The sequence below is a fragment of the Pistacia vera genome, unplaced genomic scaffold (assembly GCF_008641045.1).
Source record: "Pistacia vera cultivar Batoury unplaced genomic scaffold, PisVer_v2 Contig288, whole genome shotgun sequence".
NCBI classification, from domain to species: domain Eukaryota; kingdom Viridiplantae; phylum Streptophyta; class Magnoliopsida; order Sapindales; family Anacardiaceae; genus Pistacia; species Pistacia vera.
Window position 1 is genome coordinate 287,354 of NW_022196099.1, and position 136,919 is coordinate 424,272.

The 136,919-nt window shown below is 37.6% G+C and overlaps 10 protein-coding genes and 1 non-coding gene across 13 annotated transcripts; 4 read left to right on the forward strand and 7 right to left on the reverse strand.

Annotated features, from left to right (window-relative positions):
• Positions 1–12,845: 12,845 nt before the first annotated feature.
• LOC116134437 (ras-related protein RABE1c) lies at positions 12,846–16,499 on the reverse strand. Its single transcript, XM_031420114.1, has 9 exons — positions 16,205–16,499; positions 15,948–16,043; positions 15,303–15,375; positions 15,108–15,208; positions 13,984–14,049; positions 13,620–13,717; positions 13,477–13,539; positions 13,303–13,395; positions 12,846–13,139 (listed from the first exon to the last, which is right to left on the reverse strand). Exons 2-9 carry the CDS (start codon positions 16,018–16,020, stop codon positions 13,056–13,058), a joined length of 651 nt encoding a protein of 216 aa, XP_031275974.1. The 5' UTR covers positions 16,021–16,043; positions 16,205–16,499; the 3' UTR covers positions 12,846–13,055.
• Positions 16,500–19,462: 2,963 nt separating this feature from the next.
• Positions 19,463–19,551, reverse strand: LOC116134453. The gene has a single exon (XR_004128737.1). It is a non-coding gene; the product is annotated as a small nucleolar RNA SNORD96 family (small nucleolar RNA).
• Positions 19,552–40,674: 21,123 nt separating this feature from the next.
• On the forward strand, positions 40,675–44,704 carry LOC116134442 (soluble inorganic pyrophosphatase 4). Of its 2 annotated transcripts, none has more exons than XM_031420119.1 (9): positions 40,675–40,902; positions 41,935–42,085; positions 42,198–42,226; positions 42,866–42,931; positions 43,010–43,117; positions 43,503–43,568; positions 43,650–43,770; positions 43,920–44,001; positions 44,322–44,704. In XM_031420119.1, the coding sequence occupies exons 2-9, from the start codon at positions 41,941–41,943 to the stop codon at positions 44,362–44,364; spliced, it is 660 nt and encodes a 219-aa protein (XP_031275979.1). In that variant the 5' UTR covers positions 40,675–40,902; positions 41,935–41,940; the 3' UTR covers positions 44,365–44,704. The 2 variants fall into 2 exon arrangements, with proteins under 2 accessions (XP_031275979.1, XP_031275980.1); XM_031420120.1 differs by having other exon boundaries at positions 41,948–42,085.
• A 1,257-nt stretch (positions 44,705–45,961) lies between these two features.
• Positions 45,962–46,330, forward strand: LOC116134415 (peroxisomal and mitochondrial division factor 2-like). Its single transcript, XM_031420091.1, has one exon. It carries the CDS (start codon positions 45,962–45,964, stop codon positions 46,328–46,330), a length of 369 nt encoding a protein of 122 aa, XP_031275951.1.
• An 827-nt stretch (positions 46,331–47,157) lies between these two features.
• Positions 47,158–49,112, reverse strand: LOC116134438 (40S ribosomal protein S15a-1-like). Of its 2 annotated transcripts, none has more exons than XM_031420115.1 (4): positions 49,005–49,112; positions 47,880–48,030; positions 47,624–47,784; positions 47,158–47,479 (listed from the first exon to the last, which is right to left on the reverse strand). In XM_031420115.1, exons 2-4 carry the CDS (start codon positions 48,010–48,012, stop codon positions 47,381–47,383), a joined length of 393 nt encoding a protein of 130 aa, XP_031275975.1. In that variant the 5' UTR covers positions 48,013–48,030; positions 49,005–49,112; the 3' UTR covers positions 47,158–47,380. The 2 variants fall into 2 exon arrangements, with proteins under 2 accessions (XP_031275975.1, XP_031275976.1); XM_031420116.1 differs by having other exon boundaries at positions 47,880–48,027; positions 49,005–49,111.
• Positions 49,113–54,171: 5,059 nt separating this feature from the next.
• On the forward strand, positions 54,172–56,749 carry LOC116134434. Its single transcript, XM_031420110.1, has 2 exons — positions 54,172–54,890; positions 56,324–56,749. The coding sequence occupies exons 1-2, from the start codon at positions 54,271–54,273 to the stop codon at positions 56,328–56,330; spliced, it is 627 nt and encodes a 208-aa protein (XP_031275970.1). The 5' UTR covers positions 54,172–54,270; the 3' UTR covers positions 56,331–56,749.
• Positions 56,750–57,892: 1,143 nt separating this feature from the next.
• On the forward strand, positions 57,893–58,545 carry LOC116134440 (histone H2B-like). The gene has a single exon (XM_031420117.1). It carries the CDS (start codon positions 58,000–58,002, stop codon positions 58,417–58,419), a length of 420 nt encoding a protein of 139 aa, XP_031275977.1. The 5' UTR covers positions 57,893–57,999; the 3' UTR covers positions 58,420–58,545.
• Positions 58,546–62,705: 4,160 nt separating this feature from the next.
• LOC116134430 (histone H2A-like) lies at positions 62,706–63,523 on the reverse strand. Its single transcript, XM_031420107.1, has 2 exons — positions 63,299–63,523; positions 62,706–62,995 (listed from the first exon to the last, which is right to left on the reverse strand). The coding sequence occupies exons 1-2, from the start codon at positions 63,506–63,508 to the stop codon at positions 62,753–62,755; spliced, it is 453 nt and encodes a 150-aa protein (XP_031275967.1). The 5' UTR covers positions 63,509–63,523; the 3' UTR covers positions 62,706–62,752.
• Positions 63,524–69,607: 6,084 nt separating this feature from the next.
• LOC116134425 (histone H2A-like) lies at positions 69,608–70,670 on the reverse strand. Its single transcript, XM_031420099.1, has 2 exons — positions 70,354–70,670; positions 69,608–70,050 (listed from the first exon to the last, which is right to left on the reverse strand). Exons 1-2 carry the CDS (start codon positions 70,561–70,563, stop codon positions 69,808–69,810), a joined length of 453 nt encoding a protein of 150 aa, XP_031275959.1. The 5' UTR covers positions 70,564–70,670; the 3' UTR covers positions 69,608–69,807.
• Positions 70,671–76,391: 5,721 nt separating this feature from the next.
• LOC116134446 (RING-H2 finger protein ATL33) lies at positions 76,392–77,333 on the reverse strand. Its single transcript, XM_031420125.1, has one exon. The coding sequence runs from the start codon at positions 77,201–77,203 to the stop codon at positions 76,643–76,645; it is 561 nt and encodes a 186-aa protein (XP_031275985.1). The 5' UTR covers positions 77,204–77,333; the 3' UTR covers positions 76,392–76,642.
• Positions 77,334–108,482: 31,149 nt separating this feature from the next.
• On the reverse strand, positions 108,483–108,881 carry LOC116134416 (uncharacterized mitochondrial protein AtMg00860-like). Its single transcript, XM_031420092.1, has one exon. It carries the CDS (start codon positions 108,879–108,881, stop codon positions 108,483–108,485), a length of 399 nt encoding a protein of 132 aa, XP_031275952.1.
• Between the last annotated feature and the right edge of the window lie 28,038 nt (positions 108,882–136,919).

Genomic DNA, 136,919 nt, shown 5'->3' on the forward strand with positions numbered 1-136,919 from the left:
GCGCTATTTTGCGAACACGACATCGCAGGGTCATTGCTTGTTAAGGGCAAGCGACCTGACTTTGTCAAGCTTTATCTGTTGTACTTTTAGTACAGGTGCATTTAATGAAGCAGTCCACACTGGCAGACGTGTCCTGTGTGCGGTAAGTGCCAACCAGACGTATTAAATGCGTTGCGTACTGACACGGTTCCATTTTTTAGAACATTAAATGTGTGACATGCTGAAAAGACAAACCACATCAGAGCATTAAATGCAGATTGGAGCGCAATTAATGCTGTGACGGAAAGAGTGCCGTCGCTTGAGCTTTTCAACGGAAAAGATGAAGATTTGATTTTCTTCAATCTTGACATTCACTCTTTCTTACTAATTTGCAACACGCGGTCGTGATCAACGGTGAGAAATTTTACTGCACAAACATTGTTTCAAATGCTATAAAAACTCAGATCTCAGGCAATGTCTTTTTCGCAGAGAGAAAGAGATTTTCGCAAGCTTGGAGTCTTTGCTTTCCAAACCAGCGTTCTTTCGATATTCGAAGCAGAAGCCATCTTCGTACTCCGAGAGGTATGAATCTTTCTCTGCTTTTGCTTTCTTATTTTCTATGGTTAAATGGCATTAGTCTTCCCATGCCGGGTTCGAGCCATGAATGGCAGCTCGAATCATGCTGTTAGGGTTTTTCTTTAGGTTTTAGGAAGTTTTTTCTTCCATGTCATCGTACGGAGTAGCGTACGATGGCTAAATGACCCTCCTGCTTGTTGCTTTTTTAGACCAGCAAAATGGATCCCTCAACGACCAGGTCCGAGGAAGGAATCGGTTTGCCTTCGCAGGGTGCTCCGAGTATCACCCCTGAGGTTTGCTCGGTACCTACCGGGGAAGAGCTCGAGAGGCTGATAAAACAATATGGTATCGACGAGGAAGTTTTCCTCGACGTGGCCCACTCGTCGCGATACCCATCCCGTGGGTTAGCCGCGATCTCCGAAGAGATCATCAAGGGTGGCGAGTTGATCCTATTCCACCCTTTTGTCAGGTCGGTCTTGGACAACTTCGGGATAGCACCGATGCAGCTCACTCCGAACGCATATGTTATTGCTCTTGCCATGTACATCGTATGTCGCGAGAACGGGCTGGGCGAACTGATCGCGTTGGAGCTAGGCTGCTCGTATTACTTGAAGAAGAGCAAGGACAAGGATTTCTATTACTTGTCCAAGTGACCTTCTATTACCGAGGGGATACACAGCTACCCTAGCAATGCGGGGGCCTACAAAACAAAATTTTTCTTCTTTCGTTACGATGGCCATTGCCGCTTTTAGGAACCGAGAAGGCTCTTTTCCCTTGGTGAATCCATTAAATTTGAAATGCGCTTTTTTTTTTTCTAACGATCTGTTTCTTTTTTGGCAGTTAACAAGACGACCGACATAAAATTGCTCTCCAATCTGGATAGGATCATATCCTTCGGCTGCCTGCCCAAGGATAATCGTGATGCGAAGAAGCTCGTAACGATCGTGAATTTACGAAAGTACGGTTTTTCAACACAAGCGCTTCTTTAGAACCCCCGCTGAGTAAGTCTTGCTAACTGGCTTTTTTCTAGTCGTAAACTAAATACTTTGACTAACGATGTTTACGCGTAGCGACCATGCCTCCAAAGGAGCCAGAGCCGCTACGACACAGGCAATTCAACTTCCTGCGGTCAAAGACCGCCAAAATGATCGATGCGGCTCCTGTCGATCCCCCGATTGAAGGTGCCACATCGGGTGCCCCGGTGCGGCCTGCTGGAACTTCAGAAGATGCACCACTCCGAACAAAGAAGGCTTCCCAGCCATCGGCTACTCACCTGAGGCTTAAGACAACGGCTCAGCAAGCAAAGAAGAAGAGAAGGTAAATCCAGATCGAAGAGTCGAAAACTGAATCCGAGGGCGATCAACCGAGGGGGTTGCAACCAGACGTCGGGAAGAGGTCGGGTAAGGAACTGATAGGCTACATGACCTCGGCTGATAATGCGAAGAAAGGAACTCCAATGTTGGACTCGCTGGGGAACCTGCCGGAGTACCTGCAGACAATAGTCTACACTCTGCTAGAGTGCAGACTCTTGGAAGCATTTGAGCAGTTTGCAGGATTCAGCGATGTGGACCTAATATCCACATCTGTCCAGCACTTAAGCAAGGTAAATGAACTGCCCTTGGAGAGGACTTCCCTTAGTTTCTTTTGATAAACTTGCCATTTTTCCTTATTCGCAGGCCCTGCTTACCATGTAACTGTCCCTGGAGAAGGTTCGGTTAGGAGCTGCGAATGGAGATGTCGCATTGAAGGAAGAGAATGCAAACCTCAAGCGAAGCTTGGAAGCTGCCGAAGAAGAAATGAACCTATCCTTTGAGTCGACGAACTGACACCTGAATGAAAGAGACGCGACTCTTCGCACGGTGGACTTCCAAAAAGCCGAGCTCGAGAAGCATGAGAGGAAATAAAAGAGCTTCAAAAGACCATAGCCAAACTCTCCAAGGAGGTCGGAGAGAAAGACTAGGAGCTCAAAGCAGCCACTACGCGGGCATGGCGAGCAGAACAAGAAAAGGACGCCTTAGAGAAGTAAAAGCAAACTCTTGAAGCCGAACTCCAAGCAAGTCAGGGGAAGGTTGCTTCCTTGACCGAAGAGATGCAGAGACAGGCAGCGGAGGTCAAGGAGAAGGCTGCCGAATGGGCGATCGAGTCTATCTATGTCTTGCGACTAAAGAATTCGACCCTTGATATGTCTAATCTCCCGGAGGATTGGCGAGACACTCTCTTGTCCATGGTGCGAGAGGATGATGCAGCGGCAGTTGTCTAAAAATCCAGTCAAATAGAGGGCTCGGGACATGCCTTGAGGAAATCTCCAACCGACCAGCACTAGGATGATGAGGTCGGTCTTCGAGGAGTCAGATTAGGGCCAATAGTCTTACCATTGCCTACTGTACTCTTAGCATTAATGAAATACGTTTTGCTTTTACAACTTCTGTTCACTTTATTATATATGAGTACATTCTGATTGCTTACAGTATTAGAACAAGTCTATGCAAACAAGGTTACACACTTATATGAACAAGATTATATGTGCTGTTACAAGTGAACAGAATAACACTTTACAAGGAAATAACTTACAAAGATCAAAAAATTAATTTACAAGGAAAACTGAGTTTGGAATTACTGATAGTAAGGTCGAAGATGCTCAGCATTCCAAGCTCGGGGTACTCTGGAACCATTCAGCCTTTTGAGATGATAAGTCCTTGGTCTTATCACTTTGTCGATGCGGTATGGACTTTCCCAGTTCTATCCCAACACTCCCGCACTTGGTTCCTTGGTACCGAGAAGAACTTTCCTCAATACAAGGTCGTCGACCTGGAAGTCTCTTTGTCTAACCTTAGAATCGAAAAACCTCTTCGCGCGTTGCTGATAGGCTACTATTCTTAGCGAAGCCTTGCTCTGATGTTCTTCAACAATGTCCAGACTTGCTCTCATAAACGCTTGGTTGTCGGCTTCATTGTACAAGTCCCTCCGCAGCGAACCAGTTCCTACCTCCACAGGGATCATCGCTTCTCAACCGTATGCTAGCGAAAAAGGGGTTTCTGAGGTAGAGGTTCTTGGAGTTGTCCTGTACGCCCATAGGACTTCAGGGAGGTCGTCAGCCTAATTCCCCTTGGCTAAGCCAAGTTTGGCTTTCAGGGTGTGCTTGATGGTTTTGTTGACAGCTTCAACTTGACCATTTGCTTGCGGTCTCGCGTGTGGATGCCCAACTTGTCGCAAAACTGCTTGAACTCCTCGTTGTCGAACTGTTTACCATTATCTGAGATGAGGGTATGAAGGATTTCGTATCGGCACACAATGTTCTTAAAAACGAAGTCTTTGAGTTTTTTGGTCGTGATCACGGCTAGCGGTTCGGCTTCCACCCATTTGGTGAAGTAATCAATCACGACCACGACATATTTGACTCCCCCTTTATCGACTAGCATGGGACCGATAAGATCGATTCCCCACATGGAAAATGGCCAGAGGCTAGTCATTGTTATCAGCTCGTGGGAAGGAGCTCGCGGTATGTTCGCGTACTGCTAGCACTTGTCACACCTCTTGACAAAGTTGTTGGCGTCTTCTTGGATTCGGGGCCAATAGTAACCTTGACGAACAACCTTGTTCGCAAGAGATCATGCAACGATGTGATTACCGCAGATCCCTTCATGTATTTCCCTCATGATATAATCTGCTTCGTCGCTGGTTACACATCGGAGGAGAATGGTGCTAAACCCTCGCCTGTACAGGTGGTCCTCGATGAGGGTATAACGAGCAGATCTTGTTCGCAGAACCCTTGCCTCGACCTTGTCGTCAGGCAAGGTCCTATCCTTGAGGTATTGGAAAATGGGAGTCATCCAGGAATCTGATTCTGTTACATTCACGGCCTACTCGATCGGGCTGATACTAGAGGTCTCAATGAATCGAACAGGAATGCTATCCGGTGCTTCTGAGTCCAACGATGAGGCTATCTTTGCCAAGGCGTCTACCACAGAGTTCCTATCTCTGGGAATTTGGGTGATCGTGAAGTGCTTGAATGGCTCGAGTGCGGCCTTAGCTTCTTTCAAATAGCAGATCATATTTTCTTCCTTGGCTTGGTACTTTCCTAAGATCTGGTTGACGACCAGCATGGAGTCGTTGTGAATGCTGATTGCAGTTGCACCCATTTCTCTGGCTAACCGCAATCCGACGAGCAGAGCTTCATACTCGGCCTCATTGTTGGTTGCCTTAAATCCGAACCGGAGGTATCGTGAACGCGAGCCCCTTCGGGGCTCAAAATGAGAAGACTTGCGCCAGCCCTCTTTCTGTTCGATGATCCATCGACGTAAAGGTGCCAGGTTGATAAGTTCTGAGCAGTTCCCTGGATGGCTTCGCTGGATTGTTGCTCTGACTCACTTGGAAGATAAGAGAATTATGAGACGAAGTCAGCAACAGCCTGCCCTTTAATAGTCGATCTTGGCTTGTACTTCAGATCAAACTGACTTAATTCTAGGGCCCATTTAAGCAATTTACCCAATGCCTCTAGCTTTTGGAGGACCTGTCTGAGCGGGTAATTAGTCATTACATGGATTGTATGGGCGTGAAAGTAAGGTCGCAGCTTTCGGGAGGCGATCAGCAGGGCATAGGCTAATCATTCCATTTCTGGATACCGCATCTCGACATCTAACAGACGCTTGCTCGAGTAATACACTGGCCATTGGACCTTTTCCTCTTCCTGAACTAAGGCTGCACTGACCGTGCATTGAGAGACGGACAAGTACAGGAGAAAGATCTCTTGCGGAAGAGGCTTGGACAAGAGATGTGGCTTCCCGAGGTATTCTTTTATACTTTGGAACGCATGTTCACACTCGGGAGTCCACTTGAACTTCTTATTGGCCTTCAGAACGTTGAAGAATGGCAAACAGCGATCTGTTAACCTCGATATGAAGCGACTTAGTGCCGCTATTCCCCCATTAAGGCTAATGACTTGCTTTTTGTTGGTAGGGCTTTCCATATCGAGGAGAGCTTGGATCTTTTCGGGGTTGATCTCTATTCCCCGTTGGTTAACCATTTATCCTAGGAACTTGCCTGAGGATACTTCGAACGAACACTTGAGGGGATTCAGTTTCATTTTGTACAATAAGAGGATATCAAACATCTCAGTGAGATGCGCTATGTGATTTACAGCGACATGGGATTTGACTAGTATGTCATCTACATAGACCTCCATTGACTTACCGATCTGGTCAGAGAACATCCGGTTAACCAATCGCTGGTAGGTCGCGCCAGCATTCTTGAGGCCGAAGGGCATAACTTTATAGCAATACAGTCTCTGATCTGTAATAAAAGATGTATGCTCTTCGTCTAGCGTGTACATCAGAATTTGATTATATGCCAAGTACACGTCCATAAAACTTAGCAGCTTGTGCCTCGAGGTGGCATCCACGAGTTGGTCTATTCTGGGAAGGGGGAAGCTGTCTTTTAGGCATGCTTTGTTGAGGTCGCTAAAGTCGACACAAATTCGCCACTTGCCATTGGGCTTCTTTACTAGAACTGGGTTGATAACCCAGGTCGGGTAGAGTGCTTCTCGGATGGACCCGTTTCGGAGGAGGTTATCCACCTCTAGCTTTAAGGCGGCATACTGCTCCGGGTCCATCGCTCTTCCTTTCTGGCGAACTGGCTTAGCTTTGTTGTCGATGTTCAATGCATGACAGATGATATACGGGCTGATCCCGACCATATCTGCGTGCGATCAAGCGAACACATCGATATTTTCTTTTAGGAAGCTGATCAGCTCGAAGGCGAGCTGGGGGTTGAGATTGCTGTCAATCCTTAACATTCGGCTCGGCTCTTTCTGGTTGACTGACACTTCGGGTAGATCCTCAACCGGCCTACTGGAAGGGCTTTCCTGAATTCAAGGATCTATATTGTCCTCGGTTGGACCTAGTTGTGACTCGATTCGGCTGATCGCCATAGCCTGTCGGGGAATGCCACGCGAGACACCTTTCCCTTTACACACCATCTGCACTGCTTTTATGCAGCAGTCGCGAGATACGCTCTGCGATCTGCTGACTTCCCCTATCCCCGTCAGGGTGGGGAACTTCATCTTGAGATGGTATATAGAAGTGACTGCCTTGAAGCTTCTTAGTAGAGGTCGACCCAGGATTCCATTGAAGGCAGAGGGGCAATCCACGACCAAGAATTCAGTAACTTTAGTCACTTCGTCATAGTCACCCAACGTGACTGGAAGTTGGATCGTTCCTTTGGGGATTAGGTGGTCCCCTGTAAAACCATATAAAGAGATCGAGGCAGGCTACAAGTTGGCCTCGTCCAAGTTCATTCTTTCGAAAGCACTCTGGAACAGGATGTTCACAACACTTCCGTTGTCCAATAGTGATGAGAATGCAAAATGTCATATTTACCCCCGTTAATGTTTAGTCTTTTATACGTATTTGTTGCCTAAATGTACTCATTATTATTCTATTTTGATTTAGGATGCAAATGGAGGCGTTAATTGCAAAACGGAACTAATTAAGTGAATTAGGACAGTTTCGATGTTGTTTCATAATCTGGGCATAACTCTCTCATACGAGCTCCGATTGAGATGATTCAAAATTCTGTGGAACGCTAAATATATCTACAACTTTCATGTTTTGAGTTTGGAGAGATACTCACTGCATCAAGGTTGTAATCGAGCTTGAAGTTGACACATCTGCATTGGACGTCCTGGAGCATTCTGCCTTGTCATGCAAATCAATTGGGCAGTTTATTATTAGAAGATTTGAGGACATGTGGCACGCAAATTTTTTGTTAAAACCATTTGCAACTTTATTAAAACCTGAGTGGACTCACTCTTATGCATGTCTTTCATTGGTTTATTTTTAAGAGTAAACTTTTTTCCACCCAAGGTTTGCCTTAACGAACTTTCCACTAAAAAAATTTCAAAATACTAGTTTTTCACCCAAAATTAATATTTTGTAACTACCTAAAGCCGATTCTGATGAAAAAAATTTTCTCTGTCACCACCATTTGAACTTGTGGTCTCCTCTCTACAAAACCTCTCTTATTCTGATATCTGATTTTTTGTTGATTGCTAGTCATCATAAAGCTATGGTTTCTTATTTGTAGTTGGTTTCTGACGACAAATATTCAATCGATCATCACCATGCAATCCATCGACCTTCACTCTATGAAAACTCTCTTACTCTAACTCCTGGTAACTCGTCGAACGCCAACTAAAAAAATAAAATGTATTTTGAGTATTAACGAAGGATAAACATTGGGTGGGAAAGTGATATTTTGAAACTTTCTGGGTAGGAAAGTGTCATTAAGACAAACCTTGGGTGGGAAAAAGTCCAAAGTCGTTTACTCTTTTTTTAAATATCAAACGAAGCAATAAGAGATTCTCTCGTAAGTGCTTAACCAATATTTTTTTCTTATTCATCATATTGAAAAGTTTAAAAGGCGTTAACTTAGGCTTTCGCCTTGCATGTATTGGTTTTTGGTAATGTGTTGTGTAGTGGAAGAAAAGCTTTAAACAAACGAGTAATTCTTCTACTCATCTAAAGTTTTCCATATTAACTTATTTTAATTGATTTGGCACCATCATATCATTTAACTTATTATATTATACTTCTTTAATTTATTTGGCACTATCGGATTATTAAACTTATTTAATTATACATGTGCTGATCGATTGGCAGATCGTTTAAAGATTAATTTTAATGTTATATATATTTTACTTTTACTTTTTTTTTTTTTTTTTTAATTAAAGGTTTTCAAAAATTAAACGAGACCCTAGAGAGAGATGTTGATGCGTGATTTTACACCAACGAGAAGTATGTAGATCTCTTGTCGAAGTCTATGCAAGGGTTTGTGAGAAGTCAAAACTTTTGATGTTGGATCAATATAAGACGTAAAAGAAAAGCATAAAGAACAATAACATAACGATTTTTATAATGGTTCGGATGCAATAAGCAACTCTTACTTCCACTATTGTATTTCTCTTTGTATTTACACTTGAATGTTTACAGAGATGAACTCTTTTTTCTCTATCTAAGTTTGTTTGTGTTAGTGTTTCACTCATCTCTATGTAGGAAGGCTTTTCTCCTTTTTGTTCTCCCTCATAGGGTGTTGAGAGTTGTTTGAATGGAAGATTTCTTATGCCAACTCCCCCAAATCCGAATATGGAGTCAAATTTCTCATTGTTGGACTGGTTATCTTACAAGTGAAGCAACTTTATGAGGGAGTGACACACAACGTGAATCTAAACACTGATTGCCAGCATAATCCAGGGACACATGACGTGAATCCATGCATAGTGTATTCACTACACAACAAGAGTAAATTCATTTTGGAGGGTATTTAGTTACAACTCTCGTTCTAGTAATCCTACACTCCACGGGCATTATAAATTTAAGAGTTCAAATTTACCTACCAAGGTTTTCTTAAATAAATTATAATTGTTCCGTTTCTGTTTCCGTTGATTGATAAACACATTTTTCACTTAATTTGTTATTTAAATAAACCATAATAGACAAGGGGTCAATTGTTATTTATGATTCTTGAGGGGTAAATTTTATTTGCGGAAACCTTAGGGGCTCTTAATTTAATCTATAATTGGTTCAATTTGATCCGTGCTATCAAGCTCAACCTCAGTTATTTCACACAAATAATATCTTCTTGTGTCATTTCAAAGTTTACCAGAAATAGACATCATTCTGTAAACACTAAACAGGCGTATCCATGTTGTAATGTACTTTTAATGATTTAGCAAATCCAATTAAATGGTATCCAATTAAGAAGACAAGCATTGTATAGCCATGTGCGGACCCAGCCTTCTGTGGTAGGTCCAGGCCTATCCTTAAATTAAAAAAAAAAAACTATGAAAAAGTCTTCTTTAGATTTTCTTTTTATCTTTGGGAATATGCCTGTCTTTATTAATTTGACATTTTTATTCTCCCCCTTTCCCCTAATTTAATTCATATAATATATCATAAAAATCACTATTAATTATGATTTTTAATTACATGACGTGGTCTTATTATCATTTTATTTGTACTTATATTTTTATCTTTCATCCTTCTACCTACTTAACAGATATCAATTCTCTCCACCAATATAAGATTTCATGTGGTAATTTACACCCTTTTTTAATAAAAATAAAAATTTATAATTTATATAATAATAAACTAATAATCTATTTAATAATTATTATTATCTTTCCTTGATTTTAATAAATTTTGAATGATTGTATTATTCTTTTTTCACAAAAAGATCCTCTAATTAATGACAATGACGTGACACAATTAAAAAAAATTATAATTCAATTTAAATTATTTATTGAACTTGACAATCTAAGTTAGTGAATTATTTACTATTCAATTATTTTTAAAGTGCATGTAAGTTAACTCATTTTTCCATTGAAGATGTTTTTCTAAATAAAAATTTTCATTTATTTCCTTATGAATTAGATGTTATTTTCAACATATTTGTTCAAAGTTTTGCTTCTTATAGATTTATTCAAGTATTTGTTATTGCATTCTTTCTTTTCAGCTTCTTAATATTGTATTATCTCATTTACTTCAAATTTGATGGTTTTTTAAAAGTTTTTACTAGTTGATTGACAAACAATAACAAAACCGCAGAGGACCCTTAGAAAAAATCTCGGGTCTGCTACCGTGCATAGCAGTCGGTACATTTCCTTTACACCTCTGTGTCGAAAAACAATTTGCATTATTAAAGGCGATGTTCAATCTTTTTCAAGTAATAACAATTTGCATTGGCCAAAACAGAGAAAAGAAAATATTCCTGTATATCTCCCAAAGTTCAGTCTCTGGTCAAAGCCACAATCTGATTGAGCACTAAAATCCCACTAGTTGATGGCTTACACTTATCATAATTTGTAGTTTTATGCTTTTATGAAGTTGCAGCACCGGCAATTTCAATCTTCATTTTTAGATCTCTCTTACGTGTGATCTTTGAATGTCCCTACCCAATCAAAAAAAGTGTTTCTGTGATGGTGAAGATGATAATACAGTCAGATTCAAAGAAGTAGTGCTTTCTCAAAAGGAAGGAACTACACCCAATACTTAATTCTGGAGATGGAAAAGAGGGGGCGTTTAATGTGAAGGGTCGGTTTTGTTTTTCCAATTTTAGCCATTAAGATATTCAAAAGGGTTTATTTTTTTTTAATTTAAATTTAATAATGATTGTTGTTATAGTCAAAATTATTCTTATTTTATATTCAGCTTTAAATAATCTATATTTTTCCTTTCTTTGTAGAGACCAATAATATTATCTAAGTTTTCACTTTCACAGTTTTAGTGCTTGATAATATGTCTTGAATTTAAAATATTATTACGTTTTTAGTTTTGAATTAAATAAGTTTACAGTTTCCTTTTTCTTAAGACTTGGAATTTCCCTATAACTACATTGTCAAGCTTTTAAAATTAAAATAATATTTAAATAATGTCACATGCATATTTGTCAAATAACTACCGTAAAACTTTTTTATAGTGATACTTTATATAGGAATAAACTCTATATAGTCATAAAAAATTCTAGTCCCAATTTAGGATAGTTATAAATAAGAATAAACTCTACATTGTAATAAGTTATAATTTTTCTAATTCTCGGCTTAAGGAAAGTTGCCTTTACATAGTAATAATTATCTGTATATTACAAAAAAAAAAAATATTATGTAAAATTAAAGGTTTAAAATTAAATAAAATATTTATTTAAAATTGTTTGAGACAATGATTTGTGTTTTAGAGTTGTTATCACATCTTTTAGCTTACGAGTACGTAATAGCTCGTCCCAATTTAGGATAGTTATAAATAAGAATAAACTCTACATTGTAATAAGTTATAATTTTTCTAATTCCCGACTTAAGGAAAGTTGTCTTTACATAGTAATAATTATTTGTATATTACAAAAAAATATATGTTATGTAAAATTAAAGGTTTAAAATTAAATAAAATATTTATTTAAAATTATTTGGGACAATGATTTGTGTTTTAGAGTTATTATCACATCTTTTAGCTTACGAGTACGTAATAGCTCGTTAGCATGGATACCTTCTTGTTGAAACTAAAATATTTTTAGTTTCTCAAGCATGTTTAGAGCTTCATGACACAAAACTTTTTGTATTTCCGTACTATTATCATTATGATTATTTCATTTCTCTTATTGTTTAATTGCAATAATGATTTCTCCTTTGGTTAAAATATATACAATTTATTGCTCATTTGGATAATCGAAGAAGACATTAATATCCATTCGATTAGTGTAATGAATTTATCATCACTAAATTCTATAGTGACTCTTTTATTCTCCTCATCCACTTCATTTGTAACTTATAATTCATTAACAATAGTAGTCCTAATTTTGCAGCGCTTAAAACTATTGACAATTGTCTGTAGCTTCACATCAATTGACCATGCATCAACTGTATTTGCAGTTCCATCAATGACACTTATTTTTGCTGGTTCTAAGAAACGATCTTTTATCTGCTTCAAAAATAGGTAATTGAAACGTTGTATTGAAATCCTAATATTACTAAAATATGAATTAAAATCTTGATACTGTATTACTAAAACATGAATTATAAAATAAGAAATCAAAACTATAATTTTTGTAACTACACCTCCATTAAGTTATAACCTCTTTATAGTAATAAAATTAGTTAGTCTCAACATTATGACTATAGAGAGGTTTTACTATATTTTATTAAAACTTTTTATTTGCAAAATCAAATCATAAAAATAAATATACATGTGGTACGGTGCATAATAATAAGTGTAACTAGTAGCATAATTTGATTTAGACACAATGTCAAAGTCAGGTTAAAACTGAACTAAAGATGCAGAGTTTCCAAATTATTCCAAGGATGAGAATAAACTTCTTCCTTTTTAAGGAGGCATATACTTGTAAATTGTAATCTCATATCACCTACAAGAAAACGAGTACACAATTAAGCACCATATCCTCCTCGATTCCCATCGATACATTTATTCAACACTTTTACCAACTCCACCCCGAATTGATATATTATTTTTCCCCTCACTTCTCTTCTTTTCCTGATATGCATAATTTGTTGTAGTGGGAACGATAGTCCCAGCCACTTTATGCAAAGTGCCTAAGATGACACAAAACTGTTCCATTCCAAACCCACTTCATCAAAACCTAATTACCTGACGTTCAAGGAAGGTTTTTCAATCATCAAATATCGCCAAGAGCATAATAATAGCTCATATGAGAGAAATATATGGCTTCTTCTCAAAATAATGTCAAAAAAAGCAATTGAAGTGGAATTACATGGTTTTTCAAGCACAAGAAAAAGAAAAAAGAAACTAATATAATATAATTAATTACGCAAAACACAGATGATCTATCATTCACATGCAAACGTGTAGGTGTAAAATAATGATAGAACAATACAAGCACCAATGATATATTTGTAACAAAATCAGTTGTCCCAACCAAAATGGTTGATTCGACAATGTACCCATGTGATCTCAACGGCACAGATTCCAGATTTTGCTTGCTTAAGAACCGCAGCAAGCTGATTTTTGGGAAGCTTGAGCAGCCCCACCTGCTTGATCTGGTTGGTTAATTTTGATTGTCTGAGGCTGCAAAATCCAATAAACGGATCATCAATACATGACAAGATACACTCATAAGAAGAAACACAACCAGTAGAAACCACAGTGAATTACAAATATCTAACAACAATGGTAGCCTTCTAAGTTAAATATTTTCTTTACGAAAAAAACAAAAAAGAAATTAGCATACCTCAGCCTTTGAGTCAGTATCTGCAAGCCTTTGCTTAATGTCCCTTGCTATTGAAAAGAAAACCTCCTCCACGTTCAAGTTGGTCTTTGCACTCTGTATAATAAAGACACCTTCTTCAGCAAACAATGAACTTTTACATGACCATTTCGGGAATCAGCAAGGAAAATTACATACAGTCTCAAAGAACTTGATGCCGTATTCGTCAGCAAGAGCTTGGCCCTTTGAGGTGGGGACAGCCTGGAAAATTGTTCCTTGTTAACTTCACAACAAAGATTACCACACACAAATGCACAAGAAGAGAGAGAGAGAGAACATACCCTTTTGCTTTCATCCATGTCAGCCTTGTTACCCACCAGAATCTTGTTCACATTGTCAGAAGCATGCTGTTCGATGTTACGGATCCAATTCCTGATGTCTAATCATGAGAAGAAATCAGTTTACAGAAACTGGCCCAGAAAAGAGAAGGAATGACACCATCTATAAATGAGAATCTCCAGACAACAAAAGAAAGACTTTCACACTGCAAGTGTTACATTTGCATCATCCTGAGTCCCATTACCATGTAAGAATTTTGATCAAAACTACAGCAGTCAGATCCAGACATCCAAACAATAAAGAAGAATGATCAAACCTAAGCACAGAAATCTAAACTTCTGATGGTAAAAAGAAGGATGCAATTACTGTTGAAAGATGATTCATCAGTGACATCATAAACCAGCAAAATTCCCATGGCTCCACGATAATAAGCTGCAGAAACACAAAAATTAAAATTATGCATGTAAGTTTGATCCTAAAAACAAGGATGGAAAAAAATCAACAGTGACATCTAGTTTATGATAGACGAGAGAGAAAGAAAAAGAGCTAAATTTCCAGGACATTTTTAGAAGAAAAATAAATCTATTAACTTGCAGAGGGTCAGCAGCTCATCAAAAGCTGCAGACTCAGATGGCTCTGATTAAAGAAACCTAAAATCCAATAAAAAATCCTAACCCCAATAACCATTAAGGGTTGCCGTACAGCAACAAGTTTAAACGTACATAAAAAATAAAATGAATGTATGTAGTAAAAAAAAATATATTCATTAAAATAGAACACATTAAGCCTTAAAAATCAACACCTAAAGACCAGTGAAAACATATATAAATAAATTGGTAATATGCCAAAAACACTAAAGCTGCAAAAGACATTCTATTATGTTTGTAATACAAGCCTTATCAGCAAGTTTATCCAAGTGTTAGTGAGAAATATTTTAATAAAAAAATAAACATATCCAATGACTCAGCCTCATCTATATATTTTCAACATCATCTTCGTTTACCATTTTATATCCTTCCAATGTAAAAGGCTCAAGTTAGTTGACATCATATCTAGATAACACAGTGAGTCTTTCTCTTCCAGTTCATGACACAGGTAACACCAAGGACAGTTTAAGCCCTCCGTCTAATATTCTTAGAGGAAATTCAAATTATGAACTTCTAGCAAGATATATCAAAATACAAAATGGAATATCTCTTAGAAAGGATATGTTGTTTCATTAGACATGGAAACAAGCAAATTCGTCATTTCATGCATGTACAGAGAAATAAACTCTCTTCATTCAATTCAACAGTTTAAAAATAGAATTCTCATCTAATATCATACAAACTTTTACAAGTACATTTGGAAAACACATTGTGTCAGGCAAATACAACATCAAATTCATTATCTAGTTTATGCCTAAGATGGACAAAAAATAAATTTCAACAAAACATATCCCATTTTATTTTCTACTTCTCTCAGCGACACTATTGACACACAACACTGACCTGTAGTAATTGTTCGAAACCGCTCTTGACCAGCAGTATCCCAAATTTGCAGTTTAATTCGCTTTCCATCAAGCTCTATTGTCCTTATCTTGAAGTCAATTCTGTCAAAGAAAATGCAACCAGGTGAGATCACTAGAAGCTTGCCCAATAAATTTAAAAAGAATCCACATTGATATGAGTTTATAAAACACCTACCCAATTGTTGTAATAAAACTAGTAGTAAAGGATCCATCAGAGAAACGCAAAAGGAGGCAACTCTTACCAACACCTGCCAAGTCCCATAACACAAAAAGGATAAACAATCAATTCCTTGTCCAAACTTCCAAAAAAAAAAAAAAAACGTAAAAGTTAAATGACACATTTAATGCTCACACTATCAATTTTAAATTACAAGCAATGCAGTTGAAAGCTGCAATAAAGAGTAAACCAGTACCAAACAGAGTTAAGTCCAAGAATATGACAAAACAAGAAGAAAAATAAAACAAAAGAAAGCGACTAATGCAACGAGATGATAATCAAAAAACAAATGCCAAAATCAATTGTAAACTCAGCTTTCGATAAATGTACTAGGTCAAACAAATGCCATTATCTCAAATTAAAGCTAAATTGAATTCTATCTACAATGCATTAATCGAGATCTAGTTTAATCGTACAACATTTTTCAACCTGTATAATAGGTTGACAAATCTAATACTAAGAAATCTCAGATTTGAAAATAGAACTTTAAGAACTAAAGTATCACTATTTTTTATTTAAAATTTCTAACAAATAATACAGCGAGATCACATTTCAAAACACGAAAATGAACGATGAAATAGTAGCAGAAATGTAAAATCATACCGCTATCGCCGATCAGGAGGAGCTTTATGAGGTAATCGTAATCAGCTCGGGCTCTTGCAGGTGGAGCAGCCATGGAAATTAAAAATCTCTCACAAGCTAAAATAAATAAATGGATAAATATATTAATGAATTATAACCCTAACGAAAATGCCTCTACGAAAATAAAGCATCAAAAAAGCTAGAATTTACATTTTTTTTACAAAAATAATAAAATAAAACAAATAAAAAGATGAATTGCAGATAAAGAAAAGAAATACCAGATCAGGAGAGAAGCGTAAATTATGATTAAAGGAGATGAGAGAAATGAGAAGGGAGGGAAGCGCCTCTGATACGTCAGCACTGGTCGGCCGTTGAAAAAAATTTAAATGGAAAGGGGCTAATTCCACAAATATCTTACAGGGGATTCACCTCCAACCGTTGGATGATTTATGTTTATGGATCTGCATTGATCGGACGACTGATGTTCAATTCGTCAATCCACTGACAGGGTGAAATGAAACGAGGGCGTCTTGATTTTTAAAGCTCCTTTTTAACACGACATCGTTTGGTTTATTCTCCGTGGTGATATCACCTTCTCCTTCTTGGTATAAATATGTCATGGGAATGGGATGGTACATTATTTCGTTGGGTTTGGGCATCTAACAGCGAGGACACAGCAAGCTATGAACGAGGCCACTTAAGATACCTTTACGATCATATTTCCAAGGAAACGTTTCTTTTCGTTAACCGACATACATTTGTGTTTTAAAACAGTTGTTGATAGTTTTAAATAATTAACCCATGATTTTTTAATTTGAAAATATAAACTTGAACTGAACCAAAAATAATAATATATAATTTTGTTGATGCGTGATTTTTACACCAACTAAATACATGTGTGAAATGCTGAGTTGGCCCAGAAGACATACGTGAATATAAAGGATAAAGAGAATAAATGCAATAAGACAAGCGTTTTAAAGTGGTTCGGATGCTAAGGAAGCAAGTCCTACGTCTACTATTATATTATTAATGATAGAGATCAGGTCGCATGAGTTGACTGACTTACACTTGATGATACAAGAAAGAGAACTTTTGTATTACAGAGAAAATAGCTAATCAAGACTCAAGAGTAAGATGTGCGAATCCCTTGAATGAGAAGGGAGCTCTCAATTTATAGTGGAATGGATTAAGGCAATCATCACTGAATCTGTGAGTTGGTGGGATTATCCATGCAAATCCTTCTTTATGTCACATTGCCCACCTTCTATAGTGATTCGCGCTATTTGGAGCAGGGATTGGACACGTGGGATCACCACAGCTCCTGGCTGGCCTGGCGCGCGCCCACTATTCTGACAGAAGGAGGCTGCAGGTGTACCCATGCTCTGACTTTTTATAGGCTGACTGGACCTTACGTCAGCCCTACATTTTTCAGACATAACAGAAGTCCCCTAGTTTTTAAGGTTTGAGGATCAAGCCTTGGAAACTATAAGTCATGCCATGGCTGGATGCTTTTGTGAAATTATGGTGATCCCGACCTGTTTAAAAACAGGTCGGAGTAGCGCTATTTTGCGAACACGACCTCGCAGGGTCATTGCTTGTTAAGGACAAGCGACCTGACTTTGCCAGGCTTTATCTGTTGTACTCTTAGCACGAGTGCATTTAATGAAGCAGTCCACACTGGCAGACGTGTCTTGTGCGCGGTAAGTGCCAACCAGGCGCATTAAATGCATTGCGTGCTGACACGGTTCCATTTTTTAGAACATTAAATGCGTTACATGCTGAAACGAAAAACCATATCAGAGCATTAAATGCAAATTGGAGCACAATTAATGCTAGGGGTGTTCGGTTCCGGGTACCCTACACTTTTGGAAGGAACCGGAACCGGAACCGGAACCGACGGTTCCTTAACTTTTGGAACCGGAACCGGAACCGACGGTTCCGGTTCTTTGAATTTTGGAACCGGAACCGGAACCGACGGTTCCGGTTCCGGTTCTGGGTACCCTGTAAAATTAATTATCCCCCCCAAAGTTTTTTAAATGACAAAAAAACTCTTAAAAACTTACAAATACCCCCCACTTGACACTTATTAACAAAATTAAAATTGTAAACTTCATATTTCAAACTCCAAAATTAAAATAATCTATTGAAAATCACAAATTCAAAATTAAAATATTACAATAATCCATTGAAAATCACAAATTCAAAATTATAAACTCCAAAACTAAAACGATGAAATAAGAACATATAAAATTAGAACATAACAATTAACAACATCCAAATATGAAAAACTAAAATATCTCATGCTCCATGCTCTGAATTGCTCGCTCAGTGCATTAATTTCTACAAAACAAGTACAAGAAAATTAATTAGTAAGTTCAAAATATTGAACAAAATAATTTGGGAATAAATTAACTAAATACGAATATAAAAGATTGATATTATTTTGTTACCTGAGTTATAACTTTCTGCATCATCAAGTAATCCTCAAAAGTGTTTGGGTATATGCATATCTCAACCAACTTGTGCACAAAATTTACCAAGTTCAACTTCAAAAGAATTTAAAATACATATAATGGTAATAAACATATTGTTTATGTGATATTATGCCATAATAAATAAAAATCTGATTTAATGTTTAGCACTCATTTTCTTCGACTTCATTGAATCTTTAAACCTATAGTCACCATCATTTTAAACTCAAGAATTGTAGACATGAATGCACCCCACCAATACCTTAATTGAACCAACCCACCTTAGAAAAACAAACACCTTAAAATTCTGACATTCTAATTGATCATTTGATAAAATTGATGATAAGGCTTCAATGTACATTCTCAATATCTTATCATACATCGACAAAAGAAAAATCACAAAAATTCCCCAATTTTAGACATTACAAACTTCAAGGCTAGTTCAAAACAACAAACCTAAAAACAATTAAGGAGGTAAACAAGTTGAGCAAATGCAAGAAGGAACATATTAAAAAAAAAAAAAAAAACACATAAAAACAAACATGAAATTCAACAACCTGTTAGTTGACAATAATCATACCAGATTCGGAGAAACATGAAATTCAACAACCTGTTAGTTGACAATACTCAATACATTTAGAAGAAAGGTCCTAAATATTCTAAATTCCTAGAAAAAAACAGATTCGGAGAAAGCATGAAGGAGAGAGTAAGTTTAAAATATATGTTAGTTGACAATTAAAATATATGTTAGTTGACAATACTCATACGGTCATACCAGATGCAAATTCGAAATGTTGTTAATACAATTACTAATTACTAGGGTCCAAAAGGTCATATAAAAACCACAAAATGAACTTGCTTCCCCTTTAAAATAAGATGTCCAAGATATTTATACGGCAATCAAATTGCACAGCCAGATCAAGGATGAGTATTACTTCACTGTCAATGCTTGAGATTTATAAAAATACATTCAAGAATTAAAAGCAATAAAAGCAAAATATTTTGATGGTATTCGGCAGGCATCTGATTAATGCAGAATTGCAGAATGTTAAATAAATAACATTAGAACTTCAGAAATGCAGAATGTCAGCAAGGCTTAAGAAGCCACTCAGTCCCGAAAGATGGTATTTTTGTGAATGATATCCTCCTAGGCCACATTTCTCAACACCAAAAGACTGAAACAGATGCAGAAATGCAGATTCAAAAATAAATAAAAAAGAAAGAAATGGAAATTACCTTAAGAAATTGGAGTGCTTTAGTGTCTTCTTCTAGATTCCAAGAATCACGATTTCAAAACCCAAGCAAATTAAAGGAAAAAATGCTGAAGTTTTTGCCTTAATCTGAACTGAGTGGACAGAGAGCAAGAGTAGACGAAAATTGTGAGAAGGGAAGAAAGAAAATGAACTATTTTGCAAGGAAAAAAAGCTGAAATTTTACCTTAATTTGAAGTGAATGGACAGAGAGTAGCAGGAGGCAGGAGCAGATGAAGAGCGTGAGAAGGGAAGAAAGAAGATGAGTTTTTTTTGCCCTAATCTAAAGTATTTATATGTGGCAGGTAAATTACAATAACCCCCCCATTCTTTAATAACATTTCATTTCAGTCCCGGTTCTCGGTTCCGGTTCCGGTTCCTAGTTCTCGGTTCCGGTTCCGGTTCCTGATTCTAGGAACCGGAACCGGAACCATACAGTACGGTTCCAGATTTTTGGAACCGGAACCTACCCGTTGACGATCGGTTCTGGGTAGGAACCGGAACCAAACACCGGGTACCCAACGGTTCCGGTTCCGAACGGTTCTTTTGAACACCCCTAATTAATGCTGTGAGGGAAAGAGTGCCGTCGCTTGAGCTTTTCAATGGAAAAGATGAAGATTTGATTTTCTTCAGTCGTGAGGTTCACCCTTTCTTACTGATTTGCGACACGTGGTCGTAATCAACAATGAGAAATTTTACCGCCCAAACGTCGTTTCAAGCGCTATAAAAACTCAAATCTCAGGCAATGTCACCACACTCGTCTTTTCCGTAGGGAGACACAGATTTTCGCAAGCTTGGAGTCTTTGCTTTTCAAACCAGCGTTCTTCCGATATTCGAAGCAGAAGCCATTTTCGTACTCCGAGAGGTATGAACCTTTCTCCGTTTTTGTTTTCTTATTTTCCATGGTTAAATGGCATCAGTCTTCTGATAACTCTTTGGAGACGAGACGCCCATGTCGGGTTCGAGCCATGAATGGCGGCTCGAATCATGCTGTTAGGGTTTTTCTTTAGGTTTTAGGGAGTTTTTTCTTCCACGTCATCGTACGGAGTAATGTACGATGGCCAAATGACCCTCCTGCTTGTCGCTTTTGCAAACCAGCAAAATAGATCCCTCAACGACCATATCCAAGGAAGGAACCGGTTAGCCCCCGCAGGGTGCTCTGAGTATCACCCCTGAGGTCTACTCGGTACTCACCGGGGAAGAGCTCAAGAGGGTGATAAAACAATATGGCATCGACGAGGATGTTTTTCTCGATGTGGCCCACTCGTCGCGATACCCATCTCATGGGTTAGCCGCGATCTCTGAAGAGATCATCAAGGGTGGCGGGTTGATCCCATTCCACCCTTTTGTCAGGTCAGTCTTTGACCACTTCGGGATAACGTCGATGCAGCCCATTCCGAACGCATATGTTATTGTTGTTGCCATGTACATCGCGTGTCGTGAGAATGGGCTAGGCGAACTGACAGCGTTGGAGCTGGGTTGCTCGTATTATTTGAAGAAGAGTGAGGACAAGGATTCCTATTACTTGTCCAGGCAACCTTCTATTACCGAGGGGATACACAGCTACCCTACAATGTGGGGGCCTACGAAACGAAGTTTTTCTTCTTTCATTACAACGGCCATTGCTGTTTTCAAGAACCGAGTAGGCTTTTTTTTTTTTTTTTTTTTTTGGTGAATTCGTTAAATTTGAAATGCGTTTTCTTTCTAACGTCCTGCTTCTTTTTTGGCAGTTAACAAGACGGCCGACACAAAGCTGCTCTCCGATCTGGATAGGATCATATCCTTCGGCCTCCTACCCGAGGATAGTCGCGACGCAAAGAAGCTCGTGATGACCGCGAATCTGCGGAAGTATGATTTTTTCAACGCGAGCGCTTCTTTAGAACCCCCACTGAGTAAGTCTCGCTAAGTAGCTTTTTTCTAGTCGTAAACTGAATACTTTGGCTAACAATGCTTGCGCGCAACGACCATGCCTCCGAAGGCGCCAGAGCTGCTACGACGAAGGCAATTCAACTTCCCGCGGTCAAAGAGCGCCAAGACGACCGATGCGGCTCCTGCCGATCCCCCGATTGAAGGTGCCACATCGGGTGCCCCGGTGTGACCCGCTGAACCTTCAAAAGACATACCACTCCGAACAGCGAAGGCTTCCCAGCCATCAACTACTCGCCCAAGGCTAAAGACAACAGCTCAGCGAGCAAAGAAGAAGAGAAGGCAAATCCAGGTCGAAGAGTCGGAGACTGGATCCGAGGGCGATCAACCTGGGGGGTCGTAGCCAAACGTCGGGAGGAGGTCGGGTAAGGAACCAACGGACGACACGACCTCGGCTGATAATGAGAAGAAAGGAACTCCAGTGCTGGACTCGCTGGGGAACCTGCTGGAGTACCTGCAGACGATGGTCTACACTCTGCTGGAGTGCGGACTCTTGGAAGCATTTGAGCAGTCCGCAGGATCCAACGATGTGGACCTAATGTCCACATCTGTTCAGCACTTAAGCAAGGTAAACGAACTGCCCTTAGAGAGGACTTCCCTTAGTTTCTTTTGATAAACTTGCTATTTTTTCTTGTTCGAAGGCCCTACTTACCATGCAATTGTCCTTGGAGAAGGTTCGGTTTGGAGCTGCGAAGGGAGAGGTCGCATTGAAGGAAGAGAACGCGAACCTCAAGCGAAGCTTAGAAGTCGTCGAAGAAGAAAGGAACCTATCCTCTGAGTCGGCGAACCGATACCTGAACGAAAGAGATGCGGCTCTTCGCACGGTGGACTTCCAAAAGGCTGAGCTCGAGAAGCATGGAGAGGAAATAAAAGATCTTCAAAGGACCATAGCCAGACTCTCCAGGGAGGTCGGAGAGAAGGACCAGGAACTCAAAGCGGCCACTGTGCGGGCATGGCGAGCAGAACAAGAGAGGGACGCCTTAGAGAAGCAAAAGCAAACTCTTGAAGCCGAACTCTAAGCAAGCCAGGGGAAGGTTGCTTCCCTAACCAAAGAGATGCAGAGGCAAGCAGCGGAGGTCGATGAGAAGGCTGTCGAATGGGCGATCGAGTCTATCTATGCCTTGCGACCAAAGAATCCGACCCTCAATATGTTTGATCTTCCAGAGGACTGGCGCGACACTCTCTTGTCCATGGCGCGAGAGGATGATGCAGCAACAGCCACCCAAAAATTCGATCAGATAGAGGGTTCGGGACATGCCTCGAAGAAACCTCCAACCGACCAGCTCTAGGATGATGAGGTCGGTCATCGAGGAGTCAGATTAGGACCACTAGTCTTATCATTGCTTGCTGTACTATTAGCATTAATGAAACATTTTGCATTTATAACTTCTGTTCACTTTATTATACATGAGTACATTTTAATTGCTCACAGTATTGGAACTAGTCTATGCGAATAAGGTTACACACTAATACGAACAAGATTATATGTACTGTTACAAGCGAACAGAATAACACTTTACAAGGAAACAACTTACAAAGATCAAAAAATTAATTTACAAGGAAAACTGAGTTCGGAATTACTAATAGTAAGGTCGAAGATGCTCAGCATTCCAAGCTCGGGGTACTTTGGAACCATTCAGCCTTTTGAGATGATAAGTCCCTGGTTTTATCACTTTGTCGATGCGGTATGGACCTTCCCAGTTCGGTCCCAACACTCCCGCACTTGGTTCCCTAGTACCGATAAGAACTTTCTTCAATACAAGGTCGCCGACCTGGAAGTCTCTTCATCTGACCTTAGAATCGAAAAACCTCTTCGCGCGTTGCTGATAGGCTGCTATTCTTAGCGAATCCTTGTTGCGATGTTCTTCAACAATGTCCAGACTTACTCTCATAAGCGCTTCGTTGTCGGTCTCATTGTACAAGTCCCTCCGAAGTGAACCAGTTCCTATCTCCACAGGGATCATCGCTTCGCAAACGTATGCTAGCGAAAAAGGGATTTCCGAGGTAGAGGTTCTCGAAGTTGTCCTGTACGCCCATAGGACTTCAGGGAGGTCGTCGGCCCAGTTCCCCTTGGCTGCGCCAAGTTTGGCTTTCAGGGTGTACTTGATGGTTTTGTTGACAGCTTCAACTTGACCATTTGCTTGCGGTCTTGCGACTGAGGCAAATTTTTTATGGATACCCAGCTCGTCGCAAAACTGCTTGAACTCCTCGTTGTCGAACTGTTTACCATTATCTGAGATGAGGGTATGAGGGATTCCGTATCGGCACACAATGTTCTTAAAAACGAAGTCTTTGAGCTTTCTGGTCGTGATCGCGGCTAGCGGTTCGGCTTCCACCCATTTGGTGAAGTAATCTACTGCGACTATGGCATATTCGACTCCCCTTTTACCTTTTGGCATGGGACTGATGAGATTGATTCCCCACATGGAGAATGGTCAGGGGCTAGTCATTGTTATCAGCTCATGGGAAGGAGCTCGCGGTATGTTCGCGAATCGCTGGCACTTGTCACACCTCTTGACAAAGTTGTAGGCGTCTTCTTAGATTCGAGGCCAATAGTACCCTTGACGAATAACCTTGTTCGCAAGAGATCGTGCGGCTGTGTGATTACCGCAGATCCCTTCATGTATTTCCCTCATGATGTAATCTGCTTCGTCGCTGGTTACACATCGAAGGAGAGAAGCGCTAAACCCTCGCCTGTACAGCTGGTCCCCGATGAGGGTATAACGAGCAGATCTTGTTCGCAGAACCCTTGCCTCGACTTTTTCGTCAGGCAAGGTTCCATCCTTGAGGTATTGGAAAATGGGAGTCATCCAGGAATCTGATTCTGTTACATTCATGGCTTGCTCGGTGGGGCTGATACTGGGGGTCTCAATGAATCGAACAGAAATGTTGTCCGGTGCTTCTGAGTCCAACGATGAGGCTATCTTTGCCAAGGCATCTGCCACAGAGTTGCTATATCTAGGAATTTAGGTGATCGCAAAGTGCTTGAACGGCTCGAGTGCGACCTTAGCTTATTTCAAATAGCGGATCATATTTTCTTCCTTGGCTTGGTACTCTCCTAAGATCTGGTTGACGACCAACATGGAGTCGTTGTGAATGCTGATCGCGGTTGCACCCATTTCTCTGGCCAACCGCAATCCGACGAGCAAGGCTTCGTACTCAGCCTCATGGTTGGTTGCCTTAAATCTGAACCGAAGGATACCGTGAACGCGAGCCCCTTTGGGGCTCAAAAGGAGAAGACTTGCGCCAGCCCTCTTTTTGTTTGATGACCCATCGACGTAGAGGCGCTAGGTCAATAGGTTCTGAGCAGTTCCCTGGATGACTTCGCTGGGCTGTTGCTCTGACTCGCTTGGAAGATAGGAGAATTCTGAGATGAAGTCAGCAACAGCTTGCCCTTTGATAGTCGATCTTGGCTTGTACTTCAGATCGAACTGACTTAATTCTATGGCCCATTTAAGCAATTTACCCGATGCCTCTGGCTTCTGGAGGACCTGCCTGAGCGGGTAATTAGTCACCACATTAATTGTATGGGCGTGGAAGTAAGGTCGCAGCTTTCTGGAAGCGATCAGTAGGGCATAGGCCAATCGTTCCATTTTTGGATACCGTATCTCGGCATCCAACAGATGCTTGCTCACGTAATACACTGGCCATTGGACCTTTTCCTCTTCCTGAACTAAGGCTGCACTGACCGCGAACTGAGAGACGAACAAATACAGGAGCAGGATCTCCTGCGGAAGAGGCTTGGACAGGAGAGGTGGCTTCCCGAGGTATTCTTTTATACTTTGGAACGCCTGTTCGCACTTGGGGGTCCACTCGAACTTCCTATTGGCCTTTAGAACGTTGAAGAATGGCAAACAGCGATCTGTTAACCTTGATATGAAGCGACTTAGTGCTGCTATTCGCCCATTAAGGCTCATGACCTGTTTTTTGTTAGTCGGGCTTTCCATATCGAGGAGAGCTTAGATCTTTTCGGGGTTGATTTCTATTCCCCGTTGGTTAACCATGTATCCTAGGAACTTGCCTGAGGATACCCCGAACGAACACTTGACGGGATTCAGTTTCATTCTGTATAGTCGAAGGATATCAAACACCTCAGTGAGATGCGCTATATGATCTGCAGCGACATGGGATTTGACCAGCATGTCATCTACATAGACCTCTATTGACTTACCGATCTGGTCAGAGAACATCCGGTTAACCAATTGTTGGTAAGTCGCGCCAGTGTTCTTAAGGCCGAAGGACATAACTTTATAGCAGTACAGTCCCCGGTCTGTAATAAAAGATGTATCCTCTTCATCCAGTACGTACATCGAAATTTGATTATACCCCGAGTACGCATCCATAAAACTTAGCAGTTCGTGCCCCGAGGTGGCATCCACGAGCTGGTCTATTCTGGGAAGGGGGAATCTATCTTTTGGGCATGCTTTGTTGAGGTCACTGAAGTCGACACAAGTTCGCCACTTGCCGTTGGGCTTCTTTAGTAGAACCGGGTTGGTAACTCAGGTCGGGTAGAGTGCTTCTTGGATAGACCCATTTCGGAGGAGGTTATCCACCTCTAGCTTTAAGGCGGCATACCGCTCCGGGTCCATCGCTCTTCTTTTCTAGCGAACTGGCTTAGCTTCGCTGTCGATGTTCAATGCATGGCAGATGATATCCGGGCTGATCTCGACCATATCTTCGTGCGACCAGGCGAACACATCAATATTTTCTTTTAGGAAGCTTATCAGCTCTGAGGCGAGCTGGGGGTTGAGATTGCTCCCAATCCTTAATACTCGGCTTGGCTCCTTCTGGTAGACTGATACTTCGGACAAATCCTCAACCAACCCGCTGGAAGGGCTTTTCTGAATCTGAGGATCCATATTGTCCTCAGCTGGACCTGGTTGTGGCTCGATTTGGCTGATCGCCATAACCTATCAGGGAATGCCACGCGAGACATGTAACATCTACTGAAAACTGTACAATGCATGCATAATAACAATAGAAAAGTTGGGCCCAAAGTTTTCTTTTCATTACAATTCATGTGTCTTTTATACATAAAGAGTATTGTTTACAAAAAATGTATTTTAAAAGACAAAACAGGGGAAACAGTGTAGCTATTCCTCATTGCTTGCCGACGCCCCTCCGACCGCAACATCACCTAGAACCTGCATCCACAAAGGAAAATAACGGGGTGAGCACAAAATAATGCTTAGTAAGTAAAACTCTCTATCTGTCTGTCCCCGTATGAATAACTCTTAATTCTTTCCTTATGCTATCTCTGATTCTATTTCTGTTTCTAATAACATCATGGCCTCATCTTACCGGAGGTACGGCCGGATGGCGTTCACACAGCACCATCTCACTCTCTATGGCTATCGGGTGGAATTCACACAGTACCAACCCGTTCTTAGTGACTACCGAGTGAGGATCACAAAGCCCCCACTCGGTTCTTTCTAACTATCGGGTGGAGATCACCTAGCGCCTACCCGTTCCTCATGAATTTTGGGTAACGATCACCAAGCATTTACCCGTCTCTAGTCACTATCGGGTGATGGTCACAAAGCATCAACCCGTTTCTACTAAATGTCGGATGATGATCACAAAGCATCAACCTACTTATCTATCACTAACCGGGTAGCGGTCACAAAGCATCCACCCATTTCTACTACTCATCGGGTGACGATCACAAAGCATCGACCCATCACTCTAAGGGCTATTCGGATGATGATCACCAAGCATCAATCCGATTCCCATAACGGTCGGGTGATGATCACAAAGCATCATCCCAACTATACTACTCTTCTAATTCATTCTATTGTAGCATTTTTCAATGCTCTCTACCCTTAGAGTAATTTTACCCACTAAGCTCTCTACTCATAGGGTAATTGCATAAACCATTTCCTTACACTTTCTTAGGTCACTTTTCCATGTACAACTAGTGCCTATGGATGGTTCATCTTCACCAATGCACTTATGAGATGCCAACATGCAATGTTGCAAGAATTAAGGTTCATTTCTCACACTCAAACCTCTATTAGGCATTTCATCAAACAACTCATGTGCACTACAAAACTCTATCATAGCCATGATTCTAAAACTTTTCTTAACCATCCAAAATGGGGAAAAACCCCTTCACAAAGTCACAAAACCTGCCATAGAAAACACTTCCAAAAAGGGAAGACATAATACCCCTTAAATTCCATCTCAACTACCTTGCCAAACCAACAACCCATTTCTCAAATTTGCAAGGTATAAACAATCACAAAGCATAGAAATCTCTATTTAATCCTTCATACATGCTATATTACATGCACATCACATACATACATCATTTCTATCAAAACCCTAATCAAGAAAATTCATAAATCTCAACTTGGGTTGGGTTTTACTTACCTTGTTAAGGAGAGACTTCACAAACTCTTCCTTTCACTTGTTTAGCTTGACTTCTCCTCTAATCTTAACCAAAAGAATGAAAACCCTCAAACTTCAATATGGGTTAAAACTCCCAAATCACACAACTTAAGAAGAAATCCTTACCTTAGGAAGCCTTAGGTTGCTTTTCTACCCCAAATCCCTTCAAAAATCCCTTGGGAATCCTTGATCAAAAGAAAAGAGAAGTTGAGAGGAGAAGAATGAAGAGTCACGTTTGAGAAGAAGAAATGAGGGGTTTCTTTGATTCTAATTCCTTTTAATGAAATATTAACACACTCATTCCCATTTTGCCCTTGTTCTACTTTGGGAATTCCATCCATATCCTTTGATTCATTACAAACTCACCCCTATCTCAACCTATTCTCCATGAAATATCCTTACAATTAACTCCCCACTTTTCCTGCTAATTAGGGGTAGAAAGGTCAAATTGTCCTTAAGGAAGAAAATATCTAAAACTCAATCAACCTTTTATTCGGCCTGTCGCCGCGGCGAAGAAACCTCTGTCGCCGCGGCGAAACTGTCCAGGGAGATTCCCTTGATTTCCACACATCTTCGCCGCGGCGAAGCTTATTCTTCGCCCCGGCGAAGCACGGCAGACTGAACTTCTTCTGTTTTCAACCAATTTTCAAGGCAAACATTCAACACAACACTCAATCAAACAATAATAACAAAAACCAACTCGATTAAAGGCAAAAGAGGAAACAATAACAACGTACCTCAAGCGGGGCGTTACAAGACACCCTTCCCTTTACACGCCATCTGCACTGCTTTTATGTAGCAGTCGCGAGATGCGCTCTGCGATCCGCTGACTTCCCCTATCCCCGTCGGGGTGGGGAACTTCATCTTAAGATGATATATAGAAGTGACTGCCTTGAAACTTTTTAGTAGAGGTCGCCCCAGGATTCCATTCAAGGCAGATGGGCAATCCACGATCAGGAATTCAGTAACTTTAGTCACTTCGTCATAGTCACCCAGCGTGACTGGAAGTTGGATCGTTCCTTTGGGGATCAGGTGGTCCCTTGTAAAACCATATAAAGGTATCGAGGCGGAAATCAAGTCGGCCTCATCCAGGTTCATTCTTTCGAAAGCAGACTGGAACAGTACGTTCACAGCACTCCCGTTGTCCACTAGCATCCTGCAAACATTATGGCGCCCTATGAGGGGGTGTGATCACAAGAGCATCGTCGTGGGGATGATGCAGATGGGCTACATCCTTTTCTGAGAAAGCAATTGGCTTCTCCTTACGAACCTTTTGTGGTCGCTGTGACGTGTTCATCACACTGATTGGGTCGTGATGAGCCGCGCGAGCATATCTTTCCTGGGCACCCCGTGTGTTCCCCGCGAGGTGCGGCCCCCTGAAGATCAGGTTGACACTACAGTACCCTGAGCGATCACGACGCTTCTTTCTCTGCTCCCCCTGACTTTTCTCTTGCGCAGGAGCAGAATCGTCAATATACTCCTTGAAATGCCCCTTCTTGATGAGCTCTTCGATTGCCTGCTTGAGAGCTCGGCACTCATCGGTGTGATGCCCGTTATCCCGATGGAAGCGATAGTACTTTTTATTATTTCTGGCTGTCGCGGGAGTTTTCATGGGCTTAGGCTCTTCGAGCAGGCTTGCTTCTTTGGATTTGTCGAGAATAGCCGATATAGATGCATTCAGAGACGTATATTGGTCTCTGTCGCGATCGCGACGAGGGACAGGAGCATAGGACTTTTTGGGATCATAGCGAGGTTTCTTTCCTTTTCGATGATCATCAGCGGCCCTTCCACGATCAGCTCTTCTGCTTTCCCCCCAACCAGACGTACTGCCTGAAGCGCCGGGGTCACGACGGCGGAGTGCCGCCAATGAATTCTCAATCCGGAGGTACTTCTCCGCAAGGTTATAGAATCCGGTAAAGGAAACATCGTCCTCGGCCTGCAATTCTTTCCACAGGTCGGTTTATGGATGAACTCCCGCTATGATGAGAGTCCGAATAGACTCTTCGGGAGTGTGAGCCACCTTGTTGAGTTCCCTGTGGAAGCAGTCGATGTAGGATTGGAGGGATTCATCCTTTTCTTGCCTTATATTGCTGAGGTAGCTTAAAGGCATTGGAAACTTTTGGTTTGCTTGGAAATGCCTTAGGAACGTAGCGCTCATCTGAGGCCACGAACTGATTGATCCCGTTGGGAGCGACCTGAGCCACCGTTTGGCATGAGAGGTCAAAGTCACTACTAAACAACGACATTTTGCTAGATCCGAGACCTGGTGAAGCTCCATTAGGTCGTTGAATTCATATAGATGATCCTGCGGATCAGCATTTCCATCGAACGCCCGCATGTCGGGCATCCTGAATCCTGGTGGGAGTGGAGCAGCTAGCACTTCAGGAGAGAAAGGGGACGCGGACGTGACCTACCCTTGCTCATTTTGCTGAGCTTTTAGTTGGTCTAGAGCTCGCTGTAGCTCCTCAATTTGTGGCAATGGAACCACTTGGGGATTACTCTCACCCATGCGAGTTCGACCCTCACGATTACAATTGAGGTAAGTTCGGAGGTCGGGTTCCTCTTCTCCTCGGTCGGCGGTCCCGGCCACCCTCGACACTCCCTGGCTAAAAGCGTGTGATGGTGATAAACGGTGCAGGGTATTTTCATGACCTTCGCGGTGGTAAGAACCACCCCGTGAAGTGTGGGAACCTCCCGCACGATGATGATTTGGATTGTTTCGCTGGCGGTGGTAAGAATCACCCCGCCCAACGCTTTTACTGGGGTGTACTTGCGACGTGGCATGGGACAGCTCGAGTTGCGTCCTTTCACCGAGTCTTAACGAGACTGGTATTCTGCTTGGGACGCGGTCGGTGTTCGTTGGCCCTTTGGAGCCCATAGGTCCCTTTTTTGCCACTTGCTTACCCTTTCGTCTACGCGCTGCAATGCTCGCGGCATGAGCTATTTCCCTTTGTCGCGCTTTCGCGCGACCTGCAGGCGTTTTTGGCAGTTGTACCGCCCCAGTTGACTTGGATGGCACCCTCTGGTCCAAACGATCTAACCTTCGGTTGACCGTTTGGAGAGTACTGTCAAACCTCTCCAGGTAACTTCTAATGGCAGGGTCAAGTTGTGAACTTGATGGGATATCCCCTGCAGCCCCTTGCGGAACTGGGGGTATTTTGGAAAAGGTACCCCCTTAGACTTGGGGCGTTCCTTTAGCACCCTGGTTGGTTTGCTCAGGTTTAGGTTGGCGGGCCATTTGCTGTTGTAGGACCAGTGGGTTAGAGATTCTCCTGATGAAGGATGAACACTAAATCACCCCTCCTTCTAGTGCTAAACTGTTGATGCTTGATTTTTACACCAACTAAACGCACGTGTGAAATGCTGAGCTGACCCAGAAGATACACGTGAATATAAAGGATAAAGAGAATAGATGCAATAAGACAAGCGTTTTAAAGTGGTTCGGATACTAAGGAAGCAAGTCTTACGTCCACTGTTATATTATTAATGATAGAGGTCAGGTGACATGAGCTGACTAACTTACACTTGATGATACAAGAAAGAGAACTTTTGTATTACAGAGAAAATAGCTAATCAAAAGTAAGATGTGCGAATCCCTTGAATGAGAGGGGAGCTCTCAATTTATAGTGGAATGGATTAAGGCAATCATCACTGAATTTGTGAGTTGGTGGGATTATCCGTGCAAATCCTTCTTTATGTCACATTGCCCACCTTCTATAGTGATTCGCGCTATTTGGAGCAGGGATTGGACACGTGGGATCACCACAGCTCCAAGTTGGCCTGGCGCGCGCCCACTATTCTGACAGAAGGAAGCTGCGGGTGTACCCATGCTCTAACTTTTATAGGCTGACTGCCCTACATTTTTCAGGCATAACAAATTTTATTTTATATCTTTTGTAGTAATGGTATTGAATCACATAAAAATTTAAAAGAGTTGTGATTAAAGGAGAATTTTTTTGCTTAATTCAGATTATATCAATTATATTATATAAACATGTTAATATACATATTTTGTCAACTATATAAAATACTTTGTAATCATTTATCTAATTTTTTTTTTTTTTTTTAATTCTGAAGGTCTCAGGTCTCCCCATAACCGAAGGTATGAGACTAATCTCGATCAAGTCCCTAACCACAAAGTGCTTCCAATGGTGTTTGAACCCTTAACGTTACGGGTAAAGTTCGCCTCACTTGAAACTCAGTTACCAGCTGAGCCACACAAACTTTTTTCAGTTCTTTATTTATTGAATAATCTCTAACCTCTCTTAACATTTAGGGAAATTTAGTAAAATCCCAAAGGTATTATAAATCATTCATTACCTTCCCTTCCTCGCATTTCATAAACTTATCACCCTTCGTTATGTTGATTTTGACCTTTAGATTTCATGGTCAAGTGGAGATAAATGATCAATTCGTCAAATCTAAATGGAGGCTACTGATGATTTCTCATACCTTGAGGGGTGTTGCTGACATTTTCTGAAACTTTTTTTTTTTTTTTTAATCTCAAGGTTAAAGTTAATCTGAAAGTGTATGGCTTTATAACATTGTTTTAAAACTCGGAGAGTAAACCGTTTTGCTGTCAGGGTCACAGGTCAATTGGTTGGACCGGCCGGTTGGACCGATAACGTCAGCAATATTTTATTTTTTAAAAATCACATATTAACCCCTTAAATTTCAATATATTACAAAAATTCTCCTAAAAAAAGTTTAATTGGTCCCTAAAATTTTTATTTATTCCAAAAATGCCCCAATAAAATTACCAGTTAATCCCTAAACTTTTGATACATCTCCAAAATACCCCTATAAAATTACAAAGTAACCCTCATAATTTTAACATATTTCAAAAAACTCCCTGAGATGTGAGACCTAAACCGGATCGGAGAAGCTACTGGTTCCCGGTCCAATTGGTCCGACCGGCTGGTCTAGTCCGGTTTTTAAAATAGTGCTTTTATAGGTGAAACCAATAAACTAGAACTCATAGGTTTAGATAGGCTTTTGATGATATGAATGTGCACAACCTTGAAGAGAAAATTAAATGATGTCGACCCAAAAGTCAATTCGGCCTAAATGAAACAAATGAATTTGGATTAGGCCACAGTTTGCATAGTCTTTGTTTATCATTGCATTGAGAGATGATGGAAACTATGGAGTGCTAAAAGGATCCAAATGGATGTATCAAACGGATCAATTTAATCCAAAATAATTGAAGTTTAATTCAAATTAAATATCAAACCTAATCCACTTTAGATTTGTACTACTTGATATTAAAATTCAATTCCATCAGGCGAGGAACATTCTTGATGAAGACAATTCCCCAAGATGGCTGAAAAAGACGGACACGGCCAAAGTCAATTTTACATAGAAATAGTTTGCAATTGAATGCCAGGTGGCGTAACAAGACTTGATAAATTCCCATATTTGACGGACACACAACACATGACAACAAAATGTTCGTTATGAAGTTGAGAAATTTTGTGTGAATGATAGCCGTCCACTTGCACATATGTCTTTTTTTTTCCACACTTGGAATATTCAAAGAATCCATTTATTACTAGTCAAAATTGATGGATTCCAATACGCGTTAAAATTTTTTAACTTTAGACAATTCTAGTTAGAACTTAGAAATTCAACTTTTAATATTCGAACAATTTTTCTTTAAAAGTTCAACTTTTTTTTCATAACATTCGAATCTATCTTATTGTTTTTATTTTACTTTACTTTATATTCAATTCAATTTTCCAACATTCAGGCACATAAACTATTTTTAGATAACTGAGTGATTCGATATAGATTCTTGGGTTTATTACTCAAGAGGTACTGAATTCAAGTATCTTTATGATTATTAATAAAGATAGTTACGGAAACTCTTACCGGATCGATAATTCAAAAACTCCAAAGAATTAATTTAAGAACATATAAATTGGCCAGAAACGCTCGATTATAAAATAAAAAATAAAAAACATACATGCACATACAATTTATTATAAACATGTGAATTTATAATGCCATAGGTTTGGAATGGAAAGAAGAAGAGACCAAATTAAGATGGGAAGGTCGTCATCAATCCTTGCATGGAAAAGCCTTAACGTACACGTAACTTATTAGTTGGATCATGCTTTATATGTCACTTTTGATCCATTACGCAAGTTAGAATCATGTGATTATTCTTTTGATTCTATTTTATAAAGTTTGATCTTACTAAGGTTGATTTATGATTGGATGAAATTAAGAAACAACTATTTGAATGTTAAGCTAATAGTTTCAATTATTGTTGTTCAAAATTTTAATTAAAAAATTGTGTTACCATATCTCATTGTCTTAATAAAGTGTATATGCTTTATTGAACTATATATCCATCCAATTTGTTTATTTCTTATTTGTTCCTAATAGTTCATTTTAGTAAATATAAGATACGAATCACTTTCATTAAATAGCAATCATAATCTTGAACTACTTATGGATAGTTGAGTGGTTCGATATGAACTCTTGAGTGTATTTTTCAAGAGGTCTTAAGTTCGAGTCATTCCTTAGTTGCTAATAGGGGTAACCACTGGAGCTCTTATCGGGTCAATAATTCCAAGGTCCCAAGGAATTAGTTGCAGTACGCGTAAACTGGTTTGGACACCTCCGATCATTATATAAAAAAAAAAAAAAAAAAATCATAATCTTGTATTTAACATCAAATACTAATCATAATGGACTGTTACAACCACATTATTTAAGGGTCTCTTTTAATCTCAATTGTTAGAGATGAAATTAAATGAGCGAGGTGATCCGATAACGTTATGGGAATGGCAAGTAGCTAGCGCAGTTATCCCCACAAATAAGAAAAAAAAAAATAATGTGTGGCATTTGGTAGGATTGCTCCATTAGATAAAAACTTATAGGTGGTGCAACCGTGCAAAGGCGTAACTCTTACTCAAATGCATTAACATTTATTTATAAGTATCGATCGTAGCAGCATTGGAGTGGCAGCTACGTTATCTTCTTGTATGGTGTACAGGTGTAGTGTCTTGTTCTAGAAACAACTGCATATTTGACTCTCCATTAAGATTAAATATATAAAAAAACAGAAATAATAATAAAATCTTAAGTTGACGGGCTATACTGCAACTCCACAAGAATTTGCTTAAAAGCTTGAGAAACAATACAAATCTTAAGATATTTTGTTTGGGTCTTCTTTCCATGTCCAAAAATATTATTCCAACTTTAAATTGGATCTTCTTTCACTATCAAGCATATTAACAAATAAAAAGGAAAAAGAAAATTCGCTTTTGGGGCCAATGTCGCTTTATGATATTCTAGAATCAAATTAGTTGACGCAATGCCATCGATCCTTTCTGTCGGTGGTATTTGCAATTTTATTGTATATTGTTGCCGTTATCTTCCGTTGTCGTTGGGGCACAATCGTCAATATATTTTGATTGTTTTAAAGGCAATGTGTTTAATGGATTTTATATAATCACCTAACTATATAATTAATAAATATATAATAGTTTTTTTTTTTTTTTTTGTTTTCATTCTTCCCTTTTTATTAATGTTATCATTTTGTTTTAAATGATTTTATTAAACCACCACTAAGTCTGGTGATAAAATAGTAAAGGAAGATCTAAGTTTATAGGTCTTCAAGTTCTAGTCCCTCTAACCTCTAATAGAGATAGTTATTAGACTTATTATCTGATCGATAGTTTTAGGGTCTTGAAGATTAGTTGAAGTTAGACCTGGCAAAACGGGTATAGACCCGCGGGTCGACCCCATACCCAGGTAAAAAATATAGGGTATGGGTCTAATGTATTGAACCCGTTTTTCTGGACCCGTCCCGTCTCGGTCCGTATATTTAACGGGTTATACGGGTCAACCCGCGGGTGCCCGCGGTACCCGTTTAAAAAAAAAAAATGAAATCCCTAAATTTTAGATCTGTTCGACAGTTCAAGTCTCTAACTCTCATCCCATCGTCGCCATCTCTGATCTCCTCTCTCTCAAGTTTCACCGTCGCAAGTCGCAACTCACCATCTCCTTAGTCCCCTCTCTCACTGTCACCATCTCCTCGGTCGGTATTGGTACGAAACCTTCACAGTTCATTTCCTTCTTTCCAGTTCCTTAGGGTTTCAAAATTAGACTCAAAATGCTTCATCTCTACTGCAATCTCCATCGTCCATCTCCTCCTCGCTCCTTCCTCTCCAAAAAAAAAATTTTCCCTACTCCCTCCCCATCGAGTACGCAATCTTCCTCTCTTCATTTTAACTTTTTAAATCTTTCTAGTGTTTCATTTAACGATTTTTGTTTTTTATTATTTAACAGCCGAGAGAAGTTCAATTTAAAAGAGGTTTTGTAAAGATTACAAGATTTCGATAGCGTAAACAGCAAGAAGAGTGAAAGGAGTAGTGGAGAGTTTCGAGCGGTGAGAAATGGGTCCATGAAGGGTTCATTACAGAGTCACTAGTCACTACCCAATGGTATGTTTCGATTTCGTTTAGATAATGAAGACTTGATTCTTGGTTATATTTCGGGAAAGATTAGGCAGAATTTTGTTCGTGTATTACCTGGAGTCTGGAGATAGAGTCAAGTTGAAGTAACCATTATGATACAAGCAAGGGTCGAATAATTTATAGAATTCGCGACCGAGTTCCAACGGTTAAGTTGTTGATTAATCTTGATTGTATTTTTGTATTTAAAATTATGTTATGAAAATTCATAAATTGATATTTATGTGTGCGTGATGCAGGTTGCTGGGTAGATTATCATATTTCTGATATAAAGGTAACACTGGTACAGGTTATAACATGAAATGGTTTTCATTCAGTAAAGTTGATGGTTCTTTTCTTCATTATTTTTATTTATTTATATTTGGGTAGAGGAACTTAGTGACATTAGTATATATGAAGTTAATTTGTAATATGAATGAGGAAATGTAGTTTGCAACCTGGACGCAATGATTTCAAGTAATGGATTGTTAAATATGTTATTGACCATAAACTCCTTCACATGGTTATTCATAGCCAGAAGTCAAAATGAGAAATATTTGCAGCTCAATTTCAGATAAGGCATCTAAATTTCATTATAAGCTTGGTTGATTGTGTAATCTAAAGATTTTGTCCTGTTTTGTTGCAGGTGAATTTTTATGTTGTGGATGGCCGCTTATTATTGTAGTTTATTGAGAGGTGTTAATGTCACATGGTTGTGAGGTGTGATAGAAAGGATTATAGTAGTGTCTGTGATTTTATTTATACCTCTATATAGTTAATTTGATGAGGTATGTATACCTATTTTTATTATTATTGTGATGGTAATTTGTACTCATGACATGATTGAGAGTAAAGAGTTGAAGAATAAATCCTTATATTTGAATTAGCAAATTGAATCAGTAGGTCGTGGTGGCTCGGAAGATTGTGATGTTATTACTCCAACTGTGAATGGTAAGCTTAAAAGTAATTAAGGAGAGAAACAACCTTGATGTATGAGAGCTTAAGAATTTGTGGTTGCAAGCGAAGAAAGTGTGACACCTGTTCCTGTTTCTTCAATGTTTGTGTTCATGCGTGGTTTTTGCTTATGGGTTATGAATTTAATCCACTGCTAAATTCATAAACCCATGTTTATTTTGGTTCTTATTTGTTTATATTCTAAATTGAATTGAATTTAGAGTAGTTGATTTAGGGGGTGTAAATGTAAAAAATTAAAACTGTAGGAATTTTGGGGGTGTAACTGTCATAATTGAAAACTATTAGGGGTGAAACTGGAAAAACTAAAACCTAGAGAGAGAAAAAACGGGTACCCGCGGGTCCACCCGTACCCGCATAGGGCAGGGTACGGGTCCAATATTTTGGACCCGTATACTTCGACCCGTATTAGACCCGTACCCGTTTGGCCCGTACCCGCGAGACCCGACCCGTACCCAGCCCACCCACCCGTTTTGCCAGGTCTAGTTGAAGTGCATATAAACTGGTCCAAATATCTCTGGGTCATCAAAAAAGTTTCAGGATCCTAGAAACATATAAGTTGGTCTGAACACTCCCGATCAATAAACAAATTTTATGATCGTGAAAGATTATATAATTAAAGTGTGCATAAGTTAGTCCGGATACCCTCGAGAAAAAAACAAATTATGTTGAGGTTACACTTGTGGCTTATTTGCATTAGCAAATAAAAAAACATAGAATTGCATTGTGTAATCTATTGTCATTTTAACAATCGTTATTACACGTGTTATGACAAAAATCTATGACGATTAAAAGTAACTATAATTCAAAGGGTAATTGAATACCTCTTTTGAGGTCGCATAAATTTATAATGTCATTAAGATATTTATGAAGACGAATAACCACTCTGAATGTGTCAACTAACGGTCAAATATCCTGTGTCATGGCAGGAGAGTAATTTCATCGACCACATCACGTAAACTTCAAACTTTTTTGTAACTTGGTGACTAGTTAACCAATAGATTCGTTTCTAGAAAGATTAAAGACAATGAATTTACTATTTCAAACTTTAAAGAAAAAGACTAGAATATGACCAAGCTATAATCTGCTTTCGTACACTCAAATCTATATAATTTTTCAACATTAGTGATAACGATTTGATCAATAGTGACTCAAGTAAACGAAAATTAATATTAGTCGATTTATCTTTATGAATAGTTGTAATTAGTTGATCAATGAATAAGTTAAAGGACACATGTTAACACAATTAAAGAGTTAACAACTTTTTTTAACTTAAACAATGGTTTAATGACATTTTTTTACCTATAGATTTTTAAAATACTATTTTATTACCCAAATTTATATTGCAGCAGTGAACAAAGAGCAAACTCATTCCAAACTATTGAGACTTTTGAATAAGGGAGACCGATGAGTCTTTTGGTAGTGAAATGTTGAATTTTGATAATTGAGATTGATCAAAATTTAACTTGGGAGGGGCCGCTGTGCAAACCTTAATAGCTCGATTGTCGGTGATTGACAATGTCGGCAGGAGTAAAATTTGAAGGTTTTGGTGAGTGATAATCAGGGAAGAGAATAGTGATGGTATGAGATCGCAACAATACCGGAATCGGAAACATAATATAAATTTGAATGGTAAAGTGATATTTTAAAAGTTAGTGGGGGGAAAGTATCATTAAGCTATTATTTGAGTGGGAAATGGTCGTTTACTCCACAATTAAATATTTGAATATGTAATTTTCTAATATTAACATATTCAAAATTTTATTTATTTATCTTATCACAAATAAAGTGTATTGCTATTGATAGAAGGATTTTATTTTTTTATAATGTCTAACGACACATGTTAACAAATCCTCTAATCCTTAGAAGCAGTTGAAATTGGGCGTATAAAGGGGAGACAAATCGTAAAGATGGTATGTGTTGGGGATGAAATGTATTATTGTAGAGACAAGATAACCATGTTTTAGCCTAATTAATCTATATATTAAAAATTCCAAATCGGTGGTCAAAAGTCCAAATCCTGTTATTTTAATATTTGAGTGCTAAGATGTTGGAGGCAGGATTGACAATCGATGACAAATGGAAACTAAAAAAACATAGAAACTGAACAAATAACAAGAGGCTGGCCAAAATGAAAGAGTCCGATAATTGACTCGGTCACGTTCTTTCTAAACATAAAATGGCTCGACCATTATTCAAGTCAAATTATGTCCACATTAGACCTTTCTTTATGAACCAAATTACAACGTTAAAATGAAATTTTGAAAGACTGGTAGGTAGGTTAATGGAAGTCAACTCTTGTGTTGAAGCGTCGAACGAGGGTTGAGTAATGGATAGGCATATTCCTACGAGGCTCTTACACAGATCTCATGGTAAAGATAAGAAGAATTTTTTATGCGCTTTTGCTGGTTGAGAAATCAGAATGCTTCACCGCCACCTCTTTCTTCCACCGCTGGAGTCTTCAATCTTCATTCCCTGTGGACACCACACGCTCTCTAATCGTAGTCAACACTTGGTTGATTACCACCACATAACATCATATGATCATCATACAATCACATTAAATTACCCTGTTTTTTGACATACAAACAAAATAGGGAAAGATGAACGAATATTTAGTAGTTGATACCATTTTCTGATTTGGTGAGAAAAATTATAATATTTTTTTCATAATTATTTTCTACTCTTCTAAGTTTGTTGAAAACTTACATAAATTTATTACCATTTTTAAAAAAATTATAGTGTATATGGTAAAATATATCTTAAAAATGTCATCTTAGAAAATATATTATTTTATATGGTATTAACATATCATTTACCAATTCATCAATTTATTTACATATTAACATCATATAAAATTATAAATTAATTTTTTTAAATATATTTTAGGACAAGTAGTATGACCGTATTAATCTTAAAAAAGAAGGAATAAGTTTCCCCAACGTTTAGATTTGGCATATCACATGGTAATAAATGTGCTCCCGCAACCACGATAACATTTCCCTATTCTCCACACACACTTTAAAGACTTGTTAAGAAACTGCACGACCGTTAGGAGCTCAGTCTCTGTCCCAAGTAGGTCCCAAACCTCTATCAAGCCAACCAATCACACTTCGACGCGTTTCACCGATTGCAGCTGTATCCACGACATTTTCGTTTCACAGAATATGCGGCGTTCCATTCCCAAACCCTTTTTTTCCCACGGTTACGAAACGTAAGAATTTTCTTTATCCTCTTTTATTTTTTTATGTAATTTATTATTATTATTTTCTTCTGGTTGCCTTTAAAAGGCAAAGGAAACAAAGCGGGAACCAGTACCAGTTCTTTGCTTTCCTCTACTTCGGCGCCCTATTGGAGACTTTATCTTCGCTGTCACTTCTTTCGTCTCTTATTTTTTTTTTCTCTCTCTTTCGTAGCTCCATCTCTTTTTGAGATCTGTGCGTTTCTTTTGTTCTCTTCAAGCCGCTTGTTCGTTTAGAGATCAAAACTTCAGCTGCGAAAGGTATGTTTCAAAATCATTTTGTTTTTTCTAGTCACAAATCGTCATTTTCTAGGGTTTGTTTGTGCTTCCCGAGCTGATTATTTGATACTTGTTCTGTTTCTTCCTTCTGGATCTGATTATTTAATTCACATTGAAGAAAATTCACATTGAAGAAAGCAAGCTCACGCGTACTTTTTTTCTTTTTTGGTTACTTTGTATGTTAAGACGTGCTTAAACATTATTGTTTCGATTTATTAAAATATTTAATCGATTTTTCATTTGTACCGGAGGATCTCGCCTTAAGAGAAAAATACTTTGTGAGTATTTTTCGGTGGCAGGACCGTTCATTCGAAAATCAGAACTGTTTATTATCTATTTTTTACATTTTCACATTTAGCGTGGATTAAGCGTTGCCGTCTCCTAGATCTGAGTCTTGTCTTTCTAGATTTATGGTTTTCATTTGCGTGGATTAAGCATTTGGTTAGAAATCAATCAATCAATCTGTGTCAACATTTCTCCGAACCTGTTTGACTTTGACGTTCTAAGTTGAATAGTCTCAAAGTATTGTTTGGCTAGCGGTGAAGAAGTACTCATTTGCTTTTAAGCAGGAAAATGTTAGCCAAAATAGCCCAAAAAAATGTGTTACGAAACTCGGAATCTTATCTATTTTGTGAATTTTAAGAACACAGTTTTGAAACTTTAACGATTTCTCAATTTCATTTTTGGGTCTCTTTTGCTCCTTATGGAGTTGACAAAATGGACTTTTACAACATTAGATCTTGTGAAATGGTAAAATTTTATATGAATTTGCTCTTGCATCAATGAATACCTGTTATTGATGTTGCTTGTTTACCGTAGTTAAATACATATTAAATCCTCTAAAGGAAGACGTGTATTTGAGAACTTATTAAAAAATATCTTAAGTGGTCGTGGTGTCTTGGTTGGTATAAATATTTACGATATTATGTGATAAAGAAGCTTTAAAATAAATGCTTTTAGGTTTATGCCCTGTTTTCACTTGACTTAATTGTGTATTAATTAATGTTTCTTTAGTTTGACATGGCAGATATGGCCCCTCCAATTGAGACTCCAACCAAACCTCCCACCTCTCAGCCTGCGCCAAATCCTCCTCTGAATGAAAGGATTCTCTCTTCAATGACCAGGAGGTCTGTGGCTGCACACCCTTGGCATGATCTTGAGATAGGTATGTGATAATTATGTCAGTAACATGGTGGTAATGCTTGGTTTTTTTTCTTTTTATTTTATTAAATCAAAACAATAACTTATTATGTTATTCTTTTGTCATTTAATCTCAGGTCCTGGAGCTCCAAAAATTTTCAACTGTGTAAGGATACTGAACTTCACCTACCATTTGGCTAGTATTCCATGGAATGGCATTGGCATATTTGTTCATTTATATAATTCTGCTAGCAAACTTTTTACTGCTAGCTGTCATATATCTTACAGGAAGCCCACTGAACCTTAGGACTTAGGATTATAATGAGGCACTTCAATAGTGCCAACTTAACGTTCTTTTTTTTTATTATTATAACTATTATTATTATTATTGTTACATTTTAATGCTAGGAAAGCTTATGTAGCTATTAGGGACCTCTTTGTATATTTTTGAATGCTTTCTTTACAAGGTGCTATAGCACTTGCATTCATTAATGAAATATGAATACTTCTTTGTTCACCACTTATGAGTGATGTAGCATGGATGTGCATTCTGACGTAACTGGTGTCGTTTATGCAAATTTTCTCTCCCTCCCTCTCTATATCTTATGAATCTCACGCTATTAATTTTTTCTCATAAATATAATGAATAACCACTATGTTATTGTCCATGTAAGAGAACAAAGCAAAGCTGGTGTTTGTTTAATTTAATAAATTTAGGAAATGTAACTAATTCTTCATTTTTAATGCTTGGATATTTGGCGTTCTCACTTATATGTTGCACTGAAAATGTGATTGATGTATGCAGGTGGTTGAAATAAGCAAAGGGAGCAAGGTGAAATATGAACTTGACAAGAGAACTGGACTGATCAAGGTATCATTTGTGCTATGCCAATTTTCTTTATGGTTTTTATACATCAGAATTGATTGCTAATGAATGGTAATTGTTCAGGTTGATCGTGTGCTTTATTCCTCAGTTGTTTATCCCCACAACTATGGCTTTATTCCACGTACCCTTTGTGAAGACAATGATCCATTGGATGTGCTGATTATCATGCAGGTATGCCACATGATCCTTTCCGTTTCGTATATGCTCATGAATCACAAATGTAGGCTCAGAAATTTAAATGCCCAAAATTATTCAAAGCATTTGAATTTCAACTACAAACTGAAATTTGAAAAGAGTTATCCCCTTAAATTTCATTGGGCAATTGAGATAGTCCCTCAACTCCTTGTTACCCTTCGGTTTGAATGTTTTGAGGGCAAGTGGAACTTGGGATAACTGTTTGGATGGTAGTCCGCTAGACAAAAAATTGAATTTGATAATTTTTGCTGGTCCTTAAATGTGGTATGATGACCTGACATTTACCCATATTGTTAGTGTCTTGATATGGATTTCCTAACAACTTTTGAGACCATGTATTGAACTTTTGGAATTTTTACAGGAACCAGTTCTTCCAGGATGCTTTCTTCGTGCTAAAGCCATAGGTATGATGCCTATGATTGATCAGGTATGTATATCCCATGCAGATAAAAGTGATTCTTCATGTTTATATACATGTTCTGAAGAAACATTGATTTAATGAATGCAGGGTGAGAAAGATGATAAGATAATTGCTGTCTGTGCTGATGATCCCGAGTACCGGCATTACAATGATATTAAGGATCTTCCACCTCATCGATTGGCTGAGATCCGCCGCTTCTTTGAAGACTGTATCCTTCGTAAAATCTCTTTATTTCTTAGCAAGCATATATTTCACAGAATGTATACAAGCATAAATATTGAGTGTGAAATCCTATTTCTTTCTATGGTACCAGTGACATGAGATTCATTCTCTTCTTTCCCTTAATAAATTATTCAGACAAGAAAAATGAGAATAAGGAAGTTGCTGTTGATGACTTTCTGCCAGCCGCTACTGCTTTTGATGTAATCGAGCATTCCATGTAAGTAATGATCCTTTAGCCTGAGCCATAGACTTGGGGGACACATGCACACCCCAGTAGAAACTTTTTTTTAATCAATGACACTGCTCGCTAATTTCTTATTCATGCATAAATTGTTTCAATTTTGTAACTTATGTTTGAGAGAGGTATATTTGACATTCATCTGATAGTCAAATCTTCCTCCTATTTTTTCATATGCATATTACTCTAAAATTCTGAAGTACCCCTCTCCCTTTCTAAGTCCTTTCATTTTTGTCGTTGCTCTTACGTCATGTGGCTTTTGGAGAGCTTAAGCTGATGAAATGCCTTCTATTTTGTAGGAATCTTTATGCAGACTACATTGTGGAGAGCTTGAGGCGGTAGTCATTTAGCTTCTGAAGCGATAGGTGGTTGTGAGTCATAATACAGATATCGTGTTGTTATATACAAGTCATTAGCTCATGATACTGAATGATGATATATGATGGCGATAATTTTGAACAGTTCTGAACTGTAATGATAGTCTTTCATCTATTGTGTGCTAAAGAGATATATGTTTTTCATTATTTGTTTCGTCTTTTTTTTTTTTTTTGTTTTTTTTTATGAAGCAGATTATAAATATCCTAAGCAAGATGCACTGCTTGGTTGTTGATATTTGGAACCGGGCTTTTCACAGAGGCCCAGTTGATATAAAATATGTAGTCAATCTTGGATTTGTTTGTTATATTTATTCATTTATATGCCAAAGAAAACTAGTTACTTTTCGCTGGATGTTCACATGATATTATATAAGCAACTATTCTCTTAGGCCTCCTTTGATTGAGAGATTTTAAAATCCATGATTTAAATCCATGTATTTAATAAATTTCATTGTTTGGTTTAAATATAAAATCTATAGATTGTTGATTCAAAGTTTGGTTAGATGAATAAGTTCATAGATTTGATAAATAATTTTCAATTCTACCCTCAATATCCAATCAACAAAAATTCAACTTTCATTCATTCAAATAAATACAAGTTAAATTATATGTGTGATAGAGAAGTCTAATTATAATAAATGTTTTTTTGTGATTTAGTATAAAAAACAAGAGAAAAAAAATTCTAATATAATATATTAGCAATTATCTTTCATAACTTTAATAGTTGAATAATTTCATATTAAAACATATAACATAATCATATAGTTGAATAATTTCATATTAAAACATATAACATAATCATTTCTATATAGAAAATTAGTAACAATATAATGCACTAATTTATTGGCCATAACGATTCATTTTCTTTTAATTACTTTTAATTAGTGTAAAGGGTAATTAATGAGATATTAAGTTATCAATAATGCTACGGATACCAGTATTTTTACACTGAAATCTTGTACTGGTCTACGTATCCCATGATTCACACTAGCAAATCAGACACGTTTCACGTTATTAAATTTTTTTCCAATGAACGGCCGTTCATCAAATATGGACGGCCATTCACTTACATGGACTCCCGTCCATATTATATAGACAGAGGTCCATTTACTACAGACGGGCGTCCCTATTTAAAGAACGCTCATCCATTAGTAGAATGAAATAAAAAAATATAAACAAAATTAAGGGACGACCGTCCATAACTTGGGGACGGTCGTCCCAAAAAATGGATAGGCGTCCACATATAATGGACGCCCGTCTAATATTTTAATAATAAAATTTTATTAAACAAAATTAATGGACGTAGTCCATTAACAATACTTTTAAAAAATTAAAAAAAAATGGATGTCAGTCCACAAGGAATGGACGGTTGTCCCTCGTGTGCCATCAGTTTGATACAACAAAGAGAGTCACGATTCCTAAAGATTTTTGACAGCATCTAGGGAAGCAAGGTCATTTCTGACAGCATTTTTGAGAAAGAAATTGATAAAAGAAAAATTACAGATTTTTGACGGCATCTAAGGGATGAGGCGAGTGCTGAGGTGGTAGAGTTGAAGAAGAGTATGGGGGAGAAGGGAGTGAAATTGGAGGGATTAGAGAAAGAAATTGACGGGCTGAAGAGTGAGAAAGTTGATAGTGAGAAGAAAGTGAGGGAGTTGGAAAGAAAAGTTGGGACTTTGGAAGTGAGGGAATTGGAAGGGAAGAGTAAAAGCGTGAGAGTTGAAGAGGAAATGAGAGAAAAAATTGATGACAAAGAGAGGGAAATTAGTGGGTTTAAGAAGAAAGTTAATGTTTTGGAGTCTGAATTGGATAAGTGGATAGTTGAGAAGAAGTCAGTGGAGGGAAGTTTGAAGGAATCAGAGAGCAAATCCAAGGAAATGGAGGCCAAGATTACTGACTTGGAGAAAGAGATTGATGAGGCGAAGACATGATTAGTGGACTCAAGGAGAAGATAACTTCCAATTTTGACATGATTAGTGGACTCAAGGAGAAGATAACTTCCAATTTTGATTAAGGGATGACCGTCCAGAAATGGTGAACGGCTGTCCCTTTATTTTATTTAAAATTTTATTTTTTTTAAGTATAGACGTCAGTCCACACATTAGGGACGTCCATCCGTAGTAAATGGATCTGCATCCATGGTAAATGAACGGTCGTCCATAGTTGATGAACGGCCGTTCACTAGAAAAAAATTTAATAACGTAAAATGTGTTTGATTTACTTGTGTGAATCACGAGACACATAGGCCGGTATAATATTCCGGTGTAAAAATGTAGGTGTCCGTAGCATTATTGTTAATATTATTGTTTATTTATTTATGTTCGGAGTGGGCCTTGGAAATGGTTCAATGAAAGCTTCATGTCTTGATGGTGATCCATTGCCAAGTTATTGCCTTCATGACCTTTGGGTTTCTCACTGACTCACTGTAAAGAAACCATCATAGTGATAAATAAAAATTACATACCCATATATGTTGACAAAAGTACAGCTTAAGCATCAACCATCCACAATAAAATTGCATTATTAGGAAAAGTAATTGAAAGTTTTATAGGATAAAAAAGGACAGTAATAGAATTTTCCGTTCAATCTTTCTTTTATTCCATATAAAATAAGGGAATGAGTGAACTGATAATACACTTCATCCTCCCAAGTCCTAAACTCAACAATTCATTCGTTTTGAGACAAGGATCCTCCTCATACTATAAAGTAGTTGGTGCAGTTTAATCTTAAGGGAAGGAAGATAAAATAATACCTATAATATAACAAAGGAAACTGAAAAGGTTTTCCCAAAATTCAAGATACCGACTTGAGTAAAGATACAAGAATGATAACTGAAATCTTATCATGTGTTAAACTAAAGCTCTTCAACAAAAGCAGAAATCAAAACATAAAAACTTTAAAGTTTGACTGTGGAGGTTCAGCCATTTAACAACCTTTGGCATTACCCAAAATTTCCGAAAAAGAAGTTGAAAATGTTCTCCCTAGTAAAAGAAACCAAGAACTTTTCCACCAACATATTTTCTCCTAGCCTCTTCATGATCCATGATGCCCGCAGATGTCGTAAGAACAATGTATCCAAACTGCAAATTTGGAATCATTGGTTACACCAACAAAACATGATTTTCAGAAAAGGAAAAAATTAATTAGATCATATCGATTTCTTCATTAATGCAATTATTCCGTTAACATTTTTACTTAATTAACCAAGAATTTCACATGCTAACCTGTCTCGAGGGAAGTAATCTGGCAGTCCAGGACTCGATCTCTTTGACTCCAACATCGAAACGAGGGCTAATAACCCCACACTTGTTCAACCTGCCATTCAGTTCAACCACAATTTTTCCAGATCTGTGATCATCAACGAACTCAAATTCGCCAATATAACCTACAGTCCAAAGAAAATTTATACATATAGGTGAAGCTGACAAATTTTAACAGCATAAAACATGAATTTTAAAAACAAATGGGTGGAACACTAACCATGCTTCTGCATGACCAGAAGAAACTTGATAACAACCTTTGAAGAAGGTCTGATCATGACTTGTCTCTTTCCCCTCTTCTCAGCATTATACATGCTCTTAAGAGCATCATTCAGGACACTGACTCTCACCATTCTTACAAAGACAGGCTGCTACAAAATTACCCCGGAAATCAAATAATAAGAACAACAGCATAAACAGACTCAATTTTGCCGAGAATGGAAAAGATATTTATTGGTCACCATTAAATGGTATGTCATGCTTCTGGTAACCACTAAACATGACAGCATCAAGGACCAAAATAACTTTAACCAGAGAGACCTCATAGGATAATCACACAACTTCCAATTTTTATACCTACCACCATTTGATTGGTACCATTGAATCAACATGAATTACCGAAAGTGTGAATCCTAATTCCACTGCCATATATTTGTGATTGCTTTACAAATTAAATTCATTTAAGCAAGTACACTCTTGGTTTGATTAAGCCTAATTTGGCACGTCAGCCAACATCAGAAACAAGTTTCAAATAATCACTTTTGAGCGTGCAGCCGTGCACTGCTAGAAAATAAATTCCACTAGCCTTAGCAAAAACAATAACTTCTATGTTGCTAACTTGACACACAGGAAAATAAACACATAACTCTATCTGCAACTCAATAGACACTTTCTTGAACTAAATTACAATCAAATTACTTCTTTAATCTTAATGCCATAAAGAGATTGCGTATTTTATTCTTAGTATTATCCTAAAAGTTTTAATTTGTGAAAACACGCAAATACAGATAATTATGGTCGTATTCATATCATTGCAATTTTATAAACGCTCCTATTCAATTCGCCTACATTCACAGTGCATAATGTTTATACCAACAAGATATATATTTATTATCTTCTCACCTAAATTAAAATCTTCACACACATCCTCGTCTAAAAAGATAAATCGACATGGAAACTAGAACAAAAGCAACAACCATACAGAATACACCAATATAAACACATCTCATTACCATAAACAATGACAGAAGTAGCAGCTAAAAAATTAATATAAAAATACAAAAGCTTCATAGACGAAAGTAAATCTTCGTTTAAAGTTCTGTGGTTGAAGAATATGAGATCATACCTAAGAGTTGAAATGGGTTTTGGCCGCCCTGGTAACGATATGAGTGAAGAAGATACAAGTAATATTAGGGTTCGGCCTTGGATGTTCAACTTAGTAACAGTTGTCAGTTGGGCAGCGTTAAAACCAGAAGATGTAATTACTTTTATACCCTTTCTCTAAGAATAGATGGCGGGTTAGAAAAATAAATGTTTTTTCATTATTTTAATATCAAATAAAAATGATTTTTGATTCCAAGTATAAAACAAAACAGTGGTCGAGAAGTTAATCAATTAACTTTGAGAATGAATTTTTCTTTTCAAATTTATTAGAATGTCATTAATTAATAAATAAGAATGAATTATAGTTTTATGTTAACAATAACTTATAATGAATAATAATATTTTATATGTATATAGAAAATGTCTAATCAATGTTTTGAAAACCGGACCGGACCGACTGGTTGGATCAAGAACCGACAACCTCTCCGGTCTGATTCAGGTCATGGGGGTTTTTGTTATATTTTAAACTTGTAGGGATTAATTAAAATTTTCTAAGAATGTTTTGTAATATTTCAAATCTTTAAGGACTAATTGAACTTTTGGATATTATGAATATATTTAATTTTTTTAAGGGACTAACTTACAATTTTTAGGGATATTTTGGCAATATAGTAAAATTTAAAGGACTAATTATTTTTTTTTTTAAATTTTATTTGTTGTTGATGCATCGGTTCACCAACCTAACCATGAACCAAGCCCTTGACCAGGTCCAGGGTCGGTCCGATTTTCTAAACATTGTGTCTAATTCATCACAAATGTTTGTTAAGATAATATTATGTTACAAATTTCACATGTGTTGATGTGTATTACTTATTTTAATGCGTCATTTGAAATTATTATAGTTTAAGCCTACAAGAGTTTACTAAATTCATTTCAAAAGTAATTATGGCTCAAATTGATTATTAAATAATATATTTAATAAAAAGTTTTAAAAGTGGGTTTGAGTTGTTTTCAAGAAAAAAAATTGCCTATGGAAGTCTCAACTACAAAAATATTATAACAATTACTTAAAATTTTGCATTTTTAATACATAATTATTTGATTTATTTAATATTTTAACAAAAACATATTTTAAAATTTGAAATATATTAAAAAAAAAAAAAGACCATCGCAAACTTGATCAGCGCGATTACTCAGGTGCCGACTGCCGAGCTACGCTTTGGCCTAGCTGGCCAGCCCACCGAGGCAAAGAATGATTCCTTGTTTTGCAATATATATAATATATTTATGATAAATACTTATGATTTTACCTTAAGAAACTTATACATATATATTTTTGCAATTAAATTAGACGTGATTTATGTTCTAAATAATAGTATACAAATATTAAATTGGATTCTTACTTATTTATACTTTTAAGAGTTTGTTATTTTATTCTATAATCTTTTTAAGTTTTTTTTTTTTTTTTTTTTTAAACGACATCCTCCTACCAAAGTTTAGCTTAAAGACAATTTCACTTGGTGAATTCATGAACAGTCAAGAGGTAAAATTAATTATATATATATAAACCCCAAATTACTTCTCGCCCTCCCATTTTGTTCTTCCTCTTCTTCATCTCCCCCTCCTCTGGCGACGACGACCCTCACCGACCCTACCGCCAGATTCCCCTCAACCTCCTCTACAAACCCCACCCACCCCACCTGCCATTGTCCTCCAAAACGCCAACCACCACATCATTTTGTTGTTTCGTGCACTCCAAGCCCTTTTTCGGCCATTCTCGGTGTCGGAAATCCATCCCATCACCACCCAAAGTTCCATCGACCTCCCACCTCAAAAACCCTCAATACCTCGACCTCAACAACCCACCATTCGCCGTCCATTCCTAGTCTTAGGGTTTCGCAATTTTGGCGGAATTTGGTTTTTTTGAGATCATTTTTTTATTTTTTTTGTAAGGAGTTTTGTGTGTTTGTGGTTGATTGGAGTTTATTTGGGTTGGCTTGATTTCGGGTGTGAAGATTGAGCTATGTTTGTTTCCCTATTCAAACTATATGTCAATTAAAATACATATTTGTTTCAATATTCTCAAAATCCAATCATATTCTATTCAACTCAAAATATTTAGATTTTTTTAACCTCTTAGGTTTGCTAATTTAACTAAACACCTCAAACAATAAAAGTTTATAAATTCACAAAAAACATACCTACCAACCCACATATTGCCGCCTGCCAGCCACCATTACCGCAAGGTGGTCGGAATCTACCGGAATGGTGCATGACCGGCCAATCTGGCCTTTTTTGCCAGACCCACCATGGATCTGGTCGAAAAATGTCAGATCTATGGCCAAAGATATGGCCGTTGACGATGACCATATCTTAGCTATCGTTGATGGCCAAACGACAGCCAAGATATGGCCGTCGTCAACAGCCATATCTTTGGCAGTAGATTTGGCCGAAAAAGGTCAAATCGGCGTACTATCGGCCAGATCCAATCGGTCGTGCACCATTCCAGTGACTTCCGACATTTAATAGGTGGGTGGGAGTGTTTTTGTTAATTTTAAAACTTTTATTGTAGGGAGCTTTAGCTAAATTAACAAATATAGGGGGTTAAAATTAATGTAAATACGTTTAGAAAATGTTTTCCAAAAATTTACTAAACACATGTTCGAATTCAAATCTTATTTTCGTAATAACAACCCAACTCAACTTTTTCAAAAATACTATTTTACATACTCTACCAAACACAACCTAAATTTTTGCATTTTTTTTTGGCACACCACCTGCTCGACCATTTTCCCCAATCATCTCCTCTCGAACAGGTGAGGAACCTTTTGAAAGGCTGGCGGCGACGACAGTGGATTGGGTTGAGAGAAGTAAAAGGGTTGGAAGTGTTAAATTGAATTGGAGGCTGCTTTTGAGTTCTTTTTAAATTGGAGATTGATTGTATGGTGGAATCAAATTGGTTATTGATTGATTGAGTTTCTTTCTGACTATTTTCCCTGCCACTAGCCACCATTTATTCCGGCTATTTTTGGCTACATAAAAAATTATTATCCTATCATTCTTTAAACGGATTTTACTAACATATCTTAACAATTGGTGGGTTATTGTCATTTTCAAACTTATTGGGTACGAAATTGTCTTTAGAGCAAACTTCGGCTGGGAAGATATCATTATCCTTATTTTTATATTTTATAAAATGTCGTAACTTACTGTGTTCTCTCTTTTTATTTTCTTTCCTTTTTATATGTCCCTCATAATCGGTAAAACACACTAGGGTTGTGTTTGGTAGAGTATTTAAAATAGTATTTTTGAAAAAGTTTAGTTGGGGTGTTATTACGAGAATATGATTTGAATTTGAAAATGTGTTTGGTAAATTTTTGGAAAACATTTTCTAAAAATATTTAGATTGTTTTTTAATCTCTTACATTTGTTAATTTGGCTAAACACCCCTACAATAAAACATTAAAAATTAACAAAAACAACCCTACTCACCCATTAAATGTCGATAGCCAGGTGTGGCCGGAAGTCGCCATAATAGTGCACGACTAGCTAGATCTGGTTGATCGTGCATCAATCTGACATTTTTTGGCCAGATCTATGGCCAAAGATTTGGCCGTTGACGACTAGAGTTAACCACATATGGTCGTCAACAACGCTAGAAAATGCCAGATCGACGCACGATCACCACATCCAGTCGATCGTGCGTCATTCCGATTGATTTCGGCCACCTTTTGGCGATGATGGCCGGCTGTCGGGAATATGTGGGTAAGTGGGGGTGTTTTTGTCAATTTATAAACTCTTATTGTTGCGGGTGTTTAGTTAAATTAACAAACCTAGAGGGTTAAAAAAATCTAAATATTTTGAGTTGATTACAATATGATTGGTTTTGAGAATATTAAAACAAATATGTATTTTGGGTATGATTGAATAAGATAGGATTGGGGGAAAATGAAACAAACAAAGCCTAAATAATCAAGATTAGATGTAGTTATAATGTCATCAACAAGGTAATTAATTATGCTAAGGAGATCAAACTTTAAATATTCAAAATGCATTGACTAAATTATACAATTTTTTGTAATGAGACTCTAGAATTTTCTTCTTAAAATTTGTATTTTAAAAAAAAAAATCTTCTATTAGATTTTAAAAATATATTGTAATAAAACATAATTTCGAACTTGTAATATATGAGGTAAAATGTTTAATGAGTAATTGTAAAGCATATTATATATAAATAACGAAAGTTTTATTGGTTGAACATAAAATATATTCAGGCCTCCCAAAATAAGAATCCTAACTTCGCCCCTGGCGTTATTGACACCATTTCCGCTTCTAAATTATTTTAATAATTGTTATAAAAACTTATTTAAAAATGATGATTTTAGTTTTTTAATGTGCAATATATAGAAACTTTGAAAAACACAATAATTTAAAATTTTAACTATCTCTAAGTGATCGAGTAATTTGATAAGGACTCTTGATATATTACTTAAAATGTCATGAGTTTGACTCTCTTCTTAGTTATTAATAGGGGTAACCACTATAATTTTTATCTGATCGATAATTTCAAGGTCTTAAAAGATTAGTTGAGGTACGTATACTCTGGTTAGATACTCCTGATCATAAAAAAAATATATATATATATATATAAATTTTGATTTAAAGAGAGGCATTGTAATTTTTTTCTCAAGCCTGTTTATGCTAATACAACCACCATAAATGATAGTGATGTGTACATACCTTGTACATAAAACACAGATTGAGTTAGTTACAAAACTTTAATCATCAATTTAAAAATTAAAGTAAAAAGATTAAAACAAACATTTTAGTCAATAAAAAAAATTCGTCACTTTTAACTCCACCCTTGTTCTATGCTTATCCAACAAAATATTCCAAAATACAAACTAAATCATTTAAACCTATTCCCCTATGCCTGCTCTTTATCCCAAACACAAAACGAAAACAAAGGCTACGGCTGGTTCAATATTTTGGGGGGGTTTTTAGAACAGTATTTTGAAAAAATTGAGTTGAGTTGAATTATTTTATAAAAATATAATAATTATTATTTTGAGAGTTTAAATCCAGTAGAATTAGATTTTGAAGATATTAAAATAAATATATTTTTGAATTTTTAGGATACATAATGGAATATGACAGAGTAATAATAGCGAATAAAGGGCAGAGAAAAAAACCTTTCAATCCAAAAATATCCCTAAACCATAAACCCTCTTTCTTTCCCCTCGACTCAACCTTCAACTTACAAAAGCCCTAATCCAAAAATACTCACCATGAGCTCCTTCACGAACAGCACCAGCAATTTTGATAATCTCCTGCTTCAGACCTTGATGGGTCGCCTTCAAATCAGGCCAACAAACGGCAACGTTTCCAGTCCTTTCTTCACTCAGGAGGCCCTCGAAGACCTTCTCTTTGACGCAGCCAATCTCTCAGATTCTTCATCCGATGATGACTCAAACAAAACACAACTCTCCAAAGAAGAATCGAAGCTCGAAAAAGAGATAATCAAGATCATCCTGTCTAGTAAGATTGAATTGCTTAAGCCCAACTCAGGCCAAGCTGTTACGATTGGGGAACACCACATCTGTGTCGGATATCACGAGGAAACGGGTTCGGATTATCGGGTCTGGGAGTGGCACGGGCATATAATGTTTTTTGACGAGGAAAATGGGTACTCGCCTGAGTACATATATGGGAATTATTTTGAGAGGTTGCAGGGGAAAGTGACACGTGCCAGTGGCGCTGTTGAAAAGGAGAAAGAAGATGAAGAAGAAGAAGAGGAGGAAGAAGAGGAAGAGCAAGTAGGGAATTTGGGGTTGAGAGAACTGATTGATAGTACGGATACGAATGCGGGTCGGATCCTTCATCGGAATGTGAATAAGAGTTCTCCAAGGTTCGTGTGAAATATATATATATATATATTAAATATTTGTTTATTCTTTCCATTCTAAAATCACTATTACAATTATCATATTTTAGGGGCTATTTCTGCTGTGTTTAATTTGATTTAATTTGGTATGGTAGAGATGGTTTTATAATTAAGATTTAGTTATCGGTTGAAAACGTTGCAGCGGTTAATACTTTATGGTTGCCTTTGGTTGAGTGGGGGTCTTTGCAGTCATGGCATGCTGAACCTTTAGAGTGTTGTTGTTGGTGATGGTACCGTGTATCTCTAGTCCATTTTTTAGCTTTTATAGATGTTTGTGAAATGTTTAACATACAAGCAGGAATAAGTTTTTTTTATTTAATTTGATAAATCAAGAGTGATGTGTTTCTGAGTAAAGATACTTAATATTATTCATTATGTTTTGTTGTTTCTTTGAGTTCTTACTTTAATTTATTATTTTTTTATATGAACTGAAACGTCGAAAAAAATTCCCCCTTTATTTCTGAGAACAAATATTTATTGATGTGTCCTCTCTCACATGGTTTTCAAAATCTTGTGTTAGCCTTCATTCTTCTCAACTCTCTACTTTTCCTCCTAAAATCTACACTTTCATACACTTTAAGGAAAACAAACTAGCAAACATGTATTATAAGATTTCAGACCTATCAGTTCTGGTCTTTCCTGGTTTTACGAAAATTTATGTATATTTAAGTTCTTGCAATATCCTCCAGTGAGAGAGACATTCACAGCCGGTTAAATAGGAACGCTGTGAAAAGATGAAGCAGTCTAGCTCCAATATAAGTTTAATAGTGTCAATTTTATTCTATTTTTTTGTTTTAAATATATCTGGAAAAAACAGTGCATACATGGGTTGATTTGTTGATATTCAAATGTATCTGCATCAGTTGGATTTGCTTGTTCTCACATCACATGTGGGCACTCAACCTTGAGCTGATGCAAAACATTTGTACATTATGCATAGGTTACACTTCATGTATGCACGGTTTTTTCCAGATTTAATTGATTTCCCTCTCAACTTTATCCTTTAAGGACCACGCATAAGCTGTAGATCATGCTTGTTACAGTTCTTTCATCTTTAAAGTGATAATGCACAATTATTTAGATACGTCTTTATGAGTTTTTCATTGAATATCTTTGTCAATAAAAACCATGCATACATTGTAGGACACATTAAGAAAATGTTATTACCCTATAATTTCCATATCTTAAAGACTTTTCTGCATATTATGTGGTTTACTTATTGAATTTAACATGAATGCAGTGGGCTTTTGGGGGGAGATTCTAGAATTATAATTTTATTTTTTCAGTTGCTAGTTATAACATGTTTTGTATGTCACTTTTCTGTCGCAACATATTGACAATCAGTTGATGTTCTGAAAGAGTATTTGGTTTTCCTTTATCTACTCTGAAATTTACAGGTTTTAGTTAAGAGGTTTGTCTTCTGTCTGCACAAGAGGTTTTCAGTGTTAAACTGGATGGCTCCGCTCAGTGCCTTCGTCCAATTACTAATTAAAAGATTGTGGCAGCAGTCATGAATTTCCCCACCATTGCCGGAGCAGTTCCAAGGTTTCATCTGGTGTCTTAAATAGTTTCTATATTTGAATTTCAGAAACATGTTGGACAGCGTAGAAGATATTGGTTTTTCATGATGAGACTAGTCTCCTGATTTAAGAGCTGAATAAATGTGTGAATCATTATCTTTATTTACTTTGTAAAGACGATTGCTAATAGCACATTTTCACTCTCACTCTCCGCATGACACAAGTTTGAATGTCTTTTATACGCTATGTCAATAGGAGAGTGAATGGATGATGAATTTTGACACAAGTGATTTTGTTTCAAAATAGTATTTCTTTTAGTTCTACTTTCTCTTATCCTTTAATTTGGATGAGCATTAATTGTGTCCTGAAACTGAAATTTGTAGATTTTAATCTTACAGGATTTTCGCTAACCATATATGATTGATTGGTGTTTTCAAGATAAAAATTTAACCCCCAGTTTGTTTCACCTTTTTAAATCATTTTTCTGTTATTTTATTTGGATTAATAAATTTGTTTATCTATTGGGATCATAATTTTGAAAATCATTTTGAATCAAATAATATATTTTCTGTTGAAAATGAAAAGTGAGTGAGATTTGTTTTCTATTCTCTTATTCTAACATTTTTTCAACTCTATTTAACTAAAAATAACTACATTTCACAATAAAATGTTTATAAATTAACAAAAACACCTTTACTTACCCAAGTCACTGTTGGTCGTCGTCGTTGACATTGGAATGGTGTATGTTCGGTCGAATTTGGCCGGTCGCACGCAAATCTTGCTGTTGGTGGATCTGGTTGGAAACGATTATATCTAGGGTTAGATTTATGGTGGATCTGGTCGAAAACGACGACTAGATTGCCATTGACGATGACCAATTTTGGCTGTAGTTGACGGCTTTATTTTTGGGTTCTTAAAGTTTTATTGTTTTGGGGGAGACACTTTAGCTAAATTAACAAATATAGAGAATTAAAAAATATTCTAAATATTTTATCCAACTCTGATATAATTTTTAAATATTATACCAAACACAGTATCAGAATCTTATTCTATTCTATTTAATTATATTCTATCATATTCAAATAGTATTTATTCTATTCTATTTAATTATATTCTATCATATTCAAATAGTATTTTCTTATGTGAAAAATGGCAGTTGAATTATAAATAAATAGGATTTAAGTTCCTCAAATTAAAATGGTAAAGATAACCTATAAAGAAATAATATGTTGGCGTGAACCGGTACACAGCTTCTTGTGTATACTTGAACTATTACTTAATAAGAAAATTACCAAACATGACCGCCTAAAACTATAAAAAATAAAATCTGAACCGCCCATAGTTCCCTCCATTATCCTACACGAAATCCAATGCTGGTATTAATATCCACGTCAGCGATCTGCGTGAAACACTAACAACCAATAAGAAGCAACTTCGCCTCTCTATATAAAGTTTCCTTTACATCCGTCTTTCTTCGCCGAGCTCCTTAATTCACTCTCAACAATCTCCTCCAAACCTCTCTAGATCCTTCTCCCTTTTTTATTATCTTAGCAATGGCACCCAAGGCTGAGAAGAAACCCGCCGAGAAAAAGCCGATCGCCGAGAAGGTCCCAGCCGCCGCCGAGAAGAGGCCCAAAGCTGAGAAGAAGATCGCCAAAGAGAGTGGTGAGAAAAAGAAGAAGAAGATCAAGAAGAGCACTGAGACCTACAAGATCTACATTTTCAAGGTCCTTAAACAGGTTCACCCCGATATCGGAATCTCTAGCAAGGCCATGGGCATCATGAACAGTTTTATCAACGATATTTTCGAGAAATTGGCTCAGGAAGCATCCCGTCTCGCGAGATACAACAAGAAACCGACCATTACGTCGCGGGAGATCCAGACCGCTGTGAGATTGGTGTTGCCTGGTGAGCTGGCCAAACATGCCGTCTCGGAGGGGACCAAGGCCGTGACGAAGTTTACCAGTTCTTAATCTTTGTTTAGTTTGATGGGTATTTGACATTTTCAGATAATTTTTTTTTTTTTTGGCTATTGATGCTTAATAGATGTAATGCTTTCTGTGGACAGATTAATGAAAATTTCGGTTTCCCAAAGCTCCCATAACGTGTGATGAGAATGTGAATCTTGATGATATGGTTTTTAAATTGATTGGATGTGTTTGGGTGGTATTAGTAGATGGGTGTGATTATTTGATTGAGAGAATGAGAGGGATTGCTGTTGGTGGAGATTGCACTTAAGATTTTTTTCTTTTTCTGTTCTTTTTTTGTTTATGGAGATTGGCGACTTTCCTAATAATGGTTGAATGACAAACTCCGGGTTCTGTGGACGAAGAGTTGCGATGTCAAGAGGAACTTGGGACTCAGGATGTGCGATTCTAGGGATATGGCTGTTTGGTCCGACCCTCTATTAGGTTATGAATATATGGTTGTTTGGCCTAAACCTTTAATAGATTGTGAAACACAGCCGCATTTAGTTAACTAATATTTCGAACAATTTATTTGAGTGCATACTGAAATATCACAAATAATGTTGTGGTTTTGGGTTGAGACTATATCATTCAGCAGTGTGGATCGTTGGTGGCTTTGAGGAAGATTTAACCTGAGTTGGGTTTAGGTTATGGTAAATTGATGCGAAACCATGGCTTGAGAAAGATTTAACCTGAGTTCAGTGTTGGCTATGGGAAATTGATATGAAACCATGGCCTGAGAAAATTCAATCTGAGTATAGATTTTAGCAAATTGATATGACCATAGTTTGAACCTGCGTTTTAGTTTATGGGAAATTGAGATGACCATGTGATATGAACGTGTTCTGAAGTAGATAGGCGGAAGAAAATTAAGGAAATTGAGGATTCAATTATCAGTTTCTGATACTAGAATAATGTAATGTAATATTTTGACATTTCCAACAGGAGAGTTGATTAATATTTGTTTACAATTCATTCAAGAGTAAACAACATTTTCCCACCCAAAGTTTGGCGAATCTACAAGTTCTCACCCATGGTTTCATAAATTTCATATTCCCATCCTTAAATTAATAGAAAACTTCAAAATAACCATTCACTTCTCAAATTCATGCGATTTCAGGCCTTCAGCCTTGTTCATGGCACAGTCGAGCTCTCTCGACACCACCATTACAATCCTGTCAACTCCCACATCAAAACCCCTAATCTCCCAACTTGATTGAACCCTCAATCGTTGGCCATCGCTCTTAGTTTCAATCGGTGTTTCATCCAAATTTCGGCAAATCTTGGCACCGGAAACCACCCCTGACACCACCAATAGCATCATTGGCTTTCCTCCACCAAAACCCCCAACAGCTCCGATCGCAATTGCCCGCTGATCATTGTTGCCTCTCCCTTAGGTTTTCGCGTGTTGTCGCGCCTTTCTAGCCAAATTCCGGCACCTCGCCGTGGTGCACTCAGGTGGAAAAATTAGGGTTTTTGGTGAGGAGGATAAGAGGATGCTGATGGTGGTGTTAGGGAGGTCCAATGGTGTCGGAATCCTAGTTAGTAAATACTAGTACGGCAAAAAAAGGGTACGAAAATTTTACGGGTATGATACGGCAAATGGTGAAAAATACGTTTGTAAAAATTCGGTTATAAAATTCGGATACGAAAAAAATACAATACGGGTTTATACGAGTTTAATACGACACATTGTCAATAATACGTTTTGAAAAATATGGCAATATCAATTCTAGTTTTAACACTTTTCATGGGCCACTTAATTAAAATCTATATAACATTTCAAATATACGGGTACAGCAAAAAAAGGGTACGAGAATTTTACGGGTATGATATGGAAAATGGTGAAAAATACGTTTATAAAAAGTCAGCAAAAATTCGGATACAGGAATAATTCGCGAATAATACGGCTGAGGCATATAATTCGCGAATAATACGACTGGGCTTATAAAATACGGCTGTTCGTGAATAATACGTGAATTATACGAATGGGTGTATAATTCGCGAATTTACTAACTAGGGCTAGAATTAGGCCGGATTTTTGGCTTAGCCGAGATCTCTTGTGGGAGTTATTTTAAGAGAAAACTAACGATGTTAATTTAAGGGTGGGAACTCAGATTCGCCAAACCTTGGGTGGGAAAATGTTATTTACTCTTCCTTCAATTAATAGGAAAATGGGTGCCTAGACAGTGAAAAGAGCAACAAAGTTCATGCTTCATTTTCACGGTAAGAAAACTACATGATGAAGTTCATTATGGTACCTTTTCTTAAGAATCTATTATCCTTATTTTTTGCTCTAGTACCACAAAATTATGATTCTCCATTATACATCCCTTCAATCTAGGGGTGCGTGGGTCTGGGTATGCGCCAAAATCCCACGGAACTGGATTCGGAACTAGTCAACCAGAATCAGAATCAACTGGTTCCGAATCCTAAATACCTAGAACCCGGACCTAAAAAACATGTTCCAATTCGGGGTAATTGGAAAAATTACGAATACACCCTTTTAGTTACAAAAATAAAAAATAAACTCTTTGAAAACATTACAAATACACCCTGCAATATGTTTACAGAAACTACAAATGTCATTGTTGTCTCAGGCCAAATCGACATGCTTTTGGCGTCATCAAACACCCCTGACATCACCATCATACTCCCCTCAGCCCCCCGACCAAAACCCTTTTCACCTCCCACCCGTTCACCTAGCCATTCGTCGGCCACCAGTCACTGCCCACTGTATGGCCTAAGCGATTCAAGCCTTTTTCGGTCGATTCTATCATCGAAAATCACCTCTGTCACAACCAATTGATTCATTGAAATCACCTCTCCTAAACCCCCAACAACCTCGACCCTGGTAGCCCATCGATCGCCACCCTCCTCCACCTAGTGTTTCGCTTGAATGATGAATTGGTTTTGGTTCAATGGATGGTTGTTTGTTGGGATTGGTTGTGGATTTGGGTTTTGGATTGTTTGTGTGACACTGTGACTTGTGTGTTTGATTTTTCCGATCGCCGACACTCCCCAACTCCCTCACCTTCTTCCTCTTGCTCAACAAAAGGCTGTAACCACCTACTGCCCAACAACCCAGATTTTTAGACTCAGTTCCCAGTTTTGGTTCCGATTTCTAAAGTGGTGGAACCAAAACCGAAACTATAACCAACACCCTGGATACCCACGGCCCACAGGTACCGATTCTACCCTAAAATCTTGCCCACCCCTATTTCAATCTGCTTCATTTTACTTAAGTAGAAGCAGATGCCATTACCAATTGACAGTCTATGAAGGACACTTTTAAATAATATTTGTAGGTTTATTGTTCTCCTATTGTTTCTCTCCATTTCTTTTCTCCTGTCGTTAGATATAAACAGTTGTAATTTGAACTTTTGCCAATTTTGATATAAACTTGTTATTAAATCCCTTTGCTAGTTATGGATCAAGAATCCTCTTCTACTTTCCAAATCATTTATTTCTCAAATTCAGCTATTTGAGGTAACATTTTACCACAGCTTATTCAATAATACCTAGTCAAATAATATTCTTTCAATTTTATCCAGCGCAAAACACTTCACATTCTAGTTAGTACTCATATAGTCATATTTTACAAACCAAACATAAATTTAAGTTTACCAAACAGGTGTTTTCAACCTATAAAATTGTACTTTCAGGTTATTTATCGATGACTTTAAATTAGCCTCAATTAACATATGTTTTAGTTAATGAATCTTTCAATTATTCATGCAATAAACAGTTAAACACAGGCAAAGTAATCAAATTCTCCACTTCAAAGAATAAAAAGAGCATATTTACAAAAAAAAAAAAAAACTTGAGTTGCAAAGTTTCACCACCAAATTCAAACCAAAACAAGAACAGTACAGCCAAATGAATAATATTACTCGTCCCAAAAATCTATACCAAGTAATGTGTAAATCACTAAATCTTATGTGGTATTGACATACAAACAAAGTGATGATTTGGTGAATGATATAGCAATGCCATATAAGATAACAAGTCATTTGGGATAAATTTTCTGTGACACCTGGGATATGTAACATTTCTCCAACTAAATTAGCAGCTCCAATTACAAATTCATACACATCTACTACATGCACATGAGTGAAATATGTACAACCACCACCAAGTAACACAACACTTACAAATGCATCAATAAATGAAATTTTGGAACCATTGTGTTTCATTCATTCCAAACAAAGTTCTACACATACAGCAAATAAAACAGTACAATGATCCTAATCGCTACCAACATGAACCTTTCCTACAAGTCAAATACATGTAAGGAAGTTACAATACACATAGAAAGACAATAAGAAAGACTTAAAACCTAAGCCTTCTTCGGGGACTTGGTAGCCCTGGATGGCGATTTTGTCTCCTTGGTTGTTACTTTCTCAGATTTCTTGGGCAGAAGAACCGGGTTGATGTTCGGCAAAACACCACCATGAGCAATAGTCACACCGGCAAGAAGCTTCCCGAGCTCCTCATCGTTCCTTACGGCCAAAAGAACATGCCTTGGTATGATCCTGTTCTTTTTGTTATCTCTTGCAGCATTACCAGCCAACTCAAGAACCTAAACAAACTCAAAACAATGATTCTTCTCAGATGCACGAGATCCAGTCAAAATTAACTCCTTTATTTCTATAGATCAATATTATTTCCACATTTTAGCTCTAGGTTACTCTAACAAACATGCTTCGTTTTAACTTAGCAAATCCAAAATTAATCAAATCTCATCAACCAAATAAACCCTAGAAATTAACAATAAAGGTGTCCAGAAACACAAATTTGTATATAATTTATAAATGACTTCGAAAGTATAACTGACCATGAATGAATAGAGAAAAAAAAAAAAAATAGATACTGAAATTAGTACCTCAGCAGCGAGGTACTCGAGTACAGCGGCAAGGTAGACCGGAGCGCCGGTTCCCACGCGCTGAGAATAGCGTCCCTTCTTCAGGTAGCGACCGATCCTGCCGACCGGAAACTGTAGACCGGCTTTTACTGACCGGGACACCGGCTTCTTCTTTGGACCACCTCCTTTCCTTCCTCCAGCTCCTTTCTTTACTTTTCCTCCCGAGTCCATCACTTAAAAGTTCAAAAAATATAAATATATTTTCTCGAGAAACAAACAGGGAATTTTATGCAGGATTTAGAGAGCGAGATGTAACTCATCTGAGGGGTAGATGGTAAAATTTATATGAAGCTGGTGAGAAACGGGAGACGGCCTTGGTTTTGGATGGAGTGGTTGTCACCATTGGATTAGACATTTAATCGAGGGTCTAGAACTGATGAGATGGCGATCCGTGTGATCTAAAAGGGACAAATGAGGTGAGGGGAGAAAACAGAGTGGGTTTGGTTATAGATAAGGATTAAGAGCGAGCCGGTCCACTGTTCTTTTTTGCAGTGAGTGGATTGGAGGGAATCAACTAGGTCACATGATGTGGTAGCATCCTAAGTTATAAAAAGAAAAATTTAATTACTAATGTTTATATAAAATTTTACATATTATCAAAAAGAATTGGAGGAGATGAGCTTAGTATTCTCTACCCAAAATCTACCTTATTCGCTTCAATATTATTTATATACTTTTAAATACACAAATGATTTATCGAGCTTATATATATAAAAATCATTGTTTAGGGTTATTATCCCTCCCTCCCCTGAGGTTTGCATTTTTTTTATGAAACCCCATAAGTTTAAAATAGCTTCCCTCATCTCCCCTAAGATTTAAAAAATCATTGTTAGGTTTAGTGTATTTTTCTTAAAGTAAAATTCCTCTAAACCGCCTACATATATCTATATTACAAAAAGTCCCATTGGATGTTTGAAATTGTTCTCAACCCCCTATCACTAAAACCAAGTTACTCTCAACTCAAAACCAATTAATACCTTATTTACCCCTAATCCCACTAAAATCAAAAAATTAATAAATAAAATTTTCTTTTTGCTTTCACCAAAAAATAAAAAAAATTCGTAAATACAATTATACTCTAGGGATTTTTCTAAAATATCTGTATATTCAGGGTGTTTACCTGTTTTTCCGGTAAAGAATTTTGTTAGCAAACAGTTGATACTTACTTGATAGGGCAGGTATTAGAGAATATTGAAATCAAAGGGGAGGTTAGAGAAACTATTTTAAACATGTGGGTAGAGCTGGGCATTTGGGACCGGGGCTAAAAGCCTAGCTCGAAAACCCGGTCCTAGGACCGGTCCTCGAGAGGACCGGACGTAGGAAGCTTGGTCCCAAAACGGGACCAGGCCTAAGGAGGAAGGCCCGGGCCCTCCTCCAAGGCCTGGGCCCAAAAAAATTTGAATTTTTTCAATATAGTCCCCTACCAAATTACATAAACCCCCATGTTAATTTGAAAATAAATATAAATTAAGAGGGCTAAAATGAAATTTTATAAAATTTATAAAATAAAAATCTTCTAGGTCTAAAAAATTTATAAATTTTACCCCTAAAAAAATACTAAAAACCCCCCATAAAATTTCATTTTGCCCCCAAAATATAAAAAAAATTGAGGGGGGAAAAAAATTATCCAAGCCCCATGGGACTGGTCCTAGGACCGGTCCTGGGCCCATAGGACTAGTCCCTACCAGGCCTAAGGCCTGGTCTGGGTCCTAATTTTTCTCATGGGCCTAGGACCGGTCCCATTTGGAACCAATCCCAAACGGGCCCAGGCCTGGGCCTGCTTGGGACCGGTCCTGAGGTTGGCCTGAGGGATTGTTTACTATACTTAATAGAATAAATAAAAATAAAATTACACTTTATTTAAAAAATAAATGTAAGCTATTATTATTATTACATAATTTATTCTCATCTATAATTTGGTAATTTATTTTAATATTTTATATTAATTTTATGTAACATCAATTTTTACTAACAAATTTTATATCGTGTTTATGTGTTATTTAATTCTTTCCACCAATGATTGAGGGTGAGCGGTTTAGGGTACTCTGCAATTTTCAGAGAAATCAGAACCGCACAGTGCAAGTTCCCAAAAAAAGAACCGAAACCGAAATCACACACTGTAGATTCTTAAATTTAAGGAACCGAAACCTAAACTGTAGGTTCCGTTTCCTTTTCCGGGTATCCTATAAAAAATCAATTACCCCTCTATTGGTTTAAAAAATGACAAAAATACCTTAAAAGTTTAGAAATTCACCCTTAACAAAATTTTGATTACTCATTCATTTGTATCCGATGTGACTCATAAATCCTCTAATTTCTAGGCAACACTTGAATTCAATCAATTTATCACAATTCACATAAAATTTCTCAATCAAAACCAAAACACAAACAATTAATTAAATTAATTAAATAATCATAATATAAATCTATAATTTAATATTATAATTAATTATATTTCTAATCATTTAATTAAGTATTGTACTAATGTTTATAATAGAATATTATAATTAATTAAGTAATCATACTATAAATCTATAATGTAATGCTATAATTAATTAAAATTTTAATCATTTAATTAAGTAATGTACTAATGTAGTAAATTACTAATGTTTATAATGTAATGTTATAAATTTATAATTAATTAAGTAATCGTTTAACTATATAATGTTATAATTAATTAAGTGATTATAATATAATATAATGTTATAATTAATTCAGTAATTATTTAATTATAATATAATGTTTTAATTAATTAAATTTCTAATCATTTAATTAAGTATTGTACTAATGTTTATAATATGATATTATAATTAATTAAGTAATTATTTGTTTGTAACATAATGTTATAATTAATTAAGTAATCATACTATAAATTTATAATGTTATAATTAATTAAGTAATCATATTATAAATTTATAATATAAAGCTATAATTAATTACATTTCTATTCATTTAATTAAGTATTGTGTTAATGTAGTAAATTACTAATGGTTATAATATAATGCCATAATTAATTAAGTAATCATTTAATTATGTAATGCTATAATTAATTATGTGATCATACTATAATATAATATTATAATGAATCAAGTAATCATACTATAAATTTTTAATATAATATTATAATTAATTAAATTTCTAATCATTTAATTAAGTATTGTACTAATGTTTAAAATAAAATATTATAATTAATTAAGTAATCATTTATTTATAACGTAATGTTATAATTAATTAAGTAATCATACTATAAATTTATAATATAATGTTATAATTAATTAAATTTTTAATCATTTAATTAAGTATTGTGTTAATGTAGTAAATTAATAATGTTTATAATATAATGTCCTAATTAATTAAGTAATCATTTAATTATGTGATCATACTATAATGTAATGTTATAATGAATCAAGTAATCATACTATAAATATTTAATGTAATATTATAATTAATTAAATTTATAATCATTTAATTAAATATTGTACTATTGTTTATAATGGAATGTTATAATTAATTAAGTAATCATTTAACTATAATATAATGTTATAATTGATTAAGTAATCATTTAACTAATAATATATTAATGTTTATCAATTTATTATATATAATTAATTAATTACTAATTTATTATAGATATACATACTTAGAACTTGATAATTGAAGTAAATAACTAAATATTATATTATTATTTAATAAATATACTATTTTATTCAAAAATAATTATTTTAATAATATTAAAACACTTTTAATCGGTCCTAATTCAAATTATACATTTAATTAATCAAAACTTTAATATTAATATATTAAAGTTTTTTATATGGAGTAGTTTATAATTCCTAGTTAGTAAAAACGCGTATTATACGCGAATTGTACGGACAGCAGTATAATTCACGTATAAAATACGCGTATACATATTTTATAAAATCTGTCATATAATTCACGTATAATAAGGTTTCACGTATAATAAGGTTTCCCGTATAATTTGCGATTTTTTGAAAAAAAAAAAAATCTCACACCCCCAAAACGACGTCGTTTTGGTGGGTTTTTACAAAACATTAAGACAAATCTCATTCAGTCGTTCTTCTTCAGTTCTTCTTCGGCAGTCAGCAGTTCTTCTTCCTCAGCTCAGGCTCAGTGCTGGTGGGAGAATTCGATTGAAGAACTTATTCAGATGAGGAAGGCTTCTCAGGCTCAGTGCTGGTGGGAGAATCTGATTGAAGACCTTAGTTTGCCACAGCTTGAGCAGTTAAAAGGGGCGCTAGAGGAGCCGAAGAAGAATGCGACAAAGCAAGCTGAGAAGATTATGATCCAGAATTCTGGTCCTCCACAATTTCTTGGAGCGAGTTCATCAAGTGGTGGAGGGATTAATCTTCCATTTGATCTTCAGTCTGCTGGCTTCAATCCGAATATGATGCCTCCTCATGGATATAATCATCCTGGATTCAGACGTATTTTACTGAAATCCTTGATGGTTTAGAATGTTGAAAAGGGTGTCTGCCAGAACACAGTTTGTTTAGTTTATTCATGCCTCAGGGTGTTTGAGTCTTTAATTTTATTTATCATAATGTGTCTGTCATTTGGTTTGAAACATGTTTGGTTTCTTTTAATATTTTATTTATTTGCATACTTTAAATACACAAATGATTTATCGAATATATATATAAAAATCATTGTTTAGGGTTATATCCCTCCTCCCCTGAGGTTTGCATTTTTTTTATGAACCCCATAAGTTTAAAATAGCTTCCCTCATCTCCCTAAGATTTAAAAATCATTGTTAGGTTTAGTGTATTTTTCTTAAAGTAAAATCCTCTAAACCGCCTACATATATCTATATTACAAAAAGTCCCATTGGATGTTTGAAATTGTTCTCAACCCCCTATCACTAAAACCAAGTTACTCTCACTCAAAACCAATTAATACCTTATTTACCCCTAATCCCACTAAAATCAAAAAATTAATAAATAAATTTTCTTTTTGCTTTCACCAAAAAATAAAAAAAATCTTGTAAATACAATTATACTCTAGGGATTTTTCTAAAATATCTGTATATTCAGGGTGTTTACCTGTTTTTCCGGTAAAGATTTTGTTAGCAAACAGTTGATACTTACTTGATAGGGCAGGTATTAGAGAATATTGAAATCAAAGGGGAGGTTAGAGAAACTATTTTAAACATGGGGTAGAGCTGGGCATTTGGGACCGGGGCTAAAAGCCTAGCTCGAAAACCCGGTCCTAGGACCGGTCCTCGAGAGGACCGGACGTAGGAAGTTGGTCCCAAAACGGGACCAGGCCTAAGGAGGAAGGCCCGGGCCCTCCTCCAAGGCCTGGGCCCAAAAAATTTGAATTTTTTCAATATAGTCCCCTACCAAATTACATAAACCCCCATGTTAATTTGAAAATAAATATAAATTAAGAGGGCTAAAATGAAATTTTATAAAATTATAAAATAAAAATCTTCTAGGTCTAAAAAATTATAAATTTTACCCCTAAAAAAATACTAAAAACCCCCCATAAAATTTCATTTTGCCCCCAAAATATAAAAAAAATTGAGGGGGAAAAAAATTATCCAAGCCCCATGGGACTGGTCCTAGGACCGGTCCTGGGCCCATAGGACTAGTCCCTACCAGGCCTAAGGCCTGGTCTGGGTCCTAATTTTTCTCATGGGCCTAGGACCGGTCCCATTGGAACCAATCCCAAACGGGCCCAGGCCTGGGCCTGCTTGGGGCCGGTCCTGAGGTTGGCTGAGGGATTGTTTACTATCTTAATAGAATAAATAAAATAAAATTACACTTTATTTAAAAAATAAATGTAAGCTATTATTATTATACATAATTTATTCTCATCTATAATTTGGTAATTTATTTTAATATTTTATATTAATTTTATGTAACATCAATTTTTACTAACAAATTTTATATCGTGTTTATGTGTTATTTAATTCTTCCACCATGATTGAGGGTGGACGGTTTAGGGTACTCTGCAATTTTCAGAGAAATCAGAACCGCACAGTGCAAGTTCCCAAAAAAAGACCGAAACCGAAATCACACACTGTATGTGTAAATCACTAAATCTTATGTGGTATTGACATATAAACAAAGTGATGATTTGGTGAATGATATAGCAATGCCATATAAGATAACAAGTCATTTGGGATAAATTTTCTGTGACACCTTCTGGGATATGTAACATTTCTCCAACTAAATTAGCAGCTCCAATTACAAATTCATACACATCTACTACATGCACATGAGTGAAATATGTACAACCACCACCAAGTAACACAACACTTACAAATGCATCAATAAATGAAATTTTGGAACCATTGTGTTTCATTCATTCCAAACAAAGTTCTACACATACAGCAAATAAAACAGTACAATGGTCCTAATCGCTACCAACATGAACGTTTCCTACAAGTCAAACACATGTAAGGAAGTTACAATACACATAGAAAGACAATAAGAAAGACTTAAAACCTAAGCCTTCTTCGGGGACTTGGTAGCCCTGGATGGCGATTTTGTCTCCTTGGTTGTTACTTTCTCAGATTTCTTGGGCAGAAGAACCGGGTTGATGTTCGGCAAAACACCACCATGAGCAATAGTCACACCGGCAAGAAGCTTCCCGAGCTCCTCATCGTTCCTTACGGCCAAAAGAACATGCCTTGGTATGATCCTGTTCTTTTTGTTATCTCTTGCAGCATTACCAGCCAACTCAAGAACCTAAACAAACTCAAAACAATGATTCTTCTCAGATGCACGAGATCCAGTCAAAATTAACTCCTTTATTTCTATAGATCAATATTATTTCCACATTTTAGCTCTAGGTTACTCTAACAAACATGCTTCGTTTTAACTTAGCAAATCCAAAATTAATCAAATCTCATCAACCAAATAAACCCTAGAAATTAACAATAAAGGTGTCCAGAAACACAAATTTGTATATAATTTATAAATGACTTCGAAAGTATAACTGACCATGAATGAATAGAGAAAAAAAAAAAAAATAGATACTGAAATTAGTACCTCAGCAGCGAGGTACTCGAGTACAGCGGCAAGGTAGACCGGAGCGCCGGTTCCCACGCGCTGAGAATAGCGTCCCTTCTTCAGGTAGCGACCGATCCTGCCGACCGGAAACTGTAGACCGGCTTTTACTGACCGGGACACCGGCTTCTTCTTTGGACCACCTCCTTTCCTTCCTCCAGCTCCTTTCTTTACTTTTCCTGCTGAGTCCATCACTTAAAATTTCAAAAAATATAAATATATTTTCTCGAGAAACAAAAGGGGAATTTTATGCAGGATTTAGAGAGCGAGATGTAACTCAGGTGAGGGGTATATGGTAAAATTTATATGAAGCTGGTGAGAAACGGGTGACGGCCTTGGTTTTGGATGGAGTGGTTGTCACCGTTGGATTAGACATTTAATCGAGGGTTTAGAAGTGATGAGATGGCGATCCGTGTGATCTAAAAGGGACAAATGAGGTGAGGGGAGAAAACAGAGTGGGTTTGGTTATAGATAAGAATTAAGAGCGAGTTGGTCCACTGTTCTTTTTTTGCAGGGAATCAACCAGGTCACATGATATGGTAGCATCCTACGTTATAAAAAGAAAAAATTAATTACTAATGTTTATATAAAATTTTACATATTATCAAAAAGAATTGTAATGGAGGAGATGAGCTTAGTATTCTCCACCCAAAATCTACCTTATTCGCTTATTGCTTCAATAGTATTTATAAATAATACTACATATACATCATTTACATACAACATTTATTATACAATATTATGTGACAAGATATGATTGGGTGAAAGTTTAATTTTAATTTTAACTTTAAATTAGTCATTCATATCTTGTTACATAATGTTGTATGAAAATGATGTATGTTTAGTATTACTCATTATTTATATACCTTTTAAATACACTAATAATTTATCGAGTATATATATATATATATATATATATATAAGTTCATCTCCTCCCCTGAAGTTTGCATTTTTCTCGGTGACATCCCATAAGTTTAAAATATCTTCCCTCATCTCCCTTAAGATTTAAAAAAATTCTGTCAAACCTCCCCTCTCCACCGTTAATTAGTACCAGAATTTGTTAGGTTTAAGTGAAGAAAAATTCCTCTAAACCACCTACGTATGTCTATGTTACAAAAAACCCCATTGGATGTTTGAAATTGTTCTCAACCCCCTATCACTTAGGAGTGTTCGGTTCCGGGTATCCTGCACTTTTTGAAGGAACCAGAACCGGAATCGGAACCTACAGTTCCTTAAAATTTAGAACCAGAATCGGAACCGACGGTTCTGGTTCCTAGGTACACAAAACCAAAACCTGTAACAACTGTTCCGGTTCTGGTTCTGGGTACCTTATAAAATTACATGACCCCTCAAAAGTTTTTAAAATGGCAAAAAAACCCTTAAAAACTTACAAATATCCCCCCACTTGGCACTTGTTAACAAAAATAAAATTACAAATTATAAATTCAAAATTACTAACTCCATTATTTTGTAAAGGTAGATTCTCAAAAGGCAAACCAATTTACTTTAAATGTTATGAAATATAAATATAAATGTATTTACATTACTTTTTCTACAAAAGTTTTTATTAACCCCCCTAATCTTTAATTTTATTTTATATTAGTCTCANTTAACAGCTCACTTACCAATTAAATCAGTAAAAAATGGATGCTCTTTTTTTAGTTGTTATTGACTTATTATTGTTTATGTACTTTGTGAGTTTTTGTTATAAACTATAATTTGAATCTTTGTTGTATTATTTGTGTATTTTATTTGTTTGGAGCTCTTATTCGATTTTGAATTTTGATCTTGTTATGACTTATGTATTTAATTTGATACTATAGTTGAATCTTGGCTAAATATTGTGTTTGAGTCTGGAGACTATAATTTGAATATCAATTATATATTGTGTATCTGTATTATTGGTTAATTGAATACTTTGCTTTTAATCAGGTAGTCCATAAAAGTGTTAAAACAAAGATTGATATTGCCGTATTTTTCAAAACGTATTATTGACAATACACCGTATTAAACCCGTATATACCCGTACCATATTTTTTCCATATCTGAATTTTATGGCCGAATTTTTATAAACGCATTTTTCACCATTTGCCGTATTATACCCGTATAATTCCCGTACTATTTTTTTGCCGTACCCGTATTTACTAACTAGGGTTTATATGTAATAAGTATAATTGTATATTTATTTAATTAGGTTATTGTAAAAATTTAATTTTTTCCATTGTAAATTTTTTATATGTACAATTACATAGACTCCCCTTTTTTCACAAATATTTCATTTCAGTATAGGTTTCAAAACAGGGTACCCACTGTAGGTTCTAAGCTAGGTACCCGTTGCATGTTCTTTTTTTCAGGTTCAGGTTCCGGTTCCTCTGGAACCGCACAGTGTCGATTCCAAAAAAATGAAACCGAAACCTACTTGCATAGTGTCGATTCCGAGTAAGTTCTGGTTTTACCCGTTTCGATTCTACCCGCTACTTGTGCTCACCCCTTATGGTTCCATCAATTATATCAATATTTGATAAAATAGATATAGATTCTATTTAATTAATTTGACAATTGATATAAATCAAATTTGTTGTATTTCTGATTTTTTTTTTTATAGAAAAATATTAATTATTTTAGGAAATAATTAAAGTAATTGAATTTATTCAGTGTAATAACGTAAAATTGTAGTCTTATATCATAGTTAATTAGACTCTAATCTTAATTTATACTTTCGAGGTAATGGAGAGCAATTTTAATTTGCCAATTCCAATTTCAGTTCTAATACGAATTCCTCGTATAAGACAAAAATAATCTATTTTCTTTGGAATCAAACTTGGGTTGTCCTATCATGTCATAACCATGACCAAAATTACGTCTTACTTGTAGAATCTACAAATTAGAAATAAAAAAAAAGGGTCGAGGAACCATAATCTAAATTTATTTTAGAAATAAATAAAATAATAATTTTATAAAAGCAATTTAATTAACGATAATCATGTTCTATAAACAAAAAACAAGCACTCAAGCATTTCATATTGTCCAATTTTATAATAACATTATTGTTCTGAATAAAAAATTGTGTAATAATTTTTGTAAATATCTTATCATCTAAGAAAAAATTTACTCATTCTTATAGCAAAATTAATAGTTTATAAACCAATCATTGGATGACCAAGTGATTCAATAGAGACTCTTATTTAAGAAGTTTTAAATTCGAATCCCTCTTCAGTTTCGAATAGAAGTATTCATTGGAGTTCTTACCCCGCTGATAGTTTCAAGGTTCTGGGAGATTAGTTGAGATGTGCGTAAACTGACCCAAACATCTCAATCATAAAAAAATAAAACTTAAATGAGAGTTTATATTTCTCTTGGAGAGTGGATCTAAAGCGCACCTCTTATAGAACATGAGTAAGAGTAGTTCTATTTATCTCCCACAATTAAACTGAAAAAAAAAATTCCTATTTATTAATATTCCTATTTAAAAATAAATTTTATTCTTATAAAACTCACAAATTCCATAAATGTCTGTCATTCATTTTATTTTTTTGAAACCTAAACATATTTTCACTTATGCTATTGCTCCCAATTATTATTTTTAATCTTAAAACAAAATGTTAGTTACTAAAATTAATTGAAAAGAAACAAAAAAAAGTATCTTCATCAATAAATTAAATAAATTATAAAAATCAAGTCAACCTACAATGGAAGCAGTAATTGTAATATACAAATTCAATTAAAAAATTGAGATTAAAATTTTTACAATATTGTTCAAAACCTAATGTATCTCCTCACAAATTTATTTCTCTATTAAAGACTCTCTTTTAGTTTAAATAATTGTTTCAAAATTATCGAAGTATATCTTTAATTAATAATATAAGAAATTAAGGTTTATATAAAAATAAGTGAGGCGCGAAAAACGTTTATGAAAGAAATTAAATATAAACTTAATAATTTAATAAAAGGATAAAGGGAAACTTTGAGTAAACCCCGATGTGCTTCAAGAATTCAAGTAACTTCCTGCTAGTTCAAGAAATAGGATCCTAACCCCTATTCCGTCCAGGTCTGCTAGTAAGCATCCATTGTTCAAATCAAATGACCATTTTAACCCTCTTCAACCCAAACCCTCAAGCCTTAACACTCTAAAAAATGACACTTTGACCCCAAAGATTGATTTCTTATTGCACAACCATTGCAGTCGCCAACAGAGGTGAGTCACACGACCTCAAAGCAGTCGTTAGATGCCTTTTGGGACTCTAGGAAGCAGCTAGAGACAACCATAAGTCTCACGACGGTCGGGAAAGGCTTGGAGGCCTTAGGCCAATGCCTTTAAATATAAAAATAAAATAACAACTTCCAGTTAAGTTTAATAGAAATTTTAACAGGAAAGGGGCTAGGGTCCAATTTTCAAAGCCAGTGGGTGCTTTCATAATTCCTTAAACGTATGGAGTTTTACAAAAAATCCAAAGAGTAAATTTGTAATTATAAAAAATATTAAAAATTAAGACTTTTTAAATTCATAATGAGGACCAATGAAACCACTCTATGAGTGTTAATCAAGATGTAAAGGATGAGGCCCAGGAGGTGTCCTAGTACCCGTAGCCCAGACTCGATAACAAATTTGATCCAAGTCAAGTATAAATTTGTGTTTCTTACTAACTATTACAGATTGACATTACTATCATATCACTTGAGACTCATACACGAGATGTATGGTATATCCAACATTAGACGATTTAATAATCAAGAAACTTTATCAGTAATATCCACCATTTCAAACTGCGGTGCCAACATGGTGGCAATTGAAGGATAGACTACAAAATTTACCAAAATCCTATCAAACATGAAATTTAGCTTCAAATCTTGAGGCCTAATTGTAATCAAGCCACAACCTGAAGATATACCATTATATTACCTATATTCTGCAGGAATTGTAAGTTAACTCTAGCAAAAGACCAGCTGGCCCAATTTTGGTAGAAGCCACATTCAACTTTTTCCATGGACTCAAGCTTTCTCACAGGAATTGCGCTTGCATAATCATTAAACTTATCTTGACTAGATTTAATTTAGAAAGAAATGCACTATAATAAGTCTATAACAGAATTACAAAAAGCAGGAAAGTAGTCATAAAAACAATGAAAGAAAGAAAGAAAACAAGTCAATAAAAGGTGAGAAAAAGTAGTCAAGTAATTGACAAGCAGGTCAATTTCATAGAAATTTTCTTCCTATAACCCAAAGATTCAAGATGTTCTTAAATAAATCTAACAACAAGAATGATTACTTTAGTGAAAATGGAGCAAGCACAAAGCACAATAAGTCATGGCTAGAGCCTTCTGTGTTGGTTCAATTCTCACCTAACACTGGCCGTCAGGCCCGCCACTTGGACCTGAATGGCCTCAAGATGGCCCATAAAAACCGTGTGAATTGACAATCAATAGACTCACTAAAGTCATGTATCATTTATCATACGCAAACAAATTTCAATCTGGAGTCGGTTAGCAAGACCATACACACACGAAAATGTCATGTGCCTGATTATTATTAAATGAATGTGGTGAGTTGTCAAATTCAGAACACGAAATGTGCATCACACTTGTGTTTTCTTCAGTTGTACCCAATATAAATTATAATGTATTAATTGGGTAAAATAGCCATTAATTTCTCAGTAAATTATAAATTAAAAAAGAACCAAACAAGTAAGAAATACCTGCAAAAGCTCAAAGAGAGAGAAAATTATTCATATCTATCCATACGTTATTTTCAACTTTACAGAAAAGAAACCGACAATCGGTGATTGAGACCAAAGGGTTGAATCACAAAAACGAGTTGTTAATATTGTTGGTCCGCACCGCAAGATTTACTCTATTTTGAAAACCTTATTTGAGATCTAAGGACTGGTCGAGGTGAGCGTAAACACACTTAAACATCCCCGTAAAAACAAAAAACAAAAAACAAAAAAAAAAACTTTATAGGAAAGAAAAAAGAAAAAGTAAAAACACGCCATACATCATATTCAATTATAATTGACAATTGAATTAAGCTAAGTTCATCATTAACCATATTAAATAACTAACTTTACTCATCTAATCTCTGATTAAAATCTTTGATTTATAGAAACATGATCAGTTTCAATTCCAGCTAAAGTAAACTTCTGGATAACTAGTATTGAAGTTTGGAAGCAAAGAAATTGATTCTTTCACTTACCATTCTCTTATCTTCCAAAATTTTCTAGAAAGGAGAAAAAATTTGAAACAAAATTTTTCACAGGAAAGTAAATTAATTACTATCAAACCAAACTGCCAGCATCAGGCAAACCTTGTTGAAGATCATCGCGATCTCTGCCGGAAGAGGCGGTGCCACCATTAGGACGCTTAACGGGAACCGAAGCACGACAAATTGGACAATTTGAGTGAGATTTCAGCCACATGTCAATACAAGACGCATGAAACGAGTGTTTGCACGCGCTCAGCTGTTTAATCTCTTCTCCATCGGTAAAAACCGACAAACAAACTGGACATTCAGTGCCAATATCTTTAACGTGAGTCTCTTTTTGGTACTTAACGCCGGTGACAATATCCGTTTCACTTGCTTTAACGACGTTATCATCGGCTGTAGTAGCACTACGAGTACTATTAGATCTGTGGACGTAAGTACCACGCCGTCTAAACGGCCAGGGAGGACACTTTAAAGAAAAAAAGAAAGCGTAGATCAAGGCGGGAATTGTGATGACTGCTAAGAGAGCGAGAATGAATTCCAGTGGGGATAAATCTACAGAGCGAGGTGAGGCGGGGAACGGCGGAGGCTGAGGGAATTCGGTGATAAATGTACTGGAAGGCGCGGAAGCCATGAGATGACCGATGAGAGAAATGAAGAAGGAAATGGTAATAGTTGTGGTATTTGTGGCGGTGGAGTGGGTTTTGGGAAATTTAACAGCTGCAATTATTGAAGGCAAAAACGGAGAAGTAACAGACAATGTTCACGTACCATCATGATGATGGCGTTACTGGATGGATTCCAAAAGATTTCAAAGAAAAATAAATAAAACTAAAATAATCAACGGTCTTTATTACGAGTGTGGCGCCCACCTATTTCTTAAACAAACTGACTTCATTTGGTAGGAAAAGTTTTATTCAGATTTGTAAATACATATTTGTTTAACAAATTATATTATCTACATTATTTAAGCATCAATTATTACTCTGGTTTAAATTTAAAAAATTATATTGAAATATATAAATAATTCAAATTAAAGTAAATTTATCATAAAAAATAAATTAAATAAGTCAAAAAGAGGGGGTTAAATACTACAGTAATGGACGGTTAATTGAACTCCAAGTCCACTGAAACTGGACCCAGTTGTTTTGAGCTATTGTGGCCCAAAAGGTCCACAAATCAAATAACTTGAGACTTGAGAGAGGCACCAAGAACTTTCCTTCTTTTATCAAATCCTAAAGATAATGATGAATAACTAGACTTTCTAGAGCTTTTAGTAGGTATGACTTAGCTTTTATGTGGTATATTTTTTTCAAAATTTAACAAATATTATAATTATTTTTAAAAATTTTATAAGAAATTTCAAGGAAGAATTCTGTTGAATTTTAATAGAATAAGATGCAATTTTAACGAATCTACGTCATTGAGTTTTTATTTGTATTTTATGTCAAAGATAAGGAACTATTTTTGAAATTTGTTCTTCTAATTATAATTATAATAATGATTCCGTGGTCGGTAAAGTTGTCAGGTCAACAAAATCAGGATTTCTTAAATAAAAATAAATTAACTTTGTATAAAAAAACAAAAGTATAATTTTAAATTTTTTGAGAAATACTTGTATAGCAAAATCTGATTGTCTGATTTTAAATTAAAATTAAATTTTTATCCAATCATCTTTTACCACATAATATTGTATAAAAAATGTTATATGAGAATATCATATATATATAGTATTATTCTATTTTTTTTTGTAATATACATCCATTTTGAATAAAATAAAATATATATTGTATTTACTTTGGATACATGATGCGAGGAGATTGACGACTGTAGCACCCCAGACTATCTCCTCTGAATAGAATGTGTGAAGTGAAATTTATTATTTATAATGCTCCATCCTTTACAATAGATCTACCACGGTTTTATGGTGTGTGATTAAAGAGGAGTTTGTAAGAAATTTTTAGATGGTTGAGTGGTTTAATAAAGACTTTTATGATTGTATTACTTAAGAGGTTTTGAGTTTAAGTCTATCCTCAATTGCTAATAAGGATAGCTATTAGAGCTTTTACCTGATCGATAGTTTTAGGGTCTCAAACATTAGTTTAGAAGCGCGTAAACTAGCTTAAACAGCCCAGGTCATAAATAAAAAAAAAAAAAAAAAAAATTAGAGAACAAAATATGGTTGTGGTAATTTAGCCAAACCGTAGCTGATAGTCCTCTTAATTTTAATTTACATATACAAAAACAATCACCTACTTCTAGACACGATATTTAGTTTCACATTTCATCTTACGCGTTCTTGCTGGAGTCACTTCTAAGCTAATATAAATTTATTTTTTTTAATATTCAAAAAAGTGGCAAACATCAAAGTGAAGCCATCTTCCATCATTGAAAAAACAAATCACACTCCAAAATCTGGTACCCTGAAGACTTGATCTGGCGGCCGGACAGAGTCGGAGTCTGGCACGGACACCACCACATGCTGCGGCCGCGGCACCGTGTCGGCTCGACAAAGCGGGCAGTTGGAGTGTGAGCTAAGCCACATATCAATGCAGACCACATGAAACAAATGCAAACACTCAGGCAATACTCTGATTTGCTCACCATCCTTGAACTCACATAAACACACACAACATGTTTCTTCATTGCACTCTTTGCTATATTTAAGCACAGGCATTAGTCGAATTGTTGATGAGCTGCTCGTGCTAGCAGGCCTTTCTTGCTGACGGTTTTGCTCAACTTGATGCGTATTTTGTTGATTCTGTGCTCGTCGGTAGTAGCAGCAACCAAAACTTATGCATTGGTAAGTTGCAACCATCATCGCTCCCGCAATTATACCCATCAAGCCGATTAGAATCGGGCTAAATTCGAATTTTCTGTGATGGTCTCCATCCATTGTAAGTTCATCAGCTGAGAAAGACGATGGTGAGGAGGACAAATTAAATGACGTTGATTGCTACTTATGCAGTTATGCTAGGTGACTTTGTGGCTCTTCCTGTGTCTTTTTGTACTTTAATTTATATGTATGTATCCATGTTAACAAAAGAATGGCTTCATTATTTCGGATATCTAGACGTGGATGACACGGACATGCTGGAGCTCTGATGAAAAAAGAGACCATTCTACGGTTGAAATTTCTGGTGCAAAATCCGTACATATTCTATTTTTATTTGTTTAATTAACAATTTGCCTTTGATGATCAAACTTACCCCACATAGGCTCGCACGTACACTTAAAATACTTCTATAGGAAGATTCAAAGTTGGAATATTGTTAGGGGAGGTTATACACAAAACAAGAGTCAAAAGGAGCATAGAAAGATATTTAAATACCCGGATGATTTTTCCTTTGTTTTTACAGGAAATTTTAAGAAAATTCATAGCGCTTAGACGTTAAAAAAATCAGATATCATAGTTAATTGTCATTGCTGGATAGCGAAAATATAAGGAATTGGGGTGTGTTACAGTGAGTGATTACAATTTGGTTGGCTAGTTGGGTTTTGTGCCAGCAACATTATTTTTGCACATGGGCATACATATATATAGGCCAAGACACATATCACTTATTGGAGATTCCTTTTCAATGTACAGGTACATCACATGAATTATCAAATTAAACACTTCTACTTTCTCATTTTTTATTCTTATATCTGGTAATTTTATAAAGAATAAATGAATTATAACCTAAATGGGACGAACCTGGGACAGCATGTCTCTATGCAAGAGAGGTACAAAGCCAAACAAAAGAGTAAAAAGAGCCATAAAAGGCACCCTGGAAGAAGATTATTTCGATAGAATGTATCTGTAAATTAGAGAAGAGAAATTATAAACCTCTCTCCAGAATTTTCTAAATTTCTCTTGATCCGAACACTAAATCCATAAATCTAAGCTAAAAAATCAATTTAACTCCATATTACTGAAAATGAATAAGAACCAACCTGTATAATTTATTTCGGAAATCTTTTTGGAAAAGTTAGAAAAATAATTTGATTTGTTTGGTACTAGGATTGTATCTATCATTAGAAAAATAATCTGATTGTTTGTTATTAGGATTGTATCTATTATTAGAAAAACATTTCTTCAAACAAATGTTTCAAAATGTTTTTTCAGTTTTAAACATTTTTTCATCTATTTCACTCAGAGGTCATAATCTGTAACGAACTTATTTCAACCACTGAAATCATCAATGAAAGTATCTTTAACAATAGTGAAACTATTTTTAAACAAGCTTATCTAGAATGGGAAATAGTTAGGGATGACAAAAAAACTCAACAAAGTTAGCTATCCGAAAAAACTTGTTCCCGCAAAATAGAGAACATTTAAAAAAGTTCAGATTAAGGATAAGGATGGGTAAAATCTATACTCCTAGAATCGGTGACAGGGGCGGAAATGGGGTGGGGAAAGGTGAAAAAACAATGTTATGCTTACAACTGAATTGAACTAATGTGAATTCTTGCAACCTAATTCATATGTCTCCTTATTTCAACCAATTTTAACTCAACCTAAGCTAGACTTCACTTGCAATACCTTAACACAATTCGGCTAACACTCTACAAGCACAAACAACCATTATAACACCTTAGAACAACACCTTATATCAAGCCTCAATCAACACAAACTCATTCCATTTTGAAATGCACAACATAAACTTGCAACACAACAAAATAAACCAACCCGAAAAGTGAGATGAATGGTAACCAAGTGAGATTAACTTACAAGATAGATGACCAATGGATCAATCAAGCCTAAAGGAACTCCACCAGCTTGAAGGATCAATCCACCACCAAGTTTGGCCGAACTTGGGTAAAGGAACTCAAGAGAAAACAATTATCCAAGGCAAAATACTATTCATGCAATATTCAATGTCTAACTTCATATTATGATAAAGTAGCCTTTAAATAGGCTTTACAAAACAAGGGAATTACCCTAGCAAATATTACATGAATATTACAACAAAATATTATACAAAATATTAAGGGATAATTCCCCACCATACAATATCAAAAGTGCAAGCCATACCCATTTAATGCTATGGACAACCTTTCCCTAAATTAAAGATCTATGTCCATAATCACATTTTTCTTGATTTTCCTTCAACATTTGAACCAAATAGCATCCACAACTTGGGCTTGGGCCAATGAAGCTTCTTCCCACTTGATCTCCATGGGTTGGGCTACAAAAAAGGGCTTGTGCCATGTCTTGGACCCTTAACACCTCTTGGACAAGTTTGTGAGCTTCCTTGAGTGCTTGGGCCGAATGTTGTCCATCTTGGGGTCCTTGAATCTTCAATGAACTCTCTTGCATTCTTAAAGAACATGATGGGCTTGGATTCTCATCATCCTTCCCAGGTTGAGAAGGATTTGTCCTTAAATCCAAAAGTTCCCTATCTTCCAAGTATGGAGACAAATCCCCAATGTTAAAAGTAGCCGAGACATTATCAAATTCAGAGGGTAAATCGACTTTATATGCATTATCCCCAACTCTTCTAAGGACTTCAAAGGGACCATCAGCTCTAGGTGTTAATTTTCTTTTCCTCTTGGAAGGAAACCTCTCTTTTCTCAAATAAACCCATACAAGGTCACCTGGTTGGAAAATGGTGGGTTTTCTATGTTTGTTGGCTCTCTTCCTATAGGCCTCATTGGACTTGGCTATTTGGGCCCTAATTGATTCATGTAGTTTTTTCATGGACTTGGCCTTCTCCTTAGCATCAATATTCAATTGGATATCAAGGGGTAGGGCTCTAAGTTCTATGGGAGTGATGGGATTAAGGCCATAAAGAACTTCAAATGGGGAATGGTTAGTGGTAGCACTAGGGGACCGATTATAGGCAAATTCAGCATGGGCTAACTTCTTGTCCCAATCTCTAAAACTCTTGCTCACCAAGATCCTAAGTATGGTTCCTAGGGTTCTATTGGTGACTTCAGTTTGACCATCAATTTGGGGGTGATGGGAAGTGCTAAACAAAAGTTTGGTACCCAATTTACTCCATAAAGATCTCCAAAAATGGCTAAGAAATTTGGTATCCCTATCTGACACTATACTCTTTGGCACACCATGCAACCTCACAATTTCTTTGAAGAATAATTCAGCCACATGTGATGCATCATTGGTTTTGTTACATGCAATAAATGTGCCATCTTAGAGAATCTATCAACAACAACCATTATGAAATCTTTACCTCTTTGGGTTCTTGGCAATGCCACAATGAAGTTCATGCTCAAGTCTTCCCATGGTTGGTTAGGAATGAGCAATGGAGTATACATCTCCGACTTGAAATGGCTTTTAGCTCTATGACAAACCCCGCATCTTGCCACTATGGATTGGACATCCCCAATCATCTTAGGTCAAAAGAAATGATCCTTAAGAATCTCCAAGGTCTTGGTTACCCCAAAATGACCCGCAAGCCCCCCTCCATGCACCTCTCTCACAAGCAATTCTCTAAAACTCCCTTGAGGTACACATAACTTGTTTCCTTTGAACAAAAATCCCTCTTGAACCACATAATCTTCAAAACTGCCCCTTGAACACTTAGCCATGATTTCGGCCATTTGTTCATCTTTTTTGTAATGCTCCTTCATCATGCTAAACCCAAGTACTCTTGCATCCAAAATGGAAAAGATGGAGTACCTTCTTGATAATGCATCTGCCACTACATTAGTGCTCTCTTGTTTCTACTTGGACACAAATAAAAAGGATTGAAGGAATTCAACCCATTCAGCATGCCTTGAATTCAATTTATGCTGCCCATTAATAAACTTGAGAGCTTGGTGATCCGAATGTAGCACAAATTGTTTAGGCCTCAAATAATGACTCCAATGATCTAAGACTCTAATAATTGCATAGAACTCCTTATCATAGGTGCTATATCTCCTCCTAGAACCATTGATTTTTTCACTAAAATATGCTAATGGCCTTTGTGAAAAACAGAGAACTGATTGTAATTTTATTATCTCTATATTGATAAATTATACATCAATATATAGGAAAATAAAGAACCAATCTAGGAAACAAATAATCTAATCTAGGAAATGAATAATCTAACTTTCTATTTTACAAATTTGCTCTTAATATATATTGATTACAATCCTAATATCCTATTATAGATTTATACACTTAATCATGCAATATCTGTAAGATTTTGCATGATTATCTACAACACTCCCCCTCAAGATGGAGCATAGATGTTAATCATACCCAGCTTGTTACAAATATAATTAATCCGAACCCTATTAAAAGCTTTAGTGAAAACATCTCCTAGTTGCTCTCTAGTCTTCACATATCCTGTAGAGGTTAAACCTTATTGTATTTTCTCACGAATGAAATGACAGTCAATTTCAATGTGCTTATTTTGTTCATGAAATACAGGATTAGAAGCAATATGAAGAGCGGCTTGGTTATCACACCACAATTTCGCTGGCAAAGAGGCCATAAGACCAACTTCAGTCAAAAACTGATATATCCATATTACTTCACACACAGACTGGGTTATAGCCCTATATTCCGATTCTGCACTAGACCGGGACACAACAGTTTGCTTCTTACTTTTCCATGAGACCAAATTTCCACCAACAAAAACATAGTAACCCGTAGTGGATCTCCTATCTATCTTGGAACTTGTTCAATCTGCATCAGAGAAGCACTTAATATTATTATGTCCATGATTTTCGTACAAAATACCATGTCACGGAGCTCCTTTCAGATAACATAGAATCTGCTCTAACGCTGCCCAATGGTCAACTGTAAAAGAAGACATGAATTGACTTACTACACTGACAGAGTATGAAATATCAGGACGAGTGACTGTTAGATAGTTCAACTTTCCAACCAGTCTTCTATACCTCTTAGGATCTTCAAACAATTCACCATCTTTGGTAAGTTGCGAATTAGGAAACATTGGCGTACTGCATGGCTTACCTCCCAATTTTCTTGTCTTAGTTAATATGTCAAGTACATATTTCCTTTGAGAGAGGAAGATGCCTTTCTTGCTCCTTGTTACCTCAACCCCCAAGAAATACTTCAACACTCCTAAATCTTTTGTATGAAACTGGGTGTGAAGAAAAGACTTAAATAATGAAATCCCTACAGTGTCACTCGCAGTGATGATAATGTCGTCAACATATACGACAAGAAGAATAATGCCAACTGCCGATTATTTGTAAAAGACTGAGTAATCAAACTTGCTCTTTGTCATTCTGAACTTTTCAACTACCTGACTAAACTTTCCAAACCAAGCACGTGGACTCTGTTTCAAACCATACAACAATTTGCGAAGATGACAAACTTTCCCATACTCCCCTTGAGCAACAAACCCAGGTGGTTGCTCCATATAAACTTCTTCCTAAAGGTCACCATGTAAAAAGACATTTTTGATGTCCAACTGATGTAATGGCTAAGAATGAGTAGCCGACATAGAGATAAATAAGCGAACAAAAGTCAATTTAGACATAGGGGAAAAAGTGTCAGAATAATCCACTCCATAAGTTTGAGCATAACCTTTAGCTACAAGATGAGCTTTAAGCCTAGATTTACTTTAACAAAAAACACCCATTTGCATCCAATAGGTCTCTTTCTAGTAGGTAAGTCAACCAAGGTCCAAGTACCATTAACATCTAAAACATTCATCTCTTCTATCATAGCATCACGCCAGCCAGGATGAGATAAGGTTTCATGAACAATTGCAGGAAGGGAGACAGAGTCTGGTGATGCCACAAAAGAACAAGAAGAAGATGATAGGTGATCATAAGAAACAAATGAAGAGATAGGATAAGTACACTAATGTTTACCTTTCCGAAGAGCAATTAGAAGATCAAGATCACTCAAGGCTGGATCCAACGACGAAGAGTCTTAGGCAGGACATGAATTCTAAGGGTCTTCCTGACGAGGAACACAGGTATTGGGATCACTGGAGACTGGATCTGACGACGAAGGGAGTGGTACAAGAGGTTCCTGTCGACGAGAATAGACAATGCGAATTGGAGGTAGTGGATAGAGAGGAGGTGGTACTGGAAGAGGAATAATTGGTGGGGAAGCCTTAGGTGTAGGAGTAGCCGGTAGGGATGTGGTAGTGTAGATAAGTAAGTCATCGTCCTCCCTCTGACTTGTATAGGTAGACAAAGTAGGAAAAAAATGGGTGTTTTCTAAGAAAGTAACATCAGGTGACACCAGATATCTATTAAGACTAGGACAATAGCATCAATATCCCTTCTGAAGGCGAGAGTAACCTAGAAAAACACATTTAAGAGATTTAAGATCTAGCTTGGTTACTTGGGGTTGAACATCACGAACAAAGACAAGTACTACCAAATATCTTTGGTGCAATAGGAAACAAAGGCTTAGGCGAGAAGAGGACATTATAAGGAGTGAAACTATTCAGAATAGATGAAGACATACGGTTAATTATAAAACAGGCCGTGAAAACTGCATCGGCCCAAAACTGTTTAGGAACTTGCATTTGAAATAATAGGGCTCGAGCGGTTTCAAGAAGGTGCCTATTTTTCCTCTCGGCTACTCCATTTTGGGACGGTGTGTCAACACAAGAGGATTGATGAAGAATGCCATGCTAACTCATATAAGACTAAAAAGAACTCAAAAAATATTCTTTGGCATTATCGCTTCTTAATGTCTGGACAGAAGTATTAAATTAAGTTTTAACTTCAGCAAAAAAGGCTCAAAAATGAGAAAACAACTCAGAATGATTTTTCATTAAATAAAGCCAAGTTACACGAGAGTTGTCATCAACAAAGGTAACAAAATATTTAAATCCAGGTTTAGACAAAATAGAACAAGGACCCCAAACATCTGAATCAACTAATTCAAAAGGGACACTAGCTCGTTTATTGACTCTTGGACTTGAAGGAAGACGGTGGTGTTTGGCAAATTGACATGACTCACAATCTAACGAAGATAAATTATTAAACTGAGGACATAGTTTCTTTAACAATGGTAAAGAAGGACGTCCTAACCGACAATGCGCCTAAAAAAGGGTCGAAATATTGGAACATGTAATGGTTCTAGGCACCTGTGTGTCAAGGATGTAGAGCCCTCTAGATTCATGTCCTTTACCAATAATCTGCCTTGTCGTAAGATCCTAACAGGCAATGATCAGGGAAAAATGAGATGCAACATTTAAGAGCACGAGTGAGTTTACTCACATAAATTAAATTAAAAGCAAACTGTGGTAGACTCAATATAGAGGATAGAAAAATTAACGGAATATGGTTAACAGATCCAGACCCAAGAACACAAGAAGTTGACCCATCAGCTAAAGTAGCATTAGACAAGGAATTATGTGACTCATATGTTGAAAAAAGACTAGGATTACCTGTCAAATGATTTGTGGCACCAGAATCAATGACCCATTTGGAGGATGAGGAAATAAGACATGTATTTGGTTTACCTGACTCGGCGAGAGCAGTGATGTAAGTAGATGAGAACTTCAATGATTCTTGATACTGAGAAAACTTGGCAAACTCATCAGCTAAAATCATAATCGTCTTCTCAAAAGTATCAGTAGCGGCAACATGAGCTGACTGAGTTTTATGGGCCTTATTTTGTAACTTTCTACATGTGCGCTTTGTATGACCGGGTTCATGACAGTAATAGCACACAATCTCTCCTGACTCTTGACTCCGATTATCACGATTATTCGAACCCTCTCCTCTATTATTGCTCATGTTATATGAACGCCCGGTGTCATTATTCTGACTTACAAGAGCACTACTTGACTGAACAGATGAAGTGCTTTCTGTACGAAAAACCCTAGTAAATACATCTTGGAGGGAGGTGATCTCAGAACTGGCGAGAACCTGAGATTTAGCAGATTCAAACTCAAAAGGGAGTCCAGCTAGGAAACTCACAACCGCCATTTTTTCTCTCGTTAAGCTTGTTGAACTTTCACATTAGAACTCACCGGTAAAAAGACGTTAAGTTCTTCATATATCCTTTTAAAGTCCATAAAATAGGCCGTAAGAGACCTATCTTGCTTTTCAGCTCGATAAAAGGCTTTGCATACATAAAAAATATGAGAAACATTCTCTTTCCCATAGTACAAAAAATCTAGATAGTCCATCAACTATTTCACATATTCACAATGATTAATTGAACCAAGTACCTCACTGTTGATGGAGTTCTGTATCTACAAGAATAACCGGGCATCCTCTCTCAACCATGTTTGCTTTGAATCGTCTTCAGATGGATCTTTTGTGAGATGATCATCTTTACCAATGCTTCGCAAGTAGAGACAAATTGTCTTACTCCAATCAAAATAGTTATCAAACCCATTAAGCTTATGTTCCGTAATTTTTGCCATTACAGGAACCATATCAATTATAGGCTTATTAGCCATGGTAAGTAGACAAAAAATTGATCTCAACACAAATATCCAACACAACTTACAGACGAAAATCAACAAACTGACTGGAGATGGTAATGGGGCCGACATTTTCGGGTACCTGGCCCGACCGGCTTGGGCTTGGGCTTGATTTTAAGGCTCGACCTCGGGTACAAGCCGGGCATGGGTATATCTTCACGCCTGGCCCAACCCAAAAATTTTAGTATTAATTTTACTAATTTACCCTTATACTATATATTTAATTACAAATATATATATATCTATTTTTCCCAAACCCTAACATCAATTCGCATCCCATTCCCTAAACTAAACTACACAACCCATACCCATTCCAATATTTCTCCCATCGTAACATCTCCAATCTTGATCTCTAGATTGTCTTACCATCGCCGATCTCACCGTCACTGGAGTATCTCGCCGTTGTCGATCTTGTCGTCACCAGAGATCTTGTCGTCACTCTTCCATCTCTATCTCTAGCTTCTGCTCTCTTCTTTTCCCCCCTTTTTTCTCCTTTCTCTTAGATTTTTCGTTGGTGTGTTGTGATGTCGATTGTTGGGCATTAAAGAGAAGCAATATAGTTTTATGCCATATTTTCACATTGTCACATCTGTTGGAATTATGATTGTCAATAAAGCTTTGATGGCCACATATGGTTTCAGTTTTGGTACACTCCTATTAATTATATGACTCGCAAACTTTTTTAATTTTTGCTCTTAAATTGTTATTTTTTTTGGCGGACCAATAGCCTTTTAGAGAATTGTAGACGTAAAAATCTACCTGTACGGAAAGAGGGTTTGATCCCGTGAGGTTGAGGCCACTAGCAATCTGCTGTACTTGCACAAGTAAAGAAACACACATGAAGCGACGGAAAACACCGGGGTGGTGTTTGCCGTAGGCACTCCGACGCTCAGGTCAGCAAGGCTGAAAGGCTGATTTAGTGAAGGCAAGGGAGTAGAGAGGTTACCAGAAGTCTAGTCGGGGACTGTGACTACGGTTGTGTGTTAGTAAACGGTCCCGTATATGCAGCGGAAAAAAAAAAAAAAAAATATAACAGGATCGTTTACATGATCCAAGATCAAGGGTATAATTTTACAATTTTATCATAATAAGAATCTGCAGAAATATTAAACATGAGTTAAAAGAAACAAACGCACGTTGGAGGCTCCTCCAAATTTGTCGACGAATGTTTTACTGCCGATCCAAGTGTAGGATCGAACCTGCGTAATCCACACGAAGACAATCTCAAAAGAACCAAAGAGGGATTTGCCAGATCCTCTTTGACTTCAAGATTAAGAAGAAAAACAAATCAATTGAAATTGATTTTAGGCAATCTTGTTTCTGCCGTGGGAGTGTATTGAGATGGGCTGTGTGTGTGTTTTCTTTTAAAAGATAAATCAAAGATTTATTGAATAATCACACATTTTTCTTTTTATAGTAAAAACAATTTGCCCTAATCCCATACGGAATAGGCTTGGGCTCCAACCCAAACGCCCCATGTTGCCAAACACTCCCAATTTAATATTTTTATTTTTTTCCATCATTATCTCAATTAAAATCAATTAATAAATATTTAAATATATATTAACATTTAACAATAATGATAATATATTTAAATATGTGCGAACACACATTTAAACGTAATTTCACTTATTTAATTTTTCTAACAAATTAAATAAAGGCTACGACCTCAGCAAATTTAATTGTACTGTGAAATTACCAAAATACCCTTTCGCCTTAAAAGACGAAAACGCCCTTCTTTCTTCTTGCATCTTAAATTGTCTTCTATGTGTGTGACCCTTAGGCTCCTCATCATATCGGCAGTGTATAGTATTGCGATTAACACCAATTAATCGTCTCACTAATACACAGACCAAGATTGGCCCCTAGCAAGGCATCATGGCCACCCGATAGATTCGGATTCAGCAAAGTAGCTACCTGTCAACGATATGGTTACCGTGCAATTCGATCCTTTCATCATACGTTATCTCGACGAGACGAAGGCATAGAAATAGTGTCAACCTTCGGTTACTCTCGATATTATTTATTCAGTTTCTGGACCAATGACCCGTATTATAAACTGGATAGAGCAACAACTCAATCCCACTGTGGCCACAGTTTTAGTGTCATTGCCATATACTGAATTGCGCCGTGAGATAACTTTCTCCCGTACCCGGGAGTGATAAATCCTCTGTCAATCCACCATAGTCTTGATACACTCCTTGATGCAGCCAATCACCACCGTATTGACAGCTCTGAAAAGAACTGCGTTAGGCTAGTGTCAAACTACACCAATCGGTGCACAAGGCGCTCCGGTGATCTCAAGTCTAAGGATCACATGCACCACCATTCGTTAGAGGATTTGTTCCATAGACACTGGGGTTACCATCCATATGCAATCCTCTGGTGGGTCAGTCCAGTGAACTTGCTGCGGTGTATTCGCCTACAACAAACACCCATGTGTTGCACCAGGTTGTCACCAAACAACCTTGACAAGTGAGATCAGTCACTGCCTTTCGACAGGGTCGTTCAACACTATGATAGCCTTACCGTATTATCTGTGCCCTTACTTCAGAATAATACTGGGGCTACGGACGTTTCTAGAATGGCCACCATATGTGCTCATAGGGTTCTCACTATCAAGATTTGAAACACTTGATACCCTCGTCACGGTTCTACCATTCTAAGGACATATATCAATACATATTGCAATAATAATGATTTACGCGATATAGAATAAAATGCCTTTTATTGATTTAATGAACATTATTACAAAGAGTCAATTCTACAATAATTGATTGGCTTTAGGGCATCTACTCTAACATTGTGATGTGAAGTTCTCAAGCTAGAACTCCAAGTTCTGTAGGTGTAGTGTAGTCTGCCTTGTGAGAGGGCTGACCTTTGTTGAACTAGTGACTGTCTGGTCTCCCAATCCTACTAGGATTGGACGTTCTCATAGTAATCTGTTCCTTCTTGAGACATATCCTCTGGTCCCATTATCCCGGCGTGAAAAAGAGTCTAGGTATGACTCTGACACGGACCTTGGAGGAGTTGGGGTTGTAGCGGGCTACTTTTACCTGTGTTCGAATAGGAATGTGATCTGTAGGTGACCAAGGGCTCTGAATTCGTTCATGGATCCAGGAAGTGGACTAGAACTAGGAAGCTTGTGTCCGGATGGTTTGGGTCGACTGTACCTAGTATCAAATGAGCCTGATCTTGGTGAGTTAGACTGGGCTACATCGGGATTGGGCCTGGAATTTTCCCCATCGTCAGTCTCGTTTCCACATTTGGGCCAAGGATGAATTTTGGTCCTAACAGTTTTCCCCCCACTCTCTGAGTTAAGGAGTGCTTAACTTAGAGAGTAGGCGTCGCCTGAGAGGCATTAGGTTAGCCTTCATGGTCGACCGATTAGCCGCTTGGCCAAGGATGCAGTTGGGTTGGTTATTCGGCATAATTGTTTGGCCGGATGGGGGCAACTCGTGGTTGTGCTCAGTGCCCCTGTCCGAGTTGGGAGGAATGATTAGTCCGGTAGGATTCAGTTGGTCAGTGTTCGGGGCCAAATGGGCGAACAGTCTAGCGCACACACAATGGCTCGGGGTGTCTGACCAGATATAGAAATGGAGATTGACCTGCTGATGGTCCGTTCGCTCGGTCCGGCCGAATGGATGATAGAATGAGTCATGAAGGTGCGTTCGACCGGTGCCGCCAGCCGAGTGGGTTACACTAGTCCCTAATTGGTTATGGCGCTTTGGGGATTTGTCGAGTCTGAGCGAACCGTTCGACATAGTCGCTCATCCGATAGGGGTGACCGAGTAGCGAAGCTTATGCCTAGCCTGCGTTTGGTATGATCTTGGATAACCATGAGCTAGGTGATTAAGTGCGGTGACGTCAATCCTAGTCGGTCGGGCGACTCGAACAAATGGTTACGCCTCGGGGATGGAGTATAGCTGGCATGATCCTAACACGTGTATGGCTGGGATGCCCTATGAACTTGGGCAGGAAAATCTAAGACATTCATGACTTTCGATGCCCAATTGTATCGTGACACGTGTCACCTGACATCTTTTACTGATAAAAGTCTGGTTCGCAACTGTTCGTTTCATCTGGCCGTTTTTTCTTCCCTTTGCGTTTTTCTTTTTCTTTGAAACTTGGCCGTTTATTCTTCCCTTTGCGTTTTTCCTTTTCTCTGAAACTTGGGTGTTTGTCACTACTTCGACGGAGATTTTGAGATTGGGCCATTTTCACGGTAAAAAATTTGTCTTCTTCACTTTTTCTGTTTCCTTTGTGTTTGTGTGTTGTTTTCTAAAGAGGTTGGGTTGCATTTTTTGGAAGATTTGGTTTATCTTGCTTTTTCTGCTTCGTTTGCATTGAGTTTATAGGAGATTTGGTTTGATTTTGTGAAGTTTGAGGGGTTTCATGTACTGGAGTTTCGATTTTTTGGAAAAAGTGTGGATTCCGGGATTTCTGGTGGATTTCCGATGAACTGCCCCTTTTTTGGTGTTTTTCAGGTTTTTTGGCTGGGACAGAGAAGACGTCAGATTAGGCAGCATATTGGCTCGGTCGGTCTGCCTGACCGAATCGAGTCGCAGGCTGGAACAGGGTTGTAAGGTGTTTAAGTGGGTTAGGTTGGTCGTCCAGTCCGTACGACCAAGTAGCGAGGGATCGTCTTGTGTGAAGGGGTCGGTCGGTGCTTCGGGGTGAGTGGACTCATCGAAAAGGGGTGTAGGGCTCATTCATAGGTTGGTCGCTCGGGGTGAGCGGGTTCAGTCTGTTGGGTCTAGGGCTTGGTTGGTCGGTCGGTCGGTCGGTTGGGAGGATCGACCGATGTTCAAGCTTGGGTGAAGGTTGACCAAGTTGTGTCAACAGGGGTAAGTCGCCATGCATTAGGGGGCATGCAACAGTTTGGAGGTGTTCTTGTATCATCGTTCGGTTGGTAGTGCAGGGCAAGTGGTGTTGTTTTTGGAGTCTTAGACCTGGTCGGTCGATAGCAAAGGTCGATCAGGATTAGGGTTGAGGGTTTATAAGTTGTTGATAGGAGTGGGTCGACCAGTTTTGAAGGACGAACAATAGCTGGGTGTTGTAGTTTACTCGGTCGGTGGTTCAGGGCGAGTGGTCGCTAGACACTTGGGATTTTGGGAGTTCAGATAGACATCATCAAGTCGGTTGGTTGGGTAGGGCGATCAGATAGAAATGTCAGGCTCGGAGTCAAGTAGCTCGAGCGAGGTTGTGGCGGATGTTGGGAACGAGTATGAATGTGGTGATGATTCCCGTAGGCTCCGTTCTGACAGGTTTATCGAGCGGTGTTATTGTAGCTGCCCTAGGGGCGAGTGCTGCTGGTCCGAGTCGTTCGGGCAGGCATGGGGGAAGTGGGGAAGACTCCGAAGATGCTGGTAGTTCACCCTCGTCTAGTAGTAACTCTGAGGAGGAGTCGAGCCAACAAGGTAGTGGGATCTTGGCCAAGGATTATCCGCCTGTGCTTAAGGATAGCGACATGTGGCGAATTTGGACTATATATCACATTTCGGGTTCGGTTGAGATTCGGGCGCCATGGTCATACGAGCGAGTTGATTGGGAGGCGAAAGGCTGGGTGAGTGTATATGAGAAGTGGTTTCATGACGGGCTTAGATTGCCTATTCCTCGCCTTATCTGGGAGGTGTTAAACCACTTCATGATTGCCCCATCGCAGATCATGCCGAAAGGTTGGAGGTTGCTTATGGCGCTGGAGGACCTCTGTGTGTGGAACCAAGTGATGTTTGGTTTGCACGAGCTGTTGTACTCGTATTTTCTGAAGGAGAACGACAAAGAAAAGGGTTGGTATTTGATCAACCTTAGGCATGATCGGTCTCATCTAGTGACCGACCTCCAGTCTAGTGACAAGAACTAGAAAGATCGGTACTTCTTTGTGCGGGGTCAGGCTATCTTTGGGGAGAAAGGCCAGGGTGATATTCCGAGCAGTTGGCAAGCCACTGGTGAGAACCTTTGTCTTTCTTTGTACTTTGATTACTAAATCTTATTGTGTTTTCTACTTGCAGAGCTTGAGTACAATCGGGCTGAGCAGAGTGGAGACGGTTTGGACGTGCAGACCCAGAAGATGCTAGCCATTTCGAAGGCGCAGAGGGATTGGCGAGTAGTATTGGCAGAGGCCAACCTCAGGACCAGCCATCTCTGGGCCGGAGTAGAGGCGATTTAGCAAGGTATTCCTTTCCCTTCGTTGAAACAGACTTGGGATGTGTTTCTGACCTGGTACTGCAATTATACCATTTATGGGGAGTCCAGGCTGAACCCACTAACCGTTGGAGAGTTTACGCTTGTAGAGACACTGATGAAGAAGCTGACCGTCCCCAGTACGAGTGAGTCTATCGCTCGGCGTCGGGAGAAGAGGAAGAAGGAATCTTCAGCCAGAGAGGATAAGAGAGCGAAGGATGTAGTGGCGACACCATCGAGCCGTCAACCCATCGCTGGAGTTGGATCATCCCAGACAACGATCTTAGATGAAGAGACTGAGACTATTACCTTCTGTATTTCGGCTTTCGTGTCAACCTACTCTGACGCGGCTTCTATGAGCAAGTTAGCTGACTCCTTCCTGTTCCCGGCGGACGAGACCCATTTGAACTAGATAGGGGTGGTCGCGGCCACTGACTTGGGGGTATCCCACGCTTTTTAGGTAGGGTAGTAGTTTTATTTTATCTTGTTCATCACGGTTTGTACTGATGACAATGTTTTGTTGTGCAGACATTAACGAGCAGTCTGCATCTGAGGAAGTCCGTAGTGGCGTAGGAGAAGAGGATACAGGATGTGTCCAAGGCGAACTCTAGTTTGCGCCAGAGGGAGGCGGCAGCCTAGAAGGTCGAGCAGGAGAGCCAACAGCATTTGAAGGCGGCCGAGGGTGAGTTGGAGAGGCTGAAGAGAGAGTTAGTCGAGAAGACTACAGAGATTGAGTCTTTTAAGGAGCAGTGTCTCACCATTGCTGATGATGCTATTATTAAGGCCTGGGGGGAGCTCATGCTTGAGTATAAAGCAGGGAACATTTCCCACTGGAATCCGGACGAGGACATCCAACTCATGCAGGAGATGCTGGAGGAGGGGCCTAAGCATACGGAGGAGCAGATTGATGAGCAGATGCTCGATTTTGCTAGTCGGCCAGGACCATCGGTTACTGGGGATGTGAGCGACCAGGCTGCAGGGACGGGTACTGGTCCTGGCAATGGGGTGACCGAGTCAGAGATGGGAGAGACGACTCGCATCGATGATACTTAGTTTTATTTCTGCTTTGCTCATGTATTTTGGGGCCTGCGATGCCCTTTCTTGGTGTGTGTGCCTTTATTGTATTTTTGAACTCAGCCACTTAAGCCTGCTTATATGTTAAAACTTGCTATTTTGTTTTTGATGTTTTCCTGATGGGTGAATTGAGTTGTTGATTGCTTTTTTGTTCGTAGATGCACTAGAGGTTGAACTCTTATGCTTGTGTTGTGATTTTGGTACGGCCCAATGGCTGAGTCATGTGGACTCTATGCTAAGCTGGATCAATGACTTATCGATTTTGAGGTGTAAGAACCCTTCACTAGGTCTGGCTGTCTGGAAGGGTAGCTTCATGAACCAGGCGAAGCTAGTCGAAGGTGCAATTCCGTGGATCGGGCAGACCGATCCGAAGGTGTAATTCTGTGGATCGGGCAGGCCGATCCGAAGGTGTAATTCTGTGGATCGAGCAGGGTCGATCCGAATGTGTAATTCCATGGATTGAGCAAGGTCAATCCGAAGGTCTAATTCTGTGGATTGAGCAGGGTCAATCCGAATGTGTAAATCCGTGGATCAAGCAGGGTCGATCCGAATGTGTAATTCCGTGGATTGAGCAAGGTTAATCCGCAGGTCTAATTCCGTGGATTGAACAGGGTCGATCTGAAGGTGTAAATCCGTGGATCGAGCAGGGTCGATCCGAAGGTATAATTCCATGGATTGAGCAGGGTCAATCCGAAGGTGTGAAAATAATTTGACCGAGCAAGGTCAATCTGAAGATGTGAGATTCTGAATAATACTTCATTAAATTCGGGCCATGAGGCCAATTGTCTATGAGGAGGTGGATAGGCCCACTCATCCCCTTAAAAATAAAAACAAAAACAAAAAAGAAACAAACAGTTAAACGAATGAGTTCACCTAGAAATAGTAGCGCTTGAGATGGACTGCGTTCCAACTGTTGCTGATGTCTTTGCCTTCTAGAGTTTGGAGTCGGTAGGCGCCCTTCCCCGCTTCTTTGATTATCTTGTAGCGACCCTCCCAAGTTTGCTAGAATTGATCTCTCTAGTGTTTTGAAAGACCTTGCGGAGGACCCAGTCGCCTATTTTGAAAGTTCTGATTCTGACGCTGCGGTTATAGTGTCGGGCGGCCTGCTGCTGGTAGATAGCGTTGCAGATACTTGCCTGCTCGCGGAGCTCATCAACGATGTCCAAGTTCTGGCAAAGGTTCTGGCTGTTGATTTCCTCGTCCACCCATTAGAGCCTGGTGGACGGAATTGATACTTTGGCCGGGATGACCGCGTCAGAGCCGTATGTGAGGGAGAAAGAGGTTTCGCCTGTTGACGAGCGAGCTGTAGTTCGGTAGGACCAAAGGATTCCAGGTAGCTCATTTGCCCATGCACCCTTCGCTTTTTGCAGTCACTTTTTCAGGGTCTATATGATGGTTTTGTTTGACGACTCGGCCTGGCTGTTGGACTGGGGGTTGCGGGGGGGTGGAGAAGCTAAGCTTGATCCCCCACATGTCGCAAAAATCTCTGAAGCCTGAACTGATAAACTGGGATCCATTATCGGTGATGATTTCCTTCGGTATCCCGAACCTGCAGATGACGTGTTTCTAGATAAAAGCTTTTACTTCTCTGTCCTTGACTTGTGCGAATGCTTCGGCTTCGATCCACTTAGTGAAGTAATCTGTCACAGCCAACATGAAGACTCGTTACCCCGGGTGCGGTCGGTAGTTTCCCCACTATATCCATTCCCCACTTCATGAAAGGCCAAGGTGTGAGGATGGAGTGGAGTCGCTCGGGTGGGAGGTGTGAGACATGAGCGAATCTTTGACAACTGTCGCACTTCTTAACATAAGCAGCCGAATGAATGGGTATGGTCGGCCAGTAATATCCAGTGGTGATCACCTGGTGTGCAAGGTTGCGTCCCCCAGCATGGTTTCCACATTCGCCTTTATGGAGTTCGGCGAGAACCCGTTCGGCCTCCTCTGGACTTGTGCACTTGAGGTAGGGACCAGAGAATGATTTTCGGAGGAGTTGGCCCTCATAGATGGTGAATCTGGCAGCTCTTGCTCTCAGTCAGCGTGCTTCGCTCTTGTCAGTCGGGAGTTCGTTGTGCTCTAAGTACTTCACTATTGGGGTAATCCAACAGTCGGCTAGCTCAATATCCATTGTTTCCTTGGGTGACTTGTTTGGTGTTTGCTCCTTCTAGTTGGCTGGCCATTGCAGGAATAACAGAGGGATAGATGACTGGGAAGAATACTAAAGTGCTGAACCGAGGTTGGCAAGGGCGTTAGCGTGAGGGTTCTCCGCTCTTAGGACCTGGGTGATGGAGAACTCTTCAAATTGGGCTTGTAGTTCTTTGACCAGGATCAAGTATGTTGTCATCTTTGAGTCATGTGCCTGGTAAGTACCTTGCAGCTGGTTGACTACGAGTTGGGAGTCAGACTTTACTTCCAGTCTCTTCGCTCCGATTTCTTTGGCTAGGGAGAGTCCAGCGATGAGAGCCTCATACTCAGTTTCGTTGTTTGTGCACTTGAACCCATACCGTATTGCCCGCTGGATAACATCTCCCTCTAGTGTAGTCAGTACTAGCCCAAGTTCGCTTCCATTCGCATTACTTGATCCAACCACTGAAAGAGTCCACTTGGAGGGTGACCCACTGTCCATGCATAATATTTCTTCCTCTACTTGCATGGTGGTACTCGGGGTGAAATCAGTAATGAAGTCTGCCAATGCTTGGGACTTGACAGCAGTGCGAGGCTGGTATGATATGTCGAACTCACTAAGCTCCACTGTCCATTGTGTGAGTTGGCCTGATAGCTCTGGTTTGTGCAGTATCTTCTTGAGTGGGAAGGAGGTCAGTACGACTATGGAGTGGTACTGAAAGTACGGCCTGAGCTTCTGGATGCATGGATTAGTGTGAGGGTCAGTTTCTCTAACTGACTGTACCGTGTTTCTGCTTCGAGGAGTGACTTGCTTACATAGTAGACCGGTAGCTGCTTCGCATCCTCTTCCCGAACCAACACTGCTGAGATTGCTGTCTCTAAGACCGCCAAATAGGTGTAAAGCTTTTCCCCATCTACAGGCTTGGAAAAGAGCGGAGGGAAGGTCAGGTACCTTTTCAACTGTTGCAAGGCTTCTTCGTAGGAGGGGGTCCACTCAAACTTGTTGGACTTTTTGAGTGCATGGAAGAAAATATGGCACTTATTGGCGGATCTAGAGATAAAACGGCTCAAGACGGCTACTCGTCCTGTAAGGCGTTGGACGTCTTTTATGCAAGCTAGAGGTGGTATACTAAGGATCGCTCTGATCTGGTCGGGGTTGGCTTCTATCCCTCGCTGAGTTACCATATAGCCCAAGAATTTACCTGACGAGACGCCGAATTAGCATTTGGTTGGATTCAACTTCATGTTATACTTCCTTAGGACGACGAACGCCTGGCTGAGGTGGTCAAGGTGCTGTTCGGCTATCAGTGACTTGACAAGCATGTCGTCGATGTAAACCTCTATAGTGTCTCCAAGGTGTTTGGTCAACATCCTGTTAACTACTCGCTGATAGGTAGCCCCGGCGTTCTTCAGACCGAATGACATTACTTTGTAACAGTAGGTTCCCCTCTTCGTGATGAAGGCTGTTTTCTCTTGGTCGTTCGGGTGCATCAAGATTTGGTTGTAACTTGAGAAGCTCGTGGCCTGCGGTCGCATCAACCATCATGTCGATATGCGGGAGCGGGAAGGAATCCTTAGGGCACGCTTTGTTTAAGTCTGTGAAGTCGATGCAAACTCTCCACTTCCCATTCTTTTTCTTTACAACCACGATGTTTGCTAGCCATTCGGGATAGTGGACCTCTCTGATCATACTGTTGCTCAATAGCTTTTTAACCTCTTCATTGACGATCCGGTTGCTCTTTGGGGTGAATTTCCTTCTCTTCTGCTTCACTGGTTGGTGATCCGGATCTACTTTGAGGTGGTGGACCATTGCCTCTGGACTGAATGACATTACTTTGTAACAGTAGGTTCCCCTCTTCGTGATGAAGGCTGTCTTCTCTTGGTCGTCCGGGTGCATCAAGATTTGGTTGTAACTTGAGAAGCTCGTGGCCTGCGGTCGCATTAACCATCATGTCGATATGCGGGAGCAGGAAAGAATCCTTAGGGCACGCTTTGTTTAAGTCTATGAAGTCGATGCAGACTCTCCACTTCCCATTCTTTTTCTTTACAGCCACGACGTTTGCTAGCCATTCGGGGTAGTGGACCTCTCTGATCATACCGTTGCTCAATAGCTTTTCAACCTCTTCATTGACGATCCGGTTGTACTTTGGGGTGAATTTCCTTCTCCTCTGCTTCACTGGTTGGTGATCCAAATCTACTTTGAGGTGGTGGACCATTGCCTTTGGACTGATTCCTATCATGTCGGCGTGGGACCAGGTGAAACAGTCTTGATTCTATCTGAGGAATTCTATCAGCTTCTGTCTTATTTCGGGCCCTAGGCGGGAACCTATATGTGTCTTTCTCTCAGGATCATCCGGGTGTATCTGCACTTCATCCAACTCTTTCATAGATTGTTGATCTAGCTCGGTCGGAAGGGTTGGATGGGACTGTAATTGCTATGAAGCGTTACCCTTGCCCTTGAAGGCATTCTTGTAACAATCTCTAGAAGCTTTCGGGTCACCCTTGATTTCTCGTACTCCCCATTTGGTAGGAAACCTGATTGTTTGGTGGAAAGTGGATGGGACCGCTCGCATGTCGTGGATTTAGGGTCGGCCCAAGATGACATTGTAGGGTGAAGGGGCGTCGATCACTAGGAAGACAGTGTTTGTTTACTCCACTGGCATAGATAGGAAAGACGATCTCTCTGATGGTGTACTTCTGCTCAGAACTAAAACCAACCAGTATGGTCGGCCTTCTGTTGATGTTTTCTTATTCCAGACCCATAGCCTTCATTGCTGTAAGGAACAGAATGTTCGCTGATAACCCCCAGTCTATGAATACCCTCTTGACAAGGATGTTGGTGATCTGGAGAGAGACGACTAGAGCTTCATGATGAGGGGCGGCCAGGGTGACCGGCTCATCGTCTTCAAACTAAATTACCTTATGGGAGCGTGATCGAGAAACCGGGTGGTTGGACTGGATCTCATGGTGGCTGCTGGCCCTGGCGTATCGTTTGGCTGATGAGTAACTGACCCCGCTGATTTCTGATCCCCTAGAGATGAGTGAGTAGAATCCTTTTGGTCTGGGCTCTCGCAGGGGTGGAGATGTTTCTTTAGTGCTTTTCTGGCTGATGGTGTGCTTCCCTTTGTCTGTTAGCAAATCTCAGAGGTGTCCCCTTTTCAATAATGCGGCGACCTCCAAACGTAGGGCAATACAGTTTGAGGTGTCATGTCCATGGTTGCCGTGGAACTCGCACCACTTGGTCGTGTCTCTCCTTGCTTCGGCATTGAGCTTGCCTGGCCACTTAACACTAGATCCCATTCCTTTCATAATCGCCACCACTTGAGCTGGTTCGACGTTGAGATTGTATTCTGGTATTTTGTATCTGCTCGGTCTGACCTTTCTGTTGTCAGCTCTAGATGGCTGGCAGTCATATTGTGGTCGACTGTCATATTGTGGCTGGCGGTCATATGGTTTTCTTACTCTGTTCTGGTTACGAGGAGGGGGCTGGTGATGGGGATTAATTGACTTAAATTCTGGCCTTCTATCATTCCGCCTTGAGTCATACCTGGCGTGTACTGTCCGATTTATCTCATCTTCTTCCCACCTTATCTGAATCACTGCTCTGGCCAAGATGTCCTCCATCGTGATGCAGCCAAGCTTCGTCAGCTCTTTGTATAACTCTCCATCCGGGAGGAAACCCTTCTTGAAGGCATCTACGGCTGTCTCTGGGTTACAAGAAGGGATGGAAATCTTTTCCTTGTTGAATTTGCTAACATACTCTCTTAGTGGCTCCCCCCTTCTTTGGTATACTCTGTATAGGTCAACCGATAGTTTCTCAAGTTTTTTGTTGCTAGCGAACTGCTCCACGAAAGTGTCAGTGAGCTGTGCGAATGAGTCGATGGAACCGTTTGGGAGATTTGTGTACCACTGAAGTGCTGGACCAGACAAGCTTGAACCGAAACTCTTACACATGCAGGCTTCCCTCAGCGCTTGAGGTATCAAAACAGTGAACATTCGCTGCTTGTATGAGGCTATGTGCTCATCTAGGTCGGTTGTGCCGTCATAGAGCTTCATGTCAGGGATGGTAAATTTGTGGGGCAAGTCGGCTAGGGCGATTGCATCTACAAAAGGCGAATCGGCGTAGCAGTGGGGCCTGCTCTTCTTGGTGGGGATCGGCCTCCCTGGTATGCGCCTTATCACTGCATCTACATCGGCCAGCCTCTTGGCCAGAATCTGTTCCATGGGAGAGGGTGTTACCACTAGGTCATCCCGTTTGACTCGGTCGGTCATTACATTCGACAAATTTTGTTGAGTCATTCCACATGGTGTTGCCTGGTGGGTCATTCCTTCATGTATCGCCTGGTAGTTTGGATCACCGTTCATTCCTTCCGGTTGGATGACTCCCATTGTAACTGATCGAGTGTTTCGCCCTACATGGATAGGGGGGTCGTTTGGTACTCACTTGGTCTGTCGGGATGGATGGACTCGAGCGAGATGGTTTGATGTGGGTGGTCGTTCGACCTGCGAGGGTGAGCCGAGCCGAGCCAAGCCGAATGGGTTTGGTGTAGGGATGGTTGACTAGAGGTGAGGTAGGATGGCTAGGATGGGTGGTTCTTGTTGGAGTGGGCTTTCTATCGCTTGGACACCTTGATCTTGTGATGGTTCGGCCGAGCGGGGTTCCGCTGGCAAATATTTTTCTCCATGGGTCAAGACCGAATCATCGACCACCGACGAACATAGTTGACGTGACCTTTTATCTGAGGCCACGGGTCTAGGTTCTGGGGTTTGGAGAGGTTGCATAGATGGAACCGAGGCGCGAAATCGATTGGGTGGTACTTGAGAAGGCAGAAGCTCAAAGTCATAAAACTGACTTACCTTCTCTTTCAGAGACTGGTTTTCGGCCTTGATGGAGGCATTTTTGATCTGGATTGCAGTGTTCTCAGCTTCCAGTGTAGCCACCTTATCTGAGTTCTGCTGCATGAGGGCAGTCAGAGCTTCCAGTTTGGCCTCGAGGCCGAGGTTAGCGTTGTCAGAATTGTCAGCCATGGAAAGTTCCTTTACGTAGCAGGGTTTGTTGAACCGAATGATTGCTAGAGGCCCCACGGTGGGCGCCAAACTGTAGACGTAAAAATCTACTTGTACGGAAAGAGGGTCTGATCCCGTGAGGTTGAGGCCACTAGCAATCTATTGTACCTGCACAAGTAAAGAAACACACGTGAAGCGACGGAAAACATCAGGGTGCTGTTTGCCGTAGGCACTCCGACGCTCAAGTTAGCAAGGCTGAAAGGCTGATTTAGTGAGGGCTAAGGAGTAGAGAGGTTACCAGAAGTCTAGTCGGGGACTGTGACTTAGGCTGTGATGTGAAGTTCTCAAGCTAGAACTCCGGGGTCTGTAAGTGTAGTGTAATCTGCCTTGTGAGAGGGCTGGCCTCTGTTTAAATAGTGATTGTATGGTCTCCCAATCCCATTGGGATTGGGTGTTCTCATAGTAATCCGTTCCCTCTTGGGACATATCCTCTGGTCCCATTATCCCGGCGTGAAAAGGAGTGTAGGTATGACTCTAACACGGACCTTGGAGGAGTTGGGGTTGTAGCGAGCTACTTTTACCTGTGTTCGAATAGGAATGTGATATGTAGGTGACCATGGGCTCTGAATTCATTCATGGATCCAGGAAGTGGACTAGAACTAGGAAGCTTGTGTCCAGATGGTTTGGGCCGACTGTACCTAGTATCAAATGGGCTTGATCCTGGTGAGTTAGACTGGGTCGCATCGGGATTGGGCCTAGAATTTTCCCCATCGTCAATCCCGTTTCCACATTTGGGCCAAGGACAAATTTTGGCCCTAACAAGAACCCCCTCGCATTTCATGTCAATTTATATCCTTCATTTTGCTGAATTGAAATTTTTTCTGCTCTTGCATTACTTATTGATGATTTGAATTTTTTCTTTTTATGTATTTCTATGATCTGATTTATATTAAGTCATTTTTTAATTTGTCTTCTTTATTGCCATGTCGAAAAGGAAAATACATGGAACTCTATACCCATTTTAACACTTCTTTGCCTGAACTTTGGTTCTAGTTTAGCAAGTTAAGAATTGGATATGTTTTGTTAATTTGATTGTTGTTCTTCAGGTCTTTAGTCTTGCTAGCTAGACCTTGATAGCTATAATTTTAGTCAAAATAAATAAAAAAAAACTAAACAATAATGCTCATTTTACAAATTAAAAGTAACATTGGCCATGACAGTGCTTGCTGACACTACATGAGGCTTTACTAAAGCGTATGGGTTAAAGGATGCACTAATGGAGAATTCCATGGGAAGACTCCTAATCGTTTTTACATTTATTTGTGAAATCAGTAAAGAGAATCAAATGATATCCATGAGGAAAAGTTTGTGATAAAGCTGAAAGATATGCATATTATTTTTTTAATTTAAAAGCACATGAAAATTATTTGTACTGTTCAAAATTATTTGGGGTTATAAATCGTAGATGATTTAATGACTTACATCTGCTTATTTGTTATTCTAGTTTTATAGTATTTTGACTTTGAACATATTTGTTGTTTTGTGCTAAATTGTAATCTATGTGTGGTTGAGGCTTATTAACTGTGTAATATACTTTTCTCACTGGAGATGGTTGTAATGACATAGTAGGGCTAAATGGATAATAGTGTTTTAGTCAGGTGGTGTAAATTTAAGTCTTTTAGGCTTGTGCATATACACTTGAGTTTCTTGGCCTAAAAATATTGAGACAATCATCCAAGTTGGAAGTCTTATGTTTCTTATGTTTAGAATTCTTTTATGAGCTTTCCTCATAAATTAAGTGTTATAGTTGTTTCTTGAGTTTCTTGGCCTAGATTTATGAGCTTTAGGCTTATAGTTTCATTGATGAACAATTGACAACTTTCAAATTTTTTTGTAAGTTCTGTTTGTTTTCTTAATCTACATATTAAATTTGTTCTATAGTCATTGTGAGAAATAAATCAAATTTATATCTAATAATTTAAATTCTACACCATGTGTTGGGATATGCTTATCATTTTGAAATATTACATCTATGACAGTCTTGATAATACATTTTGAAACCATCATGTGTATAGCATAGTCTAGCCACAAAGTTATTCTCGTGATTAGATTTTTCCCACTACAATAGTAAAGTTAGTCACCACCATTACTAAATTCAAAGTCTGCATGCAAATATCAATCGCCATGAATACAATAGTACAGAAGATTTAGCAGTCAAATCTATATTTTTAACTCAAAAATTCCTCAGCTTCATTTTCATGTGCACCAAAGTTCGAATTGAGGTATCCAGGGGGCTTTGCATTTCTGACTTTTTGCCAAGGAACCAAGAGTTATACCGTTCAACCCACCACATAGAGTTGTGTAGAAATAAATATCTAAAACCAGAAAATTGAAAGAAGGAAAAACTAGAAAATTAAGGGCTAAGAACATACAACAGTGGACTTTTTTCAAATGTCTCTTGCTACAGCTGGCGTCTAGGTAATTGGACTTGGTTGCAGAACATAGAAATTATCATATTGTACAATGAACATTATTTTTCTTTAACTAAAGCTTCCTTTTTCCTTCTTCCTTGCAAGTTACAGTTACAGTTGATCCGTAGAATTAGTAATATACATCTATGTTTGATTTTTGATGATTAGTATGAATTGTTTATTGATATTCATACTTTTTGTTTATTCTTTTAGGTTTCAACATGTCAATTCAAACTTCTTTACTTGGTAAACGAGCTTAAAGGAGGAGATGAATCTACCTTCTGACTCATCGAAAAAATCATCGACTCCGGATCTGATTGCAAGTAATCAAATTCAATCTCCAATTGCTGATACTGAGGAAGAAACACATGAAGAAGATGGCCCCCTTAATGATGTTGACAGTTGCAGCAATACTGTAAGGACAAAATCAGTTGTATGGCAACATTTCAAGAAAGTTAAAGTTGATGGCAAGGATAAAGCAGAGGGTAACTATTGTTGTAAACAACTTGCTGGTGGTTCCAAAATGGGACAAGGCATTTGCATTCACATTATAAAATCCGTCCAAGGCAAAAGTATGGAGATGTATCACAAAAGATTATGTCGATGACCCCGGGAGAGGATTCAAGTTCAAAGTCACAAATGACCTTAACTTCGCATCAACTTGATTAAGAGTCGGTGAGGAAGGACCTTGCAATGATGATTGTTCTACATGAATATCCTTTGAGCATGGTTGATCATTATGGGTTTAGAAGATTTTGTAACAACATGCAACCGTTGTTTAAGGTTGTGAGTGGAAACACTATTAAGAATGACATATTCAAGATTTATGATGTAGAAAAAGAGAAGACAATGAGATTGTTAAACAAAAACCGAAGTAGGATTGCTATCACTTCGGATTTGTGGATTGCCAGCAATCAAAACAAAGGATATATGACAATCACAGCACACTTTATTGACAACAACTGGGTCTTACAAAGTTGACTCATAAGGTTTTATCTTTTAAGGTTTTATCATTCTTATTTTTTAATACAATTTTTGTAGCTATATTAATATTATTTTTTATGTATAATTAATGTTGCAGATTTGTATATGTGCCTTGCCCACATACTAGAGATATGCTTGCTACGGCATTGATGGACTGCTTTTATGAGTGGAGTATTGATAGAAAGTTGTCGTCATTGACGCTTGATAACTGCTCCACCAATGATGCAGTTGTTGAAGATATCTTGAACGAACTTCCAAGTGCCTCATTTATGCTACGTGGTTCACTGTTTCATATGCGTTGTTGTGCGCATGTTCTGAATCTAATTGTTCAAGATGGATTATCGGTGATTGGACAAGCAATTGCAAGAATCTGTGAGAGTGTTGCTTATTGGCCAGCATCTCTTAAAAGAGAGCAAAAATTTGTTGAAGCATTACGTCAAGAAGGCATTGAAAGTACAAATAAGTTGGCTCTTGACTATAAAACTCGCTGGAACTCAACTTATTTAATGCTTGAAATTGCTTTCATTTACAAAGATATGTTTTTTCGTTTAAAGTTTTGTGAGCCACAATATAGATGTTTGCCAATTGAGGAGGAATAGGAGTTGGCAGAACAAGTTTGTTTAAAGTTGAAAATATTTTATGTTGCCACAAACTTGTTCTCTGGAACAAAATATCCGACATCTAATATTTATTTCCCAAAAGTTTGTGAAATTAGAATTGCATTGTCTAGTTGGCTCAGATGTGGGAATGATTTGATAAGGAATATGGCAGCAAAAATGCTTGACAAATTTAGCAAGTATTGGGATGTGATTCACGGTGTCTTGGGGGTAGCGAGTCTTTTAGATCCTAGATACAAAATGAAATCGTTAGATTATCTTTTTCCTCGGATCTATGGAGTTGATGGTAAATATGATATTCTGAGAATTCAAGGATCTTCATCAGATTTATTTAATCAGTACTAATCTAGGCAAGGAAGTAGTCAACCTCCTCCCAATGCAGCACCTTCTTTTCAAACTAATATTCCTTGTAGTGAGGACGATGGGTCCGTTAGTAACTTTGAGATGTATATTGCACAAGAATCAAATGTTGTCGAAGGAAAGTCAGAACTGGATTTTTATTTAGAGAAGAAAATTTTGCCTGGGAGTCCTAACTTTGACATATTGGTTTGGTGGAAGGCAAATGGGCCAAAATATCCAATCCTCTCTTTTATTGCTCGAGACATCCTTGCTATTCCTATCTCCACGGTCGCTTCTAAGTCTATATTTAGCACTGGTGGGAAGGTAGTAAGCCCATATCGCAACAAACTTCATTTAGATACATTAGAAGCATTAATGTGTGCTCAAAATTGGTTATGGGTGGATATAAAAGGCGATTATATCAAAATTTTGTTTCTTTAACATATTTGTCTTATTGTCTTTAATGTATATTTTTTATTTCTTTAACCTATTTGTCTTGTTGTCTTTAATATATATTTTGCATTCTTATTAGGTCAACAATCATGCTCGATATTTTTTGATGACACTAATGAGAAAGAAGAGGAATTATGATGACAAAGAATAGGTATGCAATTGGTTAGATATTTAGTCTTTCATGTTTTGCATGCTTCTTATGTATTTTATAATTGCAGAGAGGTGGACTTACCTGACTAGAGCATGCAAAGCTTAAGGAGACAACAACTTAGAAATTTGTGATAGAGTTTATTGTTTTGTATTTGTTCAGATTTTACTGTCTCAATTTGCTTGTTGCTCTTATGGTTATGTTATACTCTAAAAATGGATGAATGCACTTTGTCGAATGTTATTTATATATTTGGTAAGTATTCAAAAATAAATTAATATTTAAAAACTGTTTCTAAAATTAAAAATATAAAAAAAATTTGAAATTTATTAATATTTAAAAATTGACATTATAAAAAAAGGCGGGCTTGGGCCGGGCCTGGGCCGGGCCTGAGGTTATAAAAAGCCCGTCGGGCCGGGCTTGGGCTTTGCCTATCATACCCGTGGCGGGCTCGGGCTAGGCTTGGGCCTGTGTCATGAGGTCGGGCTTGGGCTTAGGCCAAGGGGTACCCGGTCTAGGCCTGGCTCGGCTCAGCCCATTGCCATCACTAAAACTGACCTCAACACAACTAGCCAACAAAACTCTTCAAAGAACGAAATCTGATACCAACAGAAATCAATAAAACTGATCTGACCTAGCTGAGATACTGAGGAACTGATCACACAGACTTGCCGAAAATATCAAGACGAAGCTAGGAAGGGTGATTGGAGCACTGTCCTCTATCACAAGTGCCCCCACGCGCTGCTCCTCTGGTGACCGGACTTCAGGGAATGGTCGATCGGCAGGAGGGGCTTCTTCCTAGGCAGGCGGTGAGAAAAAAAAGACCACTCTCCAAGGTGACTCACAAATAATGCTCACTTAGGCAGAGAAAAAGAAAACGAAATTGAGAAACAACCTAGAATTGCTCTGATACCATGTGAAAAACAGAGAACTGATTGTAATTTCACTATCTCTGTATTGATATATTATACATCAATATATAGGAAAATAAAGAACTAATCTAGGAAACAAATAATCTAATCTAGGAAATGAATAATCTAACTTCCTATTTTACAGATTTGTTCTTAATATATGTTGATTACAATTCTAATATCCTATTATAGATTTATACACTTAATCATGCAATATCTGTAAGATTTTGCATGATTATCTACAACAACCTTTTATCTTGAGTAAGGACTGCCCCAATTCCAACTCCACTAGCATCACACTCCACCTCAAACACCTTAGAGAAATCAGGAAGGGCTAGGATGGGTGTTTCACAAAGCTTCCTTTTAATCACCTTAAAAGCATCTTTTGCTTCCCTTGTCCACTCAAAATTCCTTTTCTTTAAACATTCGGTGATGGGTGACATAAGAGTACTAAAGTTGGGTACAAATCTCCTATAAAATGAGGCTAAACCATGAAAACTCCTTACTTCACTAATGGTTTTAGGTTCGAGCCAACTCCTAATTGCATTTTCCTTTGATTGATCAACCATGATTCCCTCTCCCGAAACTACATAGCCTAAGAAAATTACCCTCTCCATGAAAAACTCACACTTCTCCATCTTAGCATACAATTTTTGTTTTTTCAACACTTTAAACACTTGCCTAAGATGGTTTTTATGTTCATCCTCACTATGGCTATACACCAATATATCATCAAAATAAACAACAAAAAATCTGCCCAAAAAATGTTTAAGTATCTCATTCATCAATCTCATGAAGGTGTTTAGTGCATTAGAAATGCCGAAAGGCATAACCATCAACTCAAAAAGTCCTCATTTGGTCTTGAAGGTTGTCTTCCACTCATCCCCTTCTCTCATTCAGATTTGATGGTACCCACTCTGCAAATCGATCTTAGAGAAGATGCAAGAACTATGCAACTTATCAAGCATGTCATCAAGCCTAGGTATGGGGTACCTATACTTGATTGTAATGCTGTTGATGGCCCTACTATCCACACACATCCGAAAACTTTTATCATTTTTCGGCACCAATAAGGTTGGAATCGAACAAGGACTCATGCTCTCCCTCACATACCCTTGACTAATTAGCTCATCCACTTGCCTCTGCAACTCCTTGGACTCCTCCGGATTGCATCTATAGGCTGGTTTGTTTGGTAAGAGTGCTCCAGGTAGCAAACCAATGTGATGTTCTATTCCCTTCAAAGGTGGCAGCCCGGGTGGTAACTCATTGGGAAGTACATCCTCAAACTCTTGTAGTAATGGTTGGACCAGGGGATGGGGTGCATTCTCATCACTTTCTTTCCTCTCGGCAATAAGCAAAGCTAGGATGAGTTTGTGTTTGGTGATGACTGAGGTTTTGGTTTTGGGTAGTGTAGGTGTGGGAAGTGTTTGTTGGGGTGGTAAAGGGTTTAAGATGATGGTTTTCTCATTGAACCTAACGATGTAAGTGTTCTTCCTTCCATCATGGACAACCTCCCTATCATATTGCTAAGGCCTCCCTAGCAACAAATTACAAGCATCCATTGGTATTACATCACACAACACTTCATCCACATATCTCTTGCCTATGGAAAATGGAACTACAACTTGCTTGGTAACACTAATAGTGCTTCCATTACTCAACCATTGTAATTTGTATGGGTGGCTACGGTTTTGGGTGGGAAGCTTCAATTTCTCAACAAGGGTGGTGGAGGCTACATTAGTAGAACTTCCACTATCAACAATAAATGAACATACCTTTTCTTCGATGGTGCAATAGGTTTAGAACAAGTTTCCCCTTTGTACTTTGGTAGAGTCAACTTGTGCATGCAAAACCCTCTTCAAAATTAATGCATCACCAACATCAACTTCTTCAACAGTCTCCTCACCACTCTCGGATTCTTCCTCACCACTCTCTTCTTCTTGGATGGCTTCTTTAATCTCTTGGATCTTTTTTATTGACATTATTCTCTTGTTGGGACAATTGGCTTAGAAGTGTCCATAGCCATTACATTTAAAACATTTCTTATCCTTCAAATCCCCTCGGGTGCCTCCTTGAGTCACAAACCGTGGCTTCTCCTTGGGTGCTTCATTCACTCTATCCTTGCCCTTATCTTTGTTAGAGTTGACATAGGGTTTGGAATAGGATGAGGATCCTTTGTAGGAGTTGCTGCCCTTGAAATATTGTTTTAGGGCTGGAAGTTTCAAACTTTGGAGTTACTTCTCAACCTTGTTGGCTAACTTGCACACATCTCCCAAGGAATGGTAAGGTTGCAATTCCACCTTGTGAGCTATTTCTCTTTGTAAACCTCTCAAGAACCTAGTGATGGTTTGCTCCTTTTCCTTTGGAATATCACTTCTCATCATAAAGCCCTCAAACTCCCTTATATACTCCTCCACTTTCCTATCCCCTTGCTTAAGATTATACAAACTCAAGTAGAGATCTTGCTTGTAGTTATCGGGCAAGAATCTTTTTTTTCAACATCCTCTTCAATTTATCCTATGACCTTACTCTTGTCTTCCCCCATCTCTCTCTTCTTTCTAGTGTTTTCCCACCATAAGGAAGCATATCCCTTGAACTACAAAATAGCTACTTACATTTCTTCTCATCCGAATACCCTTTGAACTCAAATACTCTCTCAATATCACTCAACCAGTCAAGGAAAGTATTAGGGTTTAGACTACCTTCAAAATCGGGCAAATCTATTTTGATACCTCTATCATCATCAATTCTTCTCCTCCTAGGTGCCTTGGATTCACTAGAGGAAGCACTACTACCTCTTAAGTTCTCCATGTATAGTGGTGTCCTAATGATGGTTCTTTGACAGTAGTGTGATCGACCTTCTTGTTGGGGCGGTTGTGGGGTTTCTTCAAAGGTGGATTTTGACTGGGATAGATAAGCTATGTCCTTAGACATGTGAACCATCAATTCAATCATGCTGGACATGTTGTTCTTTACATCATCAAGTTCCACTTGGATTTTTAGATTGGCACACTCCCATCGTGGTGGGAGTGAAGTTAGGGAGGAAGTGGTCTTGTTTGCCATGAAAATTGGGTGAGTTTTAGCTACTATGAACAGGAACTTTGGGTGAACAGTGTCACTTTGGAATAGTAGAATAATGTTATTTGAGGTGTGAAGGGTGAGAGGATGAAATTTGCGTAATTTGGTTTTGGGAGAATAGTAACCTATGAATAGTAATCTATGAATAGTAATATGTAATTAGGTTAAGGAATGGTGTTTATGTAGATGGTTAGTGTTTAGGGTTTTTGGTTGAAATGAGATTGGTTTTAGTTGAATTTGGATGGAATTGGTTAGGTTTGGATGAGGTGTCAAGTTGGTGGTTAGGGTTGGTACTTGGAATGGTGTTCAATGAAAGAGAAAAACTTTGCACAAGAAATGACAATTGGATGGCTTGGCCGAACTACACACACTCAACACTTCCTTACAATTTTTTTCATCAATCACAACTCTAATCATCACAAATTCAATCCACAACTATAGCTCTGATACCAAATTGATATGAATTCTTGCAACCTAATTCATATGTCTCCTTATTTCAACAAATTTTAACTCAACCTAAGCTAGACTTCACTTGCAACACCTTAACACAATTCGGCTAACACTCTACAAGCACACACAACCATTATAACACCTTAGAACAACACCTTATATCAAGCCGCAATCAACACAAACTCATTCCATTTTGAAATGCACGACGCAAACTTGGAACACAACAAAATAAACCAACCCAAAAAGTGAGATGAATGGTAACCAAATGAGATTAACTTACAAGATAGATGACCAATGGATCAATCAAGCCTAAAGGAACTCCACCAGCTTGAAGGACCAATGCACCACCAAGTTTGGCCGAACTTAGGTAAAGGAAATCAAGAGAAAACAATTATCCAAGGCAAAATTCATGCAATATTCAATGTCTAACTTCATATAATGATAATGTGGCCTTTATATACTCTTTACAAAACAAGGGAATTACCCTAGAAAATATTACATGAATATTACACAAAATATTAAGGGATAATTCCCCACCATACAATATCAAAAGTGCAAGCCATTCCCATTTAATGCTATGGACAACATTTCCCTAAATTAAAGATCTATTTCCCTAATCACAATTTTCTTGATTTTCCTTCAACATTTGAACCAAATAGCATCCACAACTTAGGCTTGGGCCAATGAAGCTTCTTCCCACTTGATCTCCACGGCTCGGGCTACAAAAAAGGCCTTGTGCCATGTCTTAGACCCTTAACACCTCTTCGACAAGTTTGTGAGCTTCCTTGAGTGCTTGGGCCGAATGTTGTCCATCTTGGGGTCCTTGAATCTTCAATGAACTCTCTTGCATGCTTAAAGAACATGATGGGCTTGGATTCTCTTCAACAACTGAGTCATATAAACAAACAAAAAACAAAAGACATGATAGTTATTTTACATAAATTTTATGTAATTTTTGTCTGTTTGTATGACTCAGTTGTAAGCAAAACATTATTGAAGGTGAAAACCTGCATAACCTTGTCATCCCTGACTCAGATAAAAATTCAATATATTAAAGATATATATAATTAATATTTCATTTAAAAATTAAATACAAAAGAAAAGAAATTCAAGGAATTCTGGCAACAAGAATGAGATGGGTATTGTATTCTATCGTAAGGATACCTGGCCCCAAAAATTTCGGGTTGGGGTCAGGCCAGAGTCCCCAGCCTTGTGCCCAAAAATGGCCAAAGCTGGGTACAGTTACCCCAATAAGATCATGGCCCAGGCTAAAATTTTAATTTAAAAAGGCACTTTGTTAAGATGTATTTTCTCCTAATTGAAGCATTATTCTAAGGCAAAGTACACCATATTTATATGCACTTAGCAAAGCCATGATCTATCAATCTTTATCGTTCGGGGCACTTAGCCAAAAAAAAAAAGCAATTTGAAAAAGAGACAATAAAATAACAATGGGCAATGAAGTCAGAGGATCGTAGTGATGAAAAAAGTAACGTACCTTCAAAAATGCGCAATTAGATATTGCTTAAAACTAGAAAAAGAAAGTAAAGCAACGATGATGGGGCTATTTAATAGCTTATAAAACTTGTAATAATGAGAGTTAAGATGATGGGTGGTTGCGGTTCAAGATTTGATTCCTACCAACCCAGATAATGTTGCCCAAAATGAGGCACTTAAATTAAGAACAAACTGATCACTTTTTGGTTAGTGATACGAGTAGGATCCCAAATGCCACCAATCTCTATATAACTTGTTTCAATTATTGATCTTTAAATCAAAATAAGAATGCTGTTCTTACTTTCCATATTATATTTTTATTCGGTGTATAAATTTTCTTTTACATGTCTTGTCTTGTCTTTGATTGTGTCGTAATGCGGCGGCTCCAAATTTACTAACGTCAGATGGCTTATTTGATTAGAACTGAAAGTGTTTTTGTAATTAAAACGTGTCTAAATAGTCAAAAATTCAGTAGAGATGGTAATGGCGCGATTTAGGGGCAGGGAGGCCTCTCCCGTTCTCCTCTCCACTTAAGATTTTGATCCGCGTATTCCACTCTATTTCCCAAATTAAGTCAGACGGATTGCAAATTTGAAAAGCGTTTCCCCGATAGCTTCACCGCACTCTATTATTATCTTTTTTAACTTTTTGATAACTAGATTGTTTAAACTAATTTATAAGTATCTTAATTAATCATTAAAATTCATTAAACATCTTATAAATTTAATGTTTTAAATAAGTCATAAATATAATAAATAACTGTAATCTCAAGATAATTTGAACAAAAAAAAATCATAGCCAAAAGGCCCAAGACCAACCCCAAAAAAGTTGCTAAATGTCTTTTTCATTCACCTTGTAATTTGTAAGTCAACAGTGGGGAGAGCAATAACGCTACGTTAAGAAATCGATTGAGGGTCGGTGGAGACAGTTGGATTTGGGAATTTCAAAATTGAATACTGCACCACTAAATATTCACATCACACGTGGAAGCAGCAAGTTGTTTCCTTATAATAATAAAAATTGGAGCCATGTGGGCAGTTTCACGCCCCTCCATTTTCATCGTGCATATCTGGAACAATTAAACAGATAAAAAATTATTGCGGTTATCTTAGAGGTGTAGGTGATAACTGAGGTATATCACATAGGTGATTATCAAGGATTAAAAAAGGAACCTTAAATCTGTACTTCTCTTATAATAAAACCAAATAAATTTCCCAAATAAGACCTCCATCTTTAGTTTTCTTATATTAATTTCCATTTTTTAGTGTAAATGGGAAGATAAAATTTTATATCCCCAGATTCCACTTGTTCCAGTTTCAGCCCTCCAATCAATGATTCTGTAAACATAAAACTATGATTTATTAAAGTGTTATCTGGCATATTTAATTCAATCCCATCCGTTGATTTTTTCTTTTTTTTTTTAATTGGATCTGTTTTGATTGTACTGTTTGCAGTTAATGCTCATTTGGGATTAAATTAATTAATTGACTTCTTTTGGCTGACTGTGACAAGTGATAACCAGATATTTGTTCTGTGGTACTGTATAATTTCCCAGCTACAAGTACACGGTATAGTTGCTTAATGATAACTTAGTACGTAAGGTTTGGTTTAAAGACTTTAGTCATGTAGACTTTTTTGTGACGATTTAGTCCTTGTCTTGTCAGTAACGTTTTGTTCCCTGCCATTAGCAAATGACAGGGATCAAAATGTTACTAAAAAATTCTGTAATACTAAAAAGTAGTTTGGCGAAATTTTAGAGACACAATTGTAATTTTCTGATGTTGTTTGCAGAAATAAATAAATAATTAAAAAAAAAAATTAGAAAGGGGGCATGTGTTAAGCACACTATGAACTAGGTCGTCAGTTGTCATCAACAGCGTTACCTTTTAAATTTTTTAATATGGCATTTATCAGCAAACGCGTCATGGAAAATATTATTACTTACATAAGCAAAGACAAAAATAATTGAATTAAAGTATTCATAACCCCTCCACTTTTAGCCTTAAAAGTGTAAACACCATTAATATCCCTCCATAATTACAGTATTTTATATATTCTTTTTACTAATCAATATCGACCGGTCGTACTCCGATTTTTATCCAGTATATATCACATTAAGGAAGAATCTCAAATAACTTTGCCTGTATCAAAATCATTCGTTATTTCTTCCTTCCATCCACCTACAATACTAAATCAATCATATATCATAGGAGGAGATATAAACATATGATAATTTATGATATAACATTATTGTCAAATAAATGTAGTTGATTTATTCTACAATATTTTATAATTATAATACAATGCATTTTCATAATTGTGAAATTATATTAAATTTGAACTAAAATATCAAATTGTTCAAAATATTATTTCAAAAGTTATTATTAGTACTTTTTTTTTATCACCGGAGTGTCTTGACCAACTTACGCGCACCTCAACTAATCCCTCGGAGCCCTGAAACTATCGACCGAGTAAGAGACTCAATGACCACCCCTATTAGTGCTTTGAGGGGACTCGAATTCAGAGACTCATGAAACCTCTTTTGTTTTTTTACCATCAAACCACCTAGTGGTGGTTTATTATAAATACTTGCTACAAAATACAAGAGTAATGTTATGCTTACAACCAAATCATACAATCAGACAAAAAACAAATGACAAAATAGTTATTTTACATAAATTTTGTGTAATTTTTGTCTGGTTGTATGAATCAATTGTAGGCAAAATATTATTGGAAGTACAAACCTACCATATAACAAAATTCATTGATATTTCCAAAATTACTGTATTCAAGTGTATTGGTTCATATAGTAATTTGTAAAATATTCTCGTATAGTCATATTTACTAATCTTAATTTTCAAACTATTAAGGTTTTGTTTAAAGAACATTAACTATAAAATCACACGATTTAACATAATTGTCCTTAATGAAAATAATAAAGACAAAAATACCCAAAATACTATTAAGTCTAGCACCATCTAACATGCTTTAATTAAACTATTAAACCATACAGTTAGATGTTATACTTGATAGTCTAGCATTATATACTATGAATATATCATTTGTTGTTTCATGAAGGATATAATTGGTAAGTCATTAGATTTATGAATAGATTTGTCATTTAAATAAAAACTGTACATTTTGCAAAAATGTGACTATTGTGTTGGCTATATATGTAATTAATTATATTTTATTAGTATGGTTATATATTAATTTTATGTTTAAGTGATAAAGTTAATCATATCTACCTTTGGCAGATAAAGAGCATCCATTCTAATTTTTTAAATAATAATTAACCAAAGTTTCTTACTTATGGGTTTAATTAAAACACGAATAAAAGTTCAAAAATCAAAGCAATCCCACTTTGCAGGAAGTTAGTTAAGGCAGTGTTTGGTGAGGTCCATTCCTATTGATAGCCACACCCACCACCACACATAAGTGGATCGGTGGATTTCACTTTCTTCTTTCCAATCATCATTTTCTATTTACACTCCATAATATCTTCTTAAACTTATACTAAATTGAACTATTAAGAACCTAAAAAAAAAAAAAAATTGATTAAATGTTTATTCTTAGAAATTGTTGGAAAAATAAATAAAAAAGACACATAGAAGATTTAATATAATTGAAAATTTTAATTTTCTTTGAGGTATAATAATATTCTATATAAGAATAAGCTCTCTTGTCTATTTATTATTTTCTTTGTGGATGTAGAATTTTCTATATGCATTCGAACCACTATAAAACATCTCTTCTCTATCTATTATTTATGTTTTCTGGACACATATATAATCTCAGCACCATATTCAAATCTCATGAATCCATCACGTGTAATTTCTAAGACTTTCTTAACACTTTGCACGTGCGAGTCGTTGGTGTCAAAATCAAGCATCAATAGTTTGGTGGCCCATGCAGGTTTCAAACCTGCGTCCAAGCTTTCAGATGGCGTGGTTAGATCGCAGATTGCACGCATCAGAGTTCTAAGATCGCGTGGCCAGATCGCATGTATCAGAGCTCTCATATGGCGTGGTCAGATCGTAGATCGCATGCATCAGAGTTCTCAGATCGCGTGGTCAGATCGAATCGTACGCATCAGAGTTCTCAGATGGCATGGTCGGATCACTGATTGGATGCATCAGAGTTCTCGGATCGCGTGGTCAGATCGCATGCATCAGAGCTCTCAGATGGTGTGGTCAGATTGTAGATCGCACGCATCAGAGTTCTTGGATAGCGTGGCCAGATCGTAGATCGCACGTATCAGAGCTCTCAGATGGCATGGTCAGATCACAGATCGCATGCATCTAAGTTCTTGGATTGCGTGGTCAGATCACACACATCAAAGCTCTTAGATGGTGTGGTCAGATTTTAGATCGCATGTATTAGAGCTCTCGAATCGCGTGGTCAGATCGTAAATCGCACGCATCAGAGTTCATAGATTGCGTGGTCATATCGCAGATCGTACGCATAAGAGCTTTCAGATGGCGTGGTCAGATTGCTAATCTTCAGCTCTCGGATCGCATGGTCAGATCGCAAATCGTATGCATCAAAGCTCTTAGATGGCATGGTCAGATCGCAAATTGCACGTATAAGAGCTCTCAGATGGCATGGTCAGATCGTAGATCACACGCTCAAATCGCTAATCTTCAACTCTCGGATCGCGTGGTTAGATCGCACGCATCAGAGCTCTCCAATCGCGTGGTCAGATCGCAGATCGCACTCTCAGATCGCTTTGATCTTTAGCTTCAGATCGCAGATTGCATGCATCAGAGCTCTCCAATCGCGTGGTCAGATCGTAGATCACCCAGATCGTGTGACCAAATCGAAAATCGCACTCTTAGATAATCCAGATCGCGCATTCAAGAGCATAGAGATCACATGTTTAGATCACTTAGATCGCGCTTCCGAGCAACCAGATTGTGCTTCTGAGTGCGGTGTTCTCAGATCAAGCTTCGTATTTTTTGATCGAACTTCTTGTGATCTCAGATCGAGCTCCTTATGCTCTTTGATCGAGCTCCTTATGCTCTTTGATCGAGCTCCTCATGATCTTAGATCGAGCTCTTTATGCTTTTTGATCGAGCTCCTTACGCTCTCTGATTAAGCTCATAAGCTCACTCGTTTGCTTAAGATCACGTGCATCAGATCGTTTAGATCTCACACCTCAGACTCTTAGGTCGAGCTCCTATCAGATCGCGATCAGCTCCTAGCTCTCAAATTGCGATCAGCTCTTAGCTCTGAGATTGCGAACAGCCTCAGGTCGTGTTCTCAGCTCTCAAATTGCGATCAGTTCTCAGTTATCAGATCGTGACTGCCAGCGTCAGAAAAAACGCATAGAAAACTCAAAACAGCCCATAAACATGTCGAAACAGTGGATTTTGGCTTGAAAAATGGCCTAACCCAGTTGCCACGACATAGAGCTCGGAACAAGGTTTCCGTGGATATCTTACGGGCTCCAAAACTCCTCTCATATCAAAAGTTATGACTGTTTTAAGTTGGCTTATCCGTTTAAGGCCTCTAGGCAGTACGTTTGGGCTTTTGACGTTAGCTCCCTCCATAAATTCATCTACTGGACATTTCATGTCAGTTATTAGATCGTGCTCAACTTTGGACCGCTCCAAGCTCTCAGATCGCAATCCTAGCTCTCAGCACTCGATTGCGCCTGGCATAGTTCTAGCTCTTTAGTTCGAGACTGCAGCCTATAGTGCGACAATCATTCAGATATAAGACATGAGTTTTTGAAGTGCAATTATGCACTCTAAAAATCGGAGGAAAAGGGGGGGGGGGGGGGGGGGGGGTTCTGTTGTGCCTAAAAAGTCACGCTAATGGCAACTCAACAAGTGCCTAAAAGACAAAGTGTACTAGCTATCAAGCCCATACTATCTCATAGATATCTTATACCAACCCTATCTCATTTTAAGATAAGAACGAATGATAGCTCTCAATGTGACAAGGCAATTTGCAAAAACACTTATTACATTGATCTCAAATGTGTATAAATTGACACCTCTCTTCACGAAAAGAGGAGGCTGGGCAGATGAGAGCTAGACAAACATTTGAGCTTCATTATTTCTCTTTGTAAGCAAAGTACTTCTTCATCTTTGTATGCCTTACGGGCAATATCATAGAAATAGTCAGAGAATAATAAAATAACAGTGAATATAAGATTTGCTTTAAGCAGCCGAACCGCCATAAAAACCTCTGTTGTCTATCCATTATTTATGTTTTCTGTAAACATATATAATCTTAGCACCATATTCAAATCTCATGAATGCATCACGTGTAATTTATAAGACTATCTTAGCACTTTGCACGTGCGAGTCGTTGGTGTCAAAATCAAGCATCAACATAAACCTTTAAGGATTTTTGTACTAATTATTCACACGATTAGTCGAGATAAATGCAAAATGACCCGAATACCTTGTTAAAAAAAATATATATATTATTTTTATATCATAACTCATAACATGCTTTAATAAAAAATTATGAAAAAGTTGGCGTCGCCTTAACACAATTCGGCTAACACTCTACAAGCACACACAACCATTATAACACCTTAGAACATATCAAGCCTCAATCAACACAAACTCATTCCATTTTGGAATGCACAACACAAACTTGGAACGCAACAAAATAGACCAACCCAAAAAGTGAGATGAATGGTAATCAAGTGAGATTAACTTACAAGATAGATGACCAATGGATCAATCAAGTCTAAAGGAACTCCACCAGCTTGAAGGATCAATCCACCGCCAAGTTTGGCCGAACTTAGGTAAAGGAACTCAAGAGAAAAAGATTCTCCAAGGAAAAATACTATTCATGTAATATTCAATGTCTAACTTCATATTATGATAAAGTGACATTTAAATAAGCTTTACAAAACAAGGGAATTACCCTAGCAAATATAACATGAATATTACAACAAAATATTAAGAGATAATTCCCCACCATAGACTATCAAAAGTGCAAGTCATACCCATTTAATGCTATGGACAACCTTTCTCTAAATTAATTATCTATGTCCATAATCACAATTTTCTTGATTTTCCTTCAACATTTGAACCAAATAGCACCCACAACTTGAGCTTGGGCCAATGAAGCTTCTTCCTACTTGATCTCCATGGCTCGGGCTACAAAAAAGGCCTTGTGCCACGTCTTGGACCCTTAACACCTCTCGACAAATTTGTGAGCTTCCTTGAGTGCTTGGGTCAAATGTTGTCCATCTCGGGGTCCTTGAATCTTCAATGAATTCTCTTGCATCTTTAAAGAGCATGATGGGCTTGGATTCTCTTCAACAACTGAGTCATATAAACAAAAAAAAAAAAAAAGACAGGATAGTTATTTTACATAAATTTTGTATAATTTTTGTCTGTTTGTATGACTCAGTTGTAAACAAAACATTATTGAAGGTAAAAACCTGCATAACCTTGCCATCCCTAACTCAGATAAAAATTCAATATATTAAAGATATATATAATTAATATTTCATTTAAAAATTAAACACAAAAGAAAAGAAATTCAAGGAATTCTGGCAACAAGAATGAGATGGGTATTGTATTTTCTCCTAATGGAAGCATTATTATAAGGCAAAGTACCCCATATTTATATGCACTTAGCAAAGCCATGATCTATCAATCTTTATCGTTCGGGGCACTTAGGCAAAAAACAAGCAATTTGAAAAAAGACAATAAAATAATAATTGGCAATGAAGTCAGAGGATCATAGTGATGAAAACAGTAACGTACCTTCAAAAATGCGCAATTAGATATTGCTTAAAACTAGAAAAAGAAAGTAAAGCAACGATGATGGGGCTATTTAATAGCTTATAAAACTTGTAATAATGAGAGTTAAGATGATGGGTGGTTGCGGTTCAAGATTTGATTCCTACCAACCCAGATAATGTTGCCCAAAATGAGGCACTTAAATTAAGAAGAAATTGATCACTTTTTGGATAGTGATACCGATACGAGTAGGATCCCAAATGCCACCAATCTCTATATAACTTGTTTCAATTATTGATCTTTAAATTAAATTAAGAATGCTGTTCTTACTTTCCATATTATATTTTTATTCGGTGTATAAATTTTCTTTTACATGTCTTGTCTTGTCTTTGATTGTTTACTCCCCCATGTGTCTTAATGCGGCGGCTCCAAATTTACTAACGTCAGATGGCTTATTTGAGAGAAAATTTAGCTGGCCGGTCATCCCAAGTTTGAATTTAAGAAAATGGCCATGAAACTATTTATAAATTTTTTTTAATTTAGAGAAGATAACGTGGCATAGTTAGGATTAATTAAACACGTAAAATGGGTTAAAATGAAAAGATTAAAAAATATGTGGGCCGAATAGAAATAATGAAAGTTTTTAAAAATTGAAATTTCGCAAAACAAGCCCCACAAACTATTCACCTCGCTTAATCGAAATTCATCAGTTCAAAAAGTGATTTGTTGAACGAAAGGGAAACGCAATTTTTCCAATCGAACACCTGAAAATTTGCACCCTAAATCAATTTCTTGAACCCTAAAACGAAAACAAGCGCGATTTTCGGCGATATAGTCGCGATTTTCAATCGATTTGTTGAACCCTAAAATCGATTTCCTTAACCGTAAACGAAATCTGTGCCATTTCCGGCGATACAGTCCACATTTCCGATCAAAACTACAAACTTTGACACCAAATTCAATCCAAAACCATGAGTGACACTGACAATGAGGAGGGAAGCCCAACGCCACTTCGAATCCTAGATTCCGGTGGCGCAGACAGTTCAATGGCTACTCCGGTGGATCATCTGACCAGTGAAGGTGGTCCACACGCAGAGGAGACGCCGGCGGCACAAGAACAGAGGGAAGAACCAGCAAACGGGTCTGAAGACAAGGAGTCAGGCGAGAATTCAGGCCAGGAGGAGGATTCCGGCGAGAATTCAGGACAGGAGGAGTCGTCGGAGGATCCAGGCGACGAGGAGGAGGCCGGCGAAGATAGGGTACGTAGTTTGGGAATATTACTTGTACTTTCGCTTAAGCGATCATTTGTATCGCTTAAGTGATTATTCTGTTTTACTTGTGATCGCAGTCATGATCGCTTAAGCGATAAAATGATCGCTTAAGCGATCTGAGATCTGGGTAGATGATTCTGCCCTGACCGAAGATCGCTTAAGCGATCATGAGTGTTTACTCTTGGTCGCTTAAGCGATCTTAGGTCTGGCAGAATCAGATATAATAAGCGATTTGTTGTATCGCTTAAGAGATTCTCAGTTAACTCTTGGTCGCTTAAGCGATCTTGCATGAGGTAGAGTAAAGATCTCTTAAGCGATCCGAGATCGCTTAAGCGACTACAGTGGTTTTGGTTTATTTTTGTTGCTGACATTTTTTTAATCGATTGTGCAGATTGTGCGGACCGTAAACTGTAGAGTACGAGTTGGAGCCTATAAGTGAGAAGGGACAATTCTTCCCTGCAAGGGTGACGGTGAGGTCGAGCTGGGAGGTTTTTGACCAAATAAGGGCCATTTTAGGTAGAATTAGGCATGTGAAAGAGATTTTGGTGACACTTGTTTTGGTCAGTTTTTAGAATCGGAACAAAGGGGAAAAAGTCATTTTGGGGGCAGGGAGTGCATTACATGTTGATGCACTCAGTAAAATGCAACAAAAAATATGAAATGTGGTTCGTGGTGGAGGGAAAGCCACTACGGTTTGGTATGATGGAGTATGCGTTGGTGACGGTCTTAGGATGCGGGAAAGTGCCAACTAAGGCGGAGGCAGACGCAATAAAGACGAGTGCGGGAGCCGTAAACTTTTGTAAAAGGTTTTGAAAGGGGCAAAGTCTATTACAGGAAAAGTTTTAGAGAAGAGGCTATATACAGTTCGGTTTAGTGATGCAGAGAAGATAAAAGTGTGCTTGGTATTGTTTTACATTCTATTTATTGGCTGGTGACTCAACAAAAGCTGTTGAGAAAGATTGGTTGTTGTTGTAAGCGACTTGGAGTTCTTTAATCTTATCCGTGGGGGGGGATATCATTTGAGCGAACCATCAAGAGCCTGAAAAAAACCAGACATGGCGTTAAAGCATGCCGAATGGGGTGGGAAGGCTAAACCAAGCAGTATAATTTGTTGGCTTCCCATGGGCAATGCAGGTAAATATTAATAGCTCTCTGTATATTTTTATAATATGTGTGTTGAATAATGACAGGACTGTTTTTTTACAATGTAGGCTTGGATGTACGAGGCCATCCTTGTCTTCGCTAAGGTGAGGGGGAGGACCAACAATTTGAATGTGCAACAGCAATTTCCTAGGATGTTACGATGGCATGTCGAGAGCTGTAACCATTGGGATTATGGCCAATTAGAGATTGAGATTCAAGCAGCTGGGGTAAGATTGAAGGATTAAGCTTTTGAATATGCAGTTGCTTTTTATTTTGCTTCAATCTGATTGATTTTTAATTCTTATTGCAGGGAGTCGTCCGCCCTCTGACCGCTATTGGGGATGAAGCGGAAGAGGACTATGTCACATCTTTCAAAGCAATGGAGGATGAAAGGGATGAACAGATAAACCGCCTGATGCGGGACCTAAAAGGGGTCACGCATGTGATGGCAGTTGCAGGGCCATGCTTGACAATGTCGTTGATGCTGAGGATAATGAAGCTCGGGGGGCGAGGATGAGGAGGAGAAGAGGGAGGAAGCGGTTCATATGCCTCAGCAAAACGGTACAACAAGTACCGCCTTGCCGAGACATCGGCGTGGGAGAATGAGGTTGTTGACCTCATAAACGGCCTGTTTGAGAGGTTTAAACAGCCGTTTTTGCAAGGTTTGACAAGATGGAAGAAACAATGAAAATGGTGGAGGAGAAAGTGGATAAGCTGGGAGAGAAAGTAGGTACAATGGAGGGCGAAGTTGGTACAATGGAGGAGGAACTGGTGGAGAATAAAGGCGGTTGAAGTGCAAAATGGCTTGAAAAGAGAGAGCCGAAAGAGCAAGTTTGTGAAATCGCCTTAATAGTAGTGACACAGGTAAGAAGAAGAAAATGAAGAAACAAATGGAGGAACAACCACAAATGGAGGAGGTGTGAGGAGGTTGGTGGTGGAAGTGGGGCGGGGGAGGTGATAATGAGAAGGGGGAGGTGGGGGGCGAAGGAAGCAGGGATGTAAAAATGGAGGAAGGGGAGGAAGTGGGGAAGGGAAATTGGACTCAAATGTCGATTTGTATAGGCCAATAGAGGAAAAGAAAAAAACTCTTTTATGCCTATTACAATGGATCAGGAAGTGATGGCCATATAAAGGGTAAGACAGGGGATATCCCGGGAATTGTTTCAGAAGTTGTTGAAGATGGGGACGTGGCTTGAGGACTCGGTGAGTATTTTCACTTAATTTTCCTTATTTTTGCCTGTGTTTCTATACTTATATTGTTGTTTTTATTTGATGCAGCACATCGATGAGATATTGGCACTGATGAGGTACGACAGACTAGTGATGGTGATCTGTTGTATCCCGACTGTCTATCACCGATGTGGGTTGGGCAAACGCTTGTTTCGGCATATCGCACTTTAATTAAAAAATATCGTTGCTAGTGGTGTAGGAAAAGGACGAAGCGAAAACGATTGGCTGCACAACAGTCGGACTGCATCCCTGATGATTTCCGTGTTGATGACAAGATTATGCAGTACGTAAGGGGGGATCGGCCCAATATGGCCATGGTTGGGCCTTTGTTAAAGAGTGTACTGCATCATCCTCGTCAAACAGATGCACTGGATAGCAGTCGTTGTGCATCTAGATGAGGGGTTTCTGAAGATCCTGACTGCAACCCAACCATTTGTCGAGACAAGCAGTTGGAGGTCGAGTTGGACCCACTGTCCAGGTTGTCCCGCGGCTGTTGCATGATAACAGGATGTTTGGGCACTTCGGTGATCAGGTACTAACAGGAAAGTGGCCAATTCAGCGCTTACCTGCCCAATAAATGAGTCAAGGTAAATTTTGTTTAAAAACTACTACATTATACAATTTTCATAAGTGTATTATAATGCTAATGTCTTCTCTATTGTAGCGCTGAATGTGGGGCATATGCCCTGAAATTTATTCAGTTTGACATGACTAACAGCACGATGGACAGCTTGAATGAAACAATGAGAGAATGTCGGGAGCGCTGGGTTGTCGACTGCTTCCATGGGCAGATGGATCCATTTTGAATGACCAAAACCCTATCAAAGGGTATGAATGTTGGACGTGAATTTTGTAGTTTAGTGATGTTGAGTTCATACTTGGGTTTTTTGAGTGATTGTATTTTTTAAACCATATAACTTCAGCTGCTGACACTGAGTTTTTTGACTTGTAGTTTATGAAAGATGGAATGGTCAATTCCACAGAAAGTCAACGGAGCACCATATACGCCCTTGTAGATACATCTGAATTTGTTGGATGCTAGTGCAGAGCCAGAAAGCATCGGGAAGAATGAGTGTGTGGGATCTTTTCAAGCATGGACTGCCCTGATACCATTCACTGTGGACTCTAAACTCTTTGGCATCAAAAACTAAATTAAGGGCAGTGTACACAGAATCGTAAATAATTTACTATGTATGGTGTGATCATTGTAAAGAATTGGATCTGATATTTGGGATTATTTGTTTGTCCAATAAGATAATTCATCAGCAGTTTCAATTACTATGTATGGTGTGTCCATATAAAATATTTTGTTGCCACATATCTCTCTTAAACAACCAAGACTTTCAATGATCGCTTAAGCGATCTTAAATTGCTTAAGCGACCAAGGTGTGGGCAGAAGTCATTTTAGGAAGAATCGCTTAAGCGATATAAATGGGTCGCTTAAGCGATCATAGTCTGACTTCTGCCTCGGAAAAGATCGCTTAAGCGATCATAAATCGCTTAAGCGACCATGTGTTTAGGAAGAATCGTTTAAGGATAAAGGTGGGTCGCTAAGCGACCATAGTCTGGGCAGATGTCATTCTGCCTCGGAAAAGATTGCTTAAGCGACCATGTGTCTTTAGGAAGAATCGCTTAAGCGATAATGATGGGTCGCTTAAGCGACCATAGTTGGGCAGATGTCATTCTTCCTCGGAAAAGATCGTTAAGCGATCCTAAATCGCTTAAGCGACCATAGTCTGGGCAGATGTCATTCTGCCTCGGAAAAGATCGCTTAAGCGATCCTAAATCGCTTAAGCGACATGTGTCTTTTAGGGAGAATCGCTTAAGCGATACAAGTGGGTCGCTTAAGCGACCATAGTCTGGGCAGATGTCATTCTGCCTCGGAAAAGATTGCTTAAGCGATCACAAAACGCTAAGCGACCATAAATCGCTTAAGCGACCATGTGTGTTTTAGGAGGAATCGCTTAAGCGATATAAGTGGGTAGCTTAAGCGATATAAGTGGGTCGCTTAAGCGACCAGTGTCTTTTAGGAAGAATCGCTTAAGCGATCATAAATCGCTTAAGCGACTATGAGTCTTTTAGGAAGAATCGCTTAAGCGATCATAAATCGCTTAAGCGACTATGTCTCTTTTAGGGGGAATTGCTTAAGCGATACAATTCATACTGACTTGTAAAAGAACTATATGTTTACCTAAGGGTTTACGATTCGTTCAGGGCACCTGTTCGTTATTACATTTATATTAAACAATATAGTTCTTTTACACGTTGTATGAAACCTATAGGGTTTACAATTCGTTCAGAGCACCTGTTCCGTATTACATTTATATTAACATAGTTCTTTACACGTCAGTATGAAACCATAGGGTTTACGATTCGTTCAGAGCACTGTTCCGTTATTACATTCTATAAACATATAGTTCTTTTACACGTCAGTATGAAACCTATAGGGTTTACAATTCGTTCAGAGCACCTGTTCCGTATTACATTTATATTAAACATAAGTTCTTTACACGTTAATGCAACCTATAGGGTTACGATTCATTCAGAGCACCTATTTACGGCTATGCTGAACATGTGGGGTTTACGATTCGTTCAGTAGATTTTTATTTGTTTGCTTAATTATTTAGGAAATATTAGTTTTAATTAATTTTTGACCCATTAATGAATTAATTTATTAATACCGAAAAGTTTAAAAATTAACAAAAAACACCCCACCCACCCAACTTCCAGATTCTGGCTACCGCCGACAGCAACAAACGATCGAAAATGGCCGGTAATGCGCAGTTGTGACTTTTCTGGCTAGATCCACCGTGGATGTGGCCGGAAAAGGCCACATCTTGCGTCATGGAATTCAATGAAATGACTGACTTTGACGGTCAACGACGGCCAAATGTTGGCCATCGTTGACCGACAATGACGGCCATATATTTGGTTGTTGAAGACGACAAGATCTGGACTCTCCGTTCTTCTACGGCAAGTTTTGGCGGATCGTCTGGCCTTTTCCGGCCACATCAGGTCGATCTGGCCGGAAAAGGCCATATAGAGGCCTATCGGCCAGATCCAACCACTGTGCATCGTAACGCCCTTTTCCCGTAAGATTCTGTCCGGTGGCCAGAATCTGACACCGTGGGTAAGTGGGGTTGTATCTGTTAAATTTTAAAACCATTGCACAAGAATTGCTTAAGCGATACAATGGATTGCTTAAGCGATCATTTGATTGGCAGAAGCAAATCTGCCCAGGTGCATGATCGTTAAGCGATCCGTGATATCGCTTAAGCGAATTTGTCTTTTTCCCATGGTCGATTAAAGATAATACGGATCGCTTAAGCGATCCGCGATATCGCTTAAGCGAAGTTGTCTTTTTCCCATGGTTGATTAAGCGATAACACGAATCGCTTAAGCGATCATGCACCTGGGCAGAATCAATCAGTCCAGGTGCACGATCGCTTATGGCATCTGTGTATCGCTTAAGCGATCTGTTACGAAAAAACTTTGTCGGTAAGCGATACACTTAATCGCTTAAGCAATCGTGGGCAATTTATACTTTTGCACCTTCTCCTGAATTTGACAAACTAAAATTACGAACACGTATTAATTCCATACTTTTTCCTCAATTTGACAAACTAATTCCAAACTAAAATCACCAACAAATATTTAGACCATGTAATAAGAATACACAATAAAAGGATAATTTATTAAAGGTAGCAATAAAATTTAAAACATCAAAATTGAAAACAATAAACTCATCAACGGTTGCCCTTCGCACTCCCTCAATTTCACTTTCTTCGAACCTAATTACTTCTGGCAACTGCTTCTCTTGTGGCCAGGTTGCTTGCAAATTGAGCACTTATCATTCCGGAGAACCTCAAAGGCTGATGGAATACGCTTAACCTTTTTCTCCCCTTTGGTGTCTTTGATGGGGCTGGAGGATAATGTCAGCCACCTGGCGGCACTACCCACTGCTCTTCTGGAGGCACCGGATATATTGTTTCTGAATATGGCAGCATGTAGTGATCTGTCATATAGAGAGGGGAGCAAAGTTCCATGTAAATTCTTGAACCAAAATCCGGCTTCCGTTGGTGTTTTAGTGCTGCCAGTGCTGAGGACAAGGTAAACGTTGTGTCAAACACTTACAGCTGCAAGTTTTTCTAACAAGGTTAACTAGAGCATCGGACCATAGCCGCGCACAGTGAACTCTTGAGCATTAAGAGGATAGGCAAACAGTGCATTTGACAGTTCCAACGTTCTCGAATAGTTTTTCAGCTGACGGAACAAGGGTTGTAGTAAAAATATCTGACTCCGTACGACGCTCATGGAACCACCGTGACAGTGTCCTTTGGATTGCTCAAAAAGTGCAACTATTGGAAACTCTCTTTCTATTAACAACTTTGAATTTATGAACTCAGCTAGTTCGTGGTATGATATCAAACCTTCTTTCAGGAAAGTAAGCTCTACTCCATCTCTCGAAACCAACATCATGCTCAAGATACTTAGCAACTCTAACATCCTTGATTCGGTTGCTGGAAGTGCTCCTCGAACTCATCAACCCGATAAGCTGCGCCATGTAGTATGTTGAAGGAGGCCCATACTTAACTTTTGTTTTATGTTCTCACCAAGGTGCCTCATACAGAATCCGTGATGTGCTTGACGGTAAATAGTGGCAATCCCCTTCTTATAGAGTTGTGCCTATCGGATATTATGCACAACTCGTCACTGTCAGGCACTATCGTACGTAACTGCAAAAAAAACCAAGTCCACGACTCGTCATTCTCAGTGTCAACCACACACCATGCAACAGGATATGTGTGATTCTCGCTGCTGTGCAGTGGCCAACAAACTGTACCTCCATACTTTCTCGTCAGAAAGCAACCATCAACAGCCAACACTTTCTCATGTTACAAACCCCTTATAGCAGAACCATAAGCAACAAAAAAATATTTAAACATCATATTCATGTCCCACTTCAAAGCGTCTTGCTACCTTGGTTTGTCAATCAAGCATATAACGGTACGCTTCTAATACTGCGTACCCTGCTCCGGCGTGCCCCTCACAAAATCTTGTGCATGTGTTCCCTTTCCAACATTTCAGTAAACAACAGCACATCCCAACTCTGTGCGCACAAGTCTCTGAATGTCTTTAGGAGATGGACCTTTCCTTCGACAAACCGACTTTGACAAATTGTCCATAACATTAGCGGAAGCTTGTCGATGCTCACCTGAAATATGTCCCAAACCACATGTGTGCTCACGGGTATATGTGCTGAGAATAAACTTTTCGACCTCCGCCAACCTTCTACAATAAACCCGCCACTTGCACTTTCGGTTACGAATGCAACCGTCACAGCCAATGAATGACTTTTTGGTGATGAACTCAAAATTACCTTTCACAGCAACAAGTTTAGCTTCCTCAACTTCCTCTTTGTTGTTCAAATAATACCCTATGCGCAACTCCGATCCATCGTAAAGACCTGAGCTGATTCACTACTAGCTCCAATTGCCCCTCTGAACCTACAAAACGACCATAGTGTTCTCTCTCCCACAATGTACGCTTCTGCATAATCTGTATTTAAAGGAATCTCTACATCTGTGGGAACATCCACGGGGTCCTCCCTCTCAACATTTTCATTCTGCCCCCCATCACCAACTCTTCTATAGTGTCCTCCTCACCACCCAATTCACCGTCTACTCTTGATTTTCAGCTAACAAAACATGGCCTCGTAGTTCAAATTAAAACCAGGCAAATCTCCGCCTACATCCTCGTTTCCCTTCCTTGGAACCAACTTCCAACGGTTTTTCTACATAAGAAACCCTTAAAATCGGCCTCGAACCACTATCGGCCATATCAATCATATATAACTTCACCCTTTCATCCGACTTTATATAGCAGGAGGTACCTTATAATTTTCAGGAGCTCTGCTTAAAATATACTTCACAAGTATATCACTACACGCAGCAACTCAAATTACCTCTTCTAATTATTTCATCAACCAACTCATCAAAACTAACCTCTGTGCTCACAGTAATTGGTATAACTTCTTTGCTCTTCCCAATCCACTTCCACCTACTTTCTCCTCCACCCATCACAAAATATTCAACACCCAAAACAACTTGTCCCATGTATAAATAGCCAACTACCTGTAATGCAAGAAAAACAATATCTTAAATGCTGTACTAAGGGTTCAAATATTTTAAAAAGAATCTGCACATTCGCATATTTGGTCTGATGTATCGCTTAAGGGATCATGGTTATTTATACTTGATCGCTTAAGCGATACACTGATCGCTTAAGCGATCCAGTATAAACAACCATGATCGCTTAAGCGATCTATGCCATTTACTGAGCTTAAGCGATCTGCTCCCATCAACACAGCTTAACAGATCGCTTAAGCGATCATATGCCACATACCTGATGCTTAAGCGATCTATTGCTGCATTACCGACCACCAGATCGCTTAAGCGATACACCAGATCGCTTAAGCGATCCATCGTACCCAGAACATATTTCAGTCATCTTATCTACAATCGATCAATCATACCCAGAATAAATACCCAGAACAAATTTTCAACAAATTTCACTCCTTTCAACTTGCATTACATCAAACACAACCCAACAACCTAAACAACAAATCAAAATCATAACCCAAACCCATCCATTATAAATCTTGTATCTAAATATAAAATGTAAAAAGGATATACACCTACTTACACGAAATGTAGGAGGAAGAGGAGGGGGATCTTTGCCGGAGAAGATGTAATGGTGGGAGGAAGAAGAAGTGTTATGGCGGAGGAAGAAGAAGATATAGAGGAATGAGGAAGAAGAGATGTATAGGAAGGAGGAAAAGAAGAAGAAGAAAGATGCAGCGAAAGAAGAAGATGTAGACGAAGCTAAGAAGAGAAGAAGATGCAGAGGTAGAGATGCGTTAATGGCGGGAGGAAGAAGAAGGTGTTTGGGTTTGTTTGCAACAATTTCGGGTTTGTGGGAATATAGTATAATTTTGAAAAGATTACATAATACTTCTTTAATCATAATTAAGCACTAATCAAGCTTAATTACCCTTAATCAATAATATGACTATTTACTTAAAACTTTAAAACTTGATAGCTTTTTAATTAAATTCAAACTTCAGAGGTTGTTTTAATAAACTCCCTCCTTATTTGATTAGAACTGACAATGTTTTTTTAATTAAAACGTGTCTAAATAGTCAAAAATTCAATAGAGATGGTAATGGCGCGATTTAGGGGCAGGGAGCACTTCCCGTTCTCCTCTCCGCTTAAGATTTTGATCCCCGTACTCCACTCCATTTCCAAATTAAGTCGGACAGATTGTAAATTTGAAAAGCGTTTTCCCTAATAGTTTTACCGCACTCTATTATTATCTTTTTTTATTTTATTGATAATCAAAGTGTTCGAACTAATTTATAAATATCTTAACTAATTATTAATATTTATTAAATATTTTATAAATTTAATATTTTAAATAAATCATAGATATAATAAATAACCCGTAACCTCAAGATAATTTCAACCAAAAAAAAAAATCAATTGAGGATAGCCAAAAGGCCCAGGACCAACCCCTTTAAACTGCTAAATGTCTTTTTCATTCACCTTATAATAAGTCAACAGTGGGGAAAGCAATAACGCTACGTTAATAAATCGATTGAGGGTCGGTGGAGACAGTTGGATTTGGGAATTTCAAAATTGAATACTGCACCACTAAATACTCACATCACACGTGGAAGCAGCAAGTTGTTTCCTTATAATATAAATAATAATAAAAATTAGAGCCATGTGGCAGTTTCTCGCCCCTCCATTTTCATCGTGCATATCTGGAACAATTAAACAGATAAAAAATTAGGATTAAATGTGCGTACTAACGAATTTTATTAATTAATGTATTAATTTTTGTTAAAATTATACATAATATTTATATTATGCATATGATATTTATATTATATTTTAAGTTAATGCACTAATTAGTAAAATCCGTTAGTATCCATAACATTATCTAAAAAATTATTACGATTATCTTAAAGGTGTAGGTGATAACTGAGGTATATCACATATGTGATTATCAAGGATTAAAAAAGGAACCTTAAATCTGTACTTCTCTTATAATAAAACCAAAATAAATTTCCCAAATAAGACCTCCATCTTTAGTTTTCTTATATTAATTTCCCTTTTTTAGTGTAAGTGGGAAGATAAAATTTTATATCCCTAGATTCCCCTTGTTCCAGTTTCAGCCCTCCAACCAATGATTCTGTAAACACAGTAAATGTTTTGTTTTTTAAGTTACATAAAACTATGATTTATTAAAGTGTTATCTGGCATATTTTAATTCAATCCCATCCGTTTATTTTTTCTTTTTTTAATTGGATCTGTTTTGATTGTATTGTTTGCAGTTAATTCTCATTTGGGATAAAATTAATTAATTGACTTTCTTTAGCTGACTGTGATAAGTGATACTGATAACCAGATATTTGTTCTGTCGTACTGTATAATTTCCCAGCTACAAGTACACGGTATAGTTGTTTAATGATAACTTAGTCCGTAAGGTTTGGTTTTAAAACTTTAGTCATGTTGAATTTTTTTGTGACGATTTAGTCCTTGTCTTGTCAATTCTGTAATACTAAAAAGTAGTTAGGCGAAATTTTAGAGACACGACTGTAATTTTCTGTTGTTGTTGCAGAAATAAATAAATAATAATAAAAATTAGAAAGGGGGCATGTGTTAAGCACACTATGAACTGGGTCGTCAGTTATCATCAACAGCGTTACCTTTTAAATTTTTTAATATGGCATTTATCAGCAAACGCGTCATGGTTACTTACATAAGCAAAGACAAAAATAATTGAATTAAATTATTCATAACCTCTCCACTTTTAGCCTTAAAAGTGTAAACACCATTAATATCCCTCCATAATTAACAGTATTTTATATATTCTTTTTACTAATCAATATCTACCGGTTGTACTCAAATTTTTATCCAGTATATATCATATGAATAATAATATTACATATACATCATTTTCATACAATATTTTTCATACAACATTATGTGGCAAAATATAATTGGCTAATTTAAAATTAAAATTAAACTTTTACCCAATCATATCTTGCCACATAATATTGTATGAGAAATATTATATGAGAATGATGTATGTGTAGTATTATTCATCTCACATTAAGGATTAATCTCAAATACCTTTGGGTGTATCAATATCATTCGTTATTTCTTCCTTCCATCCACCTACAATACTAAATCAATCATATATCACAGGAGGAGATATAAACATAATATAATTTATGATATAACCTTATTGTCAAATAAATGTAGTTGATTTATTCTACAATATTTTATAATTATAATACAATGCATTTTCATAATTGTGAAATCATATTAAATTTGCACTAAAATATGAAATTATTCAAAAAAATTATTTCAAAAGTTATCATTAGTACTTTTTTTTATCACCGGAGTGTTCTAAGCAACTTACGCGTACTTTAACTAATTTTTCAGAGTCCTGAAACTATCGACCGGGTAAGAGACTCAATAACCATCCCAATTAGTGCTTGGAGGTGACTCGAATTCAGGAACTCATGGAACCCCTTTTGTTTTTTCACCATCAAGCCACCTAGTGGTGGTTTGTTATTAATACTTGCTATAAAATATAAGAGCAATGTTATGCTTACAACCGAGTTATACAATCAGACAAAAAACAAATGAAAAAATAATTATTTTACATAAATTTTGTGTAATTTTTGTCTGGTTGTATGACTCATTTGTTGGCAAAATATTATTGGAAGTACAAACCTACCATATAACAAAATTCATTGATATTTCCAAAATTATCGTATTCAAGTGTATTGGTTCATATAGTAATTTGCATAACATTCTTGTATAGTCATATTTACTAATCTTAATTTTCAAAATATTAAGGTTTTGTTTAAAGAACATTAACTATAAAATCACACGATTTAACATAATTGTCCTTAATGAAAATTATAAAGACAAAAATACCCAAAATACTATTAAGTCTAGCACCATCTAACATGCTTTAATTAGACTATTAAACAATACAATTAGATGTTACACTTGATAGTCTAACATTATATACTATGAATATATCATTTGTTGTTTCATGAAGGATATAATTGGTAAGTCATTAGATTTACGACTAGATTTGTCATTTAAGTAAAAATTGTACATTTTGAAAAAAATGTGATTATTGTGTTGGCTATATATGTAATTAATTATATTTTATTATTATAGTTATATATTAATTTTATGTTTAAGTGATAAAGTTAATCATATCTACCTTTGGTAGATAAAGAGCATCCATTATCCAATTTTTTAAATAATAATTAACCAAAGTTTCTTACTTAAGGGTTTAATTAAAACACGAATAAAAGTTCAACAATCAAAGCAATCCCACTTTGCAGGAAGTCAGTTTAGGCAGTGCTTGGTGAGGTCCATTCCTATAACGGCGGAATTAATTGATAGCCACACCCACCACAACACATAAGTGGATCGGTGGATTTCACTTTCTTCTTTAGGCACCGAACCTCCTCCAATCATCATTTTCTGTTTACACTCCATAATATCTTCTTAAACTTATACTAAATTGAACTATTAAGAAACAAAAAAAATTGATTAAATGTTTACTCTTAGAAATTGTTGGAAAAATAAATAAAAAAGGCATATAGAAGATTTAATATAATTGAAAATTTTAATTTTATTTGTTGTAGAACCTCTCTATAATAATACTCTATAGAAGAATAATCTTTATGTAGTCATAAAAAATTATGGTCTTAATTTGGGCTAGTTATAAATAAGGATAAATTTAATATTGTAATAAGTTATAATTTTTCTAGGTCCTGTCTTAAGGAATTTGCCTCTACATAATAATAATTATATATATATATATATATATATTACAAAAAAAATATGTTATGTTATATTAAAGGTTTAAGATGAAATAAATTATTTATTAACTTTGGGATATTAATATCTATTTGATTAGTGTAATAAAGTTATCGAATCTGATCATAAACAATAATTTTAGTCCCAATATTATAATTATAAAAAAGTTTTAATATATATATATATAATGTTTAAATTAGAAAGTCTACAATATGTCATAGCATGAATAGTTTTTCCTTTTCCAGTTAAGACAAGTTTGAACTAATACCTTTTAGATAAAAATAGATTTTTTTTTTCTTTCATTGAATATGCCATTTTGGTTCATAGGTTATGTTTTTTAGGTCTTGGTAATATAATGTTGTCTAGTTATCGATGTAGGGAACCGACTTATATAAAGCACTTATCCAGCCATTTTGATCTTATCCATATAATTTATTTAATAATCACTCATTTGACTACGAGTTATATAATATAAAATAAAATTCAAACTTAACTATACTTATAGTTAAACCAACTTAAAAAAATGTTATTAACAACAAATATTAATTTGGAATGACATTTTAAAATTTGTAGAAAATTAATACCATGAATCCATAATAAAATAATAAAAGTTCTTTCTCGAAATAATAAAAATTCTCCTATGATCAGTTTTGGATGTTAAAATAAACAATATAAGAACAATCTATAATATTTATATATTTATGATGAAGTAAATTTTAACAATTTACTAACAGTTTATTAATGATTTTATTATTTTATAAATTATTATGCTTACAAAGTCACGTTGATGTCAGTTCAATAAATACCTAAAAGATAAAATGTATTAATTGTCAAGCTCATACCATCCCAGGGATATTTTATGCCAACCCTATTTCATTTTAAGATAAGGACGAATGATAACTCTTCATGTGTTAAGATAACTTGCAAAAACACTAATTACATTGACCTCAAAGGTGTATAAATTGACACCTCTTTTTACGAAAAGAGGATGTTGGGCAGATGAGAACTAGACAGATATTTGAGCTTCATTATTTCTCTCTGTAAGCAAAGTGTTTCTTCATCTTTGTATGTCTTACGGGCAATATCATATAAATAGTCAGAGAATAATAAAATAACAGTGGATATAGGATTTGCTTTAAGCATCCGAACCACTATAAAAACTTCTCTTGTCTATTTATTATTTATGTTTTCTGCAAACATATATAATCTCGACACTATATTCAAATCTCATGAATCTATCACGTATAATTTCTAAGACTCTTTTAATATTTTACATATACGAATTATTAGTGTCAAAATTAACCATTAATATAAACCTTTAAAGATTTTTATACTAATTATTTATATGATTAATCGAGATACATGTAAACTTA

Coding starts and splice junctions, on each gene's coding strand:
- LOC116134430 (XM_031420107.1), bottom strand. CDS start 63,508: ATGGACTCGGGAGGAAAAGTAAAGAAAGGAGCTGGAGGAAGGAAAGGA. Junction 62,996..63,298: donor TCGAGTACCTCGCTGCTGAG/GTACTAATTTCA, acceptor GAGTTTGTTTAG/GTTCTTGAGTTGGCTGGTAA.
- LOC116134438 (XM_031420115.1), bottom strand. CDS start 48,012: ATGGTGAGAGTCAGTGTCCTGAATGATGCTCTTAAGAGCATGTATAAT. Junction 47,785..47,879: donor TCTGGTCATGCAGAAGCATG/GTTAGTGTTCCA, acceptor TTTGGACTGTAG/GTTATATTGGCGAATTTGAG. Junction 47,480..47,623: donor GATTACTTCCCTCGAGACAG/GTTAGCATGTGA, acceptor CCAAATTTGCAG/TTTGGATACATTGTTCTTAC.
- LOC116134437 (XM_031420114.1), bottom strand. CDS start 16,020: ATGGCTGCTCCACCTGCAAGAGCCCGAGCTGATTACGATTACCTCATA. Junction 14,050..15,107: donor GTTTCGAACAATTACTACAG/GTCAGTGTTGTG, acceptor GTGTTTCTGCAG/CTTATTATCGTGGAGCCATG. Junction 13,140..13,302: donor ATACTGACTCAAAGGCTGAG/GTATGCTAATTT, acceptor TGGATTTTGCAG/CCTCAGACAATCAAAATTAA.
- LOC116134415 (XM_031420091.1), top strand. CDS start 45,962: ATGGGGGAGAAGGGAGTGAAATTGGAGGGATTAGAGAAAGAAATTGAC.
- LOC116134446 (XM_031420125.1), bottom strand. CDS start 77,203: ATGGCTTCCGCGCCTTCCAGTACATTTATCACCGAATTCCCTCAGCCT.
- LOC116134440 (XM_031420117.1), top strand. CDS start 58,000: ATGGCACCCAAGGCTGAGAAGAAACCCGCCGAGAAAAAGCCGATCGCC.
- LOC116134425 (XM_031420099.1), bottom strand. CDS start 70,563: ATGGACTCAGCAGGAAAAGTAAAGAAAGGAGCTGGAGGAAGGAAAGGA. Junction 70,051..70,353: donor TCGAGTACCTCGCTGCTGAG/GTACTAATTTCA, acceptor GAGTTTGTTTAG/GTTCTTGAGTTGGCTGGTAA.
- LOC116134442 (XM_031420119.1), top strand. CDS start 41,941: ATGGCAGATATGGCCCCTCCAATTGAGACTCCAACCAAACCTCCCACC. Junction 42,086..42,197: donor TTGGCATGATCTTGAGATAG/GTATGTGATAAT, acceptor ATTTAATCTCAG/GTCCTGGAGCTCCAAAAATT. Junction 43,771..43,919: donor CCGCCGCTTCTTTGAAGACT/GTATCCTTCGTA, acceptor TAAATTATTCAG/ACAAGAAAAATGAGAATAAG.
- LOC116134434 (XM_031420110.1), top strand. CDS start 54,271: ATGAGCTCCTTCACGAACAGCACCAGCAATTTTGATAATCTCCTGCTT.
- LOC116134416 (XM_031420092.1), bottom strand. CDS start 108,881: ATGGAGAAGTGTGAGTTTTTCATGGAGAGGGTAATTTTCTTAGGCTAT.